This window comes from Carassius carassius, chromosome 15 (assembly GCF_963082965.1).
Source record: "Carassius carassius chromosome 15, fCarCar2.1, whole genome shotgun sequence".
NCBI lineage: Eukaryota > Metazoa > Chordata > Actinopteri > Cypriniformes > Cyprinidae > Carassius > Carassius carassius.
The window spans coordinates 26,296,339-26,418,234 of NC_081769.1; the positions used below are offsets into that span (position 1 = coordinate 26,296,339).

Genomic DNA, 121,896 nt, shown 5'->3' on the forward strand with positions numbered 1-121,896 from the left:
GTCAAGCAATTCTCTGCTATATTCGTCAAACTAAAACTTTGACCTTTTGCAACGTTTTGATTTAAGTAGCCTATTATTAAAATGATTCATATATTGCACGCTGGTGGGATATGCTATATTTCCATTTTGCAATATTTCAATAATTTCGATGTATCGTGCAGCCCTAATTAGCAGTGGCAGTTTTTACGCAGAAAAAAAGCTGTGCTGCTTTATATTAAACTGTGATACTTTAAATTTATTTATTTTTTTTATAATTTTTGAGGAATAGAAATTTATTTATCAAGTAGTTTTTTAAAAAGTAACAGTCTTTAATGTCACTTTTGATCAGTTTCATCCATCCTTCCTAAAAATATTGTAAAAATCCTACTGACCCCAAACTTCTGAATGGTAGTAATATTATTTGTTTATTTGCATATTATGCAACTAATTAAGTTTTCTAAATTGATTGAAAGTCAGTGAGTCTTACCATGAACTTTAAATCAAATATACAGTTCAAACATCAGTCCAAGCGATCATGTTCAAAGGTACACTAGGGGATATTTATTAATTTGTTCCTTGTGCTCTTAATACATAATCTTCACTGCTGGTGATGGATGATAACCTCTCTGACTTCAGCTGTTTTCATTCAATATCCACTATAGCCTGCTGTGTCAAAAACACATGGAGATTCTAATGGAGTAAAGACAGACCAAATCAAAGCACCATGCAGTGTGAAAGAGAAATCCAAGTCAAGAAATTATTGGAATTGATTGAACATGGTATTCATCAATCCGTTGTGGCTAGACGTGAAACAAGCATGAACGTATCGGATTCCACTCTGCTTCATGACCACCTACACCCTTTGTAAGAATGTATTAAAACTAGACAAATGCTCATCACACGCTAAATGCCAGAGAAAATACATGGTCAAGTGTTTGTAGACTTCAATTGATTGATTTTTGTTTTTTCTTCGTCTCTCCATTCAGAGCCTAACTGCCTATGTGGCCTAAGGGTGTCTAGCCGTGTTTTCTCTTCTTAAAGACCCTGGTCAGATATAAAAATTCTGATCAGTGGGTGATCAGCCCTCTGTGTTCAGATGAATACCTCATCTGAAATACCAATAGGTCTTCAGCCAACTGACGAAGGATAGATTTTTGTGAGAGATACCCTGCTGTCCTCATGAAAGATGCTTGGACATTTTTTCTAGTATCAAAGAACCGCTCGCTCTGACAAGACAAATGCTGGAGACCTTTAGCGAAGCATGTTTCCACTGTCTCCGATACACCCCTGAGTGTCTTTTCACAGCAGAACCAGGCCAGCGCTAGGTTATGAGCGCAGCTATTTAATGTGTTTCTATTTACAGGTTTGTTTTGGTGAAGCCAACTGTTTAAGAGGATAGCACGTACACTGTTGGAATACAAATGGACCTCTCAGGTTTGGACTTTAGAGTTGCTGAGTGATACAGAACTATGTATCCACCTGTTTCTGGGTGGCGCTACTGTAAAAAATAATGTGGGTACATTTTCCGGTGAGGTGGAGGAAGTAGTATATGCCAATGGTATTTTATAGGGATCCATCGAAATTTCGTTCGCCCTGCATTTAATTTAAGAAAAAAATAGCAGAAAATATATGATGCACTGTTCCGCCCAGTAGTGTTCAGCGAGCAGGTTTCACTCTCACTCTAGCTGCTGTCACTGTGACCCTCTGCTCAATATTCCGCTCTATGAATGTGTGTTCTGCTCATGTACTGCTGTTGCTAACTGGAAAAGTGAAAAGTAGTGGAAAAGTAGTAAACTTGTTCCTGTTTGCAATAGCGCTACTTTATGTAACATGTTACATGGTGTAGTACAGCTGTACTGGGAAACGCTTGCAAAATGACGGTACACTCTCATTCACTGATCTGCTCCCTGCTGTGCTCTGCTCACATGCTCTGATAATGCTGAATAAAAATATATTGATATTTATTTCATATTAATATATTTTCTGTCCATTTTTTTGTGTCACTTTCAATTAAAGTATAAAAAAATTACTTTATATTATTTAATAAAACAATAAAGCATTTTCAGTTCCGGTTTTCAGTCAAGTGCATCCAATTTTTGGTTTCAGCCCAGAATTTTCATTTCTATGCATCCCTAGTGTGTGCTAATTTTTACATCCAACAATCTTAGACTAAATATTTTAAAGGGGTCCTATTATGCTCTTTTACAAAGTCTTGATTTTGTTTTGGGGGTGTAACAGGCTCTCGTACTAGGTTGTTCGAAAAACATTTTTTTTTTTATAAATATTGTACATTATTACAATACCTCTCTTCCCAGTCTGGCATGAATTGCTCGAATAGTACCTGTATCAAATGGGCCCGCCTTCTGAAATACGAAATGTGCTGTGATTGCTTAGCTGGGTCAGTGTGTTGTGATTGGCTCCACTCGGTGCCTGATTGGGAAATGTCATGCCCCTTCCAAAGCTTTAGTGTAAATATTGAGTCAAAATCAAATCAATTTGAGCGTGATTTAAACTAGGATGATTGTAATCACTCTAAGTTCTTCTACCTTGGGACTGCTAGCGTGTCTCCAACATAGTGATAATAACACGCGTTGCCTTCTCTAGTGCAGCTCAACCAGGTCTCATCTCATCCCATTCGTTGGTATTTGTGATATCACAAGTCCTGGGAAATATAAGTTGTAGTCCAAACGAGTCGTTCATTATAGTTTTTGAAAAGTGATTCCTGTTAAATAAAATATTTCCTTTTGAATTGGACTTTGAGCATCGTAACCTTGCAGATCTTTTTATGCTCAAACAGCAACATTACAGACTAACTAAAGTTGAAAAAATTAAAAAGCATAATGGGACCCCTATAAATGAAGGCTACTGTGAAGCAACATATGCAGAACATGAATGACACACATGAATGCCATTAATGATCCTTACTTTACTGATCTTCCACAAAAGTGCTGCTGCTTGACTAAAAGAGCGTCCTGACCCTGCAATACATGATGTGTCCCTTCAGTCAGTCACTCTCGACATCATGTTGGATGACCGACGTATTAGGACATGACGTCTTAGTTCCCTTCTTCAGGGAACCGAGACATTATCTGTGACTGATGCTAGCACCCAAGCATTATGATGTGATAGGCCTATGTGTAGGCTCTGGATCGGCTCAATGTCTGCTTTATAATTATAAGGTCATTTTCGACATCCTTAAATAACAATGACTGATTTATCACTGTGCAGATACTGATACGTCTCTGAGCTTTTTAAATTGTTCATCAACTTACCATCACAGGCTAAGTTACTGAATCTACAAAATAGCTAAAAATGCTACCGTACGTGATACGAGACCATCGTCCCAACCATCTACCATGGAGGGTAAACGTTATTTCACCCTTTTTAAGTTCATTGAAGTTGTGATCCCACGTCGTTAGCAAGTTTGGATCACTAAATCTTGAATGAATGACTGTCTCAACTGTTGAATGAATGAGTGTTTTTCACAGTGTCTGGGTTGTGTCCCTGGGTTTCCACTAGATGTCCTCCTTTCTCACGGTGTCTGTCACCTTATCACTTCCTGTCTCCTTATTTGGTCACCTTCCTCCTTGTTTAGGTAATTGATTGTTCCCCACCTGTCTCCTGTTTCCCCATTATCCTTTTGTGTATTTATACCCGGTCTGTCTGAGTCTGTGTCACGGAGTCCTTGTGTATGTTTCATGCTTTCCGTAGTCTTGCCCTTGCCGTGTGTTATTGTCTGTTTTCATGTTGTTTGGATATTCTGGTTTTGACCCTGCCTGGACTGTTTATGCTTTTTGGATTGCCCCTAAATAAACCGCATACCTGCATTTGGATCTCTCCGTGTTTCTTGAATCCCCGTCGTGACAGAAGGACTCCGTCGCACTGAGATCCAGCGGTATGTCTTTTTCCCGTTCCCCAGCCAAGATGGCGGAGCGGAGAGCTAAGTATCTCCGGCTGATCGCTCTCCGCCAAGAGGGCAATGAGGTGGGTGCCCTGGCACAGGTGTTCTGGTCCCTGGCCGAGGGTATGGGATACAACGATGCGGCCTTGAAGGACTACTTCAACGGCGGGCTGGATGATCCAGTGTCTCAGGAGGAGATGGTACATTTAGAGACACTGGACTACTGGGAGTTTGTGTACTATGTGCAGCATCGGCTTCTGTGGAATGCCCCAGCCACTCCGGTCTCTTCCGGTGGGGCGGTCCCCAGCCCAGCACCACTGCTCAAGATGGCCGCCAATCCAGGGCCACAGCACAAGATGGCTGCCAGCCCAGAGCCACAGCACAAGATGGCCGCCAGCCCAGCGCCACAGCACAAGATGGCCGCCAGCCCAGCGCCACAGCACAAGGTGGCCGCCAGCTTGGGGCCACAGCACAAGATGGCCGACTCAACGCCTGAGTCTCCAGATAAGGTGTCACCGGCTCGCCAACATAGAGGGCGGAGGAGGAGGAGACAGGCGTCTACCGTTCCTCAAAGCCCAGAGGACGTTCCCGAGGCGGTGCCCGATGCTGTTCCGGAGACCGAGGCGGTGCCCGATGCTGTTCCGGAGGCCGAGGCGGGGCCCGATGCTGTTCCGGAGGCCGAGGCGGGGCCCGATGCTGTTCCGGAGGCCGAGGCGGGGCCCGATGCCGAGGCGGTGCCCGATGCTGTTCCGGAGGCCGATGCCGAGGCGGTGCCCGATGCTGTTCCGGAAACCGAGGTGGTGCCCGATGCTGTTCCGGAGGCCGAGGCGGTGCCCGAAGCCGAGGCGGTGCCCGATGCCGAGGCGGTGCCCGATGCCGAGGCGGTGCCCGATGCTGTGCCCGATGCCGAGGCGGTGCCCGATGCTGTTCCGGAGGCCGATGCTGTTCCGGAGGCCGATGCTGTTCCGGAGGCCGAGGCGGTGCCCGATGCCGAGGCGGTGCCCGATGCTGTTCCGGAGGCCGAGGCGGTGCCCGATGCCGAGGCGGTGCCCGATGCCGTTCCGGAGGCCGAGGCGGTGCCCGATGCCGAGGCGGTGCCCGATGCTGTTCCGGAGGCCGAGGCGGTGCCCGATGCTGTTCCGGAGGCCGAGGCGGTGCCCGATGCTGTTCCGGAGGCCGAGGCGGTGCCCGAGGCCGATGCTGTTCCGGAGGCCGAGGCGGTGCCCGAGGCCGAGGCTGTTCCGGAGGCCGAGGCGGTGCCCGAGGCCGAGGCTGTTCCGGAGGCCGAGGCGGTGCCCGAGGCCGAGGCTGTTCCGGAGGCCGAGGCGGTGCCCGAGGCCGAGGCTGTTCCGGAGGCCGAGGCGGTGCCCGATGCCGTTCCCGATTCGGTGCCCAAGACCGGTCTAGAGTCAGGGCTAGTTCCTGTTGACCGTCCAGAGTCGAGTCAGGTCCCAGTGGACTCTCCAGAGTCAGGGCCAGTCACTGATGACCTTCCAGAGTCAGGGCGGGTCACCGTTGGACGTTCAGAGTCAAGTCAAGTCACTGGGTGGGCTGCTGCTCGGGCCTGTTGGACTCCGGCATCGACCACAGGGGGGTGGTGGTCATCCGCTCCGCCCTGGGGGACTCTGGCGTCGACCACGAGGACGTGGTGGTCCTCCGCTCCGCCCTGGGGGGCTTCCGCTCTGACCACGAGGACATGGTGGTCCTCTGCTCCGCCCTGGGGGGCTTCCGTTCTGACCACACGGACGTGGTGGTCCTCTGCTCCGCCCTGGGGGGCTTCCGTTCTGACCACACGGACGTGGTGGTCTTCCATTCCGCCCTGGGGGGTGTCCGCTCTGACCACGAGGACGTGGTGGTCTTCTGCTCCACCCTGGGGGGCTTCTGCTCTGACCACACGGACATGGTGGTCTTCTGCTCCGCCCTGGGGGGCGCTTGCCCTGACTACACGGTTGTGGTGGTCTTCTGCCCCGCCCTGGAGGACTCTGGCCTCGACCACAAGGACGTGGTGGTCTTCTGTCTTGCCCTGGGGGGCTTCATGTTGTTTTTTGTTTGTTGTTTTTGTATTTACTCCTGTCCCTGTTCCTCTCTGTAGTCTGGCCCTCCATCCCTCCCCCTGAACCTCCTCCAGTCCTCCTCCCTCCTGGTCTTCCTGTTTTGTGGTTACTTTCTGGTGCCTGTTTCCAATGTCTTTCTTTTCTGGCCCTCCATCCCTCCCCCTGAGCCTCCACCTGTCCGCCTCCCTCCTGGTCTGTTTTGTGTCTGTCGTGGAGCGTCTGGGAGCCGCTCCGTAGAGGGGGGGTTCTGTCACAGTGTCTGGGTTGTGTCCCTGGGTTTCCACTAGATGTCCTCCTTTCTCACGGTGTCTGTCACCTTATCACTTCCTGTCTCCTTATTTGGTCACCTTCCTCCTTGTTTAGGTAATTGATTGTTCCCCACCTGTCTCCTGTTTCCCCATTATCCTTTTGTGTATTTATACCCGGTCTGTCTGAGTCTGTGTCACGGAGTCCTTGTGTATGTTTCATGCTTTCCGTAGTCTTGCCCTTGCCGTGTGTTATTGTCTGTTTTCATGTTGTTTGGATATTCTGGTTTTGACCCTGCCTGGACTGTTTATGCTTTTTGGATTGCCCCTAAATAAACCGCATACCTGCATTTGGATCTCTCCGTGTTTCTTGAATCCCCGTCGTGACAGTGTTACATACCGCTTGTTTACACTGAACCGGAAGACGCTCCCACTTTTGACGCAAGGCTTCATGGGGCATAGGAAACTTGTTGATAGTTTGTAATAAATAGCTCCATTAATTAAAGGCTCAATCACTCAATTACACAATTTGACTGCGTCTTTATGCTAATCATATAATTGTGGTTTCATGTGTATAAACAAAGTTTTGGTCACTTATTCTTCACCTGTTTACCAACAATCAATCGCTATAATACAAATGCATAAACACTTGATATCGCAAATACATATTTTGGTCAGTCCGGATATTCATAACAACTGTAAAGTTTTTGTTTCATTTTATTTCTGGTCTAGACTTAACCTTTTTCAAAATATCTCTACATCTTCAGAAGTGTAATATATTGTATGCTAACCTTTAAGATAAATTCTGCCATTTACACCGCACACAAATACCAGTTTTCTGTACATTCAAAATGACCTTTGAAATAAATGCCATACCATACTATATGGTAATATTCACATGTTTTCTTCAAATGTGAGTTCCTTTTGTTTTCCTAAAATAAGAGTTTTGTGCACTCTTTTAAAGATGAGCATAATCTGCAGAATCTGTTAAGTTTAATGTGCCCATACTCATTTCATATGCATTCAGTCTGGACCAATGAATTTACATATGTCAGACACTTATGAATTTACATATGAATGCTGCAGCATTTTCATCACTAAATGCCACCAATTAGATTTATTCAGTTAATTGTCAAGTATTGAGCCTTAGAAAAATTAGATGGTAGAGGCACATCTGATTATCATCGATTTTGGTCTTACTGACTGATGAATCTCCCATCACTTCGCATCAGAACGATGCTTATCCTATAATTCCAATCTCTGAAATACAACTTCAGTGTTATTGTGCTAAACTTAAAAAGGCAGAGAATTACAAGAATAAGATTAATCTATGAATGTTGCAATGCATTCAGCCATTTGTATTGTTTTGTTTGCAGATGAAAGGCAGTGCCATTAATTTGATTCATGGTTTCAACACTTTAGACTGATTCTTCCTCACAGTTAAAATATTATTTGTAGCTCATTTATGTTCCTGGTGTGGCTTCAGAGATCACAAATAAAGATAGTCACTAGGTAACAGCACAGCCCAAAAGAATGGGAATATTCCACGTGATTTAGAAGAGAGTAATTTCTAGAGGTGGATTAAAGAGGAAATTTGAGTCATTTAACTGAGTCCAGTCATGCATTCAGTGCCACTTTCCTCTGTTTCCATGTAGCGTAAGAACTGGTCAAGACTGGGAACTACAGCAAGTCAAGCACATAATAAAATAACATTCATTATTCATACAATTTCCGGCATAAAGAAAGACACCCCACTCGGTGTACTTCTGTGGAAAAAGTGTCTGTGCATTCATGTTCCTGACCTGATGCAATATCCATTTACCTCTTCAATAAATCTCATGCAACACAGTAGGGGTGGGCAATATGATCAAAATCTTGTATCACGAAATGTGTAATATTATGTCACGATAACGATATATACTGTTATAACGGTATAGTTATTTTTTCTTTTAATAAGGTTTTTATGATATAAAAATCTTTGATACCAAATAATTTTTATAATCCTTGTCACCAGTGGCAGTCATTTAGGTCTTAAGGGAACGTAAACAGTTGCGAGAGAAAGGAGAAAGAATATTTATACTGTTGTTTGATGAACATGAATGGCAGACAGGACCAGTATTGATCCAATATATTATAAGGCCCAATATACTGTTATATATGCACTTCCTCTTGCAACTGTTAACGTTCCCTTAAGACCTAAATGACTGTGTTTATGAGGATACATGCAAAGCCGGGCATTTGGACGCTTTTGCATATAAGTGTTTATGCAATCGTTGCTCACAAGCTCTATTAGCAGCTGATGTGTGGCTCATGCACTCAGTGTTGGGAAAGTTCACTTTCTACATGAACTAGTTCAAAGTTCAATTCACAAATTTTAAAATGAACTAGTTCAGTTCATAGTTCAAACTACAAAATTTTGAACTAAAGTTCACAGTTCCAAAAATGAACTAGTTCATAGTTCTTTTTTTCCATACGTTGTTGCAAGCTATTATTTTTCAAAATTATTGCCACAGCCCATATAGAATCATAGACAGCAATTATTTTATCAGTTTTAACAATGAAGCTATGCGTCAGATTTCATCTTCATATCCAATTTTGAATCCTTATCCAACCAGGGTTTACATTAGCATTGAGGGGACAGCATTTCCCCATTGTTGCTTTAATGCTTTGTCTCCCATTCTCACCGACCTTGTCATAAACATCATAAAATTCTTTTAAATGATCATACGCCTTCTTGCTACATGCTGCTGTCGTTTGCTGGTTTTTTTTTGATGATGCGTCACGCATGCGGCGGACGGCGGTGCGACACTGGTGGCTGGTGTTGCCAGATTGGGTGTTTTTCCGCTACATATTAAGACCCGTTTACGGTGTGTTTTAGCCGGGTTTTCGTCTGGAAGGCTCTATAGAAATCTGGCACCCTATTGAACGAAGTTAACCTGAGAGAGCGTGCCGTTCACAGACACCAGAATGAACGAGTTCACATTAACGTTCATCAGGCATTAATACAGCACGTTCAGTTCACGTTCGCCCAAAATATGAACGAGTTCATGAACTATCGTTCAATGAACGCGTTCAGGCACAACACTGCATGCACTCCTCTCCCACAGAAACAGCTCTGTTATTTGTGCTTCAGCAGCCTAAAATCTGTTGTTTTAAACTTGCAGTGCATGAAACACTTGCAAACATGAAGCTTTAGTGATTACGCAAACAGCAATGTGTCCCATGCCCATGCTATTGTTCATGATTCTGCATGCATCCCTGTGCAATGCATGTAAGACTGCCGTCATTCAAATGATGAAAAAGTTGCCATGAAAAATATATTTTGCTGCACCATGAAATAAACAGTAAACTTTTAATTTCATCCATCCGTTATACCGTCATGTCGCCCAGCCTTACAACACAGGCGTCTTGAGAGGCAAGCAGTTTATTAAATCCTCATTGATTGTTCCAAAATACACTCTTTTCAGGAAACTAAAGTCATGTACTCCTGACTTCTGAGGACAGACAGTCCTTGCGTTGTCTGGATGATGCCGCTGCTATATAAAGGGATACTGTTTCACCATATCCAATGTCCTAGGAAAGAGGACTTAACATTATTTAATTTCTCTTGACACATACAAATGCTCTTCTCAACCTTTTAATCTCTTGATAATTTGTAGGGAGCAACAAAGTAAAGGCCGTCTGAATAACTTTGAGCAGAGTCCACACAGCATCTATAATGATAACATGACACAATATTAAGGAACAATATTATTAGTATCACTTTGACATTTTTTTTTCAGCTGCTGAATGATAAAAACATAGTTTCAGATAACTAGATAACTCTAGCATTTAAAGAAGCAAGCGATATAACTCTAGTGCACACTTACAATAAACAATATTATTGTGTTGCACTTTGGAAAAAACTCATAATAAATTTTTTTTATTCATAATGTATGTTAATTTCAGCAATTGCAATTACAGGTAGTAAAATAATGTTTATAAAATAAGTATGAATGTTCATTCAAATAACCTAAAAATATATATTTTTTTAATCATTGCACATATCAAACTTATCATATTAGGAGAATTTTGCAGTGACAAATATGTTCCCCTGCTTGTGTTATAATAAATGTTTGAACCATATTTCGAAGTGATTTTTTCATTCAGTCTGCCTTATTACATTAATACTAACAGGGTTAGAAGTTCTTTCTTTTCAGGCAGTTCTTTCGATTCTCAGCACGTGCAGAGTTTCCTGCATGCATCCAGGCATTGTGAGGTTTAATTGGGAATTTTATGTCCCCTGCAGGTAATTTCAGGCATATTATTTCCTTCTCGCTGACACCTGCTGCCCACCAAGGTCATCCTCACAGGAAGCAGACACATGGGGAGAAACAACAGCAACTCACAATTAACCTAAATAATAAGCTTTCACAAAGCATAAGCATGAAAAAATAGTGCCTTCTGTATTATAGTTTGAAAATAGTTAATTAACTAGAAATGATTAAAATTAGGCAACACACAACAGCATAGGACTATTATCTATTGCATACTGTATATAAACTTTGACTTTTGTTTTGCACAACTAAATCCATTTGCAGCTCTGTGAGATTTTTTTTTTATCAGTGCATGTTGGAAGAGATTTCTTTGCTGACCTTTCCAGCTCCCTCAAAGCCTCGCTTGATCAAAATGCCCTTCAACAGTTTCCTGGGCTCTGGAGCTAATTGAATCTAAAAGACTACAAGTGAACCCGAGGCCGTGGTAATGAGAGCCGCTCAGACTGAGCACAAAAGCTCAAGAGAAACTAGTGGCCAATCTCTTGGTCAGCCCCCTTCCAAAGGAGAGAGAAAAGGGCAGCAGTTTGCTCTCTCTGATCACCAGCAAGAATTTCAAAGGGCATTCTGAGTCACCCTGGTCTAAAACACAGCACTGATGTTCGCCAGGAATTTATCCACTGACAAGGCTGAAAGGTTAGACTGACATTACATGCTAGCTTTGCATAAGAGCCCCTCGTAGTGAATATTTTTGCAATTCCACACACAGTGACGCCTGACCTTGTAAAATGCACGGCATTTGTTGTAACTGCAGCCACACCAAGGAAATTTACAACCTTAACCTCTGACTGCTGTCTCTGGCAATTCTGCTTAATTAAGCTGAATTTGTACTGTGATATTCAAAGTAGTTTTTTTGGTAACAGAATCATTTGAAAATGTACTTGAAGATACACACACACAAATAAATAAATAAATAAAAAAATAAAAAAAATGTTTTTCTTGTCTAATATAGGCTTCTCTATTTAATGATTTAATTCAAATGGCAAATTACAATTTTTAAAAATAAATTTGTTTAACATTTTTTACACTTCAAATGTCATTCACAGTCTGTTTAAAGAAGAAAAATGCAATCCAATAAATGGCAATGACGAAAAATACTAAAACAAAGAAAAAAAAAAATGAATACACATAATACATATTCTTAAATATACATTATGAACAACCAATCATCAGTAAATAGAAATCTACTTTTCATAGTTGAAAGCTGCATTTCATTAATTAAAAATACACTAGGACTAATCCATGTTTGATTCGTTAAAATGAATTGACTCATTAGAGTCATTCATTCAGGAATCAGACTACACTGGTTGAGCTTGTGAGAGTCATTCATTATGTAATTGGGTTAGTCACAATGTACATTAAGGAAGTCTGTAAAAACAGCACCCATTGTACTGTGTTAATATGAAATAATTTTCTATTGACTTTTCAAATGTATTTTACACTCATTATAGATTACAAATTGCATTGTGTTGTGTTTCAGCAAAAGCAAAAGTTTGTAGCAATTTTCTGTCAGGACATAATAATAAATATACTTTAAATAGACAATAAATCCATTGTTCTGTGAATTTTTTTTCTTTTGCTGTTGTTTTTGTATTGCAGTGTTTATTTCTGATTCACTAAAAAGATCAAGCTCATAAGAGTCATTTGTTTGGGAATTGGAATAAACGGGTTGTGCTGTAGGATGTCTAGATGTCTTACAGTCATGCAAGAACAGTTAGCAAACGCCATTCTGGTTCTGAATACCCTACTAACCAGTATGCAACATAAGTTGACATTCTCTGAGAAATGCCAGTTTGTTGTAATTTAGTGTTTATTAACTTTAATCTCAAAGCACGGCTAGTCATCACGAGGGTCTGACCTGCCTTATGCAGAATAAACACCATTTTATAGGCTGAGCTGAATGGATTCTCATAAGCATATTTTCCAAAATACAATGTGCATCATTTAGAAACATGCACATGACTGAGTTCTGTAATTATGCCAGTATTGTGTAAAGACCACCAAATGCCGCTTGCCTAGATAATCAAAATACATTCACACATTCTCAAGGTTCATTTCAAATCAACATCTGTTAACATGAGTCAGAACTACATGGTAAAATGGACTGACCTTGGCAACAACCTCTGCACAGGTGCCGTATAACCATGAAAGTAACAAGTCAGGCTTTACACCCACACCTGCTCTGCTCGTAACTTGCTGGCAAGGCGAGGCAGTTTGGTCTCAGTCATTGATGACGGAAAGGGCTCCTCCAGGGCAGAGACGCCTCTAGAACACTTGGCCACAATAGACTGAGGTCTGGTGATTAAAATCACATCAGTACCATGGAAACAAGGAGCTATATTGCTCCCCCTGGCCAAATTACTACACCATTTTAGGCTGTATTTTACACCAGACAATGCTATGCAGATTTTAGTGTGGGCAATTAAGGCCTGATATGTGCTCATATGCAGACAGGCTGAAACCAATAAAGGGAATAGAAGTGACTTAGTGTTTTTATGTGCATAAAAGTCAGTAGAGTCACCTCACAAACTTTCTAGAATTGAGATAACAGCCCTGTCACATTATAAATTAATTTAAATGAATTTAGGAGTACAGCTCAACTGGATATATTGGCATAGAATCTGTTATCTGTCACAGTATTTTTTCCCCACAGAAAATATGAAAGAACATTTCTGAAATTCATGTTTTTAATTAGTTAAATCTGAAAATATATCATATCATATATTAAATGAATACTGCATAATTAACTAGGATATATCTCCTAATTTTATTATTAACACATTTTCATATACAAATTACAAAATAATGAACCTCTAGATTTTTATATACAGTAAGTCTTATGTGTAGAATATAGATAAGGATATCCATTAGTCATTACTAGCCAAGTGTAAAACAGTGTGATCTCTTGCAGAGGAGTCTCTTCCTAAAACCAAACACACAGTCTTACCACTGGTGGTGCTATTGAGCTAAAAATGTGGCAGCCAATTTCCACAGCATTTATTATTGTCAGTGTCTAAAACATGGCAAACAGGTTTACTGGTATCAAAACTATAACTTTCAATTAAGCAGTTTTATTCAATATCTACTGAGAACCTTCATTCTATTATTAAACTTTCTTTTCCTCAAGACTTTGTTCTAAGTTCCATCTCTAGTAAGTGGGAGGTTTTTGAGAAACATTTATCATGTATTTAATAAATGAAAGGATAACACTTGAACTAACTAGAAGAGACAACAACCAGAAGTGCATAGAAAAAGGACAGCCTTCAAACTTACATGACTTCCTTACTTCAGTGGAACACAAAAGGTGACATTTTGGAGAATGTAATTTGTCGCTCCTTTCCATGCAATTACAAAGAATGGAGAGTGAAGCTTTCAAGCTTAAAAAAGGATACAAAAGAACCATAAAAAGCACTCTTTTGTATTCTATGAAAGAAAGAAAGAAAGTCATACAGGTTTGAAATGACAAGAGAATGAGTAAATGATGACAAGAATGAAAATTCTGAGTGAACTATTTCTTTAATATTCAATACGTGTCGTCAGACGAGACGACAGAACAGCAATCATCACAGTACTATAGACCACTTCATGCAGAAAACATCCTAATGTTTACTTAAACAGTTAACTAAGCCTCCATGAGCAACAAGAGTTAATACAAAATTAAAAATGAATGACAGCACTCAATCTCCAAATGCATTTATAATAAAGCAAAGCAAAATCCAATTTTCTGTGTATGTTGACTTTATTCTGTTTCTGTCAGCTCTGCGCCTTTCATTATTGTCTTGTGTATTTTCAGTGGCAGCCTCTATGATGCGCATGGTCTGCTTGTGTGCGTTTTCATATGAAGTGGATGAATTCCGAGTCGCTTTTGTCTTGCTCAATAATTGTAACGGATGATTCCTGTGATGAGTTTGTGCAAATCAAATGCCCGCCCCCGTTATGTCAGGTTTCAGTACACATTTTTTAGTAATGACAGTGAATCTAATAACACCTAACTTGCTCTTTAACTTGCGAGATGCTTTCTTTATATATACAAAATTGTACATTGATCCATTTTCAAAAAGGAAAATAAAAGCATGGGATACTTGTCTTTGTATTGTTCCTTTGGGATCTTTGAAGCCTTTGTAAATTAATCCAGCAAGGGGGGATGAAAGAAAGGGCAATAAAAAGGTTACAGTAGATCTAAGCAAATAGGCCAGGTTTTGATCGGACCCTTTTGATTGAGACTGCTCTCTTCCGCTGTGTTCAGTTCATAGTGTTAACAACACAGCAGACGGACCACAAGGCATCTTCCCTCCGGGGAATTTCTCTGGTTTGTGCTGGGGAGAAGACTAAAGGTTTCACGTTAACCAGTGCCATTAGATACTGTGACAGCCTTTATAAATCTTTTATCCCGTTCTTTGGGAGTGCTTCATGACAAATTGACTTTGGGGAAGGAGTCAGATAGTATCTGAGACTTTAACTGCAGAGATGGGCAAATAATCCCTGAAAACTCCTGCAACCCAAAATGAGAGAACGGAGAAGATTGACGGATTTATCTCAACCCAAACCTTTCTCTCTGTCACTGCTTTTCATTCTGGTGGATATACTCAGAAATGGACTGATAAATCTAGCCAATCCGTCTGTTCCTGTTCACTCTCACTGGTTCGTTTGTCAAAATTCAACAAATATGATGGAAAGATGTGCAATATGACAGATTCTACCTCTCTCAAAGTGAAGATGCAGTGAGCGTTTTGCTATTGAACTATATCATGATTTTAAATGCTGAATACAGTGCTTATGAAATGTATTATGCCAAGATGTGTGTTCTTGTTCTCGTTATTCTCTTCTGCTGCTTTTGCCACTTAATACGCAGCATTTTAGTACTACAATCATCACATTCGTCTTCGTTCATATCCTAAACAAAATTAAATGAAGATGAAGGATGCATTGGGAAATGCTAGACAGAAGCCTTTTAAATGGGAAACTGCATTCATCCTTCTGCATAGTAATACTCATTTCTTTTAATGTTTGCTTAAAGAAAAAATATGTCTCCTTGACAGATTTGAATCTCCATATGTGTATCTTAAGCTTTTAAAAAGCCCTGTTTAATGTAGTTAAAGTGCACCACTTAATTTATTAAATTGTAGGATAACACATTTGAGAAGACTATAGTTTGCCACAATATTGGCCACTATTCAACGTATTTTGTTTGATATAATTTTTTTTATATACTTTTATTAATGTTGTACGAGATCATTTGCGCTTCGGACAACCTTTGTTATTGTTGTCCTTGAAACGGCTAGAAGCTAGATTAACATTGTCTTAAATCATGCTGGGGTTGGCAACCGACTGTGTTTCACCAAAAATAAAGAGCCAGAGATGCCACTGGTAAGCACAGGTGATAAAACAGATGCAATATTGTTTCCCAGTATGTGGGTGGCAGAAATTTTAAGACATAAAAATAGTTTAGATTAGGAAGTACAGGTTTAAATTGTGCACTTTTCAATTCTTTTGTCAAATTAGAAATACACACTAAAGTGGAATATACACAGTTCTGAGTCACTGAATTATTCATGTTTTCTCTTTGCTTAGTTTTAAGTGCTGAAAGCTTTAATGCACCCACTTTCATTTTGCTATTTATTTATTTTTTAAATAGGGTGTTTCCTAAGTTAAAAGTGCACTGAGTCACTCCAGCCTGCTCTCTCCAGGTATCTGGGGAAGAGAAGAGCAGTTTAATTGCTACAACATGATTTATTTGACAGAGCCTGAGGCAGTTAGAATGTCCTATCCTCCTCGTATGCAGCACTGCAGAAATGTCAACCGACAACAGCCTGCATCAAAAAGTGAAACAGCAGAGGAAAAACTTCTCAAGAAGACTGATAATTTAGAAAAAAGCAAACAATAACAATTAGTTTAAGGAAGGCCTATGGAGTTTTACATAATCAAAGTTTTATTTTTTTGAAGACATACGAAAATATCCAGTTGAGGGAATACTTTGCTCAGAAATGACAATTATGTCACTATCTACAAAGCCTCATGTTGTCCCAAGTCTACAACAGTAGTTAAATTGCAAATTTCTTTAAAAAAAAGGCCCTTCAGGCCCAGAACGACATAACTATTTCCTAATGCACGCATCTAAATTCAAAAATAATACCTTTATTATAAAACATTACATCTAAACTAAATTCTAATTTAATTGGCACATGAAACACACCTCCCATCGTGAGGGGAACCCAAAAACAGAATATAAAACTGACACGATGACCAGGGGTTAACATTTCGCGTACCTTTATCCTGTGTGAAACCTCTACAGCAGTAACACTCTCCTTCCTTCTGGAACTTACTTGTCTTTAACGAACATAATTAATGAACTTAATTAATTATTTTAATTTGTTCATTAATTAACACTCCTAAAAAAAATACTCTCTCAATCTCAGACTCTCCAAGTGAGTTGTGTTTCATTCTTGTATGAACAAATCATTTGAGTGAATGATTCAATGATTCATTTATGACTGAACTTAAGACAAGGAACTTGATTCGTTTTTGAATGAATCAAATGAGTAAATGACTTAAAGTCAGTCATTTGTCGCCACCTATGGGCATTTCTATGTGACATGCAGAAAGAATAATTTTCATATATCAGTATATTACTATTCAAGAAATTTCAGAGAGAACATACAATCCTTCCAAACTACCTACAGATCAATTAAACACGTTTAACAGATATGCCTGTTGAATAAACAGCCCTTGAGGACAGTCTACTGTAATATGTCCTGTTAACACAAAGGGAAGGACTGTCTGGTAAGTTTAAGCAGCGGGGAAGCAGAAGATAAGGAAGGAATGCTGGAGTGACCTCCGTGTGGGTTGCGTGGAGAGCCTGCCTGAGAGGCATTCACAGCCACATTATTTCAGATGTTGAGCATCATGATGATGGGGGCACATATGCGAACACCTCTCACATATGGAAATGTTCTGAAGAGGAAAATGGTGAGGGTGCTAAAGAATGCCGCATCTCTTATAGCCAGTGACTCACAGGTTACTGAAAACTAAACCAATGCAAAATAGCTCTTATGACTGAGAATAAACAATGATCCGGAGAGACTCACGAGTCGAGGCAGTTATTTGACTCTGACTCAACTATCATGGTTGCCATGGTGAAATGCTGGTTTCCGTCCTGAAAAAAACTTGTTTTAAAATCAAGTGAGCTGTCTCTCTGCCTACTCCTTACATGGCCTTTCAAGACAACCTCACTTGTGAGGGAAGGCTGTGTACGTATCAATGCCACACAAATACAATACAAAGCCAAGTTTAGGTTTAATTTGTTTCAGAAAAACAATAATAATTATAACGATATAACGATAATTATAGGAAATAAATAAATAAGATGTACAGTATATGACATGTATTATCATTTAAAAAAAACATATGTTATTTAAAAATAGTTGTATTATTTTTATTAAGAAGAAGAATTGTCGTTACTCATGTTTTTTCTTTAAAGAACTAAATAATAATAATTGTATTATTATCATTAATTTATTTAATTTCTATAGATTATTTTAATTTAAAAAATTTGAAAATATTGAACAAAATATTACTTGTCAAGATTTCTTGTGCTTTCCCGCTATCCTGTATTTATTTTTTCTTCAAGTTCTTTGTAATGCATTCTGGAATAGTTATTTATTATTATTTTTATATAAATTGTATATTTTATATAATCATTATTTTTCATTATTATTATTATTTTTAATGATAATGAAGATGATGATGGTTTAAATGAATGAATGAATGAATGAATAATAGAATTTTTATTTTTAATTTATTCATGTTTTAAATAGTCATTGTTATTATTATTATTATTACTGTTAAAAAGGATATAAAGATGACATTATTATTTTTTGTGTATATATTAATGTATGTATATATATATACATATATATATATATATATATATATATATATATATATATATATATATATATATATATATATATATATATATTAATATAATTTTTATTAGTCAATATTTCTTTTGCTTTCCTGCTTGGATTATTTTTAGAGTTCTTTTTAATGCATTCTGGGATTGCATTGATTCATTTTTGAACAATAATTATTTTTCATTATTACTGATATTTTAATGATGATGATAGCTTGAATGAGTTCTTTTACTTTCTTGGATTTCTTTTTACTCTTTTAGCTCTTTGTAATGCATTCTGGGATTATTTTAATGATATAAGTGATATTGCCTTACAATATTGAAAAAAAAAGAAAAAAAAAAAGTTAGGCCTATTTTAGGAGGTGGCATAGTTCACTTGCCCTCCTTTTGAACAGCACGTTAAGCACACCTATGACGCTCTACAATGCTGAAAAGTCTCTCTTTGAGGTGGGCTGAATAAGAAATGATTAATCCTGCTAAGATGTTGCAGACAATAGACTTGATCAATACGCCTCTTCATTGGCCTGCTGGAGCTCTTCACAGTAATCGAACTCTTCTGTGCATTTTTCTTCCTTCTTCAGTTATGGCATTTCCCTCTCACCTGTCATCCACTGTCTCTGATCAATTGGGCTGCATGTCTGTCTGTTGTGTTCAATTGCATTCACGTCTACATACATATACAATAAACCTCACAGTCTGACATGAATATCTTTCTGTTTAAGCCACACACAGTGCATCCTGGGACATATTCTTTTTACTTGTTGCTTCAACCAGATCTGAATCCAGAAAGCTGTGATTGATGAAGATGCCTGCTGCATTTAACTGTCCGGACACGGTGTTCCCATTGGATGCTTTTCTTCAAGCACCATTCTGCAGGTCCCAGCGAAATATTCAGTGTCGTACAAGTAGAGGTTATTCTCTGAGTAGTGCTGATAGGTCAATGGCACTCACAGACCCATTTGCATTTAACACTGAACGCCGTGACCTTATGTGATGTCTGAGAGGCAAAAAACCATGGCCAGAATGACATTATCACTGCATCTAAATAAGAGAATAAAAAAGATCTCCCTCTAGACTATTATATTGAGCTAAATAAAAGAAATCAAAATAAAGTAAAATTAAATAAAATGTTATTCATATTTATATTTCTGTTTTTAACAAATATATATTATGACAATTATTATTTTGAACTGCAAAAATGTGCATTTCCTAAACAAATTGGTCGTGGTCCAAAAATAGGCGTCCTATTGTATAAGGAAAATAAATATAAGGAAATCTTATTTTTATCGTTGTTGTTTTTTTTGGTGTGAAATATTGTTTTGTGAGATTCACCAACTCACGTCAACACAACAGACATGGAAAAAGATTTGAAAAAAAAAAAAATAAACTTTTTTGATTTCCTAATTTGTGCAGGATACACCTATAAAAATAAAATAAAATAAAATAAAATAAAATAAAATAAAATAAAATAAATTCGTGAGACTTACTCTAAATAATGGGATTTTAATGATTGAATAAAATAATAAAGAAATAAAATAAAATAAATTCAAAAATAATTTATGAATTATTAATTATTACTTTAATTATTTTGTGCCAAATACGTGCATTTCCTGAAAAAGAATAGGCTTTGTAGTGTGTGAAAAAAAATAAAAAATCTTATAAATAAATCTGTCAGATTTTGTGAGATTCACTGCTTCACATCAACGGCGTTCTTTATGTTTTTCTTTTTATAGGATACTCCCAACTCCTAAGATACTCTTTTGCAGGATACTCCCAAGGGAGTTGGGTCATTCATGAGATTTACTCTAAGTAAGGGGATTTCAAAAATTGACTATGTGTCCAATACACAGAATTTAGCTGGCAGTAATGTGTCCTCTTTGTTTGTGAGAGAGACTCTGTGTATTGAGCGGTAGAAACACTTTTTTCCCCTGCCATTTTCCCTCTGCATGGTTTCTTCAACACTTTGTCGATGTAATTATTCCATTTATTCAATCCATTCTAGTCTGAGATCCCTCATCACCTGCTCTGAAAGAGACTCTCCTGTAGTAAGGACCTGAATTACAATGCAATTCATTTTAAAGACAAACTCACTTTGACATAATGGGAAAATAAATCTGTTTATCCCCAGCTTACAAAGATGCGTGAAACATTCAGACGTGTGCAAATTTAGAAACTATGATACATTATCAGTTAAATCCATCAGGCTCAATATGGTGATGCAATGTTATGCTACTTTTCTATCTAAAAATAGCTAAATTCTTTAGATTTCTGAAGAATATCCTGACCTCTTTTTTCTATATAATGAAAGTGAATGAAGATCCGGTCTCCAAATCATACCATAAAACTAGTCCATACTTAACTGAAGCATCATGATCACTTCAAGTGTTGAATAGATCAAACATAAGTTGTTACTCACTGAAAACTTTGCAATTAATTCATTTTTATGTGAACTATTCCTTCAAGGATTCTGTCTGCCAAGCAAAAGGTTGCAGGTTCAAACCTTTGTAAAGCTGAGAATTACTAAGATCCCAGCAGTGTGCCTCTGTTGCCAAGCAGGTCTGCTTTCTGGCTTTGAATACAATATCAAATTATGTAAATTAATATTTTTTGCCTCAGCTATACAACTTTAGTGTGTGTGTATATATATATATATATATATATATATATATATATATATATATATATATATATATATATATATATATATATATATATATATATATATATATATATATATATATATATATATATATTTTATTATTATTATTTTTTTTGTCTTTCTTGGGTAATTAGTAACTTTCTCCACAAAAGTTATTGGAGATAACGTAATGCAAGAGCAGCGTCAGTCTACTAAATAACGTGATTTCCTGAACTCTAGCCATCTGTTGAGTGGGAGGTGCCGCAGCAATTAAACAGCTTTAATGACTGAGCTGTAGAAAACACCTAGCTACAACGCCACTAACTAACACCAGCTTTACGCAAGAACATCCGTCCCACCCCCAGACTGTCATTCGCCCTCAGCGTCAGCCTGAGACCTTCCTCCGATGAAGAGTGTGTCAACACATACTTAACTTTCAGCACCACTGTCAAAACACCATTCTAAGCCCACCAAGTAAAATGTGGGAAGAAGTAGTGGGAAGTGTTTTTCATTCTTTGAGTTGAGTCTGAGAGGTTATAAAGATAATGGTTGTACAATGAGCCGTTAATGTGAAATTTTGGCTATTTTGATCTAGATAAAATCATTCAGGAATCTGATCCCAGCAGGAAGGTTTAAAAGCACAGAGGTAGTGCTGATTTATGACAGATGATCTCTGCATGAAGGTTTCGGGTCTTTAAAATTGTTTTTAAAGAAGAAGAAGAAATATATATAGTATCTTCCACAACAATAACTTGCCAAAGTAATCCAAAAGTCAGATTTAGCATAAAAATTATTTATCTAAATAAACTGTATTACAACAAGTTAAAACTTAATATTATAATTAATTACACAAAATAACAATGAGTTATATAATATCAATTATACATCAGTTAGACCTATTTAGTGAATAATTAATGATATAATTATATTTAATTGTTTAAAAGATAAAATGAATTATTTAAATAAAATATGACTTTCATAGTTGAATAATTAATGATATAATTATATTTAAGTGCATAAAAATACAATTATGCAATATGAATTATATATGACTTTAACTTCTTTTATTAATTCTAAATAAAAAAGCTTTAATTTTACAAGATGCTTCTCTTATACGGTTCTCTGGAAAACAAGGTGAAAGGAAAGACAAAAAAGAGAATTAAGGTAGAAAAATTCTAAAAATTGGCTTTCAGAGAACAACGATTGAGCCATAACAACAAAACATCCCTACACTGCCTCAATATATCCTAAACACAGGGGCAGTGCATCTTTTTAGCCTGATATTTTCGTTGAAACGCCCTTTAAGTCTGTTTTACTATGTGAGATGGCATGTACAAGGAATCTGACAGAACACAATAAAAAATTGCAGTATGGAGGTAAAAGGATGCAAAAAGCCAACAAATGCCATTTTTTTTGCCATATAATGTAACATTGCTTTACGTTATTTCTCTGCAAGATTGCTCTGTGTATTGCTCACATGTCTTTCAGCCATTTAAAATGCAATTAAAATGTCTGTTGTGAGCTGACAAATGTCTTCATCTGACTCGGCAAGAATAAATCTCTTTAATGCGTACAGTGACGACAGTAATTTTATGTACGCCCAAAAGAGGAATACATGCAAACTAATTTGTTAAAGCTTTCTAGAATACATCTGATGAAGTGTCATTTTTGTATATTAAATGGTGTGCCATTTTTAGATTTTTTTAGATATTAGATATTATACATTCCCTTGTGTTTAATACCCAGAGACAAGTCATTTCAAGAGTTGATTTTCCTAAAAAAAAACTGGTACAACAACCTGTTTTTCTGACCAATAGAAAACTGTTTGAAAACAGTATTTTTTTTAGCAGTACCGTTTGGTGATGCTCCACCTTTGAAATGATGACCATTTCTTTAGATGTCATAACATTATCAACAGCTTCCTCACCCTGAATTTACAATGCTTAGCTGTTGAGATGAAAAGTTCCATAATGCATTTATTAAAATTAATGATCGTGCTACTAGCTATCATCTGTAATCTCTGCACATCAATTCCAGTCATTAGGATTTATTGCAGTCTGAAATCATTAAGCATTAAATACATAAAGTGCGTGCAAATGCAATTTACTTCCTGTCACTTCAGTTTTAAAACTGGTGTTTTGTGTTTTTGTTCCTAAAAAGTAGTAATTATGATGAAATGAGCTCAATTAGACACTCACCTAAAACTCCTTCTTACTCTTCAGGTAAAAATGTCCCCTTCAAAATAGCCCCTGAGGTGTGTTTGAAACTATAAATACAAAATTAATACCTAATTACATCTGTGTGTATTTCCAGATTTAAACATCCTTTTTAAGGTATATCACATTGCAATTCTCCCTACATCTATGTGTGTTGAGTGCTAGTAGGCAGACATTCATGCGGTTGAATAATTGCCCTTTGGACAGGATATTGTGTTTTACAGGAAATGAAATACTCAGAACACAAAAGATGAAAAATGTACCCTCAAATATTACGTTTCAACCTTCATATTTTTGAAACAATGTCCACGTCCGTTTTTAAAAGCAATAAGGATGATGCTTGTTCCCCATGTAAACAGGCTTTCACAGGCATGTGCAGCTGATTATTGGCCACATCTCCGCTCTGTTGACTAACGGGGATGCGGTAATGGAATATCGTTGTGTCTTTATGAAGTCCCTTTTAAATCGGCTCCCCTTTTCCAGGTAGAAATTGTGCTTTGATGGTAACAAAATGTATGGGGAATAGGCTGGCTCTGCTGCTCCTCATTACTGCCAGAGCCTAGCTTGTCTAGTCCGACCGCAGCCCTGTGACTCATTTCTTCAGTGAGTGAACGAACGCCATCGCTCCACTCTCCTTTATTAGCATGAAAGCTTTTCTGGCAGATCGCACTCTCTGAAGAGCTCCCTTAGCAAAGGCATCCATTTGTTGCTTTAGTGACGGCATAATTCGAACACCTCGGGAAGGTAGAGACGTCATTATTAGTAATTGACTGCTCATGCAGTGCATTTTATTTAGATTTTGTGGAGTTAGTGTAAGCTGATCAAGAATGTTGGCTTGGAAGGAGAGTGCCACTTGTGCTTCATATATTGCAAATGTTTAAATGCACACTGCATTTTCATAGAGTTATGGTCATAGGTCTATATTGTGAGCCACTAAAGAATGAATCATGGTTCATTCAGGTTCGGAAGGTATGTGGCAAGGCTTGTAAGATGTACACACTAACAACTCAGAAACAAAACAATTTCTCAAACTAATTTGTTCTCATGGATGTGCATTTCAGTAGCATGATTTTCTGTTTCTATTTGGCGTACTATTTGTATGCAGAAATTGACTTTGGCGTGCATATGATACACCAGTTAGTTTTGGGGTAGGTGCATATTATATGTACGCCAAAATGTGCATCTTATGCACGCCAACAAAGTGCGTATCACATGCACACAAAAACTGTGTATTAATAAATATCGTATGCATGACAAAGTCAGTTTCTCCATATAAATAGTATGTAAAACACACACACACACACACACACACACACACACACACACAAAATTGTACTTGATACACATTTTCATGAGACCGGGCTCTCTCAAACTCAAACATTTCTGTGTTTGTTCATAAGGCAAGACAAATACCAGAAATATATGCAGGATAAACAACAATATAAATATATATAGAGAGATAATCTTGTTGGATAGTTAGTTATTAGTTAGTTTTTTATATAAAAAAAAAAATTCCATGTACACAACATACATCAATGGCAGGTTATCATTACTGAATAAAAATTATTTCCACCTCTTTCATTCCTTAAAAAGACTAAAAACTAAAAAGACACTTTCTTTTCTTATGTAAAATTAGAATCACAAAGTTTCATTTTCTATTTTGGATGCTCATGTCTCAGCTACAGTATCTTGAAAAAGTGACTGATGTTTGACTAATAACACTATGCAAACTAAGTATTCTTGTTCATTTATTTTAATAGCCTTTCCAATTATGCAAGCAACAATATCCATTTGAAGTTATTGGTGGTGTATGCTGGTTCAATTGGACTTCATGTTGAAATTTATGTTTATTGCTTAAGTTTACGGCGAAGATGATTTCACCGACCATTTCTTTTTCTCCTTTGCTGGTGTACAACCAAGACTAGCCGAGCTACAGTATATGGACAATTCCAGCATGGAAAGACATTGTCTTAGCAGTTTTTTTTTTTTTTTTTAATAGCTCTAGTTATTTTTTATTTCTTCCTGACATCTGTACTCCCTTTCCAAATAAATACTTGGCCCCTAATCTTAAAGGAACAGTTCATGTTGAAGATTCACTCACCCCCAGGCCTTCCAAAATGTAAATGAGTTTGCTTCTCCATAGGAACAGATTTGGAGAAACGTAGCTTTTCTTCACTCGCTCACTAAAGGATCCTCTGCAGTGAATGGGTGCCGTCAAAATGAGAGTCCAAACAGCTTATCTTCAGTCCATCAATGTATGTACTGTGAAGTGAAAAGCTGCATGGCACACCAAAATATTGTGCCATGTTCAATAATAATGCTTCCCAGTGAAAAAGTCCATCCCAATTGTCCTCTCCCATGAAAACTCTCCAACATATTTGTTAAGAACTGTTTGTCTTGTAAACAGTGATTGATCTGCACATATGTCTCTCCTGATGACGACATGACCAATTCACTTAAAAGCATTCATGAGCAAGTGATGTAATAATAATTTCTGTTCTGTAATAATGTAATAAAATCTGTTCTGATGAAGGAACAAACTCCTCTACATCTTGGATGGCATGCAGGTGAGTAAATTGTCATCAAACTTTTATTTCTGGTGAATTATTCCTTTAAAGATTTAAATTTGGACAGTATAGTAACTTGTAATTCATTATGTTTATGCACGCTCCCTGTAGATAAAACCTTTAGTAATGTATAAAATTATTTGCTACTGTGGTGGTTTTCATTTTGTAATACACAATCCTTCACTAAGGACTTTTGTGTCATGTGTCAAGTATGAATGAGTCTGTAGAGTTGCGTGCGAGTCTGTGTATCCCCATCTGTCATTGAGGGTGCATGAATGGATGCGAGTGTGTGTTTTCTGAGGAAGGTGTTAAAAATAGGGTAACATTAATCACTGACTGAAGCAGACACAGATCAGTTTGGATGGGCCGTGGCCAGGCATCTCTGGCAGACCTCAGTGTCTGAGAGTGAGACTGACAGGCTTTAAATCAGTTCCTGTCTGTGGTTGTCACAGCAGATGGATTCGAGACAGATTTACCACCGGAGCGAACCAGGAGGCTGGAGGGAGGTCAGTAAGCACAGACAAAAACGCTGAGTGGGACAGAGTGAAAAATCCCAAGGGTGAAATTTTAAAAAATTGCTTTAGAAAGCTCTCTTTTTCCTCTCATTGGAAAGGTTTAGAAAGGTCGGGAGCAGACTCTTAAACAAACAAGAATCAACGAGCATGCAAAATCCTCTCTAACCTCTAAATGGATGTGTGATGCATTGCTGGCATTCCACAGGTTGAACATCATGCATTTCCTTTTAAAACATGATCATAGTACATTTTAAAAAAGATTTTTCAAAATCACTGGAGTATGTTTTACATTAATATATTATTTTAGTCTTTCACATTTCAAGTCAAATTCAATGTTGCTTGCCGTTATTTGTAATTACAGTATTTGTCAAAATTACTAGCCATTTCTGTATGAAAGTTGTTTCAAAGTCAATTCTACACCAACAGTCACTGACATAGACATTGAATTATTAATAAATGTTCATGTTTTGAAAGAAGTCTCATCATGTCTCAATTAGGCCTCATACGGCATGACAGAACGGAGTGAAAACAGTACTATTGAGAAATATTATTACAATCTAAAACTGTTTTCGATACATCACAATTCAAAGGTTTGGGGTAATTCAGATTTAAAAAAAGGTTTTATTCAATGCATTCCTTAAAATTACAAAAAATGACAGTAAAGAAATTTATACAAGTCATTTGTTACAAAAGATTTCCATGTTAAATAAATGCAGATCTTTACAGTTACTGAAGAATCCTGAAAACTATATATTATGGTTATTTCACAAAAATATAACTAATTTTAACACTGATAATAGCAAAGACCATTATTAATAATGGAGTACCAATAATAATTGACCAAATCAGCATAAAAGGATTTCTGAAAGATAACAAAGACTGTCCAAAAAGAACAGGGAGTTCTTTTAAATGGCAATATTTCATAATATAATTTTTTTAACTGTATTTTTGATCAAATAAATGCAGCCTTAGTGATCATAAGAGACTTTTGATGAGTTGTATACATTGGCTTGTTAATGATTATTACTTTGAAGCAGACTCTTTTTGCATTGTGTTTGACCGAAACAATCTCACTACTTCTCCAGCTTCCTACTTACAAACTCCGGAAATGAATGAGTTATAATATCAGCTTCAGGAGAAACTGCTGAAGAGCTGCATATAAATAGAGGAAGATGAAGCTGCAAGTCAATTTTGATACCTTCAGACTGCACCTATCTATTTTTAATAATGCAATTAGATCGAGCTGGTATGCTCATTTCACTAAATTGGTCTCTGAGAACCAGAACACCCCAAGGGTGCTATTCTGGACCACTGACAGGCTTCTAAACGCCTCTCTTAGAAGTCATCCCGACATAATCCCAGGCTTTGAATGTGATAAGTTGGCAGTGTTCCCTAGAAAAGTATCAACAGTAAGGCTGGATATAAACAAAATTTTAAAATAGTGCATTTGAGACTGTTATTGTATCATTTACCATGCAGGAAGCTAATTTAGTAGTTTTTAATGTTGTTAAACCATATGCATTGAGGGAAGTGTATTAGATCTTACTTCATATAGCTAATTACTTTAATTATTTTAGAAATGTTGCATGATTAATTTTGCCTCCACAATCCAGGAATTAATTTTTTTTTTTTTTTTTGCAGCATATTTTTTTATTGTCACTTTTAAATTATTTAATTATATAAAATAATTTATATAATTAAATTATAAAAAAGAAAAAAAAAATCTTGCTGACTCCAAACATACGGTAGTATACATGTAATTATTTAAAATGATAAATGTTGATTATTACTAACTTTTGTCGTTATTTATTGATTTATTTGAAATCCCTTCTGGTGCTGTTATTGCACTGCATGAAAGGTACAATATAAAGTTGCATGGATTTATTGACGGAGCTGCATCAGATGAAAACTAATGAGAATTACAGCAGTGAGTGCTTTCCAAGTAATTTTGTCAATTTTACCTTATGAACAAACACATATTGAGCAAAACTGCATGGCTGGAATACTAAGAATGGTGATTTACATATAATTGAATCCAGATTATATTTAATTAGGCCTCATCTGGAATGACTGAAAGCACATCCCTGGAACACACACATATGCCATGTAAGGCTTCAAAGAAGGTAATTTGCTATTTAGATGTTATAATATGACTTAAATGGAGATGTAAACTTATATTTCCTACTGACATACTATAGCAAACGATAGAATTAAAAATGTACAAATTATAGTCCATTACTGATTAAAATATAAATGATAAAAAAAAAAAATGTAGTTAGTAATGTAATCTGTTGGATTGCACACATTAGGTATTCCACTAACAAGTCCTATTTGCCATCTAAAACTATTATATAACATTTATATGCATATTTTATGCCAGTGTCTTTTATGACCTCATATAACTGATGCACATTTAAAATAATTCGTCTTACTAAAGAACTGTTTACAGTAAGCCAGTCCAAGAAGTCAATTATTCAAATAATGCAATGTTGCAGAAAACACTATACAGAGCACCAGAGTATTTTCAAATAATGGCAAATCTCTCTCTTAGCAACATGTGGAAAGCATTTGAGAAATATACTGTACAGTACACGAAAGCAATGACTGACAGACGGATGGGTGATAAGCTGTAGTCTATTATCTGACTCCACTTAGTGCTGCACTCCATGCTATTTAAAAATTAATCCAGACTTGCATTTAGTTTGTATACATGGGTTATCATATTTTTTAATGGTGTTGGCCTATTGGATGTTTGTTATAAAATGTCAGTCATGCAAGTTGCCAAATTAACTAGCATGACTGACATTTGCAACAGCCAAATACGAATCAAAGTATCCACCAGTCAATTCCAACTAAACAACCTGAAGCTTCATTACATATAGTGCAGCTTACTACCGCTTGTTTAATTAGACAGTGGAATCAAAACATTCCATAAGGTTCTGTCCAAATCAAAGGTCAATGAATAATTATCTTGGCAGAACATGCTTTCTTATGTCCCTATGAAATAAACATCCATCTGTTGGTTTACTCGTATCTTAACATGCTTCGTTAACTTAAGGTGTTTAATTAGAATATCGTGTTCTCCAGCGCATCTTTCTAGCAGACACAGGTTACGGAGGTCCTATAGCAAACACCTCATAAATATATGAAAGGTGTTTAGCAGCACTGTAACTGCTGCATTACACAGGCTCCATGGGCTTGTTTATTGGTCAAAACAGCTCTGATTACTGCGCTTCAGTTTATGGGGAAACTTTGAAAACAGATGTCCTCATGCATTAGTGAACCCATTATAAAAATTTAACACACAGCAATGAGACAAAGCCAGTGGGGTTATGTTCATTTAATTATTACTTTGATATTCCTCTGCTGTTATTTTCCCTCTTAGCTGTGTTTATGTTTGTCTCCGGTTTGTCTTACCATTTTGTTTACACAAATCATATATACAGAACACATGAACCTTTTAAAAATAATTGAGAGTGTTCGCAAACAAAATTTTAGGCCGTACCTTAAATTTCAAATAATGTTAATAAAACTGTCCAATGTTTATAACATCAATGTGATATATTTTTATATTCTTTATTACTGTAACTAAGTTCTAATATTTTCTCTTCTTCTTGTCTCTTTCTTATGCTTAATTATTCATTTACAATGTATTTCATATGTGATTCATCAATACTATTTGTTTTTGTAGCAGCAGTGGATCTATTAATGCAAATTTTATGGATCTATTTTCTATAATAGTATTCTTTCTAGTTTATTGCAAGCAGCGATGTATTAAAAAACTGTTGAGTAACTAATGCTGACATAATTAGGTTCAGGACACTGGGTCGCTCTGTGGTGACATGGAATAAATGCCCTCTATTTGCAGCATGGCCACATTTTCCCTCCCACTACATTCCCGTGACTCCAATCCTAATGTATTATTTTAATGGAATAATAACACACATTCATTATCACAAGCATTTATGATTGGTTAAATCTTTATCAGCGGATTTATAGACTCATCAGATGAAAATGCAGAGCAAAGAGCATGTAGTTATTTTAGTATTATTTATATACTATGTATTAATGTTTTGAATTGACTTTTATTGATATGTTTGAACTGATCATCCAACTGTTTATCCATCCATCCATCCATTCACCCAACTTACAACTATCCATCCATCCATCCATTCACCCAACATACAACTACCCATCCATCAATCCATCCATCTATCATCCAACTGTTTATCCATCCATCTATCCATCCAGCCATCCATCCATCCATCCATTCACCCAACATACAACTATCCATCCATCCATTCACCCAACATACAACTATCCATCCATCCATCCATCCATCCATCCATCCATCCATCCACCCAACATACAACTATCCATCCATCAATCCATCCATCCATCTATCATCCAACTGTTTATCCATCCATCCATCCATCTATCTATCTGGACACTCGCCACAGCCAACGAGACGTCAAAAAGTTTCACAGTGCCATAAATATGACATCTAACCCTTTATTATATAGATATACTTTTTTTATTAGAAATATGACACATTCATTTTGTGCTCTGAAAACTGTACAATAACAAAGAAACCCCAGTGAAATTAAAAAAGGGAGTGTGGAAAGGCAGGGAGAGGAGGGAGAGGAGGAGAAGGAGGGGTTAATGGTGGAGAATTCAGGCAAGTACGTATCATCTGGAGTGACAGTCAGTGATACCGAAATACACACCGTTACATGATGTAACAGAACACTGATAAAGTCCATTAACCCAATGAAATTTGGGGGTGTTGGAATCAGAATCAATGATAACTATAATAATGTTAACAATATTCCCCAAGCACAGTAAGAAAGATATGTATAGGCTAAAATTAATTTAGTAGAACTCTTCTGGAAATAATTACAATGCTGTACAACAGGACTCTGAGGAGTGAGTCTTGTGCTTTCTCTGTGTGCGACCACAACCTAACCAGAGAATAACACCCCTCTGCAGTTTCATATATGACTATTAATAATATATATTTATATATTCATATTCATCTCCGTTTTCTCTTTCAAACATGATTCTGCACGCAATCTGAGACTCAGCAGTTTGTTTCAGGTCTCTCAGCTCCAGTGATTCTGATGAAAACATCAAGCGAATGAAGACGTGTCGGTTCTCATGAACCCACCAGCTGGACCGCCAACCTGCTTCCGAGCTGAATCTTATGCTGAAGTCGCTTCGGCCTCGACCGACTTTCAAAAGATCCCAAGGTCGGTGCGGTGCACAGGACAGCACAGTGGCGAAGCAGTGGGCTGTACTGGCTCAGAAGAGCGTTTGAGACAGATTAACAGTCAAATGGCTTTGGGCAATCACGTCGCCTCTTGCGCCCCAAGCGTACGCATGTGTTGTGTGTCACACTGATCAACAACGATGATAATACGACTAATAATATTCAAGAATTTGATTTGAATGACGTGTAGCTCACTTGATTCCTACCGGGAAATTTGAAAGCTTCTTCTCTCTCTTCCATAAATGTGACATGATCACTAATTTGTGTGTTGTGTGTTTGTGTGTATCCAGAGGTGTAAGAAATTGAAGGCCACTCACTAAGGCTCATCTGCTCTTACTCTGAATTTCAGTCCTTCTCTTCAGTCAGTCACTCCCAGCATTCAACTTGCCCAGTTCAGCCGTTCTTGGTAGCGCCAGCTCATTAACATAGCAACAGGCTCAGACCTGGTTTTTCGAAAGTGTTATGATTCGCTTTGACATTAAGGAAAAGGCCATTCCAGGATCAAAAAACAAAACAAAAAACAACACAAATAAAAATTGCACAGCCATCTTGCTTTCTCTCTCCTTGCATACTTTTGTTTCTCCACACTCTCAAATCTCACTCCCTCTCTCTGTCCCTTTTCCCTGCGAGTAGTTTGTTCTGTTTCTCTGAATGCTCTGGGGGTCTCTCAGACCTCCGTCTGCAGGTCCATGATCTCTTGGCCCATCAGAGGGATGGTGGCGCTGGCCTTCTCCCATTCCACCGCTTGCATTTCTAGAGGAGAGGCCTGTAGGGGCTCCAGCTCCTTACGCACCCATGACGGTGGTGAGTGGGTCTTCCTTATGCCCTCCCACGCCCGCTTACTGGGGGTCTGCTGCTTGTCCTGCATTAACAAGAATAAAAATATTTTAGGGTGAATTTTTTCGTAAAATTTTTAGTTCACTGCAAAATCAGGTCACATGAAGTACAACCAAACTATACTTGTCGAAGTACTGCCAATGAGGCCATCCAGCCAGATGAAAATGAATATTATTATCAGGACATATTATAACATTATTATAATTATTGAAAAATATAAGTAATTGATTTCATGTCTTTTGGTCAATATAAATGTACTTATATTTTGATATTGGTAATAGAAAAAGTAGAAAAAAATACAATAAAACGAATAAATTTTCTTTTTTTAATAAAATTAAGCTACAGTATGCCCTGTAATTAGTAATGTCAAGATAAAAAACACGTTTTGTTATTGTGAATTTAATACATTATCAAATTGATTAATGAATTAATATAGAAAAACTGAACTGAATTTAATTAAATGCTGCCTTGCATTAACAAGATCACTATAAATAATAATTAAAGACATTTTCATTATATAATATGATATAATATCATATTATATTATAAACTCATCAGGAAAATTTCACAAAACTTGCACACTCCAATATCTCAATGCAAAGTATAATTTACACTACTGGTAAAAAGTTGTGGCCTAATGGTTAGAGATTTGAACCCATAATCCCATGGTTGTGAGTTCAAGTCTTGGGCTGGCAGGGAATGTGGGTGGACAGAGTGAAGTATGCTCTCTCCACCCTCAATACCATGTCTTAGGTGCCCTTGAGCAAGGCACCGAACCCCCAACTGCTCCCCGGGTGCTGCAGCATTAATGGCTGCCCACTGCTCCGGGTGTGTGTGTGTGTTTACACTTTGGATGGGTTAAATGCAGAGCATGAATTCCTAGTATGGGTCACCATACTTGGCTGTATGTCATGTCACTTACAAAATAATTTTCAATCTTTTAATGTTTTAGAATGATTTCTGAAGGATCATGTGATACTGAAGACTGAGTAATGGCTGCTGAAAATTACACTTTGTTATCACCTGAATAAATAGCATATATATATATATATATATATATATATATATATATATATATACATAGAAAATGTTTATTTGTAATAATATTTCACAATATTGTTGTCTTACTGTTGTATTTTTGATCAAATAAATGCAGCCTTGGTGAGCATTAGAGTCTTTTTTTTAACAACCATAGTTATTTTTTAATTTTGACTGGTATTGTATAATTTCTTTTGATTTTAATACAAAATATATATATTTTTTATGAGATCCTCTTAATGACAAATAGAAAAGGAGGGAGAGTGATGAGTATAAGTTCATACACTAAGATTGGTTTTATCGCTTCCTCCTGATGACACGCTCCATCTCTTCCCAGTCTTCCCGTCCACTGGGGGAGAATCTCTGTCCTTCTCTGCATGCTGCAGCTTCCTGTTTAAGTCCTGGAACATGTCCTGGTGACGCTTGCGTGTATGCATGATCTTCTGCAAGACAAAACCCGCATTTAAACCTTTGCAGAGATGAACGAAACTGCACCACACAAGACTGCTGTCATTAGTGGAAAGATTTACATTACACTGACCTCAAAGTCCAGCTCTGCATAGCGCGATTTTCGTCTCTAAAAGGGCAAATAAGAAAGGGATGTTATTGTGCATCCTTTCAGAGTTGTCTTAGGGGGAAAACAGCAAATGGGTCATTCCCAAAATATAGTGACAATCATGTCCTTAGACTTTTCACTCATAAGAAAGACTTTATAGATTTCAAGAAATTCCATATAAAAGGCCTAATTCAATACTGTACATAATAGTTTAATCTTGAGCAATCCTCTTTTTTTTCTGTTATACATTATTTATATATTTACTATTTATACTAATTTAGTTTTTCTAGTTCAAGTGCAAAATAAATAAATAAAATAAAACAATTAACTTTAGAGAAAAAGAAAATCAACATAATATAATAAAAAATGTATAAACATTAGTGCACAATACAATTTATTATTAATTTAATAAAAAATATAATATTAAATAAATATGTTAAATTAACATTTAAAGAAACTAATATAAAATTTCATATAATTGTCATCAGTATAAATTTAAGCTATTTTGATTTTGAAAACACAGAAAGTAACAAAATAAGTTTTGTCTTGTGATTAGTAGTAATGTTAAGATAATAAAGGAATAAAATGTAATAAATCCTAATAAATCCTTTTATAATGAATATAGGGAAAACAACTTTTATTTTATTATATTTTGTAATATTTTATAAGTCAATACTGTTTGAGAATGGCCCAGATGCAATAAGTAGAGGAAAATCAATTGTAAAATTTCGGGCACTTTGGACAGATTTTGTAAAAGCATTGTGCTGCTAGTTTCCGTGGAGCTCCTGGCACGAGCATGTGGTAAACAGCTTGTGACCGAATGGCCTTTCTTTAGCCTGTTGGAGAGCGTCTGAGGGCAGTCTGACATTCTGCCTGCGCTGTGCGTTGCTAAACAGCTGTGAGCCCACAATGCATTCTGGGTGCATGTCTGGCCTTAGGTGAGGAGGAATCCACGCTTGTCATCTGCTCCCCTTTTAAAGCATGAGCAAAATCTGACCTTTGCATAGACCTTCTTTTCTAAGAGGGATAACTGCAAATGCAAAGAGGCATAATTTATGAAGCCTTCTTTAACTTCCTTCCTTTTTGAATCTGCATATTTTTTATTCCATGAAGTGTTTCGACGCAGTTTTTATTGAAAGCGAGTGCATGTGCATTGGCTGATGTCAGTTGAAATGTAACTCTGAGCCACGTAATGACAGTCCTCTACGCAGACACTCGCCACAAACATGCTTTTTTCACTCCGCACATAAATTAGGACACTCGCTCCCTTGTGGCAGATATGACAAACATTGATGTGAATTCACAGCCTTGTAGGCAGATGGGTCTACAGCAAGTTTCTTTGGACCAGAAATCAAAGTGTCCATCAGTTACTAGAAATAATCACAGCTGAGAGAAAAAAAAGGTGATGAAGATGAAAAGACAAGGTGATTTAAAAAAAGAGCAAGACCAGCATCTACAGAGTTGTAAGATGCAATCACATTTGCGCTGATAGCCATTAAACGTTAATGAATAGTCATTTAGAAAGCTGCTGTGTCACTGGGGTTCTGATTCATTTAGGCTGTGAATCTTTCAGTACAAACTGTGATGAGCATTTTCATTATTTAGACAAAATGAAGTCAAACAAGCTTGTCTACAATGAGGAAATGGAAAAGGATGTATAGCACTTTGCAACCCTCTACAAACAGCTTAGCAAAAGAATCACAATTTTTTTAGTTCACTCGCCAGACTGTGCCATGTAATGTTTCTGTAAATAAAGCTAACAAGAATATTAACAATGTAATACTACTGAAAAATTACTTTAAAAACAAATTTCACTCAAATTGATAGCAAATTTGAGAAATATTTACAAAGAAGCAGTAAATTAAACATTACATTTTCAAGCAGAAAAACTAAAATGGCATTTGTAAAACACTCCATCATTCAGTTTTATCTACAACTTTGAAAAATGATTTGTTAAAGTGTACTATCAATCATATAAAATTAACTAAGGTCTGATGATGAGTTGCTGGGCTTATGAATATTAATAACATTGTCTGCATTCGCTCAAACTGATTTGCTAAAATCAAAACGGAGATGGCGATATGTGAGCGCTAGCCAATGACATTGCCAGTTGTGCATTTGCTCCACCCACTACTGAAGGAACTGGGAGTGGCTTCTGCTTAAATAATTCCACACAAACTCATACTGACAAGAAAAAACAAGAGGATGATTTACATGGAGCTCACTGATTCTTAATGGTATATATATGATTCCCTCACTTTCTCTCTGTGAGTGCATGTGAGAAAAAGAAAATTCTCACCAAAACAATGGAGAGTCGGACACCTATGCACTGGAGTTTACAGTCCGTCAGAATATGCTGTGCATCCATTTATATGATATCAGTAAGAAAAGTGCACTATAAAGATGGCAAGAGGAAAACCTCTCAAATTCTCAGAATATTTTTGTTCGTGAGTAAAAATCTAACACCAAAGACTATAACGCAAAAATATTTCATTTTTAAAACCATTTTAAATGTAAAAGAATAGTTTACACTATTAAATTCAAACTATAACGATTATGACACAAAGGAATAATATTGTTGGAATCACTTTCACAGTGATTTAACAGTGATAAAAACATTGACGCCAATGAGAATCGATCCTACTTTAATGAGCTTGAGCATTTACAGCAGTAAATGATAAAAAAAAAAATTATGAACAGAACGTTATTATGCGTTGGTGTGGACACTGATATAGTTACTGTTCTTAGTTCTCTAACTCAAATCAATGGCGAATGAAAAAAAAAAAAAAAAAGTTCCTTCAATTATTGTTAGCCAATGGCTAATGATATATGCATAATTTAGTTGTCTAGTGCAAAATTCTGTCCCATATGCGAGTGATTTGCTTGCCGTGTAGAGGGTTGCTTTGTTTGATCTCATGAATATCATTGTTTCTTACCTCCAAAGAGCTCATAGACAGTGTTGAGACGGTCTCACTCTTAGACATCATTCCGGAGTTCCCAGAGTCCCCTTGCTCACATGTGTTTGTCATCTGGGACTCACTGGAGATGTTCTGCACTGTCTGCACTGGGGGGTCCCTCTCTGAGCAGGAAACGCTGACTCGGTCGGTGGGCAGGCTCTTCAACCCGAAGCCTGGCACGGGATCGGTGCCAGCGGGGTTGGCCAGGTGGATGAGCCTGGTCTGGGGTAACTGTTCGATGCTGATGTTGTACTTGGTGGCTTGGTCATCTTTGCCGCCCTTTGCGGGCCTAAGGGTGTTGTTGTTGTTGGGCAAGTGCATGTAACCCTGGCCTGACCCACCTCCTCCTCCTTCGGGACCGCCACTGTCTCCTGGGGCTCCATCCAGTTGCTTAAAGAGCTCACCATCACAGATGTAAATAGATTTGGCTCCAGGTAGCTCTGTACTGACCCCGGCAATGCCACCTTTATCACGGCGCATGGTGAGAGTGTGGCTGGCGTAGTCAGCAACATTTTGCAGGTGGACCTTTGCCATGCTGGCAGGAAGGGTGTTGAAGTTGGAGCCTTTCTGTACCGTGATCTGCTTTGAAGCTACCTTCTCCTCACCTTGTTGGGAGGAACGCTTTAGGGTGCCTGCAAATCAGAAGGGAATAAGCCTTAGTAAGTGAAAAGAGATCACAGCAGAGAAAACACATGCTGATTTGATAAAGCAGTGCTACATTTTGCTGCTCTTTTTTGCTCAGCTCAAATTATGAAGTAATCAATTTAAATAAAACTTTGCTGAATCATAAGAATAATACTGTTTATGGTCTAACATGGTACAGAACAAAAACAAAGACCAAATCCAACAAATGCAGCTGCTTGCAAAGGCCTTAAAAATCATTTTTACTTTTTCCAAATTCTGTAGTAATCTGTGTTTGTGTTTGCATTTTATGAGCTAGAAAGTTGAAAGAGTAGACAGTACAATTCTAATGAAACAGATAACTTATTTTTACTTACAACAGACGAGTCCTAAAGATTGTTTTGATATGTTTCAGAAAAACAGAATAATCAAAGATGGAATTATAAAGGTTTAAATACACAAAGGATCAATCAGTCTCTCTTCTTATTTAGATTTTCCCATGAGTATCCAGCAAGCTAATTATACATTATGTGATTTATCAGGTAATAATTGGCTAATGTACAAAAAGGTCAGTATTAAACAGGAGCAAGCAAAGTCGCATTATGCTTTGCACAATAATCCAGCCAAGAATTAAACTTTAGCTTCAGCGACACATGTGAAAAGTATTTAGAGCAACTAACTGAAGGAAGGCTGATTGAAGGCTTACTTTTTAGTCCTTCACACTTCAAAAAAGCAAAAAATATCACATCACAAGTCTCTATTTCCAGATGCTAGCTTGATATTTCGTCTTGACAAATAATCAGAATCCCATTTGCGATAGTTATCAGAGAAGAAAGCTGCTATCTGATAATGAAATGTCATGAGGGACTTAATTAGGACAGGCCGGCAGATCTGAGGCATGGCAGGGGAACAGACAAGTCTATTTATCTGCATTTTGCTTCTGCCAGCTATCAGATCGTGTTCTGTATCTCCTTTAAGAAAATGCATTGTGTGGCCTGTAAAATGGCACTAGTCTTGTCTTAACCTCTCAGAGGGATGTCACAACAACTTTAAGTGACCGGAGCGTATGTTGTGAGAGACTCACCTGATCGACAAGCCATGTCCACATCCTTTTCAAAGTCGGTCTGGAGAAAACAATGAGAATGAGAGCTTTAAACCACAATTTTATGCTTAATGTGTAACAGAAATACAGATATTTAGATGCAATTCACCATCAGCTGAGCATGGCCGTTCTGGAAAGATCCATTAGAGTCACCATTTCCATCCTCTTGACGGTCAACAACACGACACTTTACTGCCTCTTGTACCTAATTCATTGTAGAAAAAAAACCTCTAAGTATGTAATTTGCATCTATTATTAAAAAGTCAGCCAATTTGAAACCAGATATCAGGCAGGTTCTCTCACCTCTCTGCGTAGGATGCAATGCACCATAACAATAACGAAGCCCTCGAGGGAGTCAAAGACGGCAAAAAGGATCTGAAACAAGGCTGAACGGCGGTCGGTGATGGCCAGGACTGCCGACATCCAAGTGAGAGCCAGCAGTGGCAGTACAACGCATGAGCTCCAGAGCGACGCCCTACAGGACAGGAGTAGAATTACACTGAGTGACTGTACATCTCACAATTGCCATTCATAATGACAAAGAGGGCAAAATTAAAGCATATGCCTCTCCTTTGGAATGACTTTGGTTGATATTTAGAAATTTCTTATAAAACTAATTAATATTTATCACATATATTATTGATTTCCTGGAAGTCTGAGGAGTGTTTTACAAATATGAATGTGGTATTGCACTAAAGAGCATTAATATATGAATACACAGATCAATACGGTGTTCAATATGAGCTACAGTTGCCCTTTTTGTTGATTATACCCTGAACAATATCAATATATCAGTGCTCAAAACATGTAGGTTCAATCACAGTTCAAATTATATTTGAATAGGTGCAACAGGAAAAATAAGCCAAAAGAAGCAATAAAAAAGGAGCAATGGACAATGAAAAAGAGAAAGACAAATGAGAGGATGAAAGATGAAGGAATGTAGACATTTCAGTAGTCTTTAGAGAAGAACTCTCCCCTGATCATGGATTGTGTTAGCATGCTTGGCAAGTCCTACATCTCACTATTCTTACCATTTTATTTCTGCCTTTTATTTATTTTTTTATTTAATTATTTATCTGCTCCTGTCTACTGAATTTGTATCTTTTTAATGCACCAACAAACACACACTCTGCCAGTCACACATACACACACATCAGGGATGTTCATATAAACAAAAAAGAAGTTGTGGGAAAATAATCACAATTAATTTTTTTAAATACATTACAATAGATGTCTTTCATAAACAGATATACAGACCCTATAAACACATGAACCTAACTGTCTTTATGAAGTGCTCAGTCCTATAAAGCTTTCATCTGACATTCTGTACGCAAGAACTGCTAACCGCAAATGTAGTCAACCTCAGACATCTCAAACACATAATGTAATACAACCTCATTGACCTTTAACTCTACACATCTGCTGAGATGTTTACCAATTGCTACAATTCACCAGCAAATAAATAAATGTACTGTATATGAATTTGTAATTTAGGTTGCATTATTTGAACCTCTGTTACTGCTTCTCAACTTCTGCCACATACAACACCATTCTACACATACTCACGAACACTAATGAATGGCTGGTCTTCTTTATCTCACGTTGCGGAGTTAAATACCCAGCCAGTACCAGCAACAGGCTAATGACAGAGACCTGATAAATATAGCTCATTGCAGTCTCACAGTCAGATAAGCCATTCTTGACATAGCAGCTATTAATAGCCCTTACAAAAATGTCTCATGGCAACCATAGTTTCCAGCAAAATACCACAGAGTACAAGCTACATATCACTACTGTCATCACAAGAGAAACAGAAAAAAAGAAAAATGCAGAAATGCAAAAAAAAAAAAAAAAAAAAAAAAAAAATCAGTAACATTTTATGGCTACACCATAAAAAAAAAAACAAGAAAATACTGTTTGAGTTTTTATACTTTATTTGTTATTAAATAGCCATTTCTGAGTGAAAACTGTTTCTACATGTTTTTTTTTTTAGTATAGTGACTAGCGAATTCACTAGTGATAGTGAATGAGTTTTAAAATCTCTGATATACACTACATACAGTATACAGTATGTAATATAATCTAATTCATTTGAATTATACCAACTGAAATGTGTATAAATGTGATGAAAGTAGCATGTTTTATCTGAATATTATCAGCGTTTTTTTCTTATTAATTGTATAGTATTATAGTATATTACAGTATATATAATTTGAATGAGACTTTAATTTTTATTTTTTTAAATATTTTGTTATGTACTATAAATGCTTACTTTTATTATTATTGTTTTTTATTTCTATTTTGCTTTATATTATTTATCTATTTTACATCCATTTTAGATTTGGATATTTTAGTACGTATTTCAGGTAGTTGCCAAAGCAACAATTTAAATGTTAATTTTTCATCTAATTTTTATATTCATATTTTAAAGCCTTATTTCAATTACAGTACCCAATAGTTTTAGTTATCAATAACAACACTGAATATTTACTAAAAATATCTGAAAGTGCTAATGCATCTGTCAACTGCATAGCAGACTTCTCAAAATGGCTTATTTATAGGTGAAAGATTATGCCTAGATTATATATTGATCTTTCACTAACTCAGTAACTAGTAGTGCATGATGCTAGCAACACAAAAACCATGGGTTTGAATGCCAGGGAATGCACAAACTGAATGCACTGCAAGTTGTTTTGGATGAAAACTAAAAGTAATTTCTTGTAACTAAAATTAGAAATTATGGTTACCATGGTAATCTCTAGCAAGAAACTGTCTGGTCAAACACGCTTGCACACTCACACAAACATACACAGCAGGGCTTCAAGATGAGCTCCTATATTGCATCTGCATGATTTAGCATTGCGACAAAATAAAAGCTCTGTCTCTGCTGATCACTTTTGACACAACAGCTAAGGAGCAATAGCAGGGTGAGGGAAATGAATGGGGGAGAGAACCAGAAAAAGAATGGTGAGGTAAGAAATATGCAGAAAGAAAGGAAAACAGAACCGAAGGCAGAGCATCAAAGAGTTGGTAAATAATTAGCGGGACTAACATGGCGTTACTGGTAGCTGTGGTGGAAACGTCAGCCGACGAGATAACTCCGCACTTGGCACATTTGAGCGTCATATTGTACAGTGGCACTGTCATCTGACTGCAAAGTCAAATCAACACACTGAAATACACATGTACGCTGACATTTAACCACACACACAGTCTCACACACACACACACACACACACACATCTATATCCACGCAGATACACACAACTAGCGGCCACAGAATCCCCTTCCAGCTCTCACTCAGGGCAGATCTCTGTCGAGACTTTGGGAAGAGTGCGGGAATAACAGAAAAGATGCCTTCACAATAGTTTCATATCTAAATAGGCCTGGTTGAACATGCGGGACAAACAGCTAGCGAAAAAAAAAAGAAACTCTATATGCAGTGCATGTATGTATAGATTACCATCATTTATTTCCACTGACAGTCTATGTACAATGCTACATGATAAGATTTTGATTCTGTCATATCAATGACATCAAAATCTTCTTTTGCATTAGTATGCCATATGGAATTTGCTTGATTTAGGCTGCGAGCAGTTTATCCGTCCCACTCTGCATCTGTCTTTGGGCCCTGGAGAGAGACATGGGAACTCGAAAAAAAGCTGGCTGAAAAACATACCCACAAACATTCATGCGTGTTGACAGCCAGAGATCGTGCATTCATAGACTCAAACTAAATCACGGTCATTTTAGGAGACATTAAAGTCATCTACAGTCATAACTGTCAATATCAAACTCTGCATATATATGTGTGTGGCTTGTTTTGTTTTATTAAACTGCAGCACACAATCATGTGTTCAGTACAGCATAGAACCATATTTGAGATTTTTAAAATATACTTCTACAGAGGATCTTAAATGCATTTTTACATTTGCTTGAAATGTGATAAATGTGCAAAACATGCATTCCCTTTTTAGAAAATAAGAATAAAAAAATAATAAGAGAAGCTGCATTGTTTAACAGTCCACAATTTTAGTCAAAATACAGTTAAAAGGGTAACATGGTTAAAATATTATTACAATCTAAAGTTACTGTCTTCTGTTTTCTAATATATTTAAAAATAAAATGTATGTTATGGCAAAGCTGAATTATCATAGTGTATGTAATGCTGTTGTACACAAAATAGCCACTTGCAAAAAACAATTAAAGCCATCAGCTTGGCATGGCTTTCCAAACGTATAGGAAGTTGATTCTGCTTCTGGCAGACATGTAGATTAAACCCCACATAAGAAATTCAATTCCAAGCAAAAGGCCAAGTGACCAAATTTACCCCAATTAGAGCCAGTGATATTAAAAAGCAATCAGCATTTTTTGAATTACATACTTCTCGTGGAGTTGGAGGGACTTAAAAGACAGAGCTTATATGATCCTTTACCAAATATTGAAACAAACTTTCTCATTTTATTGTACCCTTCAGTTTTGAAAAACAGTTCATCTTTTGATTTGTCCTGCCGCAGGTAATAAAGCAATGCACAAATTCTTGATGAGAGCCACGACAATTTGTCAAAATGCCCTTTAAAACTCTAAAAATGAAGAAAATGTCAGCATTTACAGGTGAACAGAGACTATCCAAAGTGCTACTCCTTCACTAAGCAGAATTAACAGCAGCGCTTATTAATTAGGCAAATGATGATTAGACTGTGTTTAAGAACAAGGGCGAAGGAGAGAGGAAAAAAGAAAAAAGAATAAAAAAAAATCCTCCCTCTAAATCTAATTCACCCTTCCCATCTATCAGCACCAAACAACAGCAGCCAGCCTTCAGTTAATCGGTTTCCGCTGAGAACGCAATGCGGCTGGAAAATATTCAAGCAAACATATAGATAAGAGTTTTGGAATTGCAAAAATATTTCCCATTATTACTTACACACAAACGGAACTCTGACTTTCAAAAAGAAAAATGAAAATTTAAAATCCAATCCGATCCAAAATGTCCAGACAATGAAATCCACATAAAAGCATTCTTTCACACACTACCAAACACCGCACACACACACACACACACACACACACACACACACACACACACACACACACACACACACGCACACACACGCACACACGCACACACACGCACACACGCACACACACACACACACACACACACACACACACACACACACACACACACACACACACACACACACACAAACTAATTTATGGATCCACACAACAATCAGAAAACTTAATCTAAAGCTATTCTAAATCTAAATGTGTAATCTAAAGCACATTTAACCTAACCAGCATGCTTCCATCAGAATTATTCTGAAAATTTACAATCCTAGAATCCCATTATGATGGCATCAGGCAAATTTAAGCACTAATATAAAACTGTATTGTGGGAGAGGCTAAATTAGAGGGTGGACGGACCTGCATCTCAGCCAATCAGTGTCGGGTGGGCGGGGCAGAGAGGAGAGCCCTGAGTGTGAGCGAGGGGATGCTGTGGTAACTCTGATACAATGTTTCAAAGAGCACAAAAACAAACACAGTCGATCAGAGAGATCATAGCAGAGGCAAACACAACATAGTTGAAATGAAATATTCATAATAATAATCTAAAAACACAAAGGAAAGATAAGGGCAAGGGAAAGAAAACAATCTGATGCAAAAACGATGCCACTAAGGGCACGCGTCAGCCTGTAGGCAGTGGAGCACAGCCCAGAAAAGGAAACACAGACAGTCAATCATGAGTCATAACATGAGTAATATTCGTCTTCTCGGTAATAAATCTCAGGCCATGTTTCCGCTCTGAAGTCTGATTGGTAGAAGGCATGTGAATCTTGGAAGATTAACAATTCCAGTGTGTAATTGATGGTACATGGCACGGAGATGGACAGCATACGATTGTGAAACCCTTATAATGAGGTCTATAATAACAATTCTCGGATCATACTTCAGCTTCAATGACATTTAACTTGCACGACTGAAAACTTGTCAAAATCAATGGAAACAAAATAAGAAATTCGCTCAGCCTGAGTGCTATCGATCAGACGCATGAAGCTGACGTGCTATGTCAGATTTCCTTTGCCGGCTCCTTTGTGACTGCCCCTCAAATAAACATTTCACACACAGAAACATGGCACACATGGATTTAAACAGCTTTTTTAAACATCAAGATGCACAGCAACACCTAAAAATCAAGAGAAGCTGGAGAAATGTTTAAGCCACACATGGCAAATCACCAACGCAAATTAAAAAAAAAATGCAATGAGTGAGCAGAAATGTCATCTTGTTGTCGACGGGACCAATAATCAGTCCTTTGCAATCTCTTCCCCTCTCTTCTGATGAAAAATGTAGTTGTTTCTACTTTTAAGCATAAACCTTGCCAATTTTGAATGCCAATTTTTCTGTAAAACTCGAGGTATAGAAGAATTTATAGTCTCTGGAAACAATCATATTAGTTTCACCTAGGGATGTTAAAGGGTTAGTTCACCCGAGAATGAAAATGTGTGTATGTGGCCTACGTGTATATGTCGCTTTCTTCTTTCAGAATAATCCAGTCAGAGTTATATTAAAAATTGTCCTTGCTCTTCCAAGCCTTTTTAAATGGGTTAAGCAGGTGTTTTTTGTCAAAAGTTCAGAATACGTAAAATAAAGTTTGCGCATCTGTAATAAAATGTCCTTCACACAGCTCCGGGGTGTGAATAAAGGCCCACTGTAGCGAATCCATGCATTTTTGTAAGATATATATATACAGATTTCAAATGTAATAAACACTTTTTTTCTCACTTCTGCTGACCATTGGGAACCGGAAGACATGCAGGCGGATGTAGTAGTACGTCAGCACAACGTGGATAGTGACGAGCGTGGAGAGAGAACAAAACAAAACAAAAAGTGTTTATTATGTTTGAAATCTGGATATTTATCTTACAAAAATGCATGGATTCGCTACAGGGGGCCTTTATTCACCCCCTGGTAGTGTGCGGGTCGTCTCATAACCCGCGGGTCGGGTTGGGGCGGGTTAAGAAATTGGCACTTTATTGCTGGGCGGGTCACTAAAAACAAAATTTAAAAAAATCTATTTATGTTGCATAGAATTTAGTGGTGGAAGTTTTGATTCTTTCAAGAGATTCGTTGATTTTCAGTTCATTCACCAAAATGATTCATTCACTGATTTGTTCAGTGACCATTTCTTCATATTACACAAATACGCCAGCAGTTGGCGAAAAAGAGTGTCTTATGTATTATGTCTTAAGTCAATGAACGTAAAAATATTAAAGTGTGTGCATGATCGCATTAAATAAATAGTCTAAATAAATTGTTCAGATTAACAAAGCACAAGGTTTTATCGGGGATTAAACGTGGAGTTATGTTCTGTATTCCAAATATGAAAACAAGCGTATGTGCACCAATAACTGCGCTTTGTATCTGCTGATTGCTGATCGAGATTTACATGCTTGACTCACTGATCCTGTATACTCTCATTCATTTCATTCACGAACGAGATGTATCAGTTCATTCAACTCTTTCACCTACGAGAATATCGTATTCGTTCAATACATTCAACAAGTCACATGCTCCGTCACATCTTGAGTAACTCTTTTTGACAGGATGCAGCAGTTCACAGAGCTGTTCACGAGCTGCACATGCACTGCTAATAGCGCCGCGCTGGTACGCTGCTGTGGGAGGAACTTCATTGAACAAGAAATTAATCTTTTACTGTCTATGGTCAGTGGATTACGTAAACGAGAACGATTCGTTCACCTAAAAGATTTGTTCATGAACGAACAATCATAGTGCAATTACCTATAGCCTATATTGATAAGGTTACGATAAGAAGGTCTAAGTAGCAACGTAACTTCCGTGATGTCCCCGATGCGTGGGGCGGGTCAGGGCGGGTCAAGAAATTTTACTTTATTTGCGGGGCGGGCCAAATAATTTCATAAAAGCGGGACCCGCGGGTTGGAAAAAACCCCGACCCGCGCATCACTACCCCCCGGAGCCGTGTGAGGGACGTTTTATTACAGATGCGCACAGTTTATTTAACTTCTTCTGAACTGTTGACAACAAACACCCGCTTACCCCTATTGAAAGGCTTGGAAGAGCAACTCTGATTGGATTATTCTGAAAGAAAAAAGTCATACACCTAGGGTGCTTCAAGGGTGAGTAGAACATCTAATAATTTACATTTTTGGGTGAACTAACCCTTTAAGGTCATTTTAATATGATTATTTTAAGAAAGTAATTTTTTTGTAGTGTTTCTAATTCATTAATGACAAAACGTGTTCTTCTGGAAAGGGGAGAGATATGATGAAAGGTCTGGCCAATGAATCTCTTTCTTAGAGCTGGTTGCCAATGAGATGAAGGAATGCTGTGAGGCATACCCGGCCCTCTCCTTGAGTTTCATATCAGTTATGCCATCTTTAGACACCAGTTTGTTAAAAACCAGAATCCCGATAACCATGTTAACCTGGTGAAGAGAGAGGAGAAAGGTGAACACATGTGCATATTAAGATCCAGCCCAGTCTCACAATAGAGAAATGGTCCTATGGTCTCCAATGTGATGTATATTTAATCTAATTTAACTTGTGGTTTTGTTACGTTTTAAAATGATGTAACAGTACTGTTAATAAAAATATCTAAATATGTTGCTATTCAAGCTAATTCTGCACTAGGATTGTGATGATAATTTCAGGAGTCAATTTCCCAAAGCTATGATTTTGAATACCATTTTTTGACACTACAGCAAATACTAATAGACAATGTACACTTGGAATTTGTAATTGTAATATTAATATACAATTTAAAAAAATTTACAGAATCATTTTGGTTAAACAGACAAAAACTGCATTACAATAACATTTCTTATGAGACTGTATAGAAAATTCACCATTATATTGTCTGACAAAATGAAATCTGTTATTGAATAAAATAGATATCACTGTAATCCATGTTAATATAGTCTAAATCCAGATCTTGTTTAATTAATCTTCAGCGGTGTAATGACTATTATGTCCACACTTGGTACGCTTGGCATACGTTGTGCTTAAACAGATCTACTGAAACACATGTTTGCTGGATATTATGAGTTATGAGGTTGTAATCTGGAACTGTCTGCATTCTCATTCATAAGAAATTGTTGTGGTTTATTTATTATAAAATTCTATGTTTGGGTGCAGTGATGCTAGCAACATTAAACATTGAGTCTGGAAATGAGGGACAGAAGATTTCTGTGAATAAATCAAACACAGAGAGAAATTGTACCAAGACGACAGCAGCAGCTGGTCCCACAAATGCGTACAACAATCCTCCTTCCAGAGACAGCCAGCAACTAACACAAAATACAAAGAAAGAGGGAGTGAGAGCAAGAAAAACAGAAAAAAGGATAGAGAGACCAGAGGGACAGAAAAATCAGTGATGGGGTTGTCAGATAATGTGGCTGTTATTAATTTGCTTAAAAATGTATTTAAAAGTGTCCACTTGAAGAATGTAATGCAGAAACCGACTGGCCATTAAAAGCAATAGGAATTACTTTACATAGGCAAAAATAGACGACTGATCAATTTCATCATGATCCTACTAGGGATGCATCGATCCGATTCTACTCAGTATCGCTATCGGCTCTGGCAAACCGATCCAAATCCGATATAGCGCATATACTATTGTGTTGTTGTTGAGCCCCACGAAAGGCACAAAAACATTATAAATCACCATAACGTTTTTGTGTATTATAAGTGTTCTGAAGCCATTCCATAGCCATCCTCCATTCAGCATTCAAACTGAATGTCGCATTCGGTTACTACAGTCAAAATGAGGAAACTCTCTTCAAGAGCGCACAATTGTTAAAAGAAAAGGCTCAATAAAATATTAGACAGATATAATAAACTACACAGCAATATCTCTTCTCTGTTTATGCGGAGCACTGCATGCTGTGATTCTGTGTTGCTTCAAGTGCTTCATTTTGCGCACGGAATGTGCATAATCACTTTGTGCCGCTCTGTATTGGAGCCATACCCTTTCGTATTATACTTTTGTGCAATGAAAGATTATCAATAGTCTTTTTTGTTCTATTCTGTCTATCATATGTTGCTGCCTTCATTGCTGTGCAATGCATTTAAAAGAAATGTCTTTGAATTTTATAGTATAAATTCTCTTTCTCTCTCTCTCTCTATATATATATATATATAATCCTGAGCCTGAACTTTTTTTCCGGGGGCAGGGCAGGGCAGCAATGACTGTGACAACTTTAACATTTGAAAGGATACTATGGCAAAGTTATTGCTTTCTTTATTTAAACAGATTTTCTTTTTCATGCATATATGATTGACCTGAAGAATAAAAGCTGTATCATACGCTTGGAAAATTATGAGCTATATCATCGCTTATCGACACTCGGGTGTGACAAAACACTTAGCTCATGAGATGAGACAAAATACAGATACTTGGTTCACTTGAACGTGACAATATTTTAATACTGTTTTTAAGAAATTTTCAATGACAAAATATTTGTCGTTTAATTACAAAAAGTAAAACAATGCAGTTGTGTTTAGAAATATTTTAACTAATCTAGGGCTGTAAATAATGATTATTTTGGTAATCACGTAATCTACAAATTGGGTAATTAATATTTTTTTGTAATACAATCAGACCTAAGTGAAAACCAGCCTTTTTTATGACTATTTATATATAAACTAATGGTGAGGCAATAATAATTGGCTCAAATAAAATATCAAAACCAAGAAATTACGTGATTGTATTGAACAACAGTGTAAAAATACATAATGTAATATGCCTATACATAATACATTATGTATTAAAACCAATACCTGCAGAGGGCGCCAATGACATGGTGACCTTTCACTTTAAAGCGTGAATAAATAATGTTTAAATCCATTATATTTGAATATTTGGCCACATGCAGAAATTTTTATTTTGAAATCGCAATGTACAATACATAACATATTTAGACATGGGTTGATGGATTGTCCTGTGGTGGCAAAGGTTTATAAATGATTTACATTACAAATCTAGTGAGATAATGCACACTGTTTTTCCAGATGACGTTAAGCAATTCAAATTCACAACATATACAGAGGAAGAGTTTAGCCTCTTTCACACATAGTCTTTACTGGTAAATTACTGGTAAAGTTACACTTAAAAATAAATTCTACATTGATTTTTTTTTTTAAATGCGCTGTATCAGATCGGAATTGGCTGCTACTCAAAATGTTTGTTATCGGATCAGTTCTGAAATTTTTTTTTATTGTTGCATCCCTAGATCACACTTACTAGTTAACAGTGCCATATCCCTTTGCCTTGGTAAATCCAACAGAAATTGCTACAACGAGAGCAGGTAAACCTATAAAAAGGGAACAGAAATAATTGTAAAGTAGTTGAGTACTTTGATTAAATTCAGCTAAACATCATCTAAGATTTTAGACTATAACACATGGTACCACACAATGGTGCTAAAACCAAGTGAAATTTTACATCAACTACCCAGTTGGGTCATTTTTTTTCAGAAGAAACAGATTATAATTGAAGATACAAGCCTAGAAGATACAAGACAAGCCTCACCCCAACCAAGACAGAGGAAACGTTTGCGTATGATGCGGTTTCTAAGACGGCCAGTCACAGCCATGTAAGACTGCCATGCCTCCGTGAGAACCCAACAGAAAGAGGACAGGAAGAAAAAGTGCAGAAATGCAGCCACAAGAGTACAAACAACCTAAGAGCAAGAAAATAGTAAGAGAGAAAGAAAGAGAGTCCATCCATCAAAGGTAAGGAAGGAATGTAAAAAGGTAAAAGAGGAAGATTAAGAATATTTTTTTTGTTGATCACGGGTTTTATCAATTTATTTGTGTTTGTTTGGACATACCTTGTTCCGTGTCTGAGTTTGTCCGATAAGTATGAGTGCATTGGAGGAGATGATGGACAGACAAAAGTTGATGAGGATGACAGAGCGTTCTGAGCGGATGTACCTGAAGAAAAACACACGGAAACACTGAGCCAATACATCTGAATGACGTCTATTGCTCGCTATAATTCAGCCACCATGCCTTCAATAGATGGACACATAAATGGAACCTGAACTGATGTATAATTTCAAGTGGCGACCAAGATGTGACACTGACTAAGTGAAAGCATCTGTACAGATCATTGAAGCACAAGATGCAAAGGAGGAAATAGCATGGTAAAATAAAAAAAAGATAAGAAAAAGATAAAATAAATTTTTGCAAACTTTCAATTATTTCACATATACATTGTATGAAAAAAAGGATTTATTAATGCAATAATAAGTACAAGAAAAAATTATCATGTACTATGTATACAGACTCAAGGTTGCATTAATTGATCAAAAATAGTAAAAACAGGAATACTGGGTGACATTATTACAATTTAAAATAACTGCTGTCCATTAAAACATATACATATATATATAAGGCTTAATTTTAAGCAGCCATTATTCCAGGCTTCAGTGTCACATAATCCTTCAGAAATCATTATGATATGCTTATTTGTTGCTCAAAAATATATTTTTATCATTAAGTTACAATGTTGAAAACAGTTGTGCTGTTTAATAAAGTTCAAAAGAACAGCATTTATTTGAAACTGTACTTTTTTAAAGGGGTCATATGATGCTTTTTTAAAGATCATTATTTTGTGGATTTACAGAATATGTTGACGTACTTTAATGTTCAAAAAACACATTATTTTTCAAATACTTTACATTATTGTAGGTCCGCTATGTCCTGCCTCAAATGCGTTGTTTTCTACAAAGTCCCTCCTTCCGAAAAGAGCAGTCTGCTCTGATTGGCCATCTGACCCAGTGCATTGTGATTGGCCGAACACTGCAAGCACTTGTCAGAAATGTAACACCCCTTTCCATAATCGCGAGCTTCATCTTTCAAAATAAATGTAAAGACAGCTAATAATGTCCTTAGTTTTACCATCAGTTCAAGCCTGAAGATGGAACAGTCATGTGACGGACGGTTTAAGACAGCTGACTCCACTGTGACCCTGTCTCTCTCGCTCTTTCTCTCATACACAAAAACGTGCGCACACACACGATGCGAAAAAATCTGGAATTAAACAGTCAATAGCAAATACTTAAACTAATAACAAAACATACTTCAAGTAGCTGATTCAGAAGTGCCAGATTGTCATAGCAAAGTCAGAATTACCTCCTCTCCTAGGTTCACGAAACGTTCATCCATAAAATTGCTGTTCCGTTGTAAGTAATCTTAAAGATAAATGCATCTACTTTCGGAAGGCTTTCAGAATAAAGTGCTTTTTCTTTCACCTATAAACACAACAACTCCCTGACATGGTTGCGTCAACACTAACTGCGGTTACTGAAACCACGACTGCTTAATATGCGTGAACATTTGGGCGGCATTACGCAAATATTTCCAAATAGTGACGTAGACATGTGGGGGCGTCTTTGAATGAGCCGTTTTAGGGGGGCGTGGCAGAGTCTTAACTTTGATAATATCTTTTTGGTTTTGAGACTTTAGTCTTTGCAGCATCAGGGATCTTATCTATGCACAGATGTTATCTATCAGCTTGTAACACTCCAAAGTGAAAGGAAAATTTGAAATTCCATAATATGACCCCTTTAGCAAAGTAAATGTTTTTCCTGTCATTTTTTGATCAATCAGTACATTCAAGCTAAATGGAAGTTATAAATAAATATTTTTTATGACAAAATAATTAAAAAATGTGCACCGACCATGGACAAGGCTGTTGGCAGTTATTGGAACTGACACTAGACAGAATGACCACTATTGTGAATGAGCCAATAGAGAAAACCTTTCACTAATAACCATGCTGAATAGTAAATAACAACCTGACTTGTTTAGAATTACATCATGTCAAACAATTGATTGGAATCTCAAACTCCAAAGCATCCCAAAGCTTTTCACACAAATACATTTAGCTGTCCATGGTGCTGAAACCCCAATTGCTTCCTATCAAGTAAGTTTCTTTTACTGGTGAACAGCCAGATTATGTTTCATCAGCAGAACATCTTGCTTACCTCCAAACAGACACATAGATGATGATGAGTAGGAGCAGGGTGAGGGACGAGACCCCGCAGCCCACGATCAGAGTCACAGATGGAAGCTGGGTCTTATCCATGTTCTGTCAACACAATAAATAGACTCAGTTAGCGCTCACAGATGCTAACGGTGCATCAGGCTAGCCGCCTACTGTCCTTCATGTGATTCTGTGCAGAAGAGAGCTGGGGAGAGTGGGCTGCTGTCCGTGTGGCTCCGGCTAAGGAGCAAGGTGAGATGAAGGTCACTCGGTAAAGAGCTGATACTGAGGACTGAGATATCCAGAGGGCACAGCAGAGAGCTATAGTATAAAAACCTATGACTGCTTCTAATGACATATAGACCACCAGAAATGCTAAATGCCTGATGCTGTGAATTACTCATACAGTGATTGTGAACCAAAAGCCTCAAATAAAACACATCTGCAGGCTTGTGCAACCATTATCTTGGTTGCCATGGTGATGTGGTGGAGAAACAGTGGCCACTGCAGTGGTGTACGCAGCATTAACTGTACCATAGGTGTTAGTAGTGCATGCCTGTGTGTTTGTCAATAACTGCATTCCTTGCCTAAGACTTACGCAACTATAACACACATCTAGAAATATTATCTGTTAAACATTGTAAATATGGTACAGCAGAGTTAAGGATGTCCATGGGTGTTTCATATTCACATAGGTGTGCACTTCTCACCTTAAGTCGAAAACAGATAGACTTACACTTACACACAAAGATAATTGGTTGAGTTTATAGCCTGTCTTGTCTCCAGGTTTAATGTGTACACAGGGCCTAGTTAATTAAATACCTCTGATTAATCTGCACTGCAGTGAGGTCCCCACTGACAATCAAGAAAGAAATGCATCCTCTGAGACTAAGTTTGTCTTCTCGTGGCCAATCAAACACTTGACTAAGCCTAAGCTGTGGAAGACAGGTTAGTACTAAGAACAACCGCTATTGAGCCAAGGGAATTATTTAGTCCATCAGCACAGACAGTCAGCCATGGCAAGTTGGAAATGGAAACTATCAAGTATCAAGTCCCGTCAAATTTGAAACATTTGATTGCAAGACAGTAGGCAAAAGGAGGCTTAGAATGTCACAATGAAGTCAGTTCTGGAAAGTTGGTGCACTTATTTTGCATAACATTTGTTCAGTTTTGTAACAATTTAGGCCTATATACTGCCATTGGTATTAGGACAATAAGAGGTAAAAGGCCAACTTTTTTTTGCCAACATTAAATTTTTTTATATATATAAATATATATATAAACTGGTCTAAAACAGTTTATTTAATCCCCAGATGGACAAAAGTTAACTTCAAGAATGAACAATGCAGCATAGATGAGTTTGCAGTTGGGTGTTTAAAAAAACAGAAAAAGAATTTGCAATATACAGTACATAGGCCACAGAAAGACAAGTTTTGCTGAAACAAATGCACAATACACAATGTTACAGCCTAGGTTATTATGCACATTAATAACCATTTGGGATGAATATACGGTAATATAATTTAATGGAAAATGTATGGAAAACACCTCTCATTCAGTCATGATTCAGCCATCTGATTTTCCTTTAAATCAGATTAATTTCTAAAATGTTACTGAATAGTAATGATATCTGCAATACATTTATGTTGCTTCTCTTCTGTTTACCCTAGGGGTTATCACTGCTCTCTTGCCTAGAACAGAACCATAATACAATTCTAAACTATATGCTAATAGTCAATCTAGGTCCTGACAGAAATGAGTAAAAAATATAACTAAGCCACAATGTACTTGTACAATGTAAAATGAATGGTTATTTAAAAAGGCTAAACAATACATTCAATAAGTACAGTACTAGGACATTGGTCTATTAATATTTTAAAACTTACCAAACTGTATGCAAATTAATGTAAATAGTAGACTTGTAAAGGCAATCCTGAATCTTTTACAAGTGACAAGCAACAAGACGATGGCCTACCTCTGAAGAATGAAAGAATCTCAACACAGTGTGCGGTTTCTTTCTCTCGCCATCTTCACTGACCCATATTTGGGAATGATGTATTCAGAGCTTCATCCAAGTACAACTGCAGCGTAACTGTGCATTTATACAAGCTTTAGCTCATAAATATTCAGTTGGGCCAAAACCACAGCAATTTTCTCATATCAAACTGTTTATAAAGCATAAGACAATCTGACCCATGTAGACCAGACTCTGGTTCAAAGCTGGAAACATCTATAGAAATACTGGAATGCGATTAAAATAGCTGCAGTGTACTATCTCCCTTTATTTCTTTTTTTCTCTTTCCATGTGCACTGCAGCTGACTGTACATTCAAACTCAGAATGTGGGAGGGAAATAGAGGAAGGTAAGTGTTTCTCTGGCTCTTTATCATTCTGAAGCTGTAGGACGTTAGTTGCAAGCGTAGGGGCCATTGGATAGGCCATTTTGAGGTGGCAAGTGGAGCTGCAGGAATAATTAGCAGCATAGCAGTGGGGGTCTGGAGCGAGAAAGAGACAGACAGGGAGTGGAGCCAAGGGGAGGAGCAGTCCTCCCTTTTGCTGGCAAATGGCTACACAAATAAAATCCACACAATATGCTTCCCATGAGGCATGGAACGAGCTAACTGCGACACTCCTTTATTCTGCTTCCATCTGACCAGGTAGGTCAGAGCCATCATAAGGTGAGCGATTAGCATACAGCTATAGCTCTCTGGATCACCATGAGGAGACATGCAGATCATACGATCTTTACACACACATCCATGAAAGCAAATAGCAGCACATATGCACACAGGAGGAAATAGATTAAAATTTGTAAAATTTAAACGGGCTATCCTAAAAACATTGCTTGAATGTACTGTAAAATCAGTCTTTATCAGCATGAAATAAATATAACCCTATTCACTTTAATGCATTTTCCTGGTTTTACTGTGAACAACCAATCAGTGCACATCATTCTGAATAAAAAAGGGTTGTCTTTTTAATCTTTAATCAAAATGGAGCTCCTCTGAAATTACTTTCAATTTCTGCTGAGATAATTTAGGCCAAGAGAACAATTAAATAATGTTAAACAATAGCCAAGTAGATATTTCGGTGTAATTTAAACAAATTATGGCTCGTAAAGCCCACATTTCAAATCCAGCTAATTCAAAGACTGAAGTATCAGCACCCTACATTTTTTCCTTGAATATCCTGTTTAACCAGGAATTTCATAGTAACAATAACATATACAATGGAAAACTATGGGGTCCATCAACAGTTCGGTTACCCAAATTCTTCAAAACATCTTCTTTTGTATTCAGCAGATGAAAAAATTCATGGTTTGGAACAGCTTGAGTCAATTTTTGGGTAAACTATATCTTCAAGCAAGTAGAATTTGTTGCAAAAGGCAATTCACATTTCCAGTTTCCAATTCAATTGATTCCCAGAGTAAAGTAAGATTTTTTTTTTTTTTGCAACAAAACACAGTAAGCTAGTAAAATGTGCAATTTATGTTTGTTGTACACTTTTTGTACCCCATATTTGCAGCTTTGTTCACAGTAGCCTGTATGTAATGCTGTGATCCTAACTCTGCTTTGTTATGATGTCATTTTTTCACTTGGTTTCCCAAATTAAAACAGTGTCACAGCAATGACTTCTGTTCCTTTAGCTGCCAATCTGAAACATCTTGGCAGAGCAAATGAAAGAAGACATGGCCATTGTTTTGGCCAGTAGGGTGTCACGCTTCCTCTTCCTCTTTTTTGGGGGGGATCTCTGGCTCATATCTGGGCCAAGATGCACAAAGAGAGTGTTATAGGGTGTTCTATAGCTTTAAGAACTTCCACTGCCCATGCTGTTTCCACGGCAACTGGTGAATAAACTGCTTTAGAGGCAGTTTCCAGTCTAATAATAACTAATCACACTGACTGAAAATTCCATAGAAAGATATGGCCCTTTCTTGCATTACACCAAACCCCACCATTTTAAATAAAGGTGCTATTTTAAAGGAAGACATATAGATTTACACAAAGATAACCCCCTCTATGGCCCAAATGCATGGATGGTGTGTCATCAAGACATATGCTTTACACTCATGGAAAGGCCAACAAATCCACTATGGACATAAAAAAATCTAATAATAAAAAAGTGTGTGTATATGTGTGTGTTTTAAACAAAATGCATTTCTTTACAAATAATAGATATTGTAATGTAAGCAGTTAAGACAGCTGTTTTGAACTGTTATATTATTAATCACATGCATTTTCTCTGTACAAACATTTAATGTATGCAAATCCAAAATGAAAGCCAGCATGTTTCATGCACTGCCTTGAAGCATTAAACAAAGCTAGCAAAATGTTCCTTTTTGTTACAAATATTCGTATCTACATACTCAGAACACATCAAAGAATAAAACATGTCTTAAATTGTTTGCATTAAATCTGCGGTATGGCTATGGCATGCTGTGGAGAGGAGGAGAGGGGGGAGTGAGAGATAGAGAGGGATCTGTTGATACACAATGACAAGGACGCCTATGTCAAAAAACAAAACAAAACAAAACATTAAATCACAATGTCACACGAACGCGTCTTTTGACTTTCTTCGGCGTTAAAGGAAACAATAGAAATGGCTCGACTTACCACATCGGGATTGAGGCGTGCTAAAATGGCGAAGGTGGAGAGTCTGTCACACAAGCATTTGGTTGTGCTGGAGTCGACGGGCACGGCTCTACAGCCTCGCGCAGACCAGGAGCCCAGCAACGACGAGCTGCGGAGCGGAGACAGACAAGAGCGCGGAATGAGATTAAATCCTTGCGCGATAAAACAGCCTTTTCTCTAATCCAGCGCTCACTGAGCACGCCGTATGAGAGCCGGAGAGCGAGAAAAGACAGATGAATAGACGATGTGATGCAGCGCACACCTCTGCTTTCTGCATGGCCAGGTTAGCTTATGTAAAAACACTTACAAAAATGTAAAAACTAATCATGTCCTGAAATAAAATAAGGTAGAACTGTTTAAGTTCAAACTTGTTTATAGTACATGTATTTTGTTTAATATTTTATTTATTCAATTATTATTATTAAATTAATTAATATGCAGCCAGCCACACATACACAGAAGAATGCATGTCTGCAAATTCTAATCCTGGGTAAATGTAACCCTGGGTTATCGTTCCTGTTTCACACTGGTCACATGTTATCCTGTTAGTAATCAATCCTGGGTAAATTAGCCATGTTTCGATTTTCACATTGTAGGCTACATCCTTAATTTAAACCCAGCATATTTATGAAACAAAAAACATTAATTGACAGGATGCGACTAGCATGCGCAAATTAAAGATGTTTGCAAATAAATTCGGTGGTTGTTTTAAGTCTACTGAAGCTTAGAAAAGCACAAACAAAACGACATTATTAACTGCCGATTAGGCCTATACATTATCATTAGCCTACTGCTCAACGCCATTTTCAACGTTCAACGCTGAAAAAAAAAACCCCACCAAAGAGCATGAATAATAAATGAGGGAAGCGATGACTCAAGTTTTTAATTGGTCAACAACACAAACCTAGCATCGCGACTTTTTTCACATATCCGGGTTTCTTGCTGAACTTGTCATAGTTGGATAAACTTTGAGAGCAATGAATGGGAGAGTACCACATATATATGTTTTGCATTTCCATTAGCTCAAATATCAAAAGAAAAACTCCCAAGATAGTGTTTTGACCATAGACTGTATAAAAATATGGACGTAGTGTCTGTGACGTCACCCGTACACTCCTGAAGAGAGTTTTTGAAGCCTAAAGTGTGCATAGACAGTAAAAGAAATGGACACAGCGACCCCATTGGAACTCAATTGAGACAAGTGAAGCCCATTTTTAGCGATTTTTAGCACTTCCGTTTCTGACGCGCAGGCTCAAACTAAGCTTGATGACGTCAGCAACCTGTCTGACAGATGTAAATCTTCTAGGAGCTGTGCGTGCAAACTGCCATCGTTAATCTTGCAGAGACGGCGAGCTTGAGCGGGAGTTCTTTGGCGTGAGTGAGCAGGAGTAAGTATTCTGATTAATTATTTTGTATAGTTTTTTAAAATGTAACGCCAGGGCTTGTATCTATGGGCTTCTCTCTTGACGTCTCCCCGATTGCCTGCGAGCTTCTCCTCCTGTCTGTACAGTAATTTCTCTACTGTGCGACAGAGAGTCGAGTGGTTATGACACAATCGTTAGCCTATTTTTACAAAAACTGTTTCTACGGGGCCATAATGTAACATAGAAGGTAATGGAGCCCTTTATACATTGTCGTGTATCTTTAGAAATAAATAATGGACAAATGGAGTCTTTAAATGCCTCAGATGTAAAGTTATTCGCTGTCAAAGTGACGCCAAAATGAATGGGAGTCAATGGGATGCTAACACAGGTGAAGTTCTGCTACAAGATGGAGGCACGCGGCTGACTTCAACTTCCGGTCGACTTCCTTCCCACTTGAAAGTGTGCAGAGCGAGCCGTCGCCATCTTGGCAGCGCGTCACCGCGCGACTCTCCCGGACAATCGAAAATGGGCAAAAGGGGCGGGAGCTGGTTGCTGAAGCCACGCCCACCTATCACGACGGCTGTGACAGCAGTGGCAATTCACCTGTCACTCAAGTGGCCACGCCCTTAATTAATGCATAACTTTAAAGCTTAATATAATTTAAACGGATTAGTTATAAAAAAATTCACCCCCCTCACAGTTGTCATGAAGGGCAAAATTAGCTATATAGACCAAAATCATTTTTTGCACCAGGCTGAAAACATGTTTTTTTCTGCTGTAAAGTTGGGCATTTTAACATGGGGAGTCTATGGGATTGACTCTCTTTTGCAGCCAGCCTCAAGCGGCCAGTCGATGAATTGCAGTTTTAGTCACTTCCTTATAGACCCCTTAATCGCCTACGTCACTGTGACGTCACCGCTCTAGCTGGAGGCAAAACATTAGGCAGAACTCATAGCAGGTGCGCTAAAAGTTTGAGGTTTTGACTTTAAAATGTGTTCTTGTTGGGTTTTTGGCTGCCAGAATAGAAGGAACAGCACTTTTGTTTCAAAACTAAAGTTTTACCGGATCCCGGCAGACATTCCTTCACAGAAATCAAGAAGTGGTTGAATGCAATACGGCCTACAGACTGGACGGAGATGATAAAAAATAATGCTTGTGTTTGCAGTGCACACTTCATATCAGGTAAAATAATCTATGCATATGAACTGGTGTGTTGGTTTTATCTAGTAAATCAGCAAGTTTAATTTTTATAGGTGAAAAGTCGCCAACCTTCAGCGCACTAGCTAGTTTAAATGTTAAACAAACATACAGCGATAGATGTGTGTGCCATCCTTTGAATGGTCTCTTAAAATAATACACATTGCTAATCATAGTTAGCCCAGCGATAGGTTACATTAGAAAATAAGCCTTGACAAAATTCCCCATACCACTCAAAAGTAATTCATATGGCCGTATGGCATACGGGTCAGGTAGCCTGCTTCATGTTTAATAAATCCCTCCTAAAACGTGCTAGCTTATGCTTGTCAACATTGCGTCCGCAATGCCCCGCCCACCCGGAGACGTTGGAATGTTTACAAACTTTTAAGGGGTCTATTGGCTTCACTAGAGAGAGTGGGAGGTTGCCGCTCGGTTTTGACAACTTTCAATCAAAAGAAAAACATTGAGAAAGACTGATAACAGCTGTCAGAAGAGAGAACTATGTCAAATTTACGGCCCCTGCATAGACGCTGCAGCGTTAAGTTTTTTTATTATTATTATTATTTGATCCAAAGTTGATATGATACAAAGTAGGCCTATAGTGTTATAAATGCAAAAAAAAAAAAAAAAAAAGTAATTCTTGTGAAAATTCGGTGCTTTATTTTATTATAATAATATTGGATAATTTAATAACGTTGAAGAATCTATTATTATTATTATTATTATTGCAGTTGTTGCAGCAGTATTACTAGTTTCTCGCATTCCAAAACACACAATAGCACCAAACTACACTGAATCACTTTGAAATGAAAGCTCACAAAGGACGATTTGGGGTAGCCTTTTCACACTGTGTTTAGCCTGCAGCAAGCCTTCCAAGTGGAGTAAAGAACAGTCTCTTTTACCTGTCAAAACTTTGTAAGTTTAAAAATTTGGAGGAAAAGTGCAATGGAGCAGAGGACGGATATTACACTGGGACATTGAGACCTGGAGCACAACATGAAGAAGAAGAAGAAGAAAAAAAACATTCAGAAGAGAGCAAAGTGTCTTATGTTTTCTATTTACCATCTTGTGAATATCAGATATGAATATGATGTCTCACATGTTCAGATAAAGAATAATGAACATACACATATTAATTACTAGTAATACAATACAAAAAGGTTTCATTTGTTATAATTAGTTAACTAATCTTCATTTATAATTTATCAATCTTAGTTCTAAATCTCAACATTTACTAATACACATTACTAAAATCAAATGCTGTGTTAATATTATTTAATGCACATGAGCTACAGCAACACAAACTAACAATGTTTTAACAAAGGTTTTAACAAAGGTTAATAAATACTGTATTGCTCATAGTTAGTTAATGCTAGTTTTACTAATTAACTCATTGGACCTTATTGTAAAGTCTTAACATTTAATCAATAAAGAGTAAATGTTCTGAATTTCTGAATCAGTATTGGTTTGACTGTGAAAGAAAACTGTGAATGATATTAAAATATCACAGAATATTATAATATATGGAGAGATTACACACACTAAGCCACACTCTAAAAATAAATGTCAAAAGCTGACTTTTCATGAGACCCAAAGGAACATTAATCCACATCTTTATATTCTTTGCAAGAAATGTATTCTGTTTTATGTTTCACATGAAACTTGCATGCACCAAAGCAGATGACAATAAAAGCATGAATATCATAAATACAAGTAAACCTTGAGGTTGCGGTTAGTGCCGGTGCCCAAAGCCACTCAATAATTAGTCCATTCCGCCACCTACACAAATTTGAAACTCATAATCTTGATGAGAAACCCTCTTGACAGTATGATTTGGCTGTGTCTGATCTAACACACAAATAATCCTCATAATGACATCGATGAAAGTGATATGAAAGTCATATCAAAACATACCCACTCCATGCACAACTGATCCTTATAGCGAGCCATCAATCATGTAGCATCCTCTTGATGCAGCTGCAATGTGAAGTCAATATACAATATACACACACACACACACACACACACACACAAACCAGAGGTTACCGGCACCATTCCAAACCCACTGTGCGGTAGAGCTCTGCAGTCTGGGATACCCATAATGCACTGGGGCTTGCAGAGCGTTGATGGCCAAACAGTATAGCTGGAAGCACAGTGTGTTGCAGCCCCAGGGGAGGGCTCAGCGTTAACATTAGCACATAAACCTGAAAGCCAATATATTATCACCCACTGCACAGACACTGCGCTTGATACGATTAAGACTTTGTGTCGACCACACAAATATAAAGACAGTGCAGCACGGCTGTGTAATTTGATCATGGGCTTCCAGTCCAGCTGTAGTGTGCATGTTTGCAGAGAACATGCCAAGTGCAGATGCAAGAGTAAAAGCAACATTGTAAAAAATAAAATAAAAAATGTATATATATATATATATATATATATATATATATATATATATATATACATACAGTATAGTAGTTTTAAGGGTAAAAGGCTACAAAAATAAATATTTTATGATATTTTAGTATTATTTATATGCTATTATACTTCTATCCACATTTTTTATTAGCTTTTATTTTTATACCATACTTTCAGGATTAATTAAAATTTTTGTTAGATTTGTTGAAATTTTGTTATGTGCTTTTGTAATTTTTATTCGTTGGTGTTGCAGATGAAATATAACACAGATGACATAAATAAATAAATAAATAAATAAATAAATAAATAAATAAATAAATAAATTTTTACCAGGTTAAATGTTGGTTATTAGTAACTCAAATCCCTTAATCTAAACATCTCTACTTAACCTTGGTTATGCGCATTTACCATGTTTGTAGTTTTTTAATGCTTTTTATTCATGTTTGTAGTTCTCAGCCAAATCATTTGTCAAAGCGCAATGGATTGTGGGTAATATTAGCCATTAGAGTGTGCACGGATTCACACTTCAAAAATTGACCTGAAATAGTAGACCATCCCGGGACTTTTGGCGAACTCTTTTCAACATACTATGCTTTTGGACACACTTATTCCGATCTCACATACTATTTAGGATGGATAGTGAACATTGGGACGCAGGGAGTATTTCTGTGACAAATACACACTTTCTTTTATAAGCATGATAAAACTAAAGAATTTTTAGAGATAGGATGGGTGCAATACTACTCTATAGGTACTCAAGATGAGATTGGGTGAAACTGTGTGTTTTATGCCCCTTTCAAAAAAATATATATATTTTGACAGTTTTAGTTTTAATTACCAATAATAAACCTTTAAATCCTTAAATGAGAAAGATCATGTAAGAACCGGCAAAAAAAAAAAAAAAGCCTTGTATCGCTATGGTGTGATTGAAGTGCGAGTCAACAGAAAGCCCACACTCTTTAAAGCTGTTAACTAAAAGACAGTCAGTGACAAGGACGCCTCCTCACGTTCCAATTTCTCTCCCAAATATGAACTCATTAATCATAGCAGCTGTCCAAGATGGATTTTAATTTCGCACCGAACACACAGCAGTCCCGGCTCCCCTTCGCTCAATGTGGGCAGATTACATTTCACTGTCCTCTTCCTGTCTCTCAGCCTCTCTCTTTCACTTCCTTTATCTCACTCCTTCCTCTCTGTCACCATTCTCCTTGTCTTTTCCTTTCTTCTCATTTCTCTGTGTTATAAGTGATGCTTGGTGTACTATTACTTTTCTAAGAAATCGTATGTATAATTTTTTATCGATTTGGTGTTCAATAAACCTTATTATTCTTCTGTCTTCTCTAATTATGTTAAAAATGGTTGCTTTTTATTTTATATTTTATTCATATTTTTGTTATCACCAACCCCCCCCCCCCCACCCCCAGGACTCTTTGACAAATATACATTTCGAAATAATAACATTATTTATTCAAAAAAGATTTATAAAAACAATTTAAGCCTTTACTGTCACTTTTGATCTGTTTAATACATCCTTGCTAAACAAAAGTATTTATCGTAAGAGAAGTGAGTAGTGACTTTTCACCAGGAAGAAACCACACGTCACTCCATCAATGCACTAAAAACCACATGAATCACTTTAGCTCTGGCAAAGCAATGCCCTGATAACCAGTAACAACGCCAGTGAGTTTTGCACTTTTTTCATATTTTTTAACAGGATTTTTAAATTCTATTGTTCTCAGTCGGTTCTCCCTTGAGGCAACGGCAGAAACTTTAAATCTTTAACATACTGTATCTATATGTATCAATCTAAATGCAAATGTTCCACCCACACTGCATTAAGCGCTATGGGCACAAACTACTCTTTTGCCATTTTAAAAGACAAAAGAGAGCGCAAACAGATGGATGTGTATATAGTGAGTGAAAGTACAAGCATGACCAGGAGGCCCACGGTTCTTTGTTAAAGTACTACATTAAGCTGATGCTAGTCTGTCTGATCATCTGTCTGCCTCTTTCAATATAATCTGGCTTCAGAGACGCAGTCTCAATTTGCTTGCTCTCTTTGCAGAGGAAAAAGAAGAAATACGTTTCTGTTCATGTTTGCTAATGAGACTGAACTTATTCTCATGCTAATACATAATGATCCTTCTATTTCAGCTCTTCAGTGTGTATTTTGAATGTGACAATAATAATTCAGATGTAAATTCCGCAGCTGAAGCACTTAGAGTGACGCTGTCAGGATTTACCTGTTATGTTTCATGCACTAGTGTATCAATCATGTCTGTGCCAAGCATTCATTCATTTAGATGATTGAGATGATTTTTGAGATGACAGGATGGATTTCAATTTGAATGTCAGGTGCCAATCCTTTACTCACAGAACCTTCATACTTTATAGTGAATAAAAAGTCCCAAGATCTGAATGCAGCTAATAGGAGGCCTATTTATTTTTAATTTTTGTATTTTTTTTTAATGAGGAATGGAAACATATAAGGAAACATCCGCTTAATTCTACATCTGTGTTACTGGTATTTCTCTAACACGCTCAAAAATACATACTAAATGCATACTAAAAATAATGATGTATTTAGAATACTAAAATAATAATAATAAAATACTAACAACATTTTGCAATAAGGTTAAATTTAAATTAATGTTAATATCTACATATACTAATACACTTTTCACATTTAAAAGTTCTAGAAATTGCCATACAACAGTGTTTAAAATTTGGGTTCAGTTAAGATTTTTAAGTTCTCATATGTTAATTTCCTTTATTGATTGATTGGTTGATTGATTTGTTTGTTCAGAAATACAATATAAAAACAATAATTGTGAAAACAAATATATTATTACAGTACAATAAAAAAATAAAAATAAAAAAATATATACATAATAAATATATTTTAAAGGTTCCAGTGATGGCTAACAATACAATATTTATAAATCAGCACTACCCTAGATTAATACTGCAAAAAATAAAAAAGTGTTTCACAATAGGTTCATGAATGATACCTTCGATTATCAAATCTAGCCTTTTTTGTAAAGATCTACCGAGACAATAATACAAAAAAAAAAAAAAAAATTGAAAGTTTTCATATCGCAGTATTATTTATTTACCATCATCTTTTCTAACAATATTTTTGGACAAACTGCAGGAAAAACTAGTTAAAAATGTGCCAACGGTACTGGTGCCCCTCAAAAGCAGTTGGTCTATTTGCATCTCAGTTTGCAAGGCTGGTATCACATCAATCAGTGCAAATATTCATAATGCATGTTTGGCTTTAACCAATACTTATTGTATCTTGAATATATAAACCAGCATAAATATATAAAAATAAAATGCCTACAGCCACCAAAGTACCTTGTCTTAACATGCTAAAACACTTATAAAACAGTATCCTTTTACCATATTTCAGTTCTTCTACAGAGAGTGAGTGTCAGCAGCTAGAAAGTTCTTGTCTCTTTCCCTCTCTCTGCTCTTTTGTTTTTTTCATAATTGCTGACAAATCTTCCATGTCAAAATGGAGTCAGTGCTGGGTCAAGTGAAGATCAAGGCAGCTATATGCAGGATTCAACATTTCCTGTCACCGACTTTGCGTCGATGTAACATACATTTAACATACTAAAGCATGTTGTCTCTAACCCTTTATCAAAACACCTCTCCTTAAGCCTTGGAAAATACACCCTACTGTGTGACTGAAGATTTCCTGCAAAACTCTGCAGACAGCAAAAACAGATTTAAATTAATAAACGGCTTCTCACCTGTCATTCTCATCCCAGGAAATGCAGGTTTGGTTTGTGGTACCCTGTGGAGAGAGTAAGAGAGCGAGAGGGAGAGAAGGATGTCACCTTGTGATTTTGCCTTGCAAATATGTTTTGTTGATTCTTTAATTAGGGGCACTTTTGACTACCTGAAATCTTAAACTATGAGACTTCTTCAAAACATAATTTTATTTAAAGCTGTTATTTTCATGTTCTGGAATAAAGTTAAGATCATAGCCATCGGCTTTAAGTGGACTTTTTTGTGGTTTTGATGCTGTGTGTGGTAGTAATGATAACTGATGTCAATCTTAAATTTGTTACTTTTTTCTTTTTTTTTTTTGCCAAAAAAAGTTGAAGTCTTGGATTTGCTAATAGTATATTAAGTCGGGAAAAAAATTAAGCAGGACAGGAATAACAGCAATATTGAGTACACTAACTAAACAACACTATAGGACACACACACACACACACACACACACACAAAATAGATGTACATATAAACACAAACTTAATTGAAAATAATTAATGGAATAATAATAATAATAATAATAATAATAATAATTCATTAATTTAAAAATAAATTAAAAAGAATAGCAAACAAAAATGAAAATAATAATAATAATAGTAAAAATCCCCAAAATAGTGAAATTATGGAAAATAGCTAAACACTCATAAACCTAGAAAGTAATTATTAAAATACAATTAAAAGTAATTAATTAAAATTAAATTACAATTTAAAGTCATCCTACAGTATGTCAGAGAAAAAGTCTCATGCTCGAAGAATTCTTCTAATAGAATACAATTAAAAGTGAATTCATTTTAATGTGTCAGAGTGGCATAGCAATAGTTTGAATAATATTGGAACAAGACTGTACATATTGTGTTTGATGCAACATACTGTATGGGTTTAAAGGGCAGACTGACTTACATTGTAAAGGTGTGAGAATTCAAACTCTAGTGGAGTTGAGAGGGAGCTGGGAGTGGGTTTGATTGTCACAGAGATCACCTTAGAGTTCAACACTGTGCTGTTTCTGTGAAAATACAGAGAGAGATGAAAGAAAACATGAGGAGGTCTGCAAAAAAAACAGAAGTGGGTTAGAAGAAAGGAGGTCATGACCTTCAAAGAAGCTGCCGCGCTCCCATGTGACAAATGTAGTATGAGACACTTCACTTTGTGCTGTGATAAATGCCCATGTCATTTACTCATAGATTATATTCTTTTTTGACATTTTTGTGTCACCAGATATGTTTCAAAATCACCATATTCCAAGAAAAATAGAAAAACGAGAAAGACAGACAGAACAAAAATTACCAACCTTTCTGTTGAACCCTAAAGACGTTTCAATACATTTAGACATCTTTCAACTATTCAGATAGACTATAAAACTATTGCAAAACAAATATTGTATTTTTTTATGTCTTTGTTTTTTTATGTAATTCTTTCTGATATTGCAGAGTGTCCTTTTTAAAAGTCCCTTTAAAGGAACATTTCACCCAAAAATTTTAATTTAACTTACTAACTGTCATGTCATTTCAAACCTTTATGACTTTCTTTCTTCTATGAGCATAAAATACTTTTTTTTCTGTTCATCAGTCCGTGTTAACTGTTTGGTTAGGCATACATATATAGCTCTGAAAATGTTTGCCAAGATAAATAAAATATAAAATCTTACAATAATGGTATGAAATCTATCACTTCTTTAGCTTGAATTATGCTTAAGCTCGAAAAAGCATAGAAGGTTGGTTTTTCTTTAAAACCAAGAAAACAGCACCAGAGAGAGATACCAATTGTCAACATAAAATGAAAGCAATGTCTCACCTCTGTAGAGAGAGAATACTGCCCAAGTTTCTGTACAGTATGATACCAGTCACAAATGCTGAGGCATCATCTTCATCTATAACACAAACACACAAACATACATACTGTATAACAGATATACAGCATCACCTCAGTTCCTTTTAAATAAAAAAACATAAAGCAAAGCGATGAGGAAAAGAATTGCTATAAGAGGTCAATGAGATACAGACTTGATTGGTGTGTAATCAAACCCTTTATTTAGAGCCCTGTAATACATGTATAACTGGAGTTGAGATTGCAGGTTGCTCTCTCTCTTCCTGTTTCTTGCTATTTTACCCTGCATCTTCTCACCAATGAGTTGGGCACCATGACTAATAACTTAACATATGCTTGCACAGACCTTCATTACACACACAAATACACAGCATGTTCCAAGAGTTATCCTTTTTTTAATGAACAGGTTTCCATGTTTTATGGGGACATTTCATAGGGGTATAGGTTTTATATTGTACAAACTGTATTTTCTTCCCCCTTATCAAACCCCCAAAACCTACCCCTCACACAAAACGTTCTGCTATTTTAGATTTTCAATATATATATATATATATATATATATATATATAAATAAATAAACTTCATTCTGTAAGATTTATAAGCTTGTTTCCTTATGGGGACCAGAAATGTCCCCACAAAATCAAAATGTACTGGTATTACCATCCTTGAAGGGACATTTAGTGCTCATAATGTAGGGAATACCAGCTGTACACACACACACACACACACACACACACACACTAGTATTCAAAAGTTTGAGGTCAGAATTATATATATATATTTTTTCAAAGCAAGACTGCATTAAATATATCAAGAGTGACATTTAAGACAAACAAAAATATAGATATTTTAAATAAAAGCTGTTCTTTTGTACTTTCTATTCATTAAAGAATCCTAGAGAAAATAAATGCATCATGGTTTACACAAAAATATAAAAATAAATCCTTTATTCAACAAGAATGCAAAATTGTTTCAAAGTTACAGTAAAGACATTTGTTTTTTTATGGTGTCCACAAAGATAATAAGCAGCACAACTGTTTTCAATATTGATAAAAATAAGAAAATATTATTTGAGCAGAAAATCAGCAAATTAGAATGATTTCTCAATGATCATGTGACTCTAGAGTAATGGCTTCTGAAAATTTAGTTTTGTAATTACCAAAATTATCAAAAACATCTTACTGACCTAAACGTTTGAACGGTAATGCATATATGATGCAACTAAACTTGCAGATATAACTCACACAAGTATAAACAGATACACATGATTTGGTTGGTTTGAAATGACTAGGTGATATTTCTTGTGCTAATGAAGAGAGCAACACAGTTTAAAAAGCATGAGTGAGGGGAAAGGGCAGCGGTCCAGCCACTGTCACACTCACACTGCATTTCTGTCAGCAGAACCACCTGAAACAATGCACACACACACACACACACACACACACACACACACACACACACACACACACACACACACACACACACACAGACACACACAAAGTCCATCTGGTCTTCAAGCTACACTGCTCTAAATCATGCCAAAACCTGTGGCAGACTGGCATGCGCTGTAAGGGAGAGAAAGAGTGAGAGTCTGTAGGGGGGTGCCAGGCGGCGGGCACAGGCCACAGCTCCAGGGCTGCAGCTGAGGTCCCATGGGCAAGAACACAGACCGATGAAGGGGGGCTGGGGGCATGACAGTTTTGAGCTCCCTCAGGGTAATTGGGTTTCTGCTTGCCCACCCTTTTCCCCCTCCTATTAAAAAGCCAAAGCCATGATAATGCGAACAGATGAGACCCAACATTTATGGACAACACAAGGTACTATAGGAATGTACATCGTTTAAAAACAAGAGTTTTTAACTTTAAAAAAATTAAGTTTGAGACTTTGAAGTCCACACTAAATATTTTCCAGTTTACGGGACCTTTTAGCCACAAAGAAATGTGAATTACTTGAATCTACATAAAAAAAAATTTTTTTTAGAACAACAGAATTCCCCAAAATGCTGTTCTGACTAGTCTAAAACAGTTAAGAGAGCGATTAAAGAACCTACATTTTGAATATATCAAGCTGTTGCTAAATTTTCTCAAGAATTCTTTTTTACATTAAACTTGAAAACAATGGTGTATGATTTACTTAAGAAACAATTTTTACTCAGAAATTGCTAGTTAATTTGACACATAATAACAAAGAAATAGCAAGCAGCACATTGAATTAAACGTGAACTTTTGAAGTAGAAAGACTGAAATAAAAAAAAATTATGTTAATTTCATGTTTTTATTGCTTAATATTTTAAGATATTGTAAGAATTTTACTTTATAGTAAATGTATATATAATTTTACCATAATTTATCATTTTTGCTTTTAATCATTTTTAATTTTAAACATGACTTCAAACAACCACCTAACACTGTGACAGTTACGCATTTAGATTAAGTTATTGATAAAACATATTCACAGATGAGTTGTTGCATGTAACAATAAGATCTGTACCATGTATTTAGAAAATAAATTAGGTTTTAGTAGAGTTTTAGTTTCATGCCAACTTTAATAGTTGTGTTTTGTTTGTGAACTAATCATGCAGGCGAAAGAATCATAAAGTGTTCTGTTCAAGAGCAGATCCTTTGTAAGAATGGAAGTGTTTTGTTCTGTTACAGTGTGTTTCATTGGATTCAGTCTATTAAATTCCTCTCGCACTTGCCCCATTCTAAATAATCTTTAATATAAAAGCTCATCTCAGCATGTCCAAAGCTTGATGACCTGTCAATCCAGTACTGGTGGCATGGCAACAGATCTCCCAGTGGGAAAGGGAATTAAACCTAATTGCGCCTGATTGGCTCCTGCAGACTCCTGATTAAGTAGCAGCTCCTCTATTAGCATAGTCATGGGGGGAAAAGCAACTTAAAAGACCTGTAATGTCGGACATGGCAAGTGTTAAGCAGCCTACAGCAATCTGCTCTCTAGCGAAGGAGATAAAATCTGTCAAACAATCAGAGATTTGTTACAAATACAGTTTTCTACTGTTTTACTAGAGTAAATGGCACAGAAGAGACAGATGAGTATAATCCATGCATAAAAATGGAATTTACTGATTAAATTGTTACATTTTATGAATTGGGGAAAAGGTTTAAACAGATTTCATAGTGTCTTAAATGAGCGAGCGCACAATGCAGGCCGTATTCAAACCTATACTTCCCATATGAGCAACAAGGCTCAATGTGTCTGGAGCATGGGTACCACATATATGTGTGCATTTGTGTGAGACTTTTTTTCTCTTACCTGGTTTTCCAGTGACCAGGATGTTTTTAGCCACTCTGACTTTGTCCTCTGAGTTGCGAGCCCAGTCCACCATCCCCCTCCACCCCTTCATGGGGAAAGTGATATCTGCATTTCCTGCGACAGGCCGCTTGTGAATACTCAACACTGGAGAGAGAATCCAGAGGGAACTGTAAGATCCATGGCAACACCAATATCCTGACTCACTGCACAGTGATCACATCTCAACTAGAGAAACTGTCATGCTGTCAGATGACTCCCCCATACAAACTCTCTCAGCTCAAACGCTTTCATTCTCTTATGATCCCAGCCTTTTGCTGCCAGCCATATTCTCACTTCACGACGACAGCATTTTAATCACTGAATGAATTCCCAAAACTTCCAAAAGACCAATTTTTATTTATGAAACTCGAAAAATAAAGCTGTGCAAATCTTTTATAAAGCCATTCGTAGTTTTCACATCAATGTAAATGAAACAATTTACATACCAAAGGTTTGACCTATGATTTATACAGAAATTTGTACTGCCTGTGTTTCAAGACTTTCAAACTAAGTAACCAACTAATTAATAAAACTTTCTATTCATTAAAAAAAATACTGAAAATGTTAACACATTATCCACAAAAATATAATTTTTAACACTGATAATAACCAGAAATGCTTAATGGAGCAACACAACGGTATTTTATATTTTTTTCTGAAGGATCATGTGCTGAAAATTCAGCTTTGCCATCACAGGAATTTTAAAATGCATTTAATTAGAAAACAGTTGTTTTAAATTGTAATATTTCACAAAATTATTTTTTTAACCACTAGGCCACCATCACATTTGTGACCCTGAACCACAAAACCACTCATAAGTAGCACAAGTATACCCAACAACATGCACGTCAATAAGCCGTTTATGCTTAATAAACCGAAAACGCACTTGCCATGTAAATGCGTTAACCCATTTTCATTTATTGGAGTAAGGTCAGAAAAGGTAAGCATAAACTGGACACAACAGGTAGTTTTTTGCCTCTTAAGGTCTTTGCACATTGAGTCTGAAATATTAGTCCGAAATTTGTGCACGTTGAAAAGTAAATATGACCTCACAATGTGTCAATCATGTTTACACACTGCCTCCGAAACTTTCGTCCATCATAAAAAAATTCGGATTAGGTTCAATTTTCTGCGTTTTCACATTCGTAGCATGCATTTTGATAGGAAAGGATGGTGAATATGAAAAAACTGAAAAACGCAATGCGAACATTTCGGACTCGGTGTGCAAAGACCTTTCCGATTTTGCACGGCATGTAAAGGCAATAAGCCACTTTCTGTCTGCTTACTGAAGTGCACATGTGTGATACGTGACATGAACGCATCGTTAGTGCAGATTTAAGCACATCTAGACCGAGCAAACCTCTTGCAGTATAGAAAGAAGGAACGATATCACAAAAGCAGACTTTTTCATGACTCAGAAAATTATCAAATACAGCAGAAGTATAAGTGGTTCAGTTACAATGCTTCGTTTATAACTGCATGAGAGAATAATATGAGTTGTAAGTGTCTCAGCATGTTGCAAGCTTAATTTAACATCACAACTGACAAATGTATCGAATACTCTGAGTCAGATATGCAAATGATTATATGTTGATGTCACTACAGGGAAATAATCTGATGTGTTAATGAAGTCATGTAAACTCTGTTTACTTGCCTTGTCAGGTTACTGATGTGCATGTAAATGGGGAAAACTGGTTATTTTAATAAGATGAAATCAGCTTACTGGTATGCATGTAAACATGCTGATTGTATGGATCAAAATGATCAATTTAATTTTTATGCCAAACATAATTAAGATATTAAGTAAAGATGAAGATATTTTCAATGAAGATATTTTGTAAATATCCTATCGTATATATATCAAAACTTAATTTTTGATTAGTAATATGCAGAACTTAATTTTTGGACAACTTTAAAGGCGATTTCTCAATATTTAGATTTTTTGCATCCTCAGATTCCAGATTTTCGAATAGTTCTATCTAGACCAAATATTGTCCCAACAAATACATCAATGGAAAAACTTATTTATTCAGCTTTCAGATGGTGTAAAAATTTCATTTTCAATAAATTGACCCTTATGACTGGTTTTGTGGTCCTGGGTCACATTTTGCAGCGAAATCTAGACATTAAATTACTTGATGAAAAAGAAGGCAACTGGCAGGCTAGATTAGATCAATGTACTAATGATTACTAACTCCATACAGAACTATTCATGTTCTTAAGTTCAGGTTCTTGTGCATTATTTTCAATCTATTGATGAAAGTGTGGTGTTACATATACAGCTGCGTCTCAAAGCTTTGTGTGGGACTGATAGGTCATTGCTGTAGGACAGGTGGTGTCACAAAGGGAGAATCTGAGCTCATGGGTAGCTTAGTGAATCAGAGGTAAACAGAACCTCTCACACCCCCTTTTAAACTCTGCCAGCTGTGGCCCACAACGTATGACCATAAAGGTTCATCTTTCCACTGTTTTTGCAAACCTGGGTGCTGAGTAAACCATAGTCCGTTCTTTGTGTAAGAGAGTATGTGCGTGGTTTAGAGTGTGATTCCAAAGCTATAAAAATGCCTAGAGCTATACATATTTGGAAATCAGTATGAGCAGCATATCAGATTCATATAGCTCAGGGATTGCTCATTATTTCCAAAGGGATATTGTCTGTTACTGCTTTCTTATGAATATGAAAATGTTATATGCCCTCAAATGTTCAAAAGTTTTGGATCAGTAAGATGTTTTTAAGCAAACCTTCTTATACTCATCAAGGCTGTATTTATTTGATTATTTATATATATATATATATATATATATATATATATATACCTTTTTTTTGTGAAATATTATTGCAAATATTATAATATTAAAATATTATTAAAATAAGTTTCTGTTTTATTATACTAATTAATGTATATGAAAACAAATTCATTTTAATCATCCATTACTCCAGTCTTCAGTGTCACATGATACTTCAGAAATCACTCTAATATGCTGATTTATTATCAAGGTTGGAAACAAAAAAAAAAGATCAGCATTTATTCAAAATCGAAATCCTGTGTTACAATATACACTACAGTTCAAAAGTTTGTGGTCAAATTTTTTTCTTTCTTTTGTGAATACTTTTATTCAGCAAGGATGTGTCAAATTGATATAAAAAGTGATAGTAAAGATTTATATTGTTAGAAAAGATTTATATTTTAAATAAATGCTGTTTTTTTTACTTTTTATTCATCAAAGAATCCTGAAAAAAGTATCACAGGTTTAAAAAAATATATATTAAGCAGCACAACTGTGTTCAACAATGATAATATATAAGCATATCAAGATTTCTGAAGGATCGTGTGACACTGAAGACTGGAGTAATGGCTGATGAAAATTCAGCTTTGCGTCACAGAAATAAATTGTATTTTGAAGTATATTGAAACAGAAAATCGATATTAAAAATTGAAATAATATTTTTATTATATTATTTTTTTTCAGCTAAATCCTACTGATCCAAAACTTTTCAATGCCATTGTGTGTATTTATATATATATATATATATATATATATATATATATATATATATATATATATATATATATATATATATATATATATATATATATATATATATACATATATATATATATGTGTGTGTGTGTGTGTGTGTGTGTAAATGAAAGTACATATAGGTGATTTTGTGGTGTTGTAATTAAAAGCACAAGCACAAAAAAGATGAAAAAGAAAAAGAAAGAGAAAAGAAAGGGTCATAGGTAATCACCCATGAAGATTCATATACATCACCACATTTTTAATGATTAACAATGCCTTTTAAAAGACCTTTTCACAGACAGTATTGGACATCATTCATTAGATGGTTAATTACATTTCAGTACAATTTGCTTCATGCTCTCCAGTTCTTTTTTTAGATTTGTATCTTAAACTTTTAGACTGCCTGTCAATCACTTAAGTACATGACCATCACCCTCTGACATTATTGCAGAAGTGCAAACCGAACTAAATGTCAGTGGAAACTGACCCAGATTATCGGTGACCTCATAAGTATCCTGGAAGTCCTTCATGCGGAGACTGATGACGTCCACAAAGTCCTCTACTAGACGAAAAAGTTCCTTAACATTGGGCCCAAGCTGCCAGAAAGAAAAACATAGCTTCACGTTAAAAAGTTTGTTAGTTTTTTTTCAATATGCAATTCTGTTGTTATTGTTGTTATTAGTTGTTATTGTAATAAATATTAGATTTTTCTAAAAATATCTGCTGCTGCTGCTCAAGCTTAATGATATCCTTTCTTCAGAATGTAAACTGAAGCTTGCGTTAAGACCTAAATTGTAAACTAACTAATGATCTAACTAAACAGCAGGAGACAAACAGCTGAAAGAAAGATGTGCAGCGAAGAGAAGATAATTAGTCAATTAATCACCTTTAAAACCAGCTGAAACTTGCATAATTACTAAATGAAAGAGAGTTAGATGATGCCAACATTAAAAGAAGGAATGAGAGAATGATGAACGAGTGAGTGGAAGAATGAATGAGTGAATGAATAAACACACAGACATGGAGAGAGAGAGAGAGAGAGAGAGAGAGAGAGAGAGAGAGAGGGAGAGGGAGGCTCACCAGCTGTGCTTCCTCCCACCTCTCTCTGTTTTCCTCCATCAGTAAATTACTCACTGATTGCACAAAATTCTGTGAACAAAACCACATGACAGAGAAACATTCAGGTGCATTCTGGGTCAATATATTTTATTTTATTTTATATTTAGAACTAAGCAAATAATGCTTCACTAACCCTCATGTCTGCATTACTGGGGCTGTAGTAGGACCTCCTAAATATCTCTGTCATGTTTTTCAGTATGTCTATGATAGCCAGAAGGTCTCCACTGTAGCTTGTTCCATCACTTGATGTCACCCTCAGCTTGGTCATGACTTCAGACACCCCATCTCCCACAAGCCCTCGTTGAGCCTTGGAAAGATGATCTCTGGTCTGGAGTAGGTAAAAAAAAATAACAACCTTAGCTTTGCAGACACTTTTAACCTAGCTAGAGCTTAGTTTGGACATCACCTACCAATGTCTGGATACTTCTGTAATCATTAGAGACGCATTTAATGTATGTTGGGTTCTCCCAGTATGCAATGCCTTCATCATCCAAAGAACATCGCCGAAGAATTAGTCCTGTGTCACAGAAATGGGTTTTCATTACCAGATTTCGAACAAGGATTGGTCAAAAACTGTATACTGCATGTTGTCTTATTGATTTTCTTCTTTAAACCAAGCTTGTTGTGCTGTCCATGGTCCTGAAAATGTCTCAGTATAGCTTAGAGGGCGATGACTGTTTAGGAAGCTATTGCGGCGTGTTCCTGTTTGCATGAGTCATGTCTTACCTACAGCATTCGGAGGGCAGCGGACAGCTGCAGTGTCCCCTGCAGGAGTTTTCTTCCAAACTACATTAGAGAAATTCTCCTCATCACAGATCTCATGTGGCTCTGCATAAAACCGAAGAAGTAAAGAAATAAATGCAGAAACCTGACCAATGCCACAAAATGTGAACAAAGAAACAAGTAAGGTCCAGAATAATTATTCTTGTTAAGTCTATAAATAGGGTAGGTGATATAACCAAAAGAGTAAATGTATTTTATGATAATGGTATGTATCAGTCGTTTTCAACCTGTGGGCCGCGGCATGTTTCCTCATGTTCTGCTTGCTCTGCTGACTGTCTACCCGCTGCCGAGCTCTGCCTGGATCTGGTTTCCCGTTTTGCTGAGCGGTGCCACCCTGAGTTATTTTCTGTTCATTGCCAGTTCATTCTAGGGCTGTGCGATTAATAGAAATCATCATAAAATCACGATTTGAGCTTGCACGATTTCTAAATCGCTTTATAGCACGATTTTCCGCGGTCCTGACCTCCCGCAGTAAATTTCAGATCCAATCAGAATGCAACATGCCTAGCGCGAGAACAGACTGGGCATATGCCTACACACACTGTCTGTGATGCGCCTTTTTTCCGAGCCCATGTTAACGGATCAGAGCGTTCACATTGCACGTGTGTATCTGAGCAAGCACGTCTGGTTTTGTGACAGAGCAAAGGAAATCTGCGTGCAAACAGAGATTCGCGCTCGTGCATTATGTTAATGTGCTTTTACGTTATTTTAATGCGCTCTCGCTGCTGCTTCTGCACCGCATACACATACTGTATACGCACTGCAAACGGAGTACTTGTGAAGCTGTATAATGTATAACAAATCTATTTCAACACCTGAGGCACTGCTACAATTAATGAGCTGAATGAAAGATTGAATGAAAGAAAAAAAGATTTATTTATTTATTTATTTATTGCCATAAGTCTAGAAATTTTGTTTCACCTTTACTATAGTGATTATTTTGACTTATGTCTGTTCTAGAGATGTTAAATTTTTTTTGATAAAGCTCTAATTGGTTTTCTTTTGGAAATTTGTTTCAAATTCATCCTGAATGCATTTATGACTGTAAAGCATATCGGTGTGTGTCGAAATTGTGATTAAAATCGAAATAGCAAAATTGTTCAAAGAAATAACGATAGTTTTTTTTTTTTTTTTTTGTCCATATCGCACAGCCCTAGTTCATTCAATAAATACAGTTAACAATCTAGCTTCTGAGTAAGTTATTAACCCAACAATAGTGGGGTCAGTTAATTTTTTTGCTGTGGGCCATGCAAACATATGTGTTTGGTTGTGTGGGTCGCTAGTTGAAAAAGGTTGAGAACCACTGGTATATATCATAATCTATAGTTATTTTTGCTGCAAATGTCTACAGAGTTAGGGTTAGGGTTAATCCGAATTCAGAAAGGTTTGGGAATAACTTGTTCTACAGAGGCACTAAAGGTACACAGTTACTCGCTTGCTAGTGGTAGTCTGCTACATTAAATTTCCTTTCCGAAAACGGAATTGGGATGCAGCGGGTTGCGGGAGAGTGGGTGGGGGGGAGGAATCATTCTGGCTCAACATCGTGATGTCTGTCCGCCATAGACAATGGGTGATGGAATCATCTATCGGCCCAACCCTAATACAAGTAAAAGGTTCTTATGCCTACTGAAGACATGAAGCAGGTACATTAGGCTGCTGTCACTTTAAGACCTAATACATGGGTCTAATGTTTTAACTTAAGACAGGCATTTTGACATTACTTTGTGTATATTTGACTGTTTGAGTGAAATAAACTGCAAAAATAACTATGTACTCATGCTGTGTGACAGGCAGCACAATAAGTTGTGAAAGACGTCGCAATTAAATACATGGGCATTGTTCTGACAGACGGTTTTAATTAAACTGTCTCTCAGAAATAAAACCATCTGTCAGAACAGTGGAATTACAGAATTGAGACCTCTTTCACATATTACTGTGCTATATTGGTTTAAAATTTCTCCAAAATTGAAAGTGTCAAAATGTAAAAACGCATGAAAAGGATAAAAACATGCAACACTGCAGTGATAAAGATGTTAATCAAAATTGTATACCAGTTTTCAAATTTCAACCAGTTTACTGTGTCTACCGTTATATCAGCCACCCCTAGCAAATAATACGTTTTGGCTACAATATATGTAATTGTCTCACCTGGACATCTCTTCTCATTGCAACGTCTAACTTCCTCTCTGTCCCCTGGGCATGACTCCCCCCCAAAAAAGGGACCGTAACACACCCTGTGTCTTTGCTGGCTTCCTCCACCACATGTCTTGGTACAACCAGCCCAAGAACTCCAGAGCTGCCACTGGCCATCAACAGGACACTCTTGGAGAAAGCAGTCTCTTGTCTGATGCCACTCGCCCTGACACTCCATACCCCCATACGAGGGCCCGTTACACTCCCGAGTGCGCTGCATTGTTCCATTTGAACAGGACGAGGAACAGTAACTCCAGCCGGACCACTCATTCCACACACCATCCACTTTAAGGTAAAAGACAAAGTTTCTGAGAATTTTTAAAAGTGAGGATAGAGTATACAAAGCAAAATTAGGTTAACAAAAGAGAGGAACTTAAAGTGGAGCATGATATGGGACTGTATTGAAAGATATATTACAGGAAAAAAAGAGAGGAGCTTTGGGTTGCCAAACTCTAGTCAAGTCCACAGTGAATTAAATCCTCACTTAATCACCATCATTTGCTGCGAACTTCACAATGGTTCATTTCAATCTCTTTCTCTACAGTACCTCACATTAGGCTTTAACTGTGCTGCTAGATGAAAGTCATTAAATCTGTATGAGACAGTCTGTATTTAAAGACCTAAAGATCACCTGGGCATACAGCAATGTTGCAGAATTTGGTCTGTTTCTCTGGACCATCGCAGGGGTTTCCTCCAAACTGCGGCTGCTTGCAGGAGCGAGTGCGGTCCCTGTACCCACGGCCGCACGTTGAAGAACACAAGCTCCATGGAGTCCACTCATCCCACGACCCGTGCACTGTAATCAGAGCGGCTAGGGTATGATTTATAGAGAGAAGAATGCACATTGACAACACAAACACATGCACTAGGGTAAAACTAAAGAAGGGTTCACACTGACAACGATCTGAATTAATTTATTTTTAACGGGAGTTGCCGATTTCCTGATGGCATAAGCAACTTTTTGGGATGATATAAAGTTGAGAAAAGTTTAATTAGAGGCGACGTCGAATAGGAGTGAAGGTATTGGATCACATTGCGCAGTATGCATTGATCATTGTTAATCTTGTTCATGATATGATGTAGTTCTGCAATTTTATGAGCATTTTCTCTCAATTCTTTTATTAGCAGCAATAAAACTGATACCCTGTCCAAACAGAAGAACATCTTATTTTTACCTGCAACACCTTATATAGGTTCAGAACCTACAGTCATTTACATAGCTTACAAATAATGTTACGACAGGAATGCCTTCTTGGAAAGACTGTATGATACTCAAGACGATTCACTCTTATTGCTATACATTGGAAAAACTGCAACACGGAATATGGCAGGTCTAGTAATAGGAGTAACGGCATCGAAATAAGAGTTGTTAGTCATTTTGCACTGCAGCTATTGTTAAACACTCTGCTTCCCACAGAAACCAGACCTGAGAGTCGTGCTTAGGACTGCGCATATGCATTGGCATTTTTTGATCAACCAGTCAACCAGTTTTTGAGATTTCAGATTTTCCCCATTCGATTAGTTCTTAGATGGATCTTGCATGGATCTTGCAGGATATACATTACAAATATAGCCACCATGTGAACTGAATTTTGTTCCAACAGGCTTTGTTACTAGCTACCAACAATACACCAAAAACAGCTGTCAGTGTGAACAGAAATCTATAAGTAGTTTAAAACAAAAATTTACACGGAACTTTTAGTGTGCAAAAAGTACAATTTCTGAATGTTAAAGAGCAAATCATTCTTTTTTATGCATAAAGTGATTAGCACTTAATACAACATTGTGCTTGGCAAGAGTTTATATATGGGTAACACTTTTGTCTAGCCCCCTGAGATGCTGAAATGGTAGAATGAAAAGAGATTGAAAAAGAGAGACCATCCTACATGCAGTGGGATCTATAGGGAGTTTGCTGCCAATGCTTCACTTAAACCCATTAACATCTTACCACGGCTCTCCAGCATCCAGGGTTGAGGGGGGAGCAGCCGTACATGGAAGCTCAGGAAGAGTTAGCCTCAGGTGGGCCACGGCTGGAGGGTGAGTGGGCAAAGCTAATGGACCTGAATGGAGGTGGAACGGGTGATGGGAAGTGGATAAGGAAGATAGTGGGGGTGAGGAGAGGCCTGAGGTGGGCTGTGCTTACCTGGACACACAACAGTGTTATTGCAGGGTCTTTGTTCTCGCAGCGGCCCGCTGCACTGCGTGCTGTACGGCACCGAGACGCATAAGCGTGTGCGGCTCTGCCAGCCTTCACCACACGTGGTCGAACACACGCTCCACACAGACCACTCCCCACCCGACGGAGGATCCACTGAGAGGGACGGGGGAAGTGGGGATGGGATGGGGTAGGGTAGGGAGCAGAGGAAAGGGTAGGAAAAGCGCCAAAACTAATTAGCATGCAGGATTAACCTTATTTAACAGGGGAAGACTGTTTTGTCGCTGACTGCATAGCCTCAGCATTTACCCATAATAGAAGTTTATGTTTTCATTTTTGGGATATGTAAGTCAGTCATCTCTATGAGGATTTCACAAGGCTACCTAGTAGATCAGACTTTACTATCTGAACAACTGGGAAGCCAAGGAATCTGTAATCCCGAAGGAATTGGTACATATTAAATGTCCAATAGGAAGCACGTGGTTGTCTTGACAGTCCAATAGATAATATGGGCTGACATGGCTGTCCAATAGAAAGAGTTAGGCTATCTTTACCATCAAGTGGAACGAAATAAAGAATAAAGAATGTCCAATAAAATGATATTTAATGTCAAAATGAAAAGTGATAAGGAGGGAAGGATTTCACCTCATTCTGACAACATTAGGGGCAATAAACGTTTTACATTAGGTTTCATAATAAAACCTTGCATAAGCACATTTAATAATATGCATATACATTAGTTTTATTTATTCTCTGAAACCATCAGTAGTCATCTTGTTACCATTTAGTTTAGCAATGTGCATAAAATTGTGTACATATTAATGCTGCTTCCGAAAGTAACATAATTTTTTTTTAAATCATGCACAGCATTTATTGAATATACTTTCTGATTCATAGAAAAACAGATTTTTTCTTTTTCATGTAGAACTTAACTATGATGCCCCAATTTCTATTTAAGGATTCACTGTGATTTTTGATTTATAACACATTGGAATGAAATATTGGAAATTTGTATTTATTTTGAATTGACAGGCTCATATCAGTGTAACTGTAAAAATCAAAGACAAATTCATGCAGTGCTCACAAATAAATGACAAAATACTAGGGATCACATCATATTACTCCAATATGTCTTTTATACTGAAGCATGCAAATCATACATCACCACCCCCAAGCAAGGTGTGCCTTGTCTTTGATTCATAATAAGAGGTTACGACCCTTTCAAAATGCTTTTAAATTCCTTGTAAGCAATGGTGTCCATGATTCATGGATATCTTGATGTTCCTCCATGAACCATGCCATAATACACATGACAAAGACAAAGAAAACATACATCACACTGACAGGAACATAAAAAAACAAGGCCATAGCCACATACGCATCCAGTCTACTCCCCTGTATGTGGACTAGTGAGTGAAACGGTTGCAAGTGTGTGTATGTGTGTGACCCCAAGCTGCAGAGGAGGCTGATGCCACCTGTCTTCTTACCTGTTTGGGAAGACTGCTGTCCGCTGCGGGTCTTATCAGAGTCCTCTCGTTTACGGCTGTCCACCGAGCGCAGGGATTGGCTACGAGTGCCAAGTCGGCCTCTGCCTGCAGGATGGGGTGGGGTTAGAAACTACAGTCGAGTTCTGATTGGCCAGTGCTGTGCGACCTGAACATCTAGACCAGCATCAGCCATGCTTGGGATTTTGTGTGAAGTTTAAGGTTACATAGCTGAGAAGAAGTGATCCTGTGTTTGGTTTGATACTACTCTCCGAGCGAACGCGAGACTCTGTGAGAATTTGGACACTTCTAGGCTTGTCTGACCTCGAAACGTGTGCTTTGAACACCAAAAAACGTCAGGAAGTATGCAGAAAGAGGACACGATGGAGCGAGCAGTGGATGGCAGATGAAAAATAAGCAGACCATGCGGAACGGAGACACAGACAGTCGAGGTGAAAACATCTGCAGCCGATGGACTTGACCATGGAGTGGGTTATTTACTCATGGCCTCCATCCAAACTGAGTGAAGTTCTACTCACTACAGTCACATTCAAACTGACTCGGTCAGTGATGCCCTTACCAAGCATGGCCTCTTGCATTCCTTTGTATTTCACTGGACTTAAACCCTTGCCTTTAGAGGAATACTGCCTGTAGCCTATGGGTCCAATGAAAAGCACACAAAAACGCTCATTCTATCATCAGTCTAGCATTTTATTATCGTTATTGCTCTAGCATTTTATTATCATTATTCCTCTATCATTGTGTCACACAGAAAGAACATCATTTTTTACAGTGAAATGTGAAGAATGTAAAAAAATGAGGTGTCAGATACTGATAGAGAGAGAAAGCAAGAGAAGAAGTAGATGTGTGAACGATCACGTGCAACGTGCATGAGCTTAGAATGCTACTTACCAATGCACGACTGAGAGTTGCAGGGACGACCTTCTTCTAGAACACCCTCACACAGGTATGCCTCCTCAGGTGGTGATTGACAGGTGCGTGTGCGCGTCTGGACTCCACCTCCACATTCACTGCTGCACTCCACCCAGTTGCTCCATCCACTCCAGCCACCTGTATTAAACCCACACACAGACACGAGCACAGTCCATGTGAGCATAATTCCCAAGAAAAAGCCATTTATTAATAATTTTTTGTGACACAAATTAAATTTCCATCCCTGCTAAGCAATAATGTTCTGATTTCGTAATCCATTATGATGGCACTAAGATGTAGAAATGGACCCATAAATACCAGTAGGATATGAGTCCCTGTGTTCTGCTCCCTCATGAATGTTTAATAGCAGACATTGCTGCCTGTCTGATCCCGGAGGCCCCGACAAATATGTATTAATCTGAATGAATAGAACATGAAGCTGGACCATGTCCAGCTGCAGACATTTTTAATTACTCACAAATCAATTGTACAGGGGAGGGTATGTAATTCTACACTCAGTGCCGCTCTACCCGGAAAATGAGAACTGAAATGAAAGTGAGAAAGAATCAGAGACGGCCTATATTTAAAATGTCCATCAAAATATTTTACATGAAGATGGTCCATGCAGATAATGTAAAGATCCAATTAATGTAGCTAATATTAGCTACATATCAGAGATTATAATAAAATAAGAAATTTCAACAAACCACTTAAAATAGAAAAAAAGATAGATTTTATTTTTTAATGAAATGCTTAAAATCTAGTTAAAATAAATTTCAAAAAGGGAAATCAAGCTCAACAAAACAGTAAAAAAATCTAGTTTAAAAAAATAAAGTGCTAGAAAAATCTAGTTAAAAGAAGCATCAAGTGTTGGTTCATATATTTTTTTAAATGCATTTCCAAAAATGGATCAAACCATCATCAATTGCATCATTATTTATTATTGTTATTATTATTATTTATTATTATAATTTTTTTTATTATTTCTAACTACCGTATATAAATGTTAAGTGGTCTATGTATCACCAAAAATAAAATATTTCCTTGAACTGTATCAGTTTTTTAGAAGTTGTCTAGTAATTGCTAGCAAATTTCACAAATATTTATAAAAAAAATAACGAGTAACACATTGAATTGAACATGACATTTTCAAGTAAATTGTACTCCATAAAATGTTTATTTTATTTACAACTATGAAAAATTCTCTTACAGTGTAAAACTTAGATTTTATTAAGATTTTCTGAAAGTAGCAGACATTCCCTTCGAAGCGTTCCTCATGCAAAGCCCAAGTTAATAGTTACGCCACATAAAGGCCAGATATAAAAACAATTTATGCCTTTTCTGCAGCACTGATACAAATCTGTTGGCAAGCAAGTGCTGAAAAGCAAAATCAATATCTATTTGTTTGAGCAGGATGAGCGATTAATGGCAAATTGTTTACTTGGGGTGCTGAGATTGGCTTTGCCGCATGTTGCGCGAGACACGTTCACCTGATAAAACATAACGGATTCTAGTCTTCAATGCCTCGGCTTTGAATATACAATCAAATGTCCTCCTTGCACAGCAAGTGACAATCGCATGCAAAATGAACCGGGACGGCTCTCAGCGTGCTGCCCTAATTAATCCCATCCACCAATCACGCTTCAAGTCAGATGGCTCAATCAACCAATCGCACGTGGCATAAACAGCATGCACAGCCAATCCCTGCTCCACGGGGGACCATAAGTGGTAAAAATCAGTCTTAAATAAGCTTCTCAGTTTCTGTGTTGAATAACTTCAACCTTATTTAAAACAAATGCAAGTGATGAACAGTGAATTGAGTAGGGTGAGAATATTCGTAAAGCAAACAATCTTTAGAAAAGCGAATGAGAATAATAAAAAAGTCCTGACAGGAAAAAAATAATACTCCATTTGGAGATAAGATTTCCTCTCTCTGTGAAAAACGATGGTAGAGTATGACCTTTTTTTGGCTCAATAATCACGGGCTGAAGGAGAAAGGGGGGGGGGGGCAGAATAATATAGTGTTTTCTTTCTCTGTCCCCAAGGACATTTTATTATGCTTTCAATAATTTAGTGTGCTTCTCTTGTACAGTGGTTGCTCCCTTACATCCAGACTCTTTGCAGCAGACGCTATATCATCTTTAAACTCTCATATTCGTCCTCTGCTCGGATGTTTCTTTCTATTCATCAGCCCTTCCTCTATCATTCTGTCTTTTCGCCCGTTTTTCAGATTGCAGCTGCAGCACGCACCTGCTTTTCAAAGGATGAGTGTGTGGATATACATCATTCTGCCCATTAGCAAATATCATCTTGGCTTACGAAAACCTCAAAGTGACCTTCACTTTTCCCTCAGTGGTGAGCAGAAGGTCTAATAACGGCTCAAGTGACAGTGATCTGAATTCATCAATACATGATCTCACCATGATATCACCTGCCACAGCCCATTGCATATCTCCTACGAAACCAAGGTCAGTCAGTACATCTAAATTACATCCTACATTCGACTTTATGCATTGTTTTTCTGGTTGCTTAACATGCATTAAAACACAGACTGTGGGTCAGTGATGGAAAGTGAAACATGGGAAGTGCTGACACCCAGAGGATGTTACAGGTCATTGGCATCCATGTCGGCAACAAAAGAGAGTGCAAGCAAAAAAAAAAACAAAAAAAAAAAATTATTGTTATTATTATTTTTTTAACAATGTTGTCTGATCTCTTTTTAAAAAAGTTTATTTTTTTATTAATGTAGGAATGAAATTGATTTCTGGAAGTGTTTGAGTAAAAAGAAATGAGCCATCCATCATCTCGCACCTTTTTCTCTCTGTCCGTCTCTATCTGTCCCTCTGCTGGCTGCAGCTCACAGGTCTAATCCACTCTTCTGTGTGTGTGCATTTCTGCTGTCAGTATCCCGCCTAGAATAAATATTTGAACAGCTGTGCTTACACATCTCATTGATTAACCTCACTCCAGGGGCAGGAAACAACCTCGGCTTGCACCCTTGCCGCTTCTCATAATCTTTCCCGTCTTACGCCGCAGTGCTCAAAATGGCCCACGCAAACCAACTCTCAATTAAATGACCACACATTTCCTACCCATGAATTTTAACATGGTTTCTGTCAATATGTGGGGGGTTATATTGACCAAAAGCTCCTAATAATTGCACAATTTTCCTTTGAGATTTTAGTTGACTTAAAACTTTGGAATAATGTTATTCTATCATATTTTGACAGTTTTATCGAACACATTCAGGCAGCAGGTGATGTTCAGTATTTGCCTCTTAATTAAACGTTTTGATGTGTATTTAATTAACTGAATCTAGAGATGGTATTTAATGCAGATACAGTATGACAATAAAATAAATGTTATTTATATTAAAATATTATAAGCTCCAGCATCCCCGCAAGAGAAGATAAGCGGTTTTCGACAATTAATTAAAAATGAATCAACAATATTTTTAACATTATACATTGCATAAGTTTTTATGATAGGATACATAAGTGTATCCTGCTACTATTTATTAAATGCTTTTTTATTTTTATTTATTTATTTTTAATTTTTTTTATCAATGAGCTAATGAGAGTGTTACTCATGGTATCAGAGATAATAATAAAAAAAATGATAAGGAATAATTAATAATTGACTTTTTATTAATTTATTAATGATTCACTCCAAATGAATAGTAGTGGTTAAAGCTAGTAAACTAGCTATAAGTGCAAATAAATAAACAATAAAGCAACAAACACCAATACAATTAGGAAGAAAAGGTTAAAATAAACAAAGAGAGGTCTTTTCAATCATTTTACAATATCTATTTACGCTTCATAAATTTCAGTGACGGAAATGGTTACAAACAAATCTATGTTTCCCCCATACACTCATTCTCAAAACTGTTCACTAACAAAAAAGGCAGGCGGAATTTGACTACACTCATGTGTCATTTTATGTCTACACAATTATGAATGTTTTTATTTTCTAGTATAAATGTATAATATTCACAAAAACAGCTGTCAACTGTCTATCACCAAGGATTGTTGGCAGATTAAGACTTGTTTTCTGTCAGTTCCTAAGACAATTAGACATTTTGTTCTGTTGATCACTACTTCTGTTCTGTCTTTCAATGGTCACACAATGACAAAACCAGTTACTTCTTATTAGTTCATACACTATAAGATTACGGCCTGAGTCATATGGGGAGCTCAGAGTCTGCACTGTTTACCGATGAGCAAGTAGATAAACAGATCAAAAATATGACAGAGATATGAATAGGGGTTTGGTTGAATGTTCTTTGGTTGCAGGTGTGGGTCAGAGAAGTCGACGTTTCAATTCTGAAGATGGATGCCTCTCCTCAGCAGGAACAAAAGGGGAAAAATCTAGCTCAAATCAAAAACACCTTCACTAAAAGGATCAGATGGGCCTCCCACTTTTCACAGGTCCACAGATGAGTGGAAAAATAACAGTTTTTTTTATTTTCCTCTTGCACATCAATCTTCAGCAGAGAAACATCTGCTCATAAGACCAAAAGGACGTGGGGGCACATGTGAACACACACACACAAACATACAAAAGAACACGCCATATTGCCCTGACTTCTATGCACTTTCAGCTCTCCGATCAGTGAATGCCAAAATGGATCATCACATTGTGGCAGAACTAACCAGAACAGCATCAAACTCTCAAAAACTCTAAGACCTTCACAAAGAACTAAGTTCATCTAATTTTAAACGCTAAGAAGCAAGAATGCACCCTGTCTAGTACTAAATAAGCTGCATATGCAATTGTAATTTTGTTAGTGAGAGTAAATACATTTACAATGTATTGAGGGTGATTAAAAGAATTATAATGAATAATAGCATAATCATTACAGCAGTCAATTGTGAGAAATTGTTTTACTTAAAAATGTTATGAGTGATTTACTTTGTGAATTTCAGTGGGTACATCTAGTAAACAAGCCCTATTATTGCAGCAAGCTAGTTTAATTTAATTCTCCAAACTGGCAGCTGTCCATTATTGAAAATACAGGCAGACTTTTAATGATGATACTATTCTGTACTATACGAGCCTGATGTTATGGTATGTGAAATGTAAAGTTTAATATTTAATTTCAACTAAAACTTAATATAGGCCATTATGGTATATGGCATTTAAGGTGGCAATCTAAAATCATAAAAGGCTTTTGACAAAATTATAATGAATACCACTACACTGAATGACAAAACTAAATCAGAGCTGTCTACTCTGTAATTGCCCATTGCAATGTGCCTTTGGTTGATAAATGCCGCTTTTCTATTTTTGACATGAGGACTAAATTAAAACAATTTTATAAACATCATAAATGGCTTGCTATGAATAAAATTTTTTATATATTGAACTTTTGACCATTACACTAAATCTAGCTCATTACCGGTCTGTGGCCGTAAAAACTGAAATCATCTTTTAGTTCTCTGTGCTTTTATAAATGCAAATAGAATGTGTTTTATTATTATAATTATTATAAGCAGCCCATAAAAGTCATTTTATACCAATTCATTTACATAAATAAAAGAATATAAATAAACGCAAACATCAGAACTACTTTTGGATGCTCCACATGTTTAATATCAGGTGCTGAACTAATGTAAACTAGCCCCCCCCCCCCTTTTTTTTCTTACTGTGGTTACACTTTAATATCAGGTTGAGGAAGAATGAGAGAGAGCGAGAGAGTAAGTATGAAAGAGAGAATATGCATTAGCATATGCATTATATGGTTAGTAAACTTGATTAAAACAGTCTTCGGATTGGGAATTGACAGTGTTCATACTGTCCCAGTGTTCCTATGGAAACCTCTTTGGTGGCACATGTATGTCGCAGAGCCTTAGGTGCTTTAGACATTCCTACATGCCCATCTGTGGTTCCTCTCAAAAGTATGAGGCTTTATTGTACAAATAACCCCTAATCCCCCTAATCAAACCTTTCATCGCTGCTCTCTCAATATCTCCTGCTCGCTTTCACTGGGTCGATCTCAGCATGTTAGAAGAGATTTTCTATCTTTTATAGATTCTATTTAGTATGGACTGTGGGTTAGATGTGACTCTAGAGATGTGAGAGGGGGTAATCATACAGATAGGTTGGGGAGCTCTTTACAGCACTGTTGTCTTTCACTCTCCATTACAGACACACACATACACCCACGCACAAAGACAGCAGGTCTATCGGCAGGAGAATGTGTTCACTAATAAGCAGCTCCCTATGACTTTTTAAAGCTCAACCAGGGCCAGACACAAATCATTGTTTGCTTAAGACTAAAAGACAGTCCATCTGAAAACCAGTCAGTATCTGGTATGACCACCATTTGCCTCACGCAGTGCAACACATCTCCTTCGCATAGAGCTGATCAGGTTTTTGATTGTGGCCTTTGGAATGTTGCTCTACTCCTCTTCAATATCTGTGCGAATTTGCTGGATATTGGCAGGAACTGGAACACGCTGTCGTATATGCCGATCCAGAGTATCCCAAACATGCTCAATGGGTGACATATCCAGTGAGTATGCTGGCCAATGCAAGAACTGGGATGTTTTCAGCTTTCAGGAATTGTGTACAGATCCTTGTAACATGGAACATTATCATGCTGCAACATGAGATGATGGTCGTGGATGAATGGCACAACAATGGGCCTCAGGATCTCCTCATGGTACATCTGTGCAATCAAACTTTCCATCAATAAAATTCACCTGTGTTCATTGCCCATAACATATGCCTGCCCATACCATAACCCCACTGCCACCACGGGCCACTCGATCCACAACGTTGACATCAGCAAACTGGTCACCCACACAACTCCATACACACTGTCTGCCATCTGCCCAGTACAGTGAAAACCGGCATTCATCAGTGAAGAGAACACCTCTCCAAAGTGCCAGACGCCATCGAATGTGAGCATTTGCCCACTCAAGTCTTGTCATGGCACTTGTATACTGTAGCTGTTCTCTTGTTGACCTGATTGCTTCTATTGTTCTCATTTGTAAGTCGCTTTGGATAAAAGCGTCTGCTAAATGATTAAATGTAAATGTAAATGTCAAGTCGGTTACGACGACGAACTGCAGTCAGCTCGAGACCACGATGACGAGCATGCAGATGAGATTCCCTGAGACGGTTTCTGACAGTTTGTACAGATAGTATTTGGTTATGCAAACCGATTGTTGCAGCAGCTGTCTGGGTGGCTGGTCTCAGACGATCTTGGAGGTGAAGATGCTGGATGTCGAGGTCCTGGGCTGGTGTGGTTACACGTGGTCTGCGGTTGTGAGGCCGGTTTGATGTACTGACAAATTCTCTGAAATGTCTTTAGAGACAGCTTATGGTAGACAAATTAACATTTAATTCACAGGCAACAGCTCTGGTGGACATTCCTGCAGTCAGCATGCCAACTAAATGCTCCTTAAAAACTTGCGACATCTGTGGCATTGTGCTGTGTGATAAAACTGCACATTTTAGAGTGGCTTTTGTTTAGCCAGCCTAAGGCACACCTGTGCAATAATCCTGCTGTCTAATCAGCATCTTGAAAAGCCACACCTGTGAGGTGGAAGGATTATCTCGGCAGAGGAGAAGTGCTCACTAACACAGATTTAGACAGATTTGTGAGCAATATTTGAGAGAAACAGGCCTTTTGGATGTGAATGTGAATGTGCTTGGACATTTAACTTTTTAAATTTCCATTATTCTCAATGATGATTATCATTATTGTAATACAGCATTTTTTTTAATTGCCACAAAACACCTCTCTGGCGGTTTAAGTTAAAAATCGAGATGATAAAACTGAAACAGCTAAGTAAACAATGAAAAACTGATATTCTATTGTACAACAATGTACACCCTCTTGGTACAAACACCCTCAAAAATCCCTCATTGAAAGTGTGCATGAAATAGCGATGAACCCCTAAAGCAAGACAAATGTCTGTAAAATGTAGCCCCCCATCCCCTTTGTATGTTTACAATGGACTAGTACAGTCTCACGGCTAACATATGTTCCTAAAACACATATACAAAACCTAATGCACACCCAACCTGGGGCATTTTTTATTATCAAGTATGGAGGCAGTAAAACTGCTTAATTAAAACATTAATATTATATGAGCTCTGGAGAGCCATGGAGGGGGCCATGAGCTAGCACTGGCAGCAGTAGGAGAAGGAGAGCTAGAGAGAGAAAAAGATACAGACACAGACCATCCGTCCAGCAGAGATAAGCGCTGTGCTCATCTTTCCCAGAGCAGTGGGAGCAATTTTATAAGCCGTACACTAAAAAACGTGTGTGCCTCTGGTGGCCAAACATACTCATAACACACACACCCACACACAGAGTGAAAGAGTGCCGCCCGCACAATCATTTTCAGCCATCCACAATGAATCGGCTCAATGGCGTGAGGGACTGTATGTGTGTGAGAAACAGAAAAGAGACACGACTACAACAAAACAGTGATAAGTTAAATCTTGTTTTTGCGCATAAAGATGAAGAACTGAGGTCTATATGTGCAGTCAATTTAAATTCCTTTGTTTAGCAACATCACAGCCAAGCTATTATCAGCTCTTCTCTCAATTCAAAGCACCTCGCTGAGAAATAAAAAGTATGTGCTTTCATCTAGTTTAACCAAAGCTCTCTGAGACACATTGTCCCGAATAACGAAAAAGTGCAAGTCATAAGGACCGTATTTTCCTCTGTCATCACCTCACACCTGAAATTCTCTCCCCTGCTTTTTCTCACTCAACTCCCCTTTCATTCTGTCTCTCAAATCCAGCCCGTAATCTGTCACTGCTCTGAGCTGCGAGAAATGAATCTAATCATCTCCCATGATGCCTAGCCTCTGAGCAATGGGTCACATTCACACAATAGACACGCCTTTAGCATTTTAAGATGGAATGCACACCCTCTCCCTCATGTGTCCGTCTATTTAACTCTAAAGTTTCTTTTTTAGGAATCAGAGGGAGGTTGGCTATTTCCACCTACGGGGCATGTGGGAGGAGGCACATCTCCAAATTGGCTGCACATAAAATGGACCGCGTGCCATTACGACTGAGCTAGGGATATCCATGGAGCGATTGGTCTTGTAGAGTAGCATTGTAATGATGCACAGCCTGTCTTTCAAAAGTCATCTTTCATTTGCCTTTCTGCTCTGGCTCCATCCAATGGGCCATGGACATTCCTGGCTCGCCTCCCAAGCTCACGATCAATTCATGAGATGTTTTCTCTTTATCACGCCCTCCGTACATCTATTCTAGCTGCCTTGCTTGTCTTAGGGGCCATACACATATAAGTTTTTTTTCTGTATATGCATACCTTATTATGTGTGTGTTTGACTTTTGTGATGCATTGACATTAAGGATGGGTCACTGGCTGCTGAACATTTTATATTAATTGACTGTGTTCAGTTTTTATGCCTTGCAAACTTAAATGGTTAGTTTTCTTTTATGTATTCTACACCGTCTAAAATGTAAACAGTGTCATATGTCATATGCAGTATCTGGTTAACATAGAAGATGTTTTGTTGAATTTGCGAACATAATTTGTGATCTTGGAAGAATAATTTACAACGTTTTGTTGAAAACTAGAAACCAATCAGTAATGCTTTCCATTGGATGCCATACTTTTCAAAAGGATGATTTATGAAAGTATGGAGTTACATTAAAACTGTATAATTTGAAAACCTAATTTAATGATAAATATAAGTATTTCTAGCAAATGTATACACTAATATTCAAAAGCTTTGGGCCAATAAGGTTTATTTAATGTTTTTTTTTTAAACAATTTTCTTATGCTCATCTAGGCTGCATTCCCTTTATGAAGAACACAGTAAAAAAATTATAATATTGTTAAATATTGTTACAGTTTAAAAGTCTATTTTTAATAAAATGTGTTTTAAAATGCCATTTATTTGTGTGATTTGTGGCTTCAGTGTCACATGATTCTTTAGAAATCTGTTGGGAGGCCAGTGAAAATGTTGAAATGGGAAAATGTGAAGAAAAAAAAAGATTTACCAAAAAAACACACTAATTTCTAGTTAGAAGTTCCCTTCTATATATTCTACAATATTTCAGTTTATGCTTACATGTTCTATAAGAATTTGTAAGCAAAATGTACCTCATACCCAAAATATGCTAAATTATTATAATAATATTATAATAAGTAATGAAGTAATGACCAACTAATACTAGCAATTACCTTTTCTTTTCTTGTCTATCCTATTCTTGAAAAAAAAGAAGAAAAAAAAACATAGCTACGGGTTCTGTGCTAGACTAACTGAGACTTTTTATTGCACTTGTATACTGTTGTTGTTCTCTCGTTGGTCTGATTGCTTCTATTGTTCTCATTTGTAAGTTGCTTTGGATAAAAGTATCTGCTAAATTATTAAATGTAAATGTAAAATAATATACATTTTTAGCTCTTTTTGGAGGCAAGAACATCTTCTGCCCCTTATCACTTGGTTCAGCTGTAAAACAATCACACATATTATTTTAACAGATAGCTTTGAACACTGTGTGTTGTGGAGATCCATCACCCCTTTGTGTTTTTTAACAAGCAGAAAAAAGTAACGCATAAAAGAAAAGAAGGAATAGAAAGTCCACAGAAAGGTCACACGTTGCAATGGGGTGAGTGATCTTCCAGTCCAATGGCTGCAGCCTCTCCTAGGGGTTGAGTTTCACATCATAGCTCTGAACTCAGTAACCGGCCCCATTCCCTTCCTAATAATCAATCTCCAAGTGCATAACCACCGCTATCCCGTGCCACTCCCAGAGCATGTCTGCCGCATTAACTCTCCCATTGGCCTATCAGATATCCCTATCTGAACTCTCACAGGATCGCAAATGGCGCCAAGAAGTCAAGGTCACCCAGCTAGGACACATCAGCTGAAACCTAAAACCTTGTTATTTTTTTTTTTTTACCTCCATCAGTTCTCTCTGAACTCTTGTTTCTTCAGCCTCGATTGTTCTGTTGCTTTGCTACTAAATAAGACAAGCTACCAAACCCACAGTGGGAACAGTGAACAACATTTTTTAATTCAATAACCGTTGTACCATGCTGAGTTATAACTAGAAAAAAAGTGTTAGCTTACCGCTAGTGTCCGTGTCAGCTGTTCCTTCTTTCACAACGGGGATGCAGTTCTCCAAGTAGACTCCATCCCGGTAGCATCCACTGGTTTCTTTGTCGAGTGGGGGCTGGTCCCAACACTGGCATGGTGTCTGCATGATGCCACAGGGCCGGTTGGAGGTACTGTAGGTCAGGCAGTCCTCCAACCATTGGCACAGCATTTGACAGGCTGCCATGCTGGGGTTACGCTTCCCAACCACAAGAAACTCCACCTTAAATTCCCCATCACCATTCCTGGACCCGGCAACTGCTCTGGGCAGCCCTTTCCGGATCTGCAGGAATTGTTTTCCTGCTTCCAGGAAAGCAACATGGGTAGAGGCATCACACAGCTTCACCACCTCATCAAAGTTCTCCATCCCGAGAAAGGTTCGTGTCGTCTCTAAGAAGGAGTCAAACTGAAAGGTCCGGTGCTGTCGAGGAATGCAATCTCTGGTTGGTTTTGTCACCTTGATGAAGATAGTGTAGCGTCTTGGGTCCGGGTTCTGCAGGGTCCAGGAGCAGGGCATACTGGGAAATACAGAGGACGAGAAGAAGAATCCAAAGAAGCGGCTCTGGACCAGTGTGGAGCAGGTGTCAGACTCCGGACCAGAGGGGGCAGCGTTTAGCATGTCCAGCCGCAGCAATTGAAGAAGAGGGAAAAGCAGGACAAACGATGAGCAATTCCGTAAGAATTTTGATATCATGGCTGTAAATGGCAGAACGGTGTGCAGAAAAGTGCAAGGCTGAAGGTATCTCTCACTGGGAACCTTTTCTTCTTAATGTAGGATCAACAGCCTCGTTTTGTTGACAAGATTATATTCTAAGATGTTTGCAGAACCGCCTGAACTGACAGCTCAGGATGAGAAGGAACTCTGGCTCATTGATCCAGTTTGCAGTCCATGATGCCAGACGCCCTCAGAGAGATCTGTAGGATTAGAGAAGACAGAAAAAAGACTGCATAAGCCAGATGGAAAAACAACAGCAATTATCCATTGACCAGATAAGAGTGAACTTAATAACTTCAAAAGTGTCTAGACACCGACATGACTGACTTTGGTACTTAGAAATTACCACGCTGGGCTATATCGATCCAGAAGTGCCGCACCTGTGCTTCACATTCAAAAAGAACTCTTGTGAACCAGACAGTCACTTTCTGCTAAAACGTCACCCTCAATCTTGTATTTCATCAGTGAGCTCAATAATTTGTCCAATTATGGGGCAATCAATTACAAAAATATGAACACCTGCTGTCATTCATTATTTCCAGTGCATTTGCCTCATGCCAAAATGATCAATAGCCCCAGTCCTCTGCGAATCATTAGGCTAAAAGCGGCTGGATCATCTCTCAGACAGGCCTGATTATCATTCTTTTCCCTGACAATTCAGTCGCTCATGCAGTTTTACAGCACTTAAAGATAAGAAATATGTGAGGTCACATGCAAGAGCAGTAGACAGACATCTTGGAGACTATTCTGATGTAATCACAAAATTTCCATGTGCCATTAGTCATTTTACAAAGTGAGCGCCCCGGCACCAGGCTCACCCTGAGAGCCATGAACCATACAAGAACATACCATGCAGATTTTATTCTAGGTTAATCATCCTTATTTAAAGGCATTAGCTTTGTTCCTCATATTCGGTGTGCTAAGAAATGAGACAAACCCAGACAGGGGTAAAAAAGTGCACTGAGTCATATAGATTATAAATACTGGTGGATTCTGGAAACGTGGGGCACTTCATTCACATGAAGTGATGTGATATTTATAATAATCATTACAAATTTAATATGTGTAATGAATCTGTTCAGCAACTCCTTTCTCTCGGTATTGTTAATAAATACAGCAGTCGCTATCAGCGTACAGCAGGGTATTGTTAGAGATTAGGAGTTTCCACAAAGATGCTGGATAATGCTGTTATGAATGTGTGTGGGTGAGATCGATGTGTGTGTCTATGAGAGTGTGCATTCTTTAGAAAAAGAATGAAACCAATAGGTGTGTGTAAGTGTGTGTATTTCAACCACAGCAATGAATGTCGTTTTGTGAATGTGCAAGTATGAGTGTGTGAGTCAGTGTCATACTTTGTCTTTAGATGAAAATGTCATTAAAGTAAATTTTTGTTATGCTATATTAATTATTTTTTGTCCATTTTACATTGACTGAAATGGCATATCATTTTAGTCAACTGATATAATTTTGAGTGAGCTAAAATACCCGTAAGAAAATCAGTTCATTTAACTGTGTTCAGTTCTTGCAGCTCAAGCAGGATGATCACAACTATGACTGGATTATTTGAATTAATTCTTAATATTTTTCTTCTCTTAAAACTTCCTTCATGCATTGTTCCTGTCTTGAATCAATGTTTCCTATAGAACATTGCTTTTATGTATATTAAAACACACTTATAAACTTATAAAAACCCAGTAATTATTACTATTCGTTCAAATTTCTCAAACCTGTTTCATAAACATTTTACATCACTTAAGTAATGTTATTTTCCTGTTCAGTAAGTGAGTCAGATTCAGTAGTCATCCTGGGGTGTATTTTCAAAAAACAATGTTAGCTAACTATGGTCGTAAGCTCCATTGAACTCTGTTGGTAACAACAAAACCTATGTTGCTTTTGGGAAACCACCCCAGATTGATTCAGTAATGTTATTCAATAAAACATTGGTCAGACTGATTCAAGCTGGTCAATCTATAAAACAGTGATTCATAATTTTTTTGTTTTGTTTGTTTTTTTGTATCAGTTGTTTATTAAAAGAGCCAAGTTGTTTGCTTGTGATTTGGTTAACATGGATAATGTTTTTTTATTTTTATTATTAGACTACATGAGAACTCAACACAAATATATTTTTTCCTTCACATTACTTTACATTGCACATTATTTTGACTGCATGTATACAGCAGTGGCAAAGTGATGCAGAAAACAAACATTTTGATGAGTAATTTCTTATATGAGTTCAAAAATAAGATTTACCAAAGCAACAAAACTGACCCAAATCTTAACCTCTCTCTCTACAGACTCCATCCTGGAGTCCTATTGGCACAGCCTGGGGTGAAAAGCAGACCAGAATACATGGATTCGGCTGACTGCACAGGTGGTTTAGTTTTTCTTTTCTTTTTTTTTTTCATTCTTTTTTTTTATTTTTACATGCAGATAATGTAAAAAAAGCTCCAACTGATCTCAGCATGACCTCAAACTTTGCCTTGCACACATGCACACACACACACACACACACACACACACACACACACACACACACACACACACACACACACACACACACACACACACACACACACACACACACAAACACACACACACACACACACATACACACAATGGCACATATCTGCTTGGTCCCAGATACGCTCTGTTCAGGATGCTCAGAGGATAAGTCTTTAAGTGAAAGGGTTGGCGTTTTTCAAACAGAATAAACAGTGCTTTTCATGCCTGTGGTATCCAGAATGAAGCTTGAGGATGTAATCATCTAATCCATGTCTTAACTTAGCCTTGAAGTTAACCGGGACATTCTCAAGGCTGAACCTCAAGAAACACCTCGACTGATGCAGGGATGATTGCTCATCCATTCTATTCTGCCCCAAGAAATTTAGCTATCCCAGCATGCACTGGATGGGTTTTTTGAGTGTTTCACAGTGACCAGCTCATTACAGACATGTCTTGTTTATTGATCAGCAGCAGTGACACACTGAAAACTACTATTCGGTTAATTAAGCCCTTGATTTTATACACTATGTCCCTCTGGAAGAAAAGAATAGGTAAAAAATGGATGACATACATTTTGGATGAAAAATAATGCTCTAGGCTAGCGGCAGGTGAGAAAACAGATAAATATGACTACTTCAGATTTAAAGGGATAGTTTAATATAATATAATTAAAGTCAACGATTTCCAAAACAACACTGGATGCCATTGACTTTCAATGAATGGACAACAGAATTTCTCTTCTTAATATCATCTAAAAAAAACAAAAACAAAGTCATACAGATTTGGACCAAGATGAGGTTGTAAATCACAAAATGTTATTGTTCTTTATTTATTTATTTTTGATTTTTTGAGTGAAAAGCATTTCTTAATTTGTCACTCTCACATGTGCGTGTCAAGTGTGTCTCGATCCGTGATGTCAAGGCATTATGGAAAAACTGACTGTTTCTTCATACTGTTTGCAGCCTCGGATTCTGAATATGCTGGAAAAATTGTTCAAGCAGATAGGGCTCACATACACTGGCTTCTGAGAGAAGAAAAAGAGAGAAGGAAAAGAGAGACAGGTATTTTCTCATAGCAGGATTATACCATGATTACAGGGGGCATGATGGGGCCTGCTTTTCACATTCATTAGACAGAAAAGAAGCCATTGAGCGTAATCATGATATCACAAACCTCTTGGAAGATGAAGACCACCTTTGTTCAATTAAGCGTTTACCTTGCTACTTGTCATTTCATTATCTTTTTTTTTTTTTCACTGTCTGTCAGGGACAGCATGCAATCATAGTATTTCCCTGGAAATGGTGCCTAAAGTATTCCTGGTAGTTTGTATAAAATCATTGGTTGGGGAGAAAAAGACACAGGACTTAGAGGACAAGAGGATGAGAAAGAGAGTGACGGATGAAGAGAAAGATAGAGAGAAGGAGAAGGGAGAGAAGACAGGCTGTCATTTCTCATGCGTGCTCTCGTTCATCTGCGTCTCTTTCCACGCTCCGCCCCTTATTTTTTTTGTCTTCCTCTCAAATTAAAGAGCTACAATGACACCCCAGCGAACAAGGTTATTTGAGCAAACAGAAGGCAACAAGCACTGCTGCCTCTTTCAAGACCAACCTCATTCTCCTCTGTTTGCGCTCCAGTGTCTTTGACAACAAGCGCTAAGCCTCACGCAGTCGTGGAATTAAAGAGATAATTATCTGTCTCTGTTGATGAATGTGTTTACCGTGTTAAATGCCAGGCCTTCTTTCATCAACTTATAAACTGTTGCTTTTCCTATCAGACAAAGTAAAGGATGCGGAGGGATCTTGCATCAGAAACCAGTTAATGTCAGATGGAGGTGCTTTTTGACTCCTCCTACAGTGATAGTTCACCCAAAAATTATTATTTACCCCCCTCATGTCATTCCAAACCTGTATGACTTTCCGTCTTCTGCAAAACATTAAAGAAGATATTTTGAAGAACGTTGTGGTTCTTGTGAAAAGTGGGGACATCCCATAGGCGTAATGGTTTTTATACTGTACAAACTGTATATTCTATGTCCCTACACCAACCCTACACCTAACCCTAACCTAACCTAAATTTTTACTTTCACAAAAAAACTCATTCTGTATGATTTATAAGCGTTTTGAAAAATTGGGACATGGGTTATGTCCTCATAAGTCACCCTCTCCTTGTAATACCTGTGTCATACCCATGTCATCATACAGAGTTGTGTCCTGATATGTCACAAAAACAAGAGCACACACACACACACACACACACACACACACACACACACACATGCACTTGCACATGCACATGCAAGTCATACAGATTTGGAATACGCTTTGAGGGTGAATAAATTATGACATAATTCTATAATAATAAAACAGACATCTAAAATCAAACAAATTTGTATTTTCATTACAACATATGCTGTTCTTCACCAACTTTAGAAGCACATTTTACGTTGTATGGATTATTCTTGAAGCTTGGCTTTGTAAATCATGTCTTCGTTGTGTGGAAAAGAGCCGCTTATTCTGCAAAATGTCCCTTTTTTGTTCTATGCAAGAAAAAAGAATCATACGTTGGAATAGACTTTTGTGTGAACTATCGCTTTAATTTCAGCATTCAGTGCTTCCTGGGTTAACCTTAAGCTAGGTAAACAGATCAGAGGCAGCAGTATTCCTGCTGTTAAAAGAGGTGGGAGCAGACTTATCTCTGCTGTCTTGGGCTTTCTGTGAGCTATAGGATCAGAGCTTGCCAGGGAGATTTACTGAATGAAGCTAAAATGGTCTTTAAATCTAAAATTAGGAGAGTGTATATGGAAAGAGATCTTCACACCCTTAAAAACACACTATATTTTTTTGCATGGCAGTATTGTATTTAAATTTATTGTACTTTTCTTTTTCTCCACAATTATTGATCTCATACCAGAATCCATTTATATCTGATTCTTATGGAAGGTATGCCTAATTCATCTAAACCAATGGGTCAAGATCGGGCTAGATAACATTATTGTTAGGACAATATTTTTCTCTGAGACAGTATCTGCTAATATACCCTAAAGGATGCATAATACTACTTTATGAATGCATACTAGTATATAAAAGTTATTAATAGCTTTTGAAATTCCTTCTTTTTATTATTTTATTTAATAATGGCTCTTAATGGCAAAATATTATTCAAAGCATTTCATTTTCCCAGATTCTTGCCTTTGTCACAGTTTGTATCACTGCCAACAGCCAGTCATTGTTGTCATGACATAATTTCCTGTTGCTCCGGAGTGATTAGTCACATGGCATTTATGGCTCATATGATTGGCTCAAAAGCTTCTGTGGTTTCAAGATTTCTAGTGATTTCAAATGATGTACTTCCAAGAGGTCCTGCGCCAGATGAACCATTGATATGATCGATAATGCTAAAAGACCACTTCTCCAGCTGTTATAAACCTACTTGACCTAAACCAAACCTATTGTTTCCTCATGCAAAACTCAGATTGACATAAATCTCTCAGAGTTTGATCAGAGGTTGACATCATGGTTTAAAGATACAAAGAGGAGGAGATGGACAAACCGGTAGGGGATGGAGAGAGTGTTAGAAGGACAAATGTTGAGGGGGAAGAGAGAAAACTGAACATCTGTTTGTGTGATGATCTAACAGGTTGCGTCTGCATGCTCTCTTTCCCCTGGCACGCCTGCTCCGGCACTGTTTGTTTTCTCTGTCATCTCTGCCACAGACTAGCTCTTACCTGACGCTAATTTCAATTAGGCGTCTAACTGTCTAAAGAAATGAATAAAGCTGAAGAGCCACATCAGAGACAACAGTGCTACAGACTGTAGGAGACAGATAAAATCTAAACAAATGGACATGTCCAAGTCTGGGAAGCTGACATCAAATATTTAGTATTTCTCTTAAACCAAGTACACAATGTGCTTTTTTAAAATGTCCTTTATAATTGTTGCAGTTCAAACTGTATGGTATGAGCCCTGTGGGATCTTTTATAAAAGCCAAGGCTGACATGAGTTTTTTTTTTTTTTCAGACAGTACAATATATGTTGGGATTATTTTAAGGTATAAATAAAAACTTCTGAACCAACTCAAACCACACATCATGCCAACAAACCTCCTGATTAACTTAAAAAAAAAACATGGAATGTGTTGAAACCAAAATGTATCATTTTTTTTTTCTTTTGTATTATTTACGTTCAAAAGTAAGTCTATTGCCTCCTATAGGGCAGTACTAGTCATTTGCATTTCTTCACTTGTAGAAAGTATGATTTTACGGAGCCCTGTTTATGACATGCAAAAAAAAAATAATATTTGCCTCTATGTGCTAAAACGTGCACACGATTACTATTTTGTTCCATCTATTTGCTAAATCGTCTGCACAATTTACTAATTCGTTCTCTCGATTTATAAATCGTGTACAAATTAGCAAATCGTGCGGACAATTTATAAATCGAGGGAATGAAATAGTAAATTGTGCGCACGATTTAGCCTACTTTTTTTTCCTGCATGCCATGTGCGGGGCTCCGTACAATTTAGACCTAAGGATATACATACATTTTTATTTTTATGCTCTACTGTTAGCTTTATCTGTATGCACCAAGGGTCTGAGAGTAACACAATTTCAGTTCTCTGTATGTATGTGCTGTACATGTAGAAGAATTGACAATAAATCAGACTTGACTTGACTATATTATGGAGATGTTCTGGGCTTATATTATGCTAATTGCTATAACTGTGGACTTTCTTGTATATAATAATCCAGATTCATCAAAATAAAAATGAGGATAAGAACAAACTGAACTGTGTGTTGTAAATCTGGTGAAATATTTGCATAAGAATCATTTTTGTGTGCAGAAGACTTAGTGAATTAAACCTAGTGTCTCTAATGAATCTATTTTAAGCTTTTTTCATTTCTGGCTAACATGCGCAGATTTGATGCCTCAGCCCCTTCATTACCTTCCCCGATTGATTATATATGTGAACCAACAGTTCATTAAAGAAATAATTTCTCCTCTTATCCAGCTTCCACATCTGGGTGCTTTTTGTCCATCCGTCCAGAAGATACCCAGTGGCACATGAAAGAAAGCAATTATCTCCTCCCGTACACAACACCCAAGCAGGGGCTTGGAAAGGATATGCCACTGAATACTACCCTAATTGGGTTTCATGCAGGCAGAATTTACAACATCTGTAACTCGGATTATAGTTGTGCCAAACAAAGAAAATTACAAAAGTGGCTTTACAAACACTTTTATGGGCTGTTAATGATAAACACATTCATTGTGGCGGTAGTTCATCACAAATATTTACGATCAGGGGCTCAGTTAGCTTAAAAGGGGTCCTTTATTTCCAGAAGCAGTGTGACAAAATGAATCAAGCGTGGCTGGGAAAAACACTGGCTTCTGTGTTTGTGTGTGTGTGTGTGTGTGTGTGAGTGAGTGCATTTCAGTGTGCAGAGAGTGTTTGGGAGAGTTCAGGAGATGAAATGGCTAATCGCTCATAATTCACACATCTCACAGTGGGGCTGTTGCAGATGGCGTCGAGACTGTCCTCTTTTCTCTCCATCAGAATCAATCCCACAGATAATGAGTGCTTTGTGCCTGAACATAATCAGATACATATGAAAGGGAATTGTAGTGAGTATCAAATCCAATCAAGCCATATCACGTCCACTGCAAATGAGCCAGACAGCATATTTGGGCTTTAAGAGCAGGGATAAAGGATTCATACCCTGAGGCCTTATGCTGTCAGACTGAACTCACTTTTGCAGGAGCCACATTTCACAAGGGTTAGATTTCATCATCTTCTTTCACGTTTTTTTATCTATCCATCTGTATCTTTCTGTCTGTCTGTCTGTCGTTCTATCCATCCATCCATCCATCTATTTATCCTTCATCCATCCATTGATCTCTGTCCATCCATCCATCCATCCATCCATCCTTCCTTCCTTCCTTCCTTCCTTCCTTCCTACCTTCCTTTTTGGTTTATTTAAATTGTCTTGGTTTTCTTTTATTTTTAAATTAATTTCCTTCCTTTCTTTAATTTTTTTCACTGTATATAATTACTTCTGCTTGACATATCTCCTTCCATTCCTCATTTTTTCCTTCCTTCCTCTACAGCAGACTATTACTCAATAGCTCATGCGACAATGTTTAGACTCAGAGGAGGACCGCAAGGGCTGAGGTTGTCATTTGGGAAAGAGCCCCAAAAGACGTGCTCTAACTAATTAAAAATTAAAAGCATCCACTCGGTCAGTATCATTGTACATAGCTCCGATAGCATATAAGATACGCAAGACTGAGGTCTTGACTTAGGCAGCTGAGAAACTAAATGACCTCATATTATCCTCCGGGTGACATTGAGGCCAAACATTGCATGCTTTTTCTTATACACACACAGGCATAGTATGGCTCTCATCAGCTCCATAACAGAACTAACAATCCCACTCTGTTAGCTTGAGACAGTTCTCATCCAATGACTATAGGGGACATCTGCGGCGGGAGACAAAAGGGGGTGTCAGTTTCCTAAGGACAACCATAACTAAGAGTGTTGCATCATGGTTCTATGACACACACAAAAAAGATATCTGAACAGTTTTTGTGTCTTAGATGGATGACTGTTTTTGTTTTTGTCCTATGTTTAAATGTCACTCTTTTAGGGAGAAAGGGAGAGCTGTCACACATAATCAGGCCTTAATGTTGCAGATAATAGCCTTTGTTAATGCTTTTGTCAAATACTGTATTATCATTCCATATTTTTCCAGGTTCCTTTACTTCAACCACTTATAAAAGTATAGAGAGAAGAAGATGTCTGCTTAAGAATATAGTTCAGTGATAAACCACGTATTTAGATATAATAGTTCAACACACACACACACACACACACACACACACACACACAAATAAATAAATAAAATAAATAAATATACAAATAAATATCTTTGGAATGCACTTATGAAATACAACCCGAATTCCGGAAAAGTTGGGACGTTTTTTAAATTTTAATAAAATGAAAACTAAAGGAATTTCAAATCACATGAGCCAATATTTTATTCACAATAGAACATAGATAACGTAGCAAATGTTTAAACTGAGAAATTTTACACTTTTATCCACTTAATTAGCTCATTTAAAATTTAATGCCTGCTACAGGTCTCAAAAAAGTTGGCACGGGGGCAACAAATGGCTAAAAAAGCAAGCACTTTTGAAAAGATTCAGCTGGGAGAACATCTAGTGATTAATTAAGTTAATTGATATCAGGTCTGTAACATGATTAGCTATAAAAGCTTCGTCTTAGAGAAGCAGAGTCTCTCAGAATTAAAGATGGGCAGAGGCTCTCCAATCTGTGAAAGACTGCGTAAAAAAATTGTGGAAAACTTTAAAAACAATGTTCCTCAACGTCAAATTGCAAAGGCTTTGCAAATCTCATCATCTACAGTGCATAACATCATCAAAAGATTCAGAGAAACTGGAGAAATCTCTGTGCATAAGGGACAAGGCCGGAGACCTTTATTGGATGCCCGTGGTCTTCGAAGTTCTCAGACGACACTGCATCACTCATCGGCATGATTGTGTCAATGACATTACTAAATGGGCCCAAGAATACTTTCAGAAACCACTGTCGGTAAACACAATCCGCCGTGCCATCAGCAGATGCCAAGTAAAGCTCTATCATGCAAAAAGGAAGCCATATGTGAACATGGTCCAGAAGCGCCGTCGTGTCCTGTGGGCCAAGGCTCATTTAAAATGGACTATTTCAAAGTGGAATAGTGTTTTATGGTCAGACGAGTCCAAATTTGACATTCTTGTTGGAAATCACGGACGCCGTGTCCTCCGGGCTAAAGAGGAGGGAGACCTTCCAGCATGTTATCAGCGTTCAGTTCAAAAGCCAGCATCTCTGATGGTATGGGGGTGCATAAGTGCATACGGTATGGGCAGCTTGCATGTTTTGGAAGGCTCTGTGAATGCTGAAAGGTATATAAAGGTTTTAGAGCAACATATGCTTCCCTCCAAACAACGTCTATTTCAGGGAAGGCCTTGTTTATTTCAGCAGGACAATGCAAAACCACATACTGCAGCTATAACAACAGCATGGCTTCGTCGTAGAAGAGTCCGGGTGCTAACCTGGCCTGCCTGCAGTCCAGATCTTTCACCTATAGAGAACATTTGGCGCATCATTAAACGAAAAATACGTCAAAGACGACCACGAACTCTTCAGCAGCTGGAAATCTATATAAGGCAAGAATGGGACCAAATTCCAACAGCAAAACTCCAGCAACTCATAGCCTCAATGCCCAGACGTCTTCAAACTGTTTTGAAAAGAAAAGGAGATGCTACACCATGGTAAACATGCCCCGTCCCAACTATTTTGAGACCTGTAGCAGAAATCAAAATTGAAATGAGCTCATTTTGTGCATAAAATTGTAAACTTTCTCAGTTTAAACATTTGCTATGTTATCTATGTTCTACTGTGAATAAAATATTGGCTCATGTGATTTGAAAGTCTTTTAGTTTTCATTTTATTAAAATTTAAAAAACGTCCCAACTTTTCCGGAATTCGGGTTGTATATTAATTGTATTGTTTTTATGTAATGTACAATACTAAATGTAATATTAGGTGTAAACTTAATTATTTAGATAATTTCTTGGATAAAAAAGTATTATTATTAATATATATAAATTATTTTAATAAAAAAAAAGAAAAAGAAATTGTACCACAATAACCTAAATAAAATTACCTAAAAATATTTAAGTATCATAAATACACTATTATATTATATTATATTATATTATATTATATTATATTATATTATATTATATTATATTATATTATATTTCCTTCAAAAACTTTTAAACAAATGAGAACAAATAAGAATGCATGTTTTAGGATGGAATTTACTGCCATCTACGGTCAAGGAGGAACATTAAAAGTTGAGGTTCAGTGAATCACTGTATCGAGATTAAAATATTTATTTATTTTTCCACATTTCAGTAATTTGAATAAAGTCAAAATAACATTTCCTCTTCCATCAAGGAAACATGTAAGATTTATTAAATTATAGCCTATTTTTATGTATTTGGTTTAATTTAAATGCTCATATTTTCAAGATGCATTCATTTAAATGCTTAGATGTAGCATAGATCTGTTCAGTGAATGGATTAAAACTATTACATTTATTCAGTTAATGTACAAACAAAGTTCAGAAATGGCTAGCTGTGGACAAAGCGATGTTTAATTAGTTAAAATATAAAAAAAATGTATTGATGATAAATAAACCTTTTATTTTAAACACTTTTAGTTTTTTTTTAATTACAGAAATCGTCCCTGTTTAATTTAAGTATGACTGACAAATATGCATCACATTTATGTTAGAATGTGTAATCCAAATTTTAAATGCATTTCAAATTAATTTAAATTTTTTTTGATTTTTGAGTGTAATAAGGAATATTGTGTATCTTTAACTCACCTTGACTTGACCTCATACTCAACCACACCTGTGATCCATTCCATTCTTTGTCTCTCTCTTTCTCTCTGTCTCTATAGCCTACTGACCTCACGGCTGCTCTAGGGAAACAAGCGCACAAGTGTGTTTGTAGATACGGGGGACTGAGGGTGCTCTGGGGGTACAATGCCCATCCAGTGATAGAGAGCTGTGGTGGACCTCGAGAGAGAGAGAGAGAGTTTGGGTGTGGGAGTGTGTGTGCGTGAGACAGAGTGTGGGAGCTGAAGGGACCCATTGAGCCGGGGACCCTCGCCTCTGCCTTCATTAACATGCAGATGGGAACAGCTGTTGACACTTTGCCGTGACGGCTGAAATATTTAAGACTCGCTGTTTACTGAAACACTCTCGGACTGACTAGCCCACGAGTCCGTCCCTCGCAGTTTCTCTTTGTCTTCAAGTTATCTGTGCAGATAACTGAGCTCTCTCCGCGCATCTGTTCCGAGCGTGATGCTCTCATTTGGTTTGAAAATGGAGCGTTTGAGTGACAGCTTTTAATCCAGCCCCCTCTCTAATGATATTTGCTTCTTTTCCAGTACATCTCAGCTATCAAAATGTCACAGGCAGATTTACTCAAGGCTGGCCCACCAAACAAAGCTTATTTCACCTCACCACTTGAGAGAGAGAGAGGAAATCCATATCTACTACAAATCAATGGCAGGAAATTTACAAGCTTTACCTACAGGCCAACAGCAGCTAACATCTTACTACTCAGGCATGAATAAATGAATACATAAACAGGGATGTCGAGAAGCGAATGGCGGATACTTAGGCAGGGAGTGAGCTCTGTCATGGGGTCAATGGCGCTGACACGCAGATGTCTTACAAACAAACAAAAGACGATGAGCGTGTTACCATTAAGCTCACTGGATAATTACATTAAACGCTTGCTGAGTTGATCACGATGCCATCGAAGCAATAAAAGTTTAAGGAATTATCCCTGGGTTGTCTTTCTCCGTCTCTCTTTTGCTATTTGTCTCCATTCTGCCCTGTGCAGCCTGAGGGGCCTGCCATGGTTCCTCATCACGAAACTAAATAAAACACGACAGACCTTCAGGGCACAATTACCCAATGTTAACAATTAGCTCTCCATGCAGACACTTCACAGAGAGGTCTCTGAAGGCATGCACTCGTCCATATGGAGCACCAAGGATCTTGTATTCTCAACCTCACTTAAAAAAAATACTGAGCCAATGCCATGTTTTTTTTTTTTTTTTTTTTTGTTAAATTAATATGATGTGCCATGGTACATTGGTGTTTCTTCAACTCTGTGCATAGATGGATTTTTAAGAGAGTTTATTTCCAAACGAAATCTTTTCTCCTTTAATCTGTCAGTGAACATTGTTCAACATTGTATGTATTGTACATGCATCACATGACAATTCTATTTATATGAAATTATGTATTGGAATTTTTATTTAGAAATAAAATGGCCAAGACCTTTGACTTGTTAAAGTTAACATTTTATGTTTTATGCCAAATACATACAATTTAATAAAATTGTCAATTTTTGCAAAATAATACAAAATATTATAATAACAACAATAATTTATTTATTTATTTTTTCAATTCTCTTCACTGAGACTTCATATTAACCAAGTACCCTAAAAACTTTATTAGGACCAAAACTGCAATAGAAATGACTGTGGAAATGTTTTTTTCTTTTTATTATTCTTTTTAAATTAAAATATATATTGATATTTTCAACTTTCAGTTTTTTTAATTTTTTATTTTTTTTTATTTAAGACAATCATAGTTTAAAATGTATATTTTATTTTATTGATTAAAGATTCTAAGTCTTGACATGGTTAAAACAATAAAATCTACACATAAAAGCCATTTGAAATTTGATCAAATAAACAAAGATATGTTAGAAAGTCATTCATAATAACCATAAGAAAAAAGGTTTGCAGTGCCGTTCACACTGAAGACATTTTGTATTCCGCTGCACTGCTTTTTCAATGTTTTTCTATGTAAACTTGTGACAAGATGAGTTTGACTGCTTGTGTCTTGTGTCTTTTACATCATTTCACGTGAAAATGCAGCATTTAGGTAAAAACAAGTTCAACAAAAGCTAGCTTTTTGTTTTGTTAATTTTAAGCATCATGTTACTGTTACTGCTTTTTGTAACGAACAACCAGCTTTGTGTAGTTTCAGTGTTTTGGAACATAGCAGCTAGTTACTAGCTGGTCAGTTGTTGGTTCAAGCTGGTTTAGGTGGTTGACCAGCTGCACTACCAGCTGGTGAAGACCTGGCTAGGCTGGAAGACCATCTTGAACCAGCAAGAAAACTATTTACCATGTTCCAAAAACCAGCTTGACCACCTTATGCTGTATGACCTGGTTTTCCCAGCAGGGCTGTGAGTGAGAAGCCAAGTCACGCAGACTCCACCGGGGGATATGGATGATTACATGCATTGACAGTACCGGTGGGACACTATTTCATGCCAGCAAAGACATACAGAGCAATCCAAACCTCTTTCTAAGGTAACTCCACTCCATCTGTCCTCAGTACAGTAATGATAATACTAAAAGAGCAGGAGAATGACAAGGGGAGGGAATGAGAGCAATCGAGCCATTTCACTATTTGAGGGCTGACACAGCCTATCACTGTCAGCGCCTGAGAGATGACCTGCTCCATCCATCAAACTGTCCCGACCTGAGAGCGAGAGAAAGACGAAGAGAGATTACAGCCTGTTTAATCTCCCTCGTTCTCTCTCATTAGAAAAGATATATAGTCCTATTATAACAATCTGTATGGACAATGTGGACAGACTGACATTTGCAAGACAGAGTGAAGTGGGGAATAAGCCCTTTAGAAGCAAGCCACACAAAAAATGTGTCTATAAAAAAGGTGCGTTTTAACCAACCTGGTTAATCTGAGTTCTTCAAGTATGGTGCAATCACAAATCGATACACAATATGAATATATTGTATAATGTAAAATTTTCAGCTTCATTAAAGAAATGCATTTTATCATGGGTGGTATATGATTGCAAGGGAAAGTATAATTTACTTTGGTTTATTGCTAGAACAAGTTTTTGTGTTGAAGGGGTCATGAACTGCCTCTTTCTATTATTGTGTGCTGTTTTTTGAGGTCCACTATGCAAAAAAAAAAAAAAAAAAAAAAAAAAACATAATTTTGGGTAGTAGTCTTGGAAATAAACACCCGCTTCTATGATTGGCTAACAAGTTGCCTACATCCTTCACAGATGCACAGATGATGTGATTTAGGTTAAAAATGAATAAAAAAGTAATAGTGATCACGTAATATAAACAATTAATCGCACTTGTGTGGTGTGACATCTGATCTAATATATAGCATCATCTTTTAGTTGAAATCTTTATGAACTCCCTGCGTTCAATTGTATCTTGTTTGTAAACGAATCCTTGGTAAAATGAAGTGAGCAAAAGACCAAGTTCTTACTGATGCTGTCTGAAACTTTATAAAAAATATAGTTCTTCCACTCTTTTCTAATGCTGGGATCAGAAGGAAGGCAATGCAAAGACTTGAATTTTTCCACAACTTGGCACTGAACAGTGTCTTGTTTTCTTCAGAGTCACCTTTATCGTTTGGTCTCTGCTAGACCTGCGTTTGTCTCTCTCGTTATTTACACTACAATTGTGAATCAGTGGGCAGGGCTAAACAGGCAGTGATGTAGAAACAGGTGTTGATCTTCTTGTGTGGAGGCAGCGTTTAGTCATATTACGTTATAAAAAGGCACATTCCACAACCTGTCGTTGTCATTGATTTATTGAGATTCTCAGTCTATCGATTAAATTATATGCTGATCTCAAATTATTCTTATTCATTTGGGTACATTTCGGTTATCATGTTCATTTTGTCTTAAAAGAATTGACTCTTAAGAGTCATTTGGTCATAAATCAGACTACACTAGTTGGGTTTTATGTTTGTTTTTGTCTGCAGCCCACAAGGAAAACTATAAATATGTCCATTATTTTGCAGAACACAATCTTTTAGTTGCATCAGATTGACCAGACATTCACAACTTTTCTACAATTTCTCAGAAACCCCGCAGTTGTCACCATTGAATTTGAACATGTTAAATTTGTTAAATTAATTTAAGGTTGACTTCTGAAAAGACACGTGGCCCCTTAAATTTGAGCCTGTACATTCACAAACAGCTGCTGTTTGCCTGAGGAAAACCACATTTGTGCAGAGTTTGGAAATTAATGGGATGGAATGAAAGAGTTTTCACTGCCACAGATAAACGCTCTACTTCACCAAAGTCTACAGAAAGGCTGACATGGCCAGATTGGACAGTCTGCACTTCCGGGAGCAGATGTTTTCACTTTCTTCTGCTTTTCTTATCCCTCCACTTGTTTATCGAAGGGGAAAAATACAAAATACTTCTACGATAAACACAAAGAAAAAAGCAAGTCTAATTACTTGCAGATGTATTTTGTTCAAAAGACTGATTCAGTTACAGCATTTAGCCAGTAAAAAGAATCACAGATGAGGAACACTGTGGTTCATCTGTTGTTGTTGCTTTTTATGTCTACACAGACATAAAAAGAAACAAAAGAAAGGACGTCTGCCGCAATATGTTGAAAGGCCACTATGAACTCAGAATAGAAAAACGAACGACGACGGAACAGAAAAAATATATAAAAAATGGGAATACTGCGCCCTCAAGAACACTGACGCACAGTGACTCAAAGTCACAAAAATGTCTTTAGGTAACAAACAGTTACAATGATGGAGTCGGGTATATCACAATAAGCAAATACACAGCGCTGACAGCTATTCAAGCGCTACAGCGGTGTCGAGAGTGACACACCTGCGCAGTGGGGGAGTTAACGACACTGCTCCGGAGACGCAGGCCTTCTGAGATTTGAGGGGGCTTTACACCGCGACAGAGATGCAATGTCAGATACTGAGGATTATGCATGCACTTCACATCAAAGAGAGCTTTGTTCTCACAAGTGAACATAGACAGGCGGAAAAAGAGCGACTACGTTCATTCATTCGCTATTACAGACCCCTTTTATTGAAGTTTGTACACAAAATGGCCTTAAACTGATTTGGCACAAAGCCCTGAAAAGTCTTTAAAAGAGATTTCTTGTTCGAAATTGCGTAGGCACTCCAGGATGTAACGATTTTGAGCTATTTAGTTTTGCACACATTGCTGTAGACATGGGACTCCCTTTGTGTAAACAGTTTTAGCATGAATTACACTCTGTCTTTTCAGAAAACAAATGACTGAAGAGTAAAGGAAAAAAGAATGATAAAAAGTGAGCCAGAGATAAAAGCAAGTCGCTTTGCCTTCTATTGTATTTTTTTAAATGTTCTTGGTTGCTGTAAAGGAAGGGTCAAACGAATATTTGAAATGAAATCACAAAGGAGCAGAACACTCGCCATCTGTGATATGTTTCATAGGTTTCTCTCTGTCTCTGTAGTGTATTTTTCTCTCTTGTAACCTTTGTTTAACTGACTCATTTTATCTTTTCAAAGTTGTCACGAAATGGAAATTGCAATTGTCTTCTCTCGTCTATCGTGATATAATTATGTGCAAGTGAAACAGCTTCCTAAACAAGAAAAAATAGAATGGGACTTGATTTTGTCCAAAAAAAAAAAAAAAAAAAAAATTGAGTATAAAAAATTATAGTGTAAAATACATGCAGTATTATGTACACAGAATGTATACTGTTAAAATATACTGTATAAATTTTTGTTGTTTTTGTTTTTTTAAGTCAATATGAATATGTCTATTGATGTACCTGACAAATATATTTTTAGATGTAGACAATACATATTCAGATTTTCATTTATATGTTCAGGATTTATAAATACAGTATGTACAGTATTTTGTGATTTTCAAATGCAACTTTACAATTCTATCTATATATTCATGATCTTCAGACTTACTTATGTATTCACAATTTACATATTCAGACATACATTTAAATATTCAGTTTCATATTATTTCCTGTTTAGCTCTTCATAATATATATAATCTTTTAAAGAAAGGTTGCACAAATATACTGTCCATGCAAAGGAATTTAAATCATAAATCTGATTATGAATACTATGTGAACTCAAGAAACTGACTTCATATATCCACAAATCACCTTAGAACCTGTTGGTTAAAAGTAATTGCAAAAATACCTTGGAAAAGAGAAGCAAGTCCTGAGAAAACCACTTGGTTTGATATTTCTTATAGAACTGTTTACTTTTAAACCCACTGAATATTTGAATGGAACTTCACAATCTCATGCTTAACAACATGGCATTGGAAGATGATCCAATTCAATTATGTATCAGATCAACAACAACGACAACAAAAATCTGAGTGCAGTCCTGCAAATGTCTGCCAGGCTAATTTTCACTTCATAAATAGTGAGAAAGCTATCACAGCTTATTTGCTAAGCATGTGTTGAAAGGACACATGCTACATTTTCTTCACATTAGAAGAACAGTGGCCTTATTTGATGCTTTGCTGAGAGGAGAGGAGACAAATAAGATTTACAGTGTGTAGGGGTGGTTTGATTGTGACATCCATATGGATGCCACAGAAACAATGAAACGCCTCTGTGCACTTGACATTTAAAAATATGAATGCGTGCATAGCCAAGAAAAAGCTTTCTGTCATTAAGCTCTAGTCGTACTCTGCCATCTATAATTAGCTTACAAAGGTGCCATACAGCTCCGGTGTCCTCACACATTGTGTCATCTGCCATCCTTCCACCGCTGGAGTTTCACTGCATAATTTAGAAAAAAAAAATACACAACGCACGGAGAGATGTGTGTATGTGTGTGAGAAAAGTGTTCTCAAACAAGGTGTTTCCTTCCCTAAAGCAATCACAGATTTATTTTGAGCTCAGATCTGTAAGATCTCTGCTTCACGGAGAAACACCATCCAGCCTCCCTGACTCTGCACTCAGTCAAGGCACAAAGGTCTCACCAGTGTTCCATATTCTTCCCCTTTATGTGAGCTGATGGCCAGTGAACAAGTCAATGAGCATGTTGATTTTGGTAGCAAGAGTAGTTCGTCCTAGATAGATTGTCTAAAATCACAGAAGAGAATATTGTGTTGGATCTGGGAAGATGGGATGAGTGATTTTGTTGTATCTATCTATTTTTTTTCTTAATTATACAAGGTCTGCCATGTACAATATGCCCTATTCAGAAAGACAAAAATGACCTTAAACATTTTATTTAAATACATTTTAATAATTACAAATATTTCTTCTTAACTTTTTACTTACTACAAATAATAATAATTAAAAAACAATATAATTTTAATAAAAAATAGGGGAAAAAATACTAGAACAATGATAAAGTGATTTTAATGAACATATCTATCATTACAAAGCAAGAGTGAGTGTGACGTCAGTAATTGGAAATGTGCACATTGTGATCTCAAGTTGAAATCAAATGGCTGTTTTATTATCCTTGTGTGTGTGCATGTCTTGAACTTGCCATGAATGACATTGAATTATACAATATACAATATACATACCACATACATACAACATACAATATCATATGTATTTTTTGTTTGTTTGTTTTTTAAATATCTGTTAATGTTTATAATATTCAGTATGAGATTCAAAATAACATGCTTCTGTCTTGCTCGCTTTCTAGTATGCAACATGTATTTCATGGCCAATAAGGGCAATTTCTCTTTATTATTTATTTATTTAATACAATGTTAATTTAAAAACTGTTAATTAAAAAAGTGACATTTAAAACTGGGCTTTTGTTTATTTGATTAAAATACAGTAAAACTGTAATTTATGAATATTGTGAAAAGTAAAATTGTAAGTAAAACCCTAGCCCTAACCCTAACCCATGAGGCTGATTTATTTATCTTTAAATATTTTTTAAACACACTTCCAGTTTAAACCTAGCTCATATCTGAATCACATAAAGATCGTTTTGTCATAATAATACAAAATGGCAATAAATACTAAATTACTGTGCACACACATTTACTCTTTTACTCTTAAGCGACAAAAGTTGCATCATGCGACACACCCAAACTGAAGCAAACACACACACACAGTCACAAAGCCATCTGTGCAGCGTTTGAAAAGCCAGCCATTAATACATTTTCATGGCAAGGACCTCAGATGGGTTGCTGGGAACTGTGTCCTTCTCGCCACCTCATTCCAAGCCTGGTCCTACTGTCTCTCAGCTCTCTGTCTAAGATTCATTAGGCAGGAGCACAGGCTCTGATGTAGACCCTAATTAGAGAGCGATTGGTAAAATGCGCGATGTTCCAACCCTGATCATTGTGCTCAACGAGGATGGCCAGGGGCCACAGGCTCCTGTGCACAATCACACCACTAATTGCTTAGCACCTTGCAAACATACCGACCTCATTCCCTCAACACCTGCCCCCCTCTCCGAACCAACTCCATCACAGGAGCTCCAAATATTCAGCAACCTATTTTAAGGGATCTAGCTTTGATTGGACTCATAGCATAGGATGCACATATGTGGTGCTCATGTGGGCGGAGCAGGTTCAAGTTTGGGCTGTAAAGTGTCCCAATTCTATTCCCTATTTTCCAAATATTTTCTGTTTCTTCTTCTTCTTAAAAAAAACCTTACTACGCATTATTAGCATATTGGCTGTTTATTTGTACAAATAAGCACACATTCTGCACGGCCATATTCTACAATCCCTAATCCTACCCAATACCTTATCTTATCAACTACCTTACTAACTATTAATACGCAGCAAATTAGAATTTTTTTTAGACAAAAGTAGTAGTAAATGGTTTTCTTAATTTTAAAATAAAGTGTGACCAAAAAAGTTTATTGAAGCTTAATAAGTGAGACATCAGAAGACAGTGATGATTGCATTGTTTTCATTGTTGACTGACTGTCGTCAAACTGTGTATTGAATTTCCTTCCAAGTTTCCAAAAAAAATTTAAACAGTATTTTAAGTACATTAAGTGTTGTGTAAACCAAAGCAGAGAGCGTGTGAAATGTTTCTGTGTATGTTGGGAACAGAAACCTGTCACAAACAGACTTATGCATGCACAAACATGCTGTGATTGTGCTTAATGAAATGTGCTCTGTGGCTTCTGATGCATGTTGGCTTGACAAGGAATGGTAGTTGAGAAAGGCATAGTCTATAAGAGGAGAGGAAGTGAACGACAGAATAAGGATGTACAGGAGAAAGACAAAAGAGGGACATCTAGGTTAAAAGGCATGGATGGCTGCCCTCCAAAAAGCCAATAGTGCCAGCTTGCCCAATTTCACTGCAGCTCATGATTAAGAACTATGCTGTCAGCCTGCTCCTGCATGATCTATTTTTATTCTCAATGTATCATCCCTACTCCTTTCCTCAGATGAAGAAAACACAGCTGTCCAAATATCTGTGACCACAGGGCAAGTGCTGCATTCTACGTTTGCCTCTTAAGCTCAAAACTCCCCGGAGACTCACGGCAGGCGTGTATCTAAAAGAGGCAGTCGGGCAGAACTGATATGACTGTGCCATTTACATTTAACACAAAGATTGTTACATGCATATTTCACCGGATTCAGTCAGAATCATGACCTGTTTTCTGTGATGATTATAAAAAAAAATTATAATATATTTAATATTTATTTTAATTTGATTAATAATTGAATAATATATATATATATATATATATATATATATATATATATATATATATATATATATATACACATACATATACTAATATTCTAATATACTAATATTCAATATTATAAATAATATTTTCTTTACTTTTTATTATTATTAATGATATTGAGATCTCAAATTATATGGTTTATTTTGTAATTTTTCTTATTTTTTTAAATGATTAATATTATTGAATGCTCAAAACATGGCTGGTTTTATAATTTTTTTTAATAACAAATATTAATACTATTGAGAGCTCAAATCAAATGGCATATATATATATATATATATATATATATATATATATATATATATATATATATATATATATATATATATATATATATATATATATATATATATATTATTGATATTCTTGAGAGCTCAAATCCTGTTTTGTTATCCTTGTTATTAAAATGATCGAGAACTCAAATCATATGGCTTGTTGTGTTTTATTATTACAATTATTCAGAGCTCAAATCTTATGGCTTATATTATTATTTACTGTTATTAATATTATTGAGTGCTCAAATCAGTTTCTTATTATTAAATCAACACAAACACAATAAAAATTATAGGCAAATCATTGGACCAAAACATTGCTTTTGTTAATAAACTTCAATATTGAGTGCTTAATTCATAAGGCTTATTTTATTGTTTTTTATTATTAAAATTATTAATGTTATCAAGAGCTCAACTCATATGGCTAATTTAATTATTTTTTTCGTTGATGATGTTTTTTTTATTGAAATTGTATAATTTTTGTACAAATCATATGGCTTATTGAAGAGAGTGATCAGGAATCAGAAAAAAGGCTAAAAATCCCAGACTTACATTCAAAAATGGAGATCAGAGGAGACATATCTTCAGATCATAGTGTCATAAAGACTTAGAGGTGGGTCTTTTAACTGAGGCCATTCCATAAGATATTATCAACTTCCTAAACACCCTAGCAACCAACCAGAACACCCTAGCAACCATATAGCAATGTGCACCAGCCACATCTTCACACCAGAATATCACAGGCACATTGAGGTGAGCTCTTTTGACTTGGGCCAATGAACCGTGGACCTTGGATATACCATAGAAAGGCATATGATAACATTTTGGCAGCAAGTTTCACTAATATTATTTCACCCCTTATTATAATACTTGTTTGATTTTTATTATGCAGCTGATCATTCCTATTATTAATGCTGTGGTGATGCTGATAGACTATATATTATACATATTTTTCAGGTATTTATATGGTTTTGAGTAGAGCAAACAGGTCGAGCAGTATCATAACCTGTTGTTGAGGAGCTTGGCTGTGCGCTTCAGACGGGCTGGGGTTGCGTGTGATGCAGTCAGAGGCTCTGGCGAGTCTGAAAGTGCGCAGTGAGGCATCTCCTGCTCTGTGATTGCCGTTCATTTCCCTATTCCCACGGAGGGAATTGAGCGCTGGCACAGTCCCCCCTACTGTACAAACACGGAACTTCTACTCACTCACCATCAGTAACTCTCCGCCAAACACCAGCAAACCACATCTATTATTACCAAACGAGAAGTTTCCATACTCTCTGTGTGTAATGGCGCATTTGGCTTGCTTTAGACTTTACAATCAGCATATGGTAAAACAGTTTCATAGAAAGAAAGAGAGAGAGTCGAAAAGAGAGCCAGCAATGGAGTCATTGTTCATGATTTTATGTTGCATTTACTGCAAGACAAGTGCTATTTTAGTAATATTATACTGGCATCTTTTTTATCATTTATAAAAAAAAGTGTATTTTTTTACTTTAACTTAAATTATTTTTATTTGTTTAATGGTGATTTTGCATGTAAGTACGTGCACATCAAGTATTTTGCGGCTGAAAGAGGAAAAGAGGGAAGTGGGAGTTTACCTTTTAGTCACATTGTTAAAGAGAGACATCGTCACTGAACCGGACAAAACACGAGCTCTCAACCTTTTGCTGAACGCTGCACTAGTTCTACATCACAAGTGGTTTGCTCTTAATATCAAGTGACAGGTTCTGTAATAATATTTAAAGTGGAATATGTGTCATATACTATAAAAATCCCCCAAACGCATCAATATATCCGAATACAAGCCGAATACATCGCCATTGTAATATAGGCAACGTGTGGTAAATCGATTTAAGTGACAAACACGAATAAGAGAGAGAGGGAGAGAGAGAGACAAAAGTTATGAAAAAAACAAACTATAAAAACTTTGTTCCAGATTCATGTTGCAACCAGTTTTGCGAGTATTAGGTTTTGATGTTGTGCCGGTGAAGGATAGGAGACACGAGACGGGAAGGTATATTCCCATTCCACAAGGGAGATCAGAGCAGCAACTATTGCGCACAATGTATAGCCAATTTAAAAAAAAAAAAACACATGCTTAACTGCATCCAGCGAAGCTAAAATTGTCAAATATGTTTGTTCTGAGATCATGTTTTTATGCCAAAACTGTTTTGTCCATTGGACACTAGGCTGGTCAACACCGCAGTTTGGTACCTTGGAGAGCGAAAGCTGTCTGACGAGAACGAAAGGCACAGAAAAATGCATATACGAGTTCAGAAAACCTCTACATACTGAATTAGCCTACACAGATTTGTCGTGTCATTCTCTGATGTAACACTTATAAAGAGTACAAAAGATCCAACAGAGTTGATGAGAATGACCCTAGTCTCAATCAATGCGTGAGTAAAAGCAGATATCACTCAATTATTGTAGACAAGGTATAATTGATATGAGGCTGTGATTAAATTACTGAATATATTATTACGTGTAAGCAAAAGCATTTCATTTAATTACCATGTAAAGTGGGGCTGAAATGTGGCAAACATAGGGTCTCTAATCACATTCTAGATAGATCATAATGAGGGTTTACCTCGAAAAGGTTGGCATGTTCCATCTGTTTGTTTGCACATAAAAAGCCTTCGACTATTCCTCCAACTTGTTCAGAAAAAGTTCGCTGTATTCATTCTTTCAACAGGCAATATCTGATGGAACAATGACACAAAAGAAGGTCTGTGTGCTCCAGTGGAAGAGAGGTGCTCACAGGACCGAAAAAAAGCAACAAGCATCCATAAATTCACAGCGGATCCTGTTAATGTGTGTTTCTGTTCTGTCACTTCTGATAATGTAACTCTGTTTCCCAAATGTTTATTATTTAATCCAGTCCGCGAGTCGTAATGGTTGTCCTGTTTTCCGGGTAAAAAGTCCTGAAGTGGTGTGTGAAGGCTCCAGGGAGGTGAGGTGTGCGGTGAGCGTAGCCCAGGCTCGGGTCGGGTGGCCTCTCGGTGCGTGTCGAGGCAGTGGGAATCTTCCTCTCCTCGCCCGCTCTGTCCACACTAACTGGATTCAGTGTTTGAAGGCAGGCAGTTGGGCACTAAATCATATATCCAGCAGCCCCCCCTTGTGGAGCAACAACATTGCGTGGGTCACACCAGAATGAAGGAGACACGATGAGAAAGTGAAAATGAAGCGCACGGAGAAAGACGGAAAGAGGGAGAGAGAGCGCACGGAGGCAGTTGTTTAACCCATTCAGAACCGATTAAAAAATAATTACTATAATTTATATGTAAATTATTTATATTTATATATATATATATATATATATATATATATATATATATATAGATAAAAAGTGAATACATTTGTGTGTGTGTGTATATATATATTTAAATAGAAATAAAATTACAAAATGTATACATTATATATATATATATATATATATATATATATATATATATATATATATATATATAGTATTTTTTATTTTACATTTATTTAATTATGTTTTTTTATTTATTTAATTATGTATCTTTTAAAGAAGACGGTTTCTACCTCACTTAAGAATTACAAAAATGCACTTTCGTAAATATTTATGAAATTATAGTGAGCAACATGCGACGTCAATTCAATGCAAATTGTGCTCGCAAGAGATATTTTGGCGCCAAACCACCGGAGGTGCCCTTGGAAAACGCGGTTTCTCCAGCTTTTGGCTCGTGGGCGGCCACCTGCTCACCGCGCGCGCTCGAGCTGGAGACTCTGGGTTCTCCACCTCGAAGGCGGAGAGTGGGAGGCTTCTGATGCTAAAGCTGCTCCTCATGGAACCGACTGGAATCTGACAGAAGCGGGAAGAGCAATATTAAGCAAAAACATGTCGTCATGGCACCAGACGCCGCTTTCCTGTTGCGCAAAAGATGCAAATGATCAGCTGGCATTCAGGGCAACCCGTGCAATGTAAACATGGGAAAGTGTTAAGAGTGAACTCTTTGCAAAATAATATGTATAATACCATAATTATGCAATATAGAAATGATGAATTATGTGCATTTCTAAACCATGTGCTCTGCAGTACCTTGCAAGTCTGTTTCTCAAAGAATCAAGACATTTTCATAAGTAACACTATTGTCTTTTTGTCCAGTCATCAACATTAACGTGTCATGTCTTCATATTCCAACAACTATTATTTATTTGAGTTTTGACCTGGGTTAAAGCATCTAAGCTGGGAAAGCCCTCTAATGTGAAAAAATGTTAAAAGAACTGCTTGCAGAAACAAGGTTTCCTATATCTTTTCTCATGTGGTATAACTACAATAAAACACTGAGAGTTCTCTCAGTTTAGAACATTCTTCTTTTTGTGTTTCACAAAAGAAAGTTCACAATGTTTTGGAATAACATGAAGATGATTAAATATTGATATCATTTTCATTTTTGACTGGATAATTCTATACAAATCCCAAATCCCTTTGGGATCAGCCACAAATATCCCTTTGGGATTCATTGATCTGCGTTACCCTTCAGATATAGATCTATGTGTGCTATCTTCTTTTCCACCTTGTGTTCAGATGTCAGGTACAAATGTGTTGCCTTTATGTTCAAATAAGTCTTATTATTTATTTCAGTTTCGCCCTTGGCTTGGACATCACAGCTGGGTAAACCCTCTGATGTGAGACTGAAGAAGAAAAATGTGTTTCCGTGAGCAGGAGCATGAGTAA

General features: G+C 37.0%; 1 protein-coding gene across 10 annotated transcripts; it reads right to left on the reverse strand.

Annotated features, from left to right (window-relative positions):
- Positions 1-30,851: 30,851 nt before the first annotated feature.
- Positions 30,852-120,345, reverse strand: adgrb1a (adhesion G protein-coupled receptor B1a). 10 transcript variants are annotated; one of them, XM_059568261.1, is made up of 32 exons: positions 119,782-120,345; positions 94,562-95,500; positions 83,463-83,621; positions 83,131-83,205; positions 82,554-82,658; positions 81,055-81,222; positions 79,543-79,722; positions 78,867-79,196; positions 76,662-76,763; positions 76,346-76,452; positions 76,069-76,263; positions 75,897-75,965; positions 75,304-75,412; positions 71,253-71,396; positions 67,944-68,019; positions 67,053-67,155; positions 66,125-66,168; positions 57,367-57,493; positions 52,756-52,859; positions 50,596-50,698; positions 50,295-50,445; positions 50,007-50,076; positions 47,982-48,048; positions 47,102-47,187; positions 44,148-44,228; positions 39,024-39,195; positions 38,830-38,925; positions 38,703-38,742; positions 36,977-37,629; positions 34,026-34,061; positions 33,769-33,927; positions 30,852-32,471 (listed from the first exon to the last, which is right to left on the reverse strand). In XM_059568261.1, exons 2-32 carry the CDS (start codon positions 95,277-95,279, stop codon positions 32,277-32,279), a joined length of 4,824 nt encoding a protein of 1,607 aa, XP_059424244.1. In that variant the 5' UTR covers positions 95,280-95,500; positions 119,782-120,345; the 3' UTR covers positions 30,852-32,276. The 10 variants fall into 10 exon arrangements, with proteins under 10 accessions (XP_059424244.1, XP_059424241.1, XP_059424243.1 ...); XM_059568258.1 differs by lacking the exon at positions 44,148-44,228 and adding an exon at positions 41,773-41,871 and having other exon boundaries at positions 119,782-120,344; XM_059568260.1 differs by lacking the exon at positions 44,148-44,228 and adding an exon at positions 41,773-41,871 and having other exon boundaries at positions 79,543-79,707; positions 119,782-120,343.
- Positions 120,346-121,896: the final 1,551 nt, after the last annotated feature.

Bases quoted from the DNA above. Each gene is read 5' to 3' on its own strand.
- adgrb1a (XM_059568258.1), bottom strand. From the start codon at position 95,279: ATGATATCAAAATTCTTACGGAATTGCTCATCGTTTGTCCTGCTTTTC. The intron at 83,622-94,561 runs GTAAGCTAACAC...GGTTTAATACAG, and splicing joins AGCTGACACGGACACTAGCG to GTGGCTGGAGTGGATGGAGC. The intron at 39,196-41,772 runs GTTAGTCCCGCT...CCTGTCCTGTAG, and splicing joins ACAGCTACCAGTAACGCCAT to GGCGTCGCTCTGGAGCTCAT.